Source organism: Chiroxiphia lanceolata, chromosome 27 (assembly GCF_009829145.1).
Source record: "Chiroxiphia lanceolata isolate bChiLan1 chromosome 27, bChiLan1.pri, whole genome shotgun sequence".
Lineage (NCBI taxonomy): Eukaryota > Metazoa > Chordata > Aves > Passeriformes > Pipridae > Chiroxiphia > Chiroxiphia lanceolata.
This window is the reverse complement of record NC_045663.1, coordinates 2,765,184-2,867,152: the sequence shown is the minus strand read 5'-3', so window position 1 is coordinate 2,867,152 and position 101,969 is coordinate 2,765,184. Positions and strand designations below refer to the sequence as shown.

Sequence of the window (101,969 nt, the reverse complement as noted above, 5' to 3'; positions counted from 1 at the left end):
TGAGAGAAGCAGGACCCAGCAGAGGACAAAGGAGTGGACACCTTGGGGCTTCAGGGAAGCTGGGGTTGTCCACTCAGCCCCACCACTGAACAGCCTCACCCAAACAACACTGCTGGGTTTAGTTTTCTGTATAATCCTGTCCTTCATAAATTAAAAAAAGGAATTGTCTCTTCTGGTTTTCCTTGCCAAGCTAAGGATCTTTAGTCAATGAACATCCATCCCCTGTCCCACTCTCCAGGCACACGGCGAAAAGTCTCCGCCACGCTCAGAGGAGGAACAAGCTGTTGATCCCCATCTTCCCACTGCTGCCAGCAATTAGCACTAATGACTTTATGGAGTGTGTGACAGTTGGTGACACCAACCCAGGGAGTTTCATCAGCTCTTATTCTACAGGTTTCAGAACATCTGCTCGTGTGCCAGGGCCCTGGTGCTCCCCAGGGAAAGCACAGCCCTTGGAGCTGGGGAAAGCACCACGGGCAGCTGCCTCCTCCCTACCTGGGCACCCAGGTTGGGCACTGGTGCTGAGCACAGCTCCCTGCAGGGCAGGGACAGAGGCACCAGGCAGTGGGACCAGTCATGGACACCTGTCCAGGGCTGCAGGATCTCCAGTGGATGGAGCTGGCACAGGGAGAACGGGAAAGCCAAAGGAAGAAACCAAAACATGCTTTAGTAGGAGAAGCAGCTCAGCTGTGCAGGTTAAGAGAGACCCACAAATAACCTTCTCCAGGGATAAGAGAGGTTGGAGGAGGAGGGGAATGAGTCATAGAATCATGGAATCAGCTGGGTTGGAAGGGACCTCCGAGATCATCAAGTCCAACCCTTGATCCAACCCCGCTGTGGTTCCCAGCCCATGGCACTGATGCCACATCCAGTCTCACCTTAAAAACCTCCAGGGATGGAGAATCCCCCCCCCTTCCCTGGGCAGCCCATTCCAATGGCTGAGCACCCTCTCTGCAAAGAAATTCTTCCCAATATCCAACCTAAACCTCCCCTGGCACAGCTTCAGACCGAGCCCTCTTGTCTTGCTGATGGTTGCCTGGGAAAAGAGACCAACCCCCCCCTGGCTCCCCCCTCCTGTCAGGGAGTTGCAGAGAGTGAGGAGGTCTCCCCTGAGCCTCCTCTTCTCCAGGCTGAACAGCCCCAGCTCCCTCAGCCTCTCCTCACAGCACTTGTGCTCCAGTCCCTTCCCCAGCCTCGTTGCTCTCCTCTGGACCTGCTCCAGCCCCTCAATGTCCTTCCTGAGCTGAGGGCCCAGAACTGGACACAGCACTCCAGGGGTGGCCTCACCAGCGCTGAGTCCAGGGCAAGAATCACTTCTTGGACCTGTTGGTCACACTGTTCCTGAGCCAGGCCAGGATCCATTGACCTTCTTGGCCACCTGGGCACACTGCTCAGCCACACTCCCCCATCCAGCCCCGACCAGCGCTCAGCCAGAGGGAAGCGCAGGAAGCCAAGCCAACATTCCAGCACTCACAGCATTCCCATCATCTCCCTGAGGACTCCCTGGGCCCAGCAGGATCTCCTCTAACCCCACCTCATCCAGATTTCAGCGCAGCAACCTCAGCTGGACACAAACCCACAGTGACTCCGGGGGTTGGGTGGAAACGCCTGTTCCACCCTGCCAGGTTGATCCTGCCTTTTGATCCCAGATCCAGGCAGTTCCTGGGAAGTTTGTGCTGCTTCTTAAGACATCTTTAAAATTATATCAGTTCATAGTACAGCAATAGAGCAGACCTTAAACCCCAAGGTAAGCTTTGTGTGGGTGCGAATTCCAACGGAGTTCCCATCAGCAGCTTCTTCCCACCAGGACCATTCCTCAGATCATTTCAGGGAAAACTACTAATCTGCAAAAGACTGGAAGCTGGAGATTTCTTTCCCATAACCTGCAACATCAGCCTCATCCTGCAATAGCTGGAGAGGAATTTGTCAAGAAGTATGAGGATGGGAAATCAAGGTGTTCAAATGAAGGTTGGGGCAGATGCTGTTCTAGGAGGTTTAACATCCTCTAAAGGCTTGGAAAGGGTAGGAAGCAGATCCCAAAAAGGGAAGTAGCAAACTGGTGATTTAAGGATGAAGGATTTTGGAACCACCTCTGGCTCTTTAGCAGGCACAGTTCTCCTCAAGGAGCCAGGTGGAGCAAATCCTGGAGCTTGGACAAAAGTGCATTGCAAGCTTGGTTCTTAATTTTGGGAAGGGGTGCAATGACAGACCTCTGCTCCTGCACAGACCCCAGAGAGGAAGGAAAAGACCTTCTTCTTCCTCAGGCTCAGCTTCTCTTGGCTCAGTTTTATCAGCCACCTCCTCCTGCTGTACAAGAGACTTTTTAAAGTTAGAAATGAAGAGACTTCAACCCCCCAAAAAGTGTTATTCTGAAATGCTCAACAGCCTTTAATTCATTTTGAACCTAGAGGCAAAGAAAAAAAAATAGGCAAAAAATACATCACAGCCTTAATCTAGGGGGAGAAAGAAAAAAAAATCATTATTTTTATAGCACATAATCAGACACTTACAAATATATTTCACTGGAGGAAGGGGTAGGAATGTGCATTTCCTGTTTCCTTTTCAAGAGTCTGATGCCCAAGGGGCACCAATGTGGTCATTACCCCAAATCTGCACAAGTCATTCCTAATCCAAAAAGAGGGATTTAAAAATCAACCAAAAAAAAAAAAGAAGAGGAAAAAGCCCCTGTACCCAGGAAGGGCATTTGACAGTTCCAGGTTCATGTTTCAACATAACTCAGCATCTGAATATGGGGGGGAGGAAACACATTTTTGTTTTTACAGTATAAATAGTATTTTAAAAAGGTAGTACTCATGGATACAGGAATGGTGCTATTGCAGTCAGGATTTCAACATGCAGAGGAAATTCCCCAACAACCACTCATCCCATCCCACCCTTCCCCTCCCACCTCCAAAAAAAAAAAAATCCTCTGCTGGTTAAATTTCTCTTTCAATTGTTTTAAATATTTCTCTCGTAGCCTGGCAACATTCTTAAGTCTTTTATACAAGCAAGTTTTCTATTAAATTATATTTTAACCGACAGGAGACGGCTCTGGAGGAGGAACAACTGAGGCTTGGAAGAACCTTGCCAATTTTTTGAAACTTTTATTAGTCTCAGTTTGGTTTTATTGGTGGAGACATCTACTGAAAACGTCAAAAACTGAGAAATTTAAAAAAAAAAAAAAAACAACCAAAAAAAGAAACCAAAAAACCAAAACACAACCCTGTTTTTCCAAGGTCTTACAAACACGCACGCGCGGCCACGCACACACAGAAAATAACCCGTAGCAGAGGCAGGAAGGGAGGGCTGGGGACTCCAATTCTCAAGGGAGAACAAAACCAAAGTTTAAAAAAAAAAAAAAAAAGAGAAAAAAAAATTAAATTGCTTTATTCTATCTCCACTCTTTCACTAGGACAGTTTAATACCCACGGAGTCTCTTAAGATGCTAATCTACCATCTGCCAGCCCACAAATCCTTCCCACTTATTCCCTTCAAGATCCAGCCAGAGCGTTGCTTAAAAAGCCTCTCTCCCCAGAACAACGGCCACCTTGCAAAGGGGCTTAAAAAAATAATAATGAAACCCCAAGAATATTGTCTCTCTCTCTCTCTCCATCCAGTAATTTCAGGGAATTAAGTGGAAAAGATTGCAGTGCAGCATTCCGGGCAGGGAGGGGAGGGTCCGACTGCCCTCGCCCACCTCCACCCCATCCCTCTCCAGCTCTGTCCTAGCACTGCCTTGTTCTCTCCCTCTGACTTGATTGAGGTCCTCCAAAGAACGTGGAAGACTTTCCAGTGACTTCAGTTTGGATGAGGCTCTTTCCCAAAACGCTGCTCCACGACAGCTCTTCGACCGGAGGCGATTCCCAAGCGTCCAAGTGGGAGCTGCCCACTCAATACTTTAGGGTTTGGTTTTGCCTTTAATGCTCCTTCAATCCTCAGGGAACTGAGTCCAGTCAAATGCAGGGCTCGCATTCCTCTTCCCCGGGAGTAACTCAAAAGGCTCAGTCTTTACTCAAGGAAAGGATGTCACGACAACCAAAGGCGGTTGGGGAATTTCTTCTTTAATAGGATCAAAGAAAAAACATACAAACGCCTCCCAGGCTTCTGTCATGGAATGATTCTCACACTGTAAAGGAGTACAACTCAAAAAAAAAAAAAAAACACAACAAAACCCAATAATAATAATAATAATTAAAAAATAAAAATAAGGAGACAAAGGAAAGGAGAAGGTTCCTAAGGGAGAAGTGCCTACCAGAGGGCCGGAGCAGCCCTCGGAGCTCTCGGCTGCAGCAGGAAGGGGATGGCTCGGAAGGAACTAACACAAGCAGCAACAGAACACTTGCCAAAAACAGAGTGGCATCTTGGAACTGAAAGCCATGCTGATCTCCATCTAGAAAGCAACTGTGATGGCAAAGATGGGGGAAGGAAGGTGACAAGAACGACCCAAACCCGGCCATTTCTGCCCTAAGTGCCCTCCTGGTGACGCGGCAGCGACGGCCCCGTCTGTGCCAGGGCTTTAAGAGTGCTCAAGGTAAGAAACATCCCAGCTGTGAAACATTTCTTTCCCCATCTTCCCCAGCTTACAAAGAAGATAGTGTTTCTTTACAAAAAAAACCCCAAAACAACAAAAAAAGAACCCAGAACGTTCCAGGACATCTGTTCTCGAGCTCCCTCTCCCCAGTGTAACATCAGTCACGATTCATTTGGAGGGGAGGAGGAGGAGGGGGGGGAGAGAAGAGGATTTCATTTCTTTTCTGTTTTTTTAAAGCCATCATCTAGAAAAATGCTTTGTGGAAACTTTTTTGTTTTCCTGTTTTTGCTCACGGTTTTTCTTTTTTTTTTTTTTTTTTTTTAATAATGCTCATTCATAGAAAACTTCACAAAGGTGACGTCTATGTACAGAAAACACGATTCCAAAGGCTGCTTCAGTAGTCAATGTAATAGCACCTTGAAAGACAAAAGTTTGACAGGTTTGAAAAAGTCTTTTTTTTGTGTGTGTGTGTGTGAAATTTTAACCCTTTCCAAGCCTCATTAAAAAAAAAAAAAAAAAAAAAGAAAAAAGAACCAGTCACAAAACTCCATCTGTAGAAACTCTTCCAAAGTCTCCGTGGGAAATGCTGTCTGAAGGTTTTTTTTTTTTTTTCCAAGCTCCCCACTCTCTTGGTCAGCAACACCTGGCAAGGTCGAGGTAGCGTGGAGCCAGACAGGGTTTTCCTGCAGTCCAAACCAAGAGGAGATGAAAGAAATTCACAGCAAACTATTGCACAGGGCTGGTCTTCCATTCCACAGTTTCCCATTTATTTTTTTTTTTTTTTCCACGAACTCAAAAAAGGGTTAATTTAAGATTTTTTTTTTTTTTTTTTTAATTAATCCTGGTTAAAACATGTTGCTCTGAGTCCCAGGCTGGTACTGTGTCTGCAACAGGCTCTCCATAAAGGCCAAGTAATCTGGGTTCTGTCCATATTCTTCAGGATTTCTGGAATTCCCCAGCCGGGGACGCTTGGCCGGTCTCACTTCGTCTCCCGAAAATACATCTTCCTGAGGGGCCCCAGTGCTGAGGGACTGCAGGGGACACGAAACACAACCATTAGAGGCACAGTAGGAAAACAGGGAGGGAATCATGGAGCACACCTGTGGAACAGGACAGCAGGGAACAACCTGGTTCAGGGCATTCCTGGAGAACATGAACTTCAAAGCATGCAAAGCACCCGGCTGGAATTCGAAATTCTCGGCTTCTGGAACCAAACTGGAAGGAGAAACCCTCAAGTTGCCTTTTTTTTTCTGCTTCAGAATATCTTTTCACTTCCTTGCCAATCCTCTCTTTATGCCTACTCCTCCTCTGCCTCTTCTCCCAGCAGCAGACACAAAAGAAATTGGGGCTTCCCTAATTGCCTTTAAAAAAAAGACCCTCAAGAAGCATTTGGGGATCACTGCACAAACAATTCCTTCTCCTCTTCCTGCTCTCACACTCCACTGAGGTGCTTTTCATTTGCTTCCACTCAAATGAGATCAGGTGGGACCAGGTGGCACCACTGTGGTCCCTTCCAACCTTTTCCTTTCTGGGATTCTGGGATTCCTTGGTAGAAATTCTCTCCCATGCCTTTGTCCCTTTGTCCTCCTGCTCTACAGCATTCCCTCCACAGAGAATAGGCTGAAGCTCTGGCAGCAGAAATACAGGAGAAAAGCTTTAGCTTTCAACCAGACTTGAAGCTTTCTATTCCCTTTATTCCCTTTCCAGCTTGCATTCCTTCCTCTGGAACTGTTATAAAGTCTCCACTGCACAGAACATGATTCTTTCCAAACTCCTGGATTTCAGGGCTCCAATATGTTGCCTTTATTATTAAACAAGCTTAAATAGACTGGAATATTGTGCATGTCTCAGAAATTACTGCTGTGGTGCTTCTTTGCCACCAGAAATCCTTCAAGGGTAACGAGGTAAATTATTATTAACCTCTAAAATTTAGGCCACGAGATCTCACAGAGATAAACACCCTCAAACGAGAGGGAGAAGCCATTGGGGCTGTATCACAGAAAGCATTTTACACATGGGATTTTTAGGCTAAAACCCCTGAAGATTTCATGGAAAAGGGAACAAAAATTTCCTCCAACTTGTGCTCGGTCCCTCCCCAGAACTGCCTGTCCCTGGGCTGTTTCTGACTGGTTTAACTGGGCAGGTTATTCTTAAGAGGAGGTTGAATCATCCTCCTTTTGTCTCTTAAAAGAGACAAAAAGGAGCCCAGCACCTTGTCACAGGTTGGCTCAGGACCTGTCCCTGTCCTGCAGTGCCTGCCAGGCAGACATTTAGAACGAAGGAGAAAACTGTATATTCTCCAGTCTCATCATTTGTTTAAATGAAAAGGCTTTAAAGGTTAAAGCACCAGGTTTGAAAACACCCAGCAAGTCTGGAACCAAAAAAAAGCTATGATATAAATCCCTCATCTCTTCTAGGCCCAATAATTCCACTGTATGCACTTAAAGACAGCCTGATCTTGTAGATTAAGAGATTTATAGGTAAGAGCTACGTTCTAAATCTCCCATTCGGTGAGAAAAGGGGGTTTGGTCCCAGGTTGATAATCAGTTCTCCAGAAAGCACTGAGCTGTAGCCAAATCCACCTCTCATTTGGACAAAATGACTCCAATATAACTAAACTCATCTGGTGTAAAATGATCTGAACATAATCTTTTAACCAGAGGAAATAAAAATCCGATCCCAACACGTGCAAGGGAAAATCGTTTCTGTGCTTCTCAAGCACTCCCAGCAAGGACTCCTTCTGCTTTATGCATTTGGGGGAATGATAAGTGGTTTTACAGCCACAGAAACTGGAGGCTGCATTCACTTAATGTCTAAAAAACACGAGAAGATGATGTGAAGGGGTTCTGCAAGTACAGCTGGTTTAGTGTTGCTATTTTGGTACCCACCAGGCGAGACTTCACTCTCTTGGGAAGCTCTTCCTCCAAGGTATAAATATCTCCACGCTTCACCATTAGCTGAGAACCATCTTCAAACTCGACCTGCAGAGAGGCAGAAGATGAAATCACAACTAGGCCTTGAATGGTCCATTCCCAGCCTGTCCCTCCAGGGAACACCAAGGAAGCATCAGGGGCCAGATCCCAGGGATGAACTGGTTTTTAGCACTGCAGGATTGCTCTGGAATGAGCAATGCTGAACCCAGAAAGTGCTGTTTTCAGTACTGTTCAGGCACCTCTGTCTTATCCAGCCCAAGGGCTCCCATGGATCCCAAAATATCTGCACCCCCAGCTGGCCCAGCACCTCTGTTCCCCCCTCCCACTACATATTCCTCCTGATTTTTGATTCAAATCCTGAAAAAAAAAACCCAGCAGCTTTTCACTCCTAATAAAAGCAGCCCTGTATTCAGGCCAATATGGTAATAAGAACTTCTTTCATCTTAAACAAAGCATTTTCACAGGTCACAAGGAAACAATTCCAGCTACTAAAGCACATTTGTATTTCAACCAGCAGAAACAGTCAGCCAGGTACAAAAAACTCCTCCCCATCAACCCTTTTTGCTAAGCACTGATTATATCATGAATTATGCATCAGATGTTCCAGGAACGTTTATTCATGGGAACGTGCACAGCAAAATGTTAAAACTATTAAAAGTTTTTAAAGAGATACTTATTTCCTTTGCTTCAGGCTTTAATACAGTTTTCTGGATAAAGCAGAAGGACACAGATCAGAGTTTAATAGGGGTGTCAGGTTCAGCCTGGACAAATTCAGAAGGAATAAAGCATCTCTGCTCCCAAATCCTCCTCCTGCTCTGTCCAGCTCCAGCAGCTCATTCCTTACCCAGGTCCAGCATTCCCATCATGGAGTAGCATCCAGGAGCTGGGATAATTGTGCAGGTGGGAGCTCAGGCCTTGGAGGGTGAGCCCTTCTGGGGAGGGTTTAAGATGCTACTTTATTTATTCCCATTTATTTCCACTTATTATTCCCTATATTATATCCCACTTAGCCCCTGGTTTTGCAGAGCCCCACTATGGAAGAGTCAGAAGGGAACAGGAATTACAAGGTGTAAGAGCCAAGGCACCAGCAGATCCCTGTCTGCCTCTTCCATGTCATGAGCTCAACTTGTAGGAGAAAGGCAGGATTTGGGACTGAGGGCAGGGTCATTTTACCTGTCAGAGTGGTTGGACCCTGATTATTTAAGTTCCAAATCACTGCTATGGGTTAGATCCTTGGTGGAGCAACCCATGGGTTGGACCCACAGGTTCCAAGTTCCAGGACAGTCATTTGGGCTCAATTTTTAAAAAAATATACACATCCAATCTTAGCAGGCTGGAGATGGGAACTGGGAAGCTACTGCAAAATAAGCCAAGTTTAAAATGCAAAGCTAATCCCTGCTGTCTTCCCAGGAACACACTTCTTTCATAGTAAAACTGGTTTTGTGGTTTTAAATGGAATCCTGCTGCACAGGGTGTGCAGAGGGAAGCAGTGTGGAAAACTATCCCAGCTGTTCTCCCCATGGAGAAGAGCTCTGCTCACAGGTAACTGCAGGACTGGAAAACCACAGGCTCCTCCTCGTGCATATTTTCCTGTCACCTGGCACTATCCATGGAACAGCCCATTCCAAAGGAGAAATCCAGGAGAATTTCCTTTGTTGTGATTCAGCTGGAAAGCATGGAAAACTATACAGCTTTATGGAGCTCTATGTTGTCCTTATTCATAACCAGGGGCACCTCAGATCACAGCTCTGAGGGAGTTACAGCCACTGAGAGCCCCCCAGGGGTCATTGGGCCCTTCCAGACACAAAACACTGTGTGCAAAGTCTTGCCCAGGGAATTTGTGGCTGTTCCTGGATCCCTGGAAGTGTCTAAGGCCAGGCTGGACAGTGCTTGGAGCAACCTGGGCTAGTGGAAGGTGTCCCTGCCCATGGGAAGGGGTGGAACTGGATGGGTTTTAAGGTCCCTTCCAACCCAAACCATTCTGGAATTCTGTGAAAGGACAGAAACCAGAATCCTGTTTCAAACAAATTCAAGCTACAGGACTTCCATTGTCTTTTGTCCAGAGGCATTAATCTCTTCAAAATCACAATTATTTGCTAATTCCAGCATGTGTTCTTCAAAGTATACTTTTCCAGCATGTATTTTGCAAAGTATACTTTTCAAAGTATAATTTTCAACTTTTGGTACCATTTAAGAATTATTTGATCAAATGAATGCCCTGCATTTTTTAAAGCCTTCTGTGCTGAAACACTGACCCAATGTACCAGGTTAAAGCTTCCTTTACTGACCATTACAACCTCCCCCAAACAAAATTCTGCATGTGGAACAAACTCAAAGACCAAAAAAACCCTCACTGCTGTTTTACTCACCTTAAAACCAGAGAAGGAGGAGTGAAGGTTTCCAATTCCTTACACAACAGCAGCAGGAATTTCCAACTGCTGCTGCTGCTGCTGCTCCACAAAGCACCTTCCCATAAGCAGAGGATTATTCCTCAATCTCCTGACCCTTTATATCCCTCCCTCTCCCCTCAAAGTGCTGGTACTGCTTTGATGGTTGGACTTGATGATCTTAAAAGTCTTTTTGAACATTAATGATCCTAAAGTGTTGAGGAAAGTTATTCTGATTATGTAGATACTGATTCATGTGAAACTACAGATGAGGAGCTCAGTTCCAGCCATCAGAGTACTTCAAGTAGGGCACTTTTAGCCTGATCTATAAGGAAGAAGGCAAATTTGGTTTACATTTTAAAAGCAAGTCCAGTCTAGACATGTGTCTATCCCTACATCCACATTCTGCCACAGAAAAACTTTACCCTGACCCTGTTCAACACCCTGTTTTTCTTTACCCTCTCAACAGGATTAATTTCAGGAGGCAAATTCTCCTTCCTGACCAAGTGTTCAACACCAGGGAGCTGCACAGTGCCAGGAACCATCAGACCCGTGGCCATGGGGGTCCTCTGCCACACTCACCTGGTAAATCTGACTGATCTGGGCTGCAATAAACTTGGCTTTATAGATGATCCCATCCGTCCACTGCAGCTGAACCAGCTCCCCCTCCAGAGGGGGTCCCATTTGGATGCAATCCCTGCTCTGAAGACAGAGGGAAACAGGTCAGACAGACACCACCAGCAAAGCTCAGGAACCAGAGAGGTGTTTAGATCACTGCTCGAGGAAGCTGCTACACAGCACTATAATTAGGTGGAAGATAAGTTTCTGCCCTTGGGATTAATTGTGGGCATCTCAAACAAAACCTGCGTGAGAGACCGGGAATGACAGCACCCAGTTCTGGGACATTTCTCATTACAAATCCCAAAACACCAGATCTGCTGTATCTCAAAAACAAGCAGGGTAGCTCAGTGAATCAGTGGCACAATCAGGAAGGGAATGCATGAGTTGACAAATAAGCCTCTTCTAGACATTCCCTCTATTAAGTGAACTCCCTATTCTGAAGCAGAAGCAGCTCACAGACAATCTGCTTCCCCCATGAATCACACTTGTCAGTTGAAAAATAAGATTATTCAACCACAAAATAAAGAGGACTAAACTTAAAACAAACACTACTTTCTGTGAAGTCATCTGCATTCAGTAAAATCACATCTTTGTCAAGGAACCAAAAAAAATAAATGAGATAATGTCAGAAACAAGAACTGCAGTGAAGAGTGGGATGAGATTTTCTGAGCGAGCAGCGACTTAACTTTTTAATTTTAATTATTTTTTTTTTTTTAAATTTGCTTTGCTGTTCCAGCCCAAAGCACAGGAGAGGAAGGCACAAATCACACTTGGCACTCATCTATAAAGTCCGAGCCTCCCCAGAGCTGCTTACAATGATGCTTTCGGGGTAAACGTTGTCGCTGTAGGAACCGTCGTCAAAGTTGACTTCGTAGAAGGTCTGCGTGGTTGTGCCGATCACTCTGCACCGGTAGTAGAGACCATTCCGGTTCTTTGTGATCACAGTCTGCCCCAGGGCCACCTCCCTTCGGAATGGGATCTGTGGGAGAGGGAAAAGGGAAACATCTGCAACCTGCAAACTGGAAAAGCTGCGTCAAAAATATCACAGAACCGTGGAACGGTTTGGGTCGGGAGGGAACTTAAAGCTCGTGGAGTTCCAACCCCCTGCCACGGGCAGGGACACCAATCTTCAGCAACATCAGAAGAGAAGATCTCAGGAAAGCTGGATCTGATGGGGGTTTGCTGTCTCTGGATAATTGTGTCCCTCTCCAGCAGAGCAGTTCCTCAGCAATAACAGAGCGAGAGGCAGTGGGTTCCTCCAGCCCCTCGGATCACACAATCACCATGGAAGGGTTTGGGTTGGAAGGGACCTTAAAGCCCATCCAGTCCCACCCCTTCCCATGGGCAGGGACACCTTCCACTAGCCCAGGTTGCTCCAAGCCCTGTCCAACCTGGCCTTGGACACTTCCAGGCATGGGGCAGCCACAGCTTCTCTGGGAAATCCATCTCAGCCCCTCCCCACCCTCACAGGGAAGAGGAATTCCTTCCCAATATCCCATCTAAACCTACTACCTTTGAGATTAAAGCCATTCCCAGTACTGCCTTTCTGGATAATCTTTCTGCATTAGCCAGAAAAGCGTAATAAGTCTTGAGCCAATACAGGTGCAGAGAAACAATTCTAAAAAAACCCCCAAAAAAAACTGACAACAAAGAAAATAACCCAAAAACCCACGAAAAAAACCCTGACAAAACAAAAAAACCCCACCATCCAAAAACAATCTTGGAGACCTCATTGCAGTTACAACTTCCTTGTGAGGGGCAGAGGAGGGGCAGGCCCTGAGGGGTCAGGGATAGAACCCAGGGAATGGCCTGGAGTTGAGTCAGGGTAGGGTTAAGTTGGATCTCAGGAAAAAATGCTTCCCCCAGAGGGTGGTTGGGCACTGCCCAGGCTCCCCAGGGCAGTGGGCACAGCCCCAAGGCTCCCAGAGCTCCAGGAGTGTTTGGATGACACTCTGGGGGCACAGGGTGTGACTCTTGGGGATGGTCCCGTGCAGAGCCAGGAGTTGGACTCGACGATCCTTGTGGGTTCCTTCCAGCTCAGCCCATTCTGTGATTCTGCAACCTAAACCCCCCAAAACAACCCAAAAACCCCAAAAGCCCAAGCCAGGTCCTTACATTCTGGTTTGCTGCTTTGTGTTTGAAGCAGGTGATGGACACCACGTAGGGCCAGTCGTCCGGCTCCATGGGCACTCCGGCCGCGTGCGCGCACGTGACGTGGAAGGAGGTGGAGCAGTGCTCGTAGGAGCACTGGATGCAGGCACCTGACACCTTCTTCATCCTCTTCCGACAGTAGACACATTTCTGGAACAAAAAAAGAGGTTGGGGTTACGCAGGCAGGCAACAGATCCACGGCACCGGTGTCTGGTGTTGCCCGCTGGAGCTGAAGAAAAAAAACTCCAAAGCAATTTAATTGGAGATAAGAAAAGGGTTTAATTTGTGCCCAGGCATAAAATTACAAGATGCTCACGCTGGCTGGGTTCAGGTGTTACAATTTATAATACAGAGCCATAGTGCTGTCTACTCTCCTATATGGATCTGAATCATGGGTCATCTACAGCCACCACCTGCGTCTCCTAGAACGCTCCATCAATGCTGCCTCCACACAATCCTAAACATCCACTGGTCAGATTATGTGACCAATACATCTGTTCTAGAACAAGCAGCAGTCACAAGCATTGAGGCCATGTTGCTGAGAACACAGCTGTGCTGGGCAGGGCATGTCTCAAGGATGAAGGACCAACCACTGCCTCCCTAAGATCCTGCTTTATGGTGAACTTGCCACCGGCTGCCGCAAGAGAGGAGCCCCAAAGAGAAGATACAAGGACTCCCTGAAACAACATCTCAGCCTTGGCCATACTGATCACCATAACTGGTCTACTCTGGCCTCCAACTGGGAGGTCTGGAGACACACCATCTATAATGCCGCTGATGCCTTTGAGAACGCAGCAGGATCACTCTCGAGGAGAAAAGACAACGCAGAAAGAATCGTGTCTGGCAGAATTTACCACCTCAGGAGTCTTTCTGCTGTGCCTTTTGCAGCCAGACGTGTCTATCTCATATTGGCCTCTTTAGCCACCAGCATGTTTGTGACAAATCTTCATTCACGAAGCCCAGCCATGATGAGGATGATTGCTTGTCCAATCCAAAGTTCTCCCACCCCGATCCACCCCCGTCCCACCCCCTCTGAGTTGGGGCTGGGGGCTTTTCTTCATCATCTTCATCTTCTTCAGAGCACAAAAGTTACACGGTCACCCGGTTTTTGACTGTACTTTTCTGGTTCAGGCCAAGGCACGAGTGTTCTTAAACAACAGGCCTACTCTTAAAAAGAGAGACTAAACATTTTCTACTGGAATTCAGGGAATATCGATATGGGAGCATGGAATGGGGTATGTAGGGGTTGAGGAATGTGTAAACTACTGTGCTAAAGGGTAAAGGAATAAGGGCTGCTGCTTCTAAAATCTACTTTTACTACTTAACTACTTAAAAAGCTTATAAAAATCAGAAAAAACCAAAAAACTAGAAGAATCTTAAAGCATCACTGGCACGGCAGGAAGTCTGCAGGATGTGTCCAGGGTATGGGAGCCACGGGCAAAAATGGTGTTTGGTGTCAAGAGGTTGTTTCCACACTGACAGAATTGTCTATAAACACCTCCCTAGAATCACTTGGAAACCAAAAACCTGGGAAAAAATTGGGGAGGGGAAGTTGTGGGAATAAGTCAGGGAGGAAAAATTCAGGGGAGAAAAAGTCATGGGGAAAACTCACAGTGGGGGGAACGAGGAGGACTCAGGGTGGGAGGAAAGTCAGAGGGAAACAACTTGAGGGGGAAAAACTTGGGGTGGAAAAACCTGGGGGGGAAACACAGGTAAAACTCAGGGGGGGGGAAACTCGTGGGGGAAAAAACTTGGAGAAATAAGTTGTGGGAGAAAAAGTCTGGGGGGAAAAAGTCTGAGATGAAAAATTCAGGGTGGAAAAATTCAGGGGGCAAAACTTAAGGGGGGAAAATTCAGAGAGGAAAACTCAGAGGAAAAACTTGTAGGGAAAACTCAGGGGGAAAAAACTTAGGGGAATAAGTCGGGGTGAAAAAGTCCGGGGGGGAAAAACTCATGAGGGAAAAACTCGGGAAGGGAAACTTGCAGGGGGGAAACTCAGGTGGGAGGGAAAAACTCAGGGGGGAAAACTTGGGGAAAACTCAGGGAGAAAAAACTTGGGGGAATAAGTCGGGGTGAAAAAGTCCAGGGAGAAAAACTTGGTGGTGGTGGGGAAACTCATGAGGGAAAAACTCGAGGGGAAAAAACTCAGGGAGAAAAACTTGATGGGGGAGAAAAATTCGGTGGGGGAGAAAAACTCATGAGGGAAAAACTCAGGGGGAAAAACTTGGGGGGAAAAACTCAGGGAGAAAAACCTGGTGGAGGGGAAAAACTCATGAGGGAAAAACTCAGGGGTAAAAACTCAAGGGGAAAAAACTCAGAGAGAAAAACTTGGTGGGGGGGAAAACTCAGGGGAGGGGGGAAATCAGGGAGAAAAACTTGGTGGAGGGGAAAAACTCATCAGGGGAAAACTCAGAGGGAAAAACTTGTGGGGAAAAATCTCAGGGAGAAAACCTCATCATTCCCTTGGCCATGACAGCACCTCCCAGTCCCTCAGCCCTCCAGAGCCACACTGGGCAGTGATTTAAGCCCAGTTTAAGACTCTGTTCACTGGAGGGTTCAGAGAACAGGAGGGCAAAGCAGACAAAGACCCCTCAGTGCCACCAGAGAACTGCTACAACTCCACCCTCCCCCTGCTCAGACACAGGAATGTACCCACATCAACTCCTGAATCAGCTGGATCGTCACAGATGTGCTGCTGGAAAATGATGTTTCCTTTTTTTTTTTTTTTGAAAGAACAGAACACAATAACTGGGGAGTAATTTGCCCTTATTATATTTAATGGAACATTCTATCGATTAGATCTAATAGGATATAATTTTATAGAATGGGAACAAAAATATTGTGTGTTTATTTTAGATGCAGAAGCCCATCAACCATAAATATTTTATTGGCATCCATGGCAGATGAGCCATTGGAGGTAATTCAGGCAGTTTTGCAAACAAAAGAAAATAAAAACATTGTACCAAACAGCAGAACTACGGGGGGGGGGGGAGGTCTGAAATCTTTCAGTCATTTTTACACTAATTTTCTGCAAAGCAGATCCAGTTATGAGGTAAATCAATGTAAGATGTGTGGCTATTTTAAAAAGAAATTACATTTTTTTCAAAGCTAAAAATCCTGAGCCTGATGGCACTGGGAGCTGGCAGCGAGCATGAGGTGTGGTAGGAACAAGATACACTTCCTCACTCCCTAAAACAGCATCAATTCTTGTTTCCAGCCCCTCAAAAATACAGAAAAGCAGATCTTGGGAATCCCAACTGAAAGAAGTTTAAGTTGGATGCCTGCATAACCTTTCCAGGGAACTACTGGGAACATCATTCTTAGTTTTTAGTATTTCTACTCTGGGGAATCTGTCACTGATCATCAATTCCAACTGGTTTGGGTTGGAAGGGATCTTAAGGATCATCTCATCCCACTCCCTGCCATGAGTAGGGACACTTTCCACTAGCCCAGGTTGCTCCAACCTGGCCTTGGACACTCCCAGGGATGGGGCAGCTTCTTTACCTTATCTGAGGCTGGGACAAGGCAAACCAGGGCAAAATTAATGTCACCCCTCAGACAAATGTGCACTTTACTTGTTAAGATGAACAGCCCATATAAATAAAATACTGAGGGATATTTGATGTCCAAGAATCTGAACATACAGCTCTGGAAGTTATTTATTACAAAACATGAATTCCACATACAAGGAGGAACAGAGGGAAGTAGGAATTTTTAGTGCCTGTTTCCAGCTGGCCATCCCCAAAACACACCACTGTCCTCTTCCCAATCCATCCACTCATCTGAACATCTAAACACATTAGGAATGATGGATTCATTTTGTCTCTGCAGCACCTGATACCCAACAGAGCACTCCTTCCCTTCTCACCCTCCCCAGCCTCTCCTTCCCCTCACTCCCATTAAGACAGTGCTCAAACTATGCACCAGTACAGAACACATGACCTAAATTTTAAGATCCATATGAATTACTACATCCCACAGGATTGGGAATGTAACATAAGCTGCCTGAGATCACACAATAAACCACTACAACCCCCAGAAGCACAAGTTCACTCTGTTTCTAGATCTGAGCCATCTTAAAAGTGCACCCTCAAAAAACTTGAAGGGTGGTTCCATACTATAAACTATTCATAGTTTAGAATGTAAAATATATATTGTCAGATATGAAATAGGAATTGCCAAATTTTAACGTTTGATTTGAGTTCTCACAGCTGAGAGCAGAGGTCCCACTGCACCCACTACAAACCACTGCCAAGACAAAAAACATTCCAATGCCTTTAAACTGACAGAGGGCAGGTTTAGATGAGATTCTGGGAAGAAATTCCTTCCCTGGGAGGGTGGGGAGGCCCTGCAACAGGTTGCCCAGAGAAGCTGTGGCTGCCCCATCCTTGGAATTGTCCAAGGCCAGGTTGGAGCAACCTGGGATAGTGGAAGGTGTCCCTGCCCATGGCAGGGGGTGGAACTGGATGGGCTTTAAGGTCCCTTCCAACCCAAACTGTTCCATGGTTCTGCCATTCCTTCTCCAACATTCTCTCTCTTCCTTGAAAGCCAAAGATGCCAAAGAAAAGGAGATGTGTTATTCCCTATTCCTGTGCAACATCCCCCCTCCCTGCCTGGGCTCTCTCTGAAATAAATAAGCCACATTCCTCCCTGTGAATCAACTGAAGTCAGTTTGTTTACACCGAAGATTAATTTGGCCTTTTTACACAAACGAACAAAAACCAGGAAATTCAAAGCCAGAGCCTCAGTGCTGCCAGAACGTGGGTTTAGCCTTTAATAAGCTGAGCCTTTATCACTCTGCAAACCATGTTCCAAAGGCAGATAAGCACCAGGAAAGTGCACAGCAGGACACGGCCTGAGAGCCACTCAATAGAGATCCCATTATTAACCTGTCAATACCCAACTGTCCCAGCAGCACAACAACTGCTGATACACGGGGGGCTCAGGGGAGAGTTAACCCTCCTGGGTCAGGAATCTGCCCTTGCTGATGCAAACAGGATTTTTCCAAGGGAAAGGATTAGCACACACCTAATGCCACCCTCGTGCCAACGCAAACTCCGTGTGACAGGGGGAAGAGCTGCCACAGTGAGGGGGATGTTCAGTGCAAATAGGATCAAAACCGAAGAAAAACGTGAGTTACAGTGAGCCTGAAGGGTAGAGAATAATGGAAAAAGTAAAAACTCTTCCCTGTGAGGGTGAGGTTGCCCAGAGAAGCTGTGGCTGCCCCAGCCCTGGAAGTGTCCAAGGCCAGGCTGGAGCAACCTGGGATAGTGGAAGGTGTCCCTGCCCATGGTATAGGGTGGAATAAGAGGAGCTTTAAGGTGCCTTCCAATCTAAAATGTTCTGTGATTCTGTGGAAATGCAGAAGAGTTGGATGTGTGGGAGATGGGATGGACAGAAACACCAGTGCCAAGAGCTGTGGCAAAGCAGCACATGGAGATTTAAAGCCGCTTTCTGTGGGAGGGAAAAGAGGTCTAAAAACACAGGAGAGAAATCTTTGGAATAAATGCACACCAGAGAGTCAGGTCACAGCTGAGAGTAAGAAATGGGCTGTCTCCTGCATGATGAACACTGCAATTCATTTACTCCACTGAGGAATGACAGCTAATTATTCCAAATTTCCACGTCATAAATAATTTACGTGCAAGAACCTGTAATATGCCATCAATCAGGGAGCATGGAAACCGCATTCCTGAAAGTGATGCCATACCCACAAATGGACTGAAAAGTCCCTGCTTCAACAGGGAGACCTGGTACAAGCTTAAAGAACAGGATGTACCCTTAACCACTGCAATGCTTTGGTACCTCAGCCCTCTCACAGTAACTTAAAACAGTACAAACATATTAAAAAAAATCAAACAATAATCAGGGATAAACCCTACCCCCCCTTTCCTCCATTACCTTCATCTATTTACTTCAACTGTCCTCAACCTTCACATCATTCCTTCTGTCCTTTTCCATCTTTTTCAGCCACAAAGGTCACCTCTCCAATTTTACCCAGGACTGCATCAACTCCATCATTCCGAAGTCATCAGATCCAACACCAGCACCTTTTGGTCACCCTCAGTTTATCTTCCTGAATGCAGCTGCTCACCTCCAAAGCACAGACACAGACACAGCTCCTCCACTGACTCCTCGTGCTCCAAATTCCTATAAAGAATTCTAGAATTCCCCATTGTGGTTCAGGAGTGTGTTTCTCCACAAAATCGTATCCAATTTAAATTTCCTTTGTACTTCACACCCCACCCCACTGCTGCTGCTGGAAGTACCTCTGCCCCTACATTCTGCCCTCCAAATTATTGTTTAATCTTCATAATCTAGTTTATAACCCTAAAACTTTCCAAGTGAAGGGCTTAAAGCCAGGCTTTGACATTTGAGCTACAAGCCAGGCTCTGGCTAACATCAACATAAGGAATATGTGCCTGTAAATCTCAACATTGGACTGTGTAAGTCAAGGTACTTCATACAAACATTCTCTACCTCCCCTGAGACAGAAAGAAAACAGGAGGTGCAAATGGAACACAACAGTGAACAAATCAAATTCCTTTCCAGAGCTCAAGGAGCATTTGGACAATGCTCTCAGGCACAGGGTGGGATTCTTGGGGTTATTCTTTGCAGAGCCAGGAGCTGGACTTTGATGATCCTTGTGAGTCCCTTCCAAGTCAGGATATTCTATGATTCCATGAAAATATGAAGTTTTAATTCAGGAATGAAAGAGAAAGGTGTGCAGCAGGTCCCTGCAGAGGCCCAGCCAACACTTTTGAGCAGAATGAAGCAACAGATTTCGACGTAGGGTGACGGTGCCCTGGCTCTGCAGGACTGCAAGGCAGCCAAAGAAGAGTTAAAGAATTAAGCCATGTTTCTTTGTGAGGCTCCATTAAGCAATACAAGTGAGTCTTGTGTAAAAGGATTTTAAGTTCAGCGTTACAAGTGCTGGTAATGAAGAGGATGCAGGCTGGAAATGTCAGCTGATCCATAAAGAAGCGCCGCGGCAAAGATTTATCGCCCTCGCATCGCTCTGCTCCAGCACTCCTCCTGAATAATGAATGCTTTTTACATTCACATTTGTGTACAAAACCCATTTGCACAACAGAGAAATAACTCTGGAGGTAGGGATGGATCCTTCCTAATCCCTCACCCGGGCTCCCTGCACTAAAGAGCAGCTCTGCTAAGGAATCCATCAGTGCTATCCCATGTATCACCGCTCCAGCACCTTCCCTGTCCCACACTGTGTCACCCAGCTGACTTCTGCACCAAAAAAAGCAGCAAAAGCACAATTTATTTTGCAATAACACAGCGTAGTGATGGAGCATTAACTAACATTAAGATTAATTGCTCTGAGCTAGTGAATCATCCATTACTAATCCCTGGGATGAGGCCACGCAGCTGAATAACAACTTGTAGCTGGACTGGTATTAAAATCTTCCCAGTCTTGCCTTGCAGTCAGGGTCACAAAATGTTTTTTCATTTCTACAGGAGATTTCTTGATAGAAAAAGAGAAATATTGTAAAGAAAGATGAATCAATTCAGAGATGAACAAGTCAGCTTCTCTCTAGTCACCACATCCCTTCACAGTCCTGCTGTGCAGTGCTTGGAGTAAATGAAGCTTTCAGGCAGTTTACACCTGATTGCAGGTGGGGAAGGGTCCTGGGCTCTGCCCAGGGTATGAGCACATTCCCAGAGAGTAAAGGCACATCTGGAACTCACAAGCTGTTTGTGTGGCAAAGCACTGAGTGCTCAGCACATATCAAATGCTGCAGCTTCCCACAGCTTTTGTTTGGAAATAAGAGCGAGATCACCTCCAACCTCAGCTACTTCATGAACCCACACAACATTTTTCTGTCTAGTTACAGCTTTTTCCTTTGGCTCTTGTTCCCAAACACTCTCCCCAGGTAAGAGACACCCACCAGTTTCCATCTCTGCTCTGGAATAGCGCTGATATCCACAGGATGACGTTCTATTACATTGAGGAAACGGGCCTCGGGGACAGCAATAGCACAGATTACATGGACCCACCTGGGGAACAAAGCAAAGAGACAAATCAGAGTCTGCCATTAGTTGAATTAAATGCTCAGGAGGGCAGTTAACATTTCCCTGCCTCCCTCAGCATCAAGGCATATTTATATGGGTTGGCAGCCTTGGCAACGTTACCGACTGTTAATTACGGTCACACGAGGTAAATGTCTCTGCAACAACAGGGATCAACCTGCTTGTGCATCTGATTTTGCATGATACTAAACATCCTCTGAGAAGACTTTTCTCTGAGAAACAACCATGATCAACAAGTGTTCAGAACTTCTGCTATGGAGCACCTGGTGTGGTGTAAGACAGCACAGTCACTCAGGTTCGTCCTGCCAAGTGCGGAGCTGTCACCTCCAGAACACCAAAACTCACTGGTACACTGAGGATTAAGACCCAATTCACAACAGCAGGAGATTGGATGGCATAAGGAAGGGAAATATCCCAAAATACAACACTCACCGCCCATCAGTGGTCATCTGAAGAGCTCCTCCCCTGAGATTGCACAGGCAACATTCCTGCAGGAACACAACTACTTCAGAACCGGAGTGGAAAGCTCGGCCCATCTCCCCCCAGAAGTGACTACACCCCATCTGGGATGTCCCAGACAGACTGAACCCTCCCACCACCCATCTCTGGAGAAGTATCTGGCTGAGCCCAGAGAGTGGTGGGGAACGGGACTGTATCCAGTTGGGATCTGGTCACTAGTGGTGTCCCCCAGGGATCAGTGATGGGCCCAGCTCTATTTAACATCTTTATTGATGATTTAGATGAGGGGATTGAGTCCATCATCAACAAATTTGCAGATGACACTAAGCTGGGGGGGAGTGTCCATCAGCTGGAAGGCAGGAGGGCTCTGCAGAGGGACCTGGACAAGCTGGATCCATGGGCTGATTCCAAGGGGATGAGGTTCAACCAGGCCAAGGGCCGGGTCCTGACCTTTGGCCACAACAACCCCCGGCAGCTCCAGGCTGGGACAGAGGGGCTGGAGAGCAGCCAGGCAGGAAGGGAGTTGGGAGTGGGGATGGACAGGGAGCTGAACAGGAGCCAGAGTGTGCCCAGGTGGCCAAGAAGGCCAATGGATCCTGGCCTGGCGCAGGAACAATGTGGCCAACAGGTCCAAGGAAGTGATTCTTGCCCTGGACTCAGCGCTGGTGAGGCCACCCCTGGAGTGCTGTGTCCAGCTCTGGGCCCTCAGCTCAGGAAGGACATTGAGGGGCTGGAGCAGGTCCAGAGGAGAGCAACGAGGCTGGGGAAGGGACCGGAGCACAAGTGCTGTGAGGAGAGGCTGAGGGAGCTGGGGCTGTTCAGCCTGGAGAAGAGGAGGCTCAGGGGAGACCTCCTCACTCTCTGCAACTCCCTGACAGGAGGGGGGAGCCAGGGGGGGCTTGGTCTCTTTTCCCAGGCAACCATCAGCAAGACAAGAGGGCTCAGTCTTCAGCTGTGCCAGGGGAGGTTTAGGTTGGATATTGGGAAGAATTTCTTTGCAGAGAGGGTGCTCAGCCATTGGAATGGGCTGCCCAGGGAAGTGGTGGCTTCTCCATCCCTGGAGGTTTTTAAGGTGAGACTGGATGTGGCATCAGTGTCATGGGCTGGGAACCACAGTGGGGTTGGATCAAGGGTTGGATTGATGATCTCAGAGGTCCCTTCCAACCCAGCTGATTCTCTGATTCCATGATTCTATGACTCCCAGAGTATCCCATGGGATTGTGTGGTCTCCAGAGGGGCAGGTCCTTACCGCTGCCCACGCGTTGGCTGAGCACCGCGAGCAAGACCAGCTCTCATTCACCAGGTCTGGACGAATTCCGTAACAGCCTGAAAGAAAACAGTTATATCCTCATTAGATCAGAGTTTTCCCACCATATCTGTGGTATTGACTTGTTGACTTTTCAGTTAGAAGCATCTCTGAGAGCAGGTGCAGCATTTGGATGATTATATTCAATAGGCTCAGAGTAAAGTCTGAAGGGGCAGAATTTGGGACCAGTGGGTCTAAAAATAAACAAAAAATCCACATATAGGAAACTCTCAACATGTTTTTCACTTTTCTAAGGATTACAATAACAGGACTTTGATCCTTCAGGCAGGAACTGGGCTCCAAAGTGATGGAGGAACTCACACTGCTGGAAGGCACTCACACATCAAAACAGGTAAGGCCACTGAATTTTGGCAAGGTTGAAGCAATTCTCTTTGCTACATGGTGTTAAGAGGAAGGACAAACCCAATAATACTGTAAGGAAATTAAATATCTGCACTTCACATACTTAACAGTATTTAATTTATGGTTATATAAAGTGTTAGAAACATCTGATTTTACAGAGCATCAACTACTGTAACATGCAAGCACCAAATCCTCCTACAGCAACACCAAAATAGTAAAGTGGCATTAAAGCCATAATAAAGACAGAGAAATAAGAACAAAAAAGACCCTAAAATTCTGTGAAAGGCACTGAGGTTTGTCACTGAAAACAATGGGGAAAAGACACAGAAATAGTTTTGAAAAAGTGGATCTATGTGGTTCCTGCAAGCTTGTAAAGCAAGTGGAAAATTAAATACAAGCATCCCAAAAAACACACAGCTTATCTCACCCAGCCTTTACCTATCCTAACAAAACCCCATCCAGCCTTCACCTATCCTAACAAAACCCCATCCAGCCTTCACCTATCCTAAAAAGCTGAACAGAAAGTTTCAGCTGGGAACAACAATCTCAAATTACTGAATTAAACTTAAACGAAGTCATTCAGAAAGCACTGGGATTGCCACCATAACCTGATTTATAAATATCATCCACTTAGCCAGATAAACAGCATGTCAAAAAAAGTCAATACTATGGATCTGCAGCTGTTCTCCACAGCTGAGATCTCTTTTCATCATATGGCAAATCAGGAAAGCAGATTCCACCCAGTCCTAGAACATGGGCAGGGTGTTCAGTCCAAAAACTGAGCTGAGACAGAAGCAGACACTGAGCTGGAATAGTGCTGGACCTCACAGAGGTGGGGAGCAGGCTGGGATTTCAGCATGGATTTCTTGCTCCAGGACTACAGGCAGCTGGAATATGGGATCTGGGAAAAGGACACTGAGGGGAGACCTTATTGCTCTCCACAACTCCCTGGCAGGAGGTTGGAACCAGGAGGGGGGTCGGGCTCTTCTTCCACATAAAAAGCAATGGGACGAGAGGAAACAACCTCAAGCTGTGCCAGGGGAGGTTTAGACTGAAAATTAGGAAAAATTTCTTCATGGAAAGGGTTGTGAAGCATTGGCACAGGCTGCCCAGGGCAGTGGTGGAGTCACCACCCCTGGAGGTGTTCAAACATCGTGTGGATGTGGCACTTGAGGACATGGTTTCGTGGTGAACCCGGTGGTGGTGATGGGGTGACTCTTGGACTTGATGATCTTAAAGGTCTTTTCCAATTTTAATGATTCTATGAATGGAGAACAATCATATTTATCGAGCCCTAGACTGTCCCATAAGGACAATCCTAGCAGACCAAGAAAAATATGCTCTTTTTATGGATTTTGTCAACGCCTCAAAAGCCCAGAAACCTTCACAAAACCTTCCCCCTCCGTCTGTTCCGGCTGCTGCCGTAACCCAGCACAGTTTGGGAGGACACTTCTCAAGAACACTCAGGCTGCCAACTGGTTTTACAGCACAGATTAGCCAAAATACACCCCTCAACACTGCAATCCTGCAATAAAAGCAAATGGATCCTCTGCAGCAAAGTCAAAGGCACGTCACAGACTCAGAGCACAAACAAGGAAACGAGAATTCACTGGAGACTCCAGCAGATTTAAGGTCTGTCCTGTCCTCAAGGGGAGAGCACAGCCACAACAAAAACCTGCATTTCTCTACACCTTGAGTGTGCAGATTAACATCATTTTGCCCACATCCCTCTGTCCCTAAATAGAATTTGGCCACTGAAACCATTTTGATAGGCTGGACTATTGCAGACATATGGATGGACAAGATGCAGCACCTCTGATTGCTACAGAGGCCACAATTTGGGAGGGAAGGAACATCCTCACTGTGCTTATTAGCCAGGAATGACCATAATCAGGGATTCAGCAGAGAAATAAAAGTTGCCTTCCAGTTCTCCACCAGAGCCAGCCCTGCTGAGCTGCGTGGGGACCTGCAGGCTCTAAAATTGGAACAACAAAAGTAATTCCAGCTGATGCAAGTCAAATAAGATTCCCCATCTGTCAAGATCAAACAGCTGAGCAGGAATTTGTCACATCTCCTACGAGCCCAAATGTTAACTGGATGTTGTACAATCCACACTGAAGGTACACACTCCACCAGGATTAATCAGATCTCCTTTTAGACAGAACTATCAGGGAAGCAAACAGACATATGTTCCCTCTTGTAATCAAGTGCCATTACTACAAACAGTATCACAGACACTAATAAAATGTATCTCCAGCTCCTCCATAATCTCTGCTGCACGCAGGAACAATACAGCCTCACCCAGCAGAGCAATTTTGGGAGGAAATATTTGAGAGGAAAGAGTGCAATAAGCCTTGGGAGCTGTGCTTTATTACAAAAAATGAAAGATATCGAAAGGAAGAATCTTTTCTGTGAGACAGGAAAAGGATCAGCCAAAAAACAACCCCTAAAAAGAATATTGGTGTGATTTTTTTAAGATCAGTGACTGCCAAGGTGGACTTGAATATACAGATATCCCTTCTAGTGGAAGGTGTTCCTGCCCATGGCAGGGGGCTGGAAGTGGATGATTTTTAAGGTTCTTTCCAACCCAAACCATTCTGTGATTCCAAGATACACTTGCACCAGAAAAGGAACAAAATAGGAGTGACAGGTGTAGCAACCCTGGAATTCAAACACAGGCAACACACAAATAGACTCAGGAGTTTCCAAAGGCTTTGGGAAGGAGGGAACACTCACTAGCATGGACCTGCAGGCAGCATTTGGCACAGGATATCAAGGGACTGGTTCCATCCTCTCCAATATAGGAATTTGAAGGAAGGGGCTCCGTGTTTTCCCCACTTGAGGTAAAGCACATCTCTGGGATCAGGGGCTTGGTCTTCTGTCCACACTTGGAAAGGTGGATGAAAGAGGACGGTTCCCCTCCGGAGACTGGGACAGCTTCCTTATCCACCTGTAAGGACTTGGAGAGGAAATGTCAGCACATGGAATTCCCTGGGAATCACCTCTTCCCTGGGCACAGTTTAAACTTTCAAGGCTGAGCGCTCCCCTTGCAAAAAAACCCACCAAACACCTGCCCCCAGACAGCCAAAAACTGAGCCTTAAAACCTGATTCCCAGGCACATCCCACCCCTGCCTTGCTCCTCTTCCTGAGGCCTCTTCTGGGACCTGGAATTTGTTTGGAAAAGCTCAAAGAAGCTTTAGAATAACGAGCAGCTTTTCCTGGTTTTCTTCTGCAAAAAATCTGAATTCCTAAATTGCGGCCGAAAACACCGAGGAAAAATAAAAAGGAAAATCTTATTTAAAGCAAGATCTTCCCTCCCCCTCTCCCACCCCTCTGGCATCCTTCCCTACTCCTCCTGCAAGAATTTCTCCTGAAGGACACTTCAAGGTTTCTGGTAGCAGGCAGAGTTAAAAGCAATGGATTAAACCAGCCCAGCTGCACCCAGTTTTCCTCAGAACCATCAAACAACATCCAGCAATCAGAACAGATATTTTATTTTCAGTCTCCATAATAAATCAAAGAGATTTTATTGAAGGGGGGGGGGGGAGGTGGGTCCTGCTTTTTCTCAGAAAAAGCTCCCAACACATACCCAAGGAATCTAAGGCACATATTCCTGGTGGACACACAAAGCCAAATCTGGCTTTCTGTGAGAACAAATCAATACACAACTGAGCAAATGACTAATTCATCTGATGAATTTTTGCCTTTCTGCTCATAACATCTCCCAGAGCATATTGGTAGTTTCCAAAAGAGATGATGGATGTGCTTACTCAGTAAATTTTGATTTTGTTGCTTGTTTGCATATATTCAGCAGTCTGGGCCTGTGCTGAAACACCAGCAATCACGTGCCTGATATGCAGAGTTTTCTGCACATGAAACAAGTGTTTGCAAAGCTCTTTAAATGTGTGATTTTAAAAAATGAACACTGAGAAAGCCAGAGAAGCCAGGAAAAAAAACCACCAAATACAAAAAAAAAAAAACCAAAAAAACAAAAAGGCTGTGCCAAATCCAAACACTTTTCTTTGGGGTGCAAATTTGTAGGGGTCTGTCTTTATTATAAATGTCTGCATCCTAATTCATCCATCTGAGCAGTATCAGAGGTTTAGATTAGATATTAGGAATAATTTCTTTGTGGGAAGCATGGTCAGGTACTGGAACAGGCTGGAGTCACCAGCCCTGGAAGCATTCCAAAAACATGGGAATATGGCACTGGATTTAGTGGTGAACATGGGGGTGGGTCTGGACTGACAGCTGGACTTAATCTTAGAGGTCTTCTCCAAATTTAATGATCCCATGTGAGGAATTACCTGGTTGTAGGGGTAGAAGAGGGTGCAGACAGCACAGTATGGCTCACTCAGGGCAGCAGCTGCATTGAATTTTCTTTCAGCTGGGAAATTAAGTGCTTTATTCTTCCACTGGAAGGAAAGTAAAGATTTCAAAGCCTCTGGATCGCTCATATCTTCCTCTCCAGAAAATGGAAACGTTTCTAGAATGAAAGAAAATAAAATCCCAAGACAATGGACAGTCAGGAGAGGTTTATAGATAGAAGAGGTGAAATGGCAGCAAGGCTGAGTTGAACAGCTCATTCTCAACAATACAAGTGCAATAAATAAAAACATTCAACTCATCCATGGTTCCTCATATGCCTTAAATACTTCCTAAATGGATATAATTCTTACTGTATGGGTAGGATGGACAAGAGAGAGACAGAGATGACTTAATGGAACTGGGCATGAGAAGGAGGAAGAAGAAAATCTGGATTTACTGCCCTACACAACTCCACTTTCTGGCTGTGGAAACCTACTGCATCCTAATGAAGCTTTAATTTAAACTTTAGTAAGTTCAAAACACATGATGTGTCCCTTTGCTCTCTCCAAGTGGGAGCTGCATTCTCTGGAAGATGTGGATGCTGCTGGTGCTGGTTTGGTCAGGACAGTTCCCAGTTCCCACCACCCAGTGTGTTCCAACCTTCCCAAGGTGCCTCCTGTGCCTGTTCCACCAACACAAACCTTGGCTCTGAGATATCCTGGGTTCAGGTGTTCCTTTCACAGCCATTCCATGGAGGACACACCACTAAACCCCCCCTTTGCTCTCCCCACCATCCCTCCCTCTGCCAGAGCTCTGCCAGGTCCTGCTCCTGCTAATTAGTTTGCTAATTCTTTCTTCTCATAAACCTTTAAAAGGCCCTTGGCCTTTCAGGATTAAACCACTGCAGGATCCATTTGGGGGGCCAAGTTTCTTACCCTTCCTTAAGGAAGGAAATTTGAGTCACTGTAAGTGTTAAAGAAATTTTCCACACAAGACTAAGTGTAAATCAGTCCCTGCATCACCAATCTGCAAAGTTTCCAAGAGAACAGGGAAGTCAAAAACATCTTGGTAGAACATTATCCCCAGAGCTCAGCACATTAAACCAAATTGTTCACTGCCTCACTGTTAATTACTAGAAATAAGCAGTTAATGTTCTGCTCTACAGGTCTTAAGTCTCCTCCCCAATTCTCCCTCCCTTTGAAGATTTTCTTACTCTCAGGTTACCTGAAAGGATAAAAGGAACTTGGAGTAAAACATTAACAGTTGAGTTCACATCTCAGATTTTAAATGTTCCCCTCGACTAATCTAATACAGAATTGCCAGACAATGTGGAAATTTGATTATGTTTAATTAATCACTCTTCTCTGTGAGGTGATGGATGCTGTCTGTGTGGCTCTGTCATACTTCAAACCAAGGTTACTTCCTAAAAAGTGCCTTTTCTTTTCAAGACATGAGCCAAAAACCTCATGTTTCTCCAAATTTTAGTTGAGGCACATCAGGTGACAGGCAGGGATTTATGATACCAGTGAAATCAATGCAAGCAGCATCCTAATCCAGAGTGACAGAGGGAGAGAAAAAGGGAATGACTGCTGTGTGTTATCACCTCCTCTCCTCCCAGGATGGACCCTGGGGGACACACAGCTCCCACACTGCAGGTAAGGAGGGACAAACAATTTGTCTGGACTGAATCTTAGTGTAGCATGTGCTTCATTTACATGCTCACTGTTCCTCTTGCAGCCTTCAGATCATCCTGGTACATCATTCCCTGAAAAAACAGGGAGTGCACAGAGCTGCTTCTATTCCCTGGTGGGGAGGGAAGGATCTGTTTGATCAGACTGTGCCCAGTAGGGCTGTAAATCAGCCCCCAGAAAACGCTCCTGCTCCAGCAGCCAAGTCCCCAAACACCATCCAACAAAAGTCAAGGCACTGGGAAGAATCTGCCTAATGAGGAGCCTCCAGCACAAAGTTGGCTGCAAGGTCTCACACCAAGAGAAGGTAACGAGTCTCTGCTGCCCCTCAGCTCTTCACTCCACCTCACACACCCCAAGACATCAAAGGCATCCTCCAGGGTGAGGAAAGGTGTGTTCAGGGTAACCCCTTCCTGCAGGAAGCTTCTCCAAAACCAAGGGATGTATTCTCTGAAGGGAAGTGAACAGGGAAGGTGGTGTCCTTTGGAATGAGGAGCTGTGAGTAAGGACTGGCAGCTACACCCACAGCCCTGCCCCAACACACAGAATTTACTGTGGCCTTGTCTAGATTCATGGGGAAAGACCCAAAAGTGGGAAATTACACCATAAAACAGAGTGAGAGGTAGGAGTCTTTTTTTTTTCCCCTTGGTCCAGACTGTTGGGGCATTCACAGGGACTGGAATGTGGGAAAAGAAGGATCAGTGACGTGCAGTTAAGCACTGACAGACTTTAATTCTCATTTCTGCATCTGCCAAGAAAAGCTGGGCCCCAACACTGACATGAATTAAAAGCCTTTAAAAGGTTAGAATTAACTCTCCCCACACACACAAGAGCAGACCTGACCTCCACTGCCTTCCAAGGGGAACAGATCTCATTCCACTCCAATATCCAACACGGAGCTTTTCCTTTAAGCTGCAATTTTCTGTGAACTCTCTTTTCCCTTTGCCCAAAATGCTGCCTCACTCTGCAGCCAGCAAAATATTTTTCTTGAGAGAAAAAAAAAAAAGGGTGGGAGGTGAGAAGGGAACACCTCCCACGGAGGAGTTTTGTTTCCAGCTGGGTTATCAAAACGGGAACACGCTGCATTTTCCACCAGTGAAGGGTAACACACAAAGTTCCAGGGCACCCAGTTATGGTAATGGCTTCAGGAATTTTGTGGATCAGGCAAGACAAACACTCCTGGTGGTGCTCACTCACCCTCATCACTTGAGGTCTCCTGTTTGACCACGGACAGCGGGGAGCGGGTCGGGGGTTTGCCCAGGGGGTGACGACGACTCTTTTTGATCTCCATCTTCATTTTGGAGAAAGCAGAAGCACTCTGAAAGGAAGCAGAACAAGCTGGATGGGCCTCCCAAAGGAGGGAACAGGACAAGAGAGGCAGAACTCTTGTCAAAAAGGGTTCTGAAATCCACACAGCAAACTTTTCACTGCCTTTTGGCTGAAATGCTTCAGTTTTCTGAGCCAATTCCTGAAGCTGATAAAAGCCAACAGTAACTCTCCAGAAGTTGGGTAAACTACACAGTTTTCTTTGAGTCAGAACAGGCTCAGAACATCTGCAAGCTGCCAATTCAATTTGCTTATGAAAAGTCTGGTCAATCACATACACAGCTGGGAACTCCATGAAAATTATGGATCATCAAATCCTGGAACGGTTGAGTTGGAAGGGACTTTAAAACACATCCAATCCCACCCCTGCCATGGGCAGGGACAGCTTGTGCTATCCCAGGTTGCTCCAAGCCCTGTCCAACCTGGCCTTGGACACTTCCAGGGATGGAGCAGCCACAGCTTCTCTGGGCAACCTATGCCAGGGCCTCTCCACCCTCACAGGGAAGAATTCCTTCCCAATATCCCATCTAGCCCTGCCCTCTGGCAGTGGGAAACCTTCACCCTTTGTTCTATCCCTACATACCCTTGTGGTGTGCATGTACAGGGCACACAGGACCAGAAACATTTTCCTGGAACATTCCAGCATATTTACATTGTACTGGACCCACTGCCCCATTTCCCAGCCAACACTAAGTACAACATTCACCCTCATCCCAGGAACTGAACCACAGACTGAGCTGTGAGAAAATATTCCCTCTCTCCCTGTAAAGCCCTCATCCCAGGAGCTCCCCATCCTGAACTGAACTGAGAACTGAACTGTGAGAAATTGTTCGCTCTCTCCCTATAAAAACCCTCATCCCAGGAGCTCCCCATCCTGAGCTGAACTGAGAACTGAACCGTGAGAAAATATTCCCTCTCTTCCTGTAAAAATATTCCCTGCTCTCCCCAGCATGGCACTATTCCACTGGAGGCTCAGAAACAATCATGGAATCAGAGAATGGCTTGGGTTGGGAAGGGCCTTGAAGGTCATGGAGATCCTTCAGGAAGAGCAGAGACACCTCTCACTAGACCGGGGTGCCCCACCCAACCTGGCCTTGGACACTTCCAGGGAGGGGACAACAACCGTGGACTCCTCTCATTACAAGTTCCTGCTTCAGACCAGCAGATCTTACAGTGCTTGCTCATGGAAAGCTGCCAATCACTGACCTCTGCAGTGACCTCTGGGGTTGCTGGCTCTGCATTCTCCTCCTCCTTCCCAGGGATCTCCAGGGGCACCGCCTGCTCCCTCCAGCCCAGGCTCTTCTGGGTGGCGAACTGCTCGAAGGCCTGCTGGCAGGACATGCGCTCCTTGTCGAACACCACCTTCTTGGTCCTGGGCACCACGTAGAGCATGGGGATGATGGGCCTGGGCTTGAAATCCTCCTCCTCCGCCGGCGCCTCCGAGGGCTGGATGATGTTCAGGGGACCCGGGGGCAGGTTCTTCTCCGCCGGGGCCGGCGCCGGGGGCACCGGTGGCACCGGTGGCCGCGCTGCCACCGCCTCGCCCTCTGCCAGCTGCTGCTGCTGCTGTGGGGCTGGGGGTGGCACTGGGGGCTGCACGGGGGGCTGAGGGGCTTGGAGGTGGTGCTGGTGTTGGTGGAAAAGGTGCTTCTTCTTCCTCTCGCCCTTCACTTTGGGAGGACGGGCCTTGACTTTGCACTCCCCTGTTTCAAGAGAACAAGGCAACAGTGAGCTCCTGGGCCAAGAGCCAATATTTACTATTTCCCTCCTTTCAACAAAGAGCTCCAGTGCTGGGCTAACCTGTCCCACCATGGCACTACTGCTCTAATGTCCCATCATTATTGTTCTAACGTGCTCCATCATGGCATTACTCCTCTAACATTTCCCATCATGGCATTATTCTTCTAATGTATCCATCATGGCATTATTGCTCTAACATATCCCATCATGGCATTACTCCTTTAACTATTCCATCATGGCTTTATTCCTCTAACATATCCCATCATGGCATTACTCCCTTAACATATTCCACCATGGCTTTATTCCTCTAACATATCCCATCCTGCAATTATTGCTCTAACATATCCCACCATGGCATTATTGCTCTAATATATCCCATCATGACATTAGTACTCTAACATGTCTCATCCTGGCATTATTCCTCTAACATGCTCCATCATGGATTATTCCTCTAACCTGTCCCATCATGGCTTTATTCCTCTAATATACCCCATCATGGCTTTATTCCTCTAACATATCCCATCCTGCAATTATTGCTCTAACATGTCCCACCCTGGCATTACTCCTCTAACATATCCCATCATGGCATTAGTACTCTAAAACATCCCATCATGGTATTACTGCTCTAACATATCCCATCATGGCTTTATACCTCTAACATATTTATTGCTCTAACTTGTCCTACCATGGCATTATTCCTCTAACATATCCCATCATGACATTATCCTCTAACATATCCCATCCTGCAATTATTGCTCTAACATGTCCCACCATGGCATTATTGTTTGAACATGTCCCACTATGGCATTATTGCTCTTATCTCATCATGGCATTATTCCTCTATCATGTCCCATCCTGGCATTATTCCTCTACCATGCCCCATCAGGGATTATTCCTCTCAAACAGGCCCCCTGAGAGCTGCAGACATCCAGCTGTGCCTCAGCACTGCCCTAGAGAAGCCCATGCTACAAAGAAAAGACTTGTGTCATTTCTATGGACTATTAAATTCTTGACTGGAGCAGAAAGGCTGCCAAAATGAATGTTTCCTGGAGGGAAAAATATCTAAATCCCTAAGAAACTGGACAGTGTGCCAAAACCCATGTCATTTATTACATTAGCCCTGACTCTGTATTTCAAGTTTTTTGTATCAGCAGCCTCCAAAGCTGGGGGCACAAAACCATCCACTGGGGTGCAGGAAGGAAATATTTCTGTACTGTTAACAAAATAAAATATATCTTTAGAGTAGTGTTTCTTTTATCTTTAGGTCTTCCTTTTTTAAATCTCTGTTTTTCTGTATGTCTATAACAGACATATCAGCACAGAAATACAAGTGTACCTGTGTATTTCTGTGCTACACATAAATAAGTAAGTATATAAATAAAGACATACATCAGGAAGTGTGCTCAAATTTTTTTTTGCTGATGAGGAGGTGCAATCCAAAAAATTTGGAGGCCTCCATTCTGTATCATATTGTCCTCCCTTTATTTGCAAGCCCAGCTCTTATGTGGGTATTACTGTGTGTCAACGTGCTCAACAGCCCCAGGAAATGAAGAATTGAACAAAGACACCTGAATCATTATTACCAGAAGATTTCTGCTGTAAAGTCTTTTTAAGAGATGCCTTTAAAGCATAAATCAGGCAGAGCACTGAGCTAAGCCTGTTACAGACACCACACCTGCACGGGATACTGAGATATCCTTTCCACTGTCCTTGTTTCTCCCAGCTCACTGTCACTCATTTGATCTGTACAGGTCTCTCACATGGCTCTGACAACACTTCTTGAACAGATAAACATCTCAGTATTATCATAAAAGGCCCATGGAAGACTTCCCCACCTCTCTTCCCAATGGAACTCTGTTATGGGAACCACACACTGATTTTCCAGCAGTGGTTAAAACTCCTGCTGGCCACTGAGGGAGTGTCTCAGGTTAGGACAGGAGCTGCCTTCACCTCTTCCCTCTGCCATGATGTGTGTTCCCACTGCCCAGCTCCTCCCTCACTCCAGGGATGGAGTCACCAGTTCCCCCAAAGACAGGTAAACCAGAGATGCTCACAGGCAGAGGCCAGGGCTCCACTGATTCCACAGGAGATTGGTTTTCACCTCCAGATGCTGTGACAAAAGGTCATTTCCCATAACAGGATGGGAGGAAGAGCTGATGACACCCCAAATAATGATGTTTCACCAACCCCAACCTGCCCAGACCCTTCCACTACTACCCCAAACCTGACCAGTCAAACCCAGTAAATGGAAAAGCAGATAAACCATCACACAAAAACGAGGTGTCTGCAGGAGGAAGGGTGAACAACCCCACAGTGAGATAAAGTGCCAATATCCCTGCTGAAATCTTCCAGGGAATACCTCAACCTCAGCATTTCCCAGAAGTCTGCTCTGGGATGACTTTATTTACACTAACTTATAAACATGGGAACAAGTCCAGCCCAAATAATTATAGCTGTGCTTGTGTAGGCAGTCCCTCAGATAAACTGGTTTGTTCTATCACAGAGAAAGGAATATTGAATTTCCTTAGAGAAACAAACACAGTGAATGAAAGGAAAATTGGATTTCTCCCCAGTTGCACAAAACCAGATCATATTTACTCTCCATACACTCTGAGAATTCTCTCCCCAACAACACCACAAATGCCATTCACCAGCTTTATTGACTTCTAAAGGGTAATTTGACAGCAGCTGGCACGTAGAACTGGGCTTAAAAGTCTTTGCATTAAGATGAACAAACGAGTTTGCAAGTGAATCTATAGAATCAGAAGCCAGGGAAAAGGGAGGTAAAATTCCAAGTGCCTGTCTTGGCTGTCCTGAACATTTCTAGGAAGGAAAGGGATCTGCAGGCACAAATCCATTGTAGGTTAACAGAGGAAGGTCTTTGCTGTCCTTCCTTGTGTAGCAGAGCTGGGACATGTGGAAAACACGTGTGACAATGTGGTGTCATGGAGAGAAGTGTCCAGGGATAATGGGAAATGCTGGACAGAGCTCAGGAAAGCTGAGGAGCAGCTGAGGGAGCTGGGGGGGCTCAGCCTGGAGAAAAGGGGGATCAGGAGGGACCTTCTGGCTCTGCAGCTCCCTGGAAAGAGGTTGGAGCCAGAGGGGTTGAGCTCTGCTCCCAGGGAACAAGGGACAGGACAAGAGGAAATGGCCTCAAGCTGTGCCAGGGGAGGGTCAGGATGGACATCAGGAGGAATTTCTCCATGGAAAAGGTGCTCAGGCATTGGAAGGGGCTGCCCAGGGAGGTTTGGAGTCCCCACCTCTGTCCAAGGAAGGACTGGATGTGACACTCAGTGCTCTGGGCTGGGGGACAAGGCGGGATCAAAGGTTGGACCCGATGACCTTGGAGGTCTTTTCCAACCTCAAAGATCCAGGGATTCTGTGATACCTGTGAGGGGAAGGGGTTTTGGTGAGGAAATCAAACCCCTTCCAGAGGACCCCACACCACAGCTTTGGGCAACGGGATTATAAAAAGATGCTACAGGAGCCTGGACTTCCTCCATTGCAGCAACATCTCCTGGGATGGGGCAGAGACAGTCAGAAATGGATTTCAGCACCAGAGGGAAGGTTTGTAGCCCAGTCTGCAGGACTCCTACCAGGCACAGCACCACAGGCAACACCTGCTGACTCACAGGAGAGATTTCTGCTGCTCAGCACCCCAGGAGAACAGCAAAGACTAAAGACTCTCCTTCCTCGTGTCCCAAGACAACCTGCTAAGAGTTCTGAATATATTAATAGCAACATAATAAATTATGAATGTAAAGCTGAGTCACAAAAACCAAAACAAAGCAACGTTAAGGGATCTGGGTCAGAAATCCTGAAAACCTCGAGTTATAAATACTCAGCTTGTCCAAATAACCAGCACGAAGCACAAGATGTACTTTGAATCCCTGATTACTCTGAAATCTCCTTCTTCCTCCTTTCTCAAGGTCATCTCTACTGGTGTAAACAGAAAATCAAGCCAAATTAAAACCAGAGGAATAAAGGAAGGAAGGGAAGGATGGGGGGAGCTGAATTGCCACGAGCAGGACCATCCAAGCAGATGCTCTTTTCTTTTTTCAAGATGAAACCCTAAGACACTTGTGAGAGGCAGCAGGATGTGGAAAGCTAGAGAAGCCATTGGGATTTAATTGCTATATTGCAGTGAGAAAGCTGTATATTTGCTAACAGCCACACCAAGCCTGTTCCAGTGGCACTTGCTGCAGTGGTGCTGAAAATCAGCTTTTCCCTCCTGAGCTAAGAGTTAAAGACCTCTTAAGATGTAGTGGAAGTGTATGATTTGGAACCTATTCAGCTAGAACAGAGTTTTTATTGTTCCTTGGCCATTCTAATGATCTCAGATCTGTCCCTGTCACTTATCTCTTGTCTCCGAAGAAAAATCAGCATTTTCGGGCCATTTATTCCAAGCATCAAGTGTTAAACTTGTACAAGAGCTCAGAGCAGACAATTTAACACACTGCTGCTGCTTCCAGGCTCAGGGCAATAGAAATTAAGTGTCTGCACTGTGCTGCTGCTCTGTGCAACAATGATTCTCCAACCCCTGATTTCCCCTGAAAAGAGAAAATACACTGTCTAGTTAAGAGGCTCTGGAACTGAACAAAGCCCTCGATTCTCTTCCCAGAGCTTCCATAGATTTCCTTTAAGATCATTATCAAGGTTCTCTAAACACTTTGCAGCATCAGTTTCTCCAAGTGTAAAACAAATAATGGAATGTACACAACAGATTAAAATTAATTCACTTCTCGGAGAAGCCTCAAAGAGGGAGTGGATCAGACACAGCAACCACTTAACCACACACATTAGGGGGGGAAAAAACAGCTTTTTCCCAGCAAAAATTGCAACTTTTGCTACACAGCCAAGAAAAAAGTGTCACAGAAAGAGCCTCCTGCTCCATGGGTGAGTTCAGGCCTTGGGAATAACCATGGGCAGGAGAAATCCCAAAGGATTGGGAGCTGTCATGGACTGGTTTTAATTTCAGCCATGCAAAGAAAGCTGAAAAGCTTCCCTGCTCCAGCTGGACTTGGAGAAACCCAAGTGGGACTCGTGTAGCAGCTGAGGATCCCTCCCAGCCTAAAGCTCCCTGGATTCAGCCTGTGAGAGATGGGAATAAAGGGAGGGAAAGAGGAAAGATGAATTGCACAAGGCAGGGCACAAATCAATCCTCTCCACGAGAAGGACGCAAAAATATATTTTATTTGTTTCCCTATGAAATATTTTTTTAAAAATATTCCTCCTGTAATATATATTTTTACAAACCTCTCATATTTTCAAACCTTACCAAGAAAGCTATTGGGACTGAATCCTTAAAGAGAGGGAAAAATCAGCTGCTGCTGTGAGTGATGGTGTATTGCAGGGAGCACGGATTTAATATCGGGAAAAGCTCTGCTGATATTTCAACAGAAATAAACAGCAGCACAAAAGTTATTTACAGAGGTGTTTTGAGAGAGATAACTTGCCCCAACTCTTCACTACCACCAGTGAGCAGGGCCCTCACCTTCTCCCTCAATCCCTTTGCTTCTCTCCTCTTCCTCCAGGTCTGTCCCTCTTTTCAGCTCCTCTTTTACTTTCACCTCTTCCAAGGCAGTTTCAATGGCCATGACATCCCCCAGAGACTTCTGATCCTCTGTTTTGTGTCTCCTGTGCTGACTCCTTTTTCTGTGAGACCTGGAAGTACAAAAGTGGGATTTGACATGAAAGCACAGCCTTCAATACAGAAAACCATCACTGACTTAAAGAAGCTGAACACAAAACAAAAGGATCTTCTTTGGAGTGAAAACACAAGGTAGTTAAAATAGCTACAGGGCAAAGGAGATATCTGAAAGGGAGCAGATGAACCTTGCATAACACAACATTTAAGATCCATTCTTGCAGCCATTAATTGTCTGGGTTTCCTGAAGAGCTTTTTCCCACCATTACTAATGTAAGCTCACAAGCTGCAGTCAAAGTGATTTTAATTGTGGGTTTAAATCTATTTTGCTTGTATTTCGAAATACAGATGAAAACTTGTTTAAATCTCTCTCTCATCCTCTGCCTCCATTCCATTATTTCGGTTCATTCTGGCCGTGCTTCCCTTTGGCAAACTGCTGGAAGTCTGCAAAGCATCATTTTCCAGCTCTGAGACACTACCCAGCACTGCCAGTTCCTAAAAAACACACTATAATGAATGTTCAGAGCAAAATCAATAGGCAGACTATGATTATTCAGTGGTATAATTCACAAGGTCCAAGGCCTTGAAGAAATCTAACTAAAAAATAGGTATATTAATATGATCAGACTAATACTAATGAGCCAATAGCAGTGCTGTTCATTCTTTTTAAAGTCAATGCCACTAAGAAAAAGAGATTACAGTGGCCACAATGGGAAATAAAATGCAAATTCAGAAGTCAGGATGATATTTTTTTTGGTTGGGAACAGAAGGAAGCCAAGCACCCACCCAGACACTCCCTCCCCACTGCTCAAGAGGGTCAGGGAGGGAAAACAGGAAGAAAAAGAGCCAGAAAACTTGTAAGTCAAGACAAATGCAGGTGAAGGAAAGAGGGAAGGATGAAAAGAGAAAGAAATAAGCCCAGGAAATGCACTCACCGTGTCCCCCAGGCAGAGCAGTGCCCAGCCAGGCTCCAAACAACCCCCACCTCAGAAGCCAAACCCCTCCTTCTTCCTCTCTCCCCCAGTTTTTATTGCTCACCATCACATTTTATGGCACAGAAGCTCCCTTTGGCCACTCTGGGCCAGCTGTCCCAGCTGGGTCCCCTCCCCATCTCTCACCCACCCCACAGAGGGGGGGAAAACAAAGCCTTGACACTGTGCCAGCAAAACCAAAACCATCAGAGCCTTCTGAGCAGTGGTGTAGCCACAAATCCCAGCAACTCCATCCCAGCCAGTCCCAGTCCAATGTTTTTACAGAACTCATCCAATAGCTCCTTGAATTTTGGGTTTAAGTCTAACATGCTCCCTTTTCAAAAGAGGTTGATTCAGAAATTTGTCATTTTTACCCCATTTTTAGCATGTAGACACTTCTTTTTGGGGGGGGTGTGACAAGCAGTCAAACACAACCACTGCCTAAAAATGCAGAAAAGCTGAAATTCAGCTTCCCATCCTCGGAGCCCAGAAATTCAGCTGCTAATTAGATTTGCAGCACAACAGAATTAAGGGCCCTTAATCAGGTAACTGCCAAAGGAGGGAGAAAAAAAAATTCCACCTGAGATGGAAGATGAATAGAAAAGCAGGTTGATCCATATGCACAGAGATTTCTAATTGCCAGACTCAGAGCATATGGTGGCTCTCCAAGTATAGATGTTGCCTTCACACCTGCAAGACAGTCATTAGCAGGAACACAGAGCTGAACCCAAAAGGATCAGCTTTGCTCTTCACCCATATTCCAAGTCCACATCACCTTCCCTGGAGGGGGAGGAAAGTCAGGTGGGAGGAGAAAATAAAGCTGTGAGACTCTGTCATTGCAGCTGGAACTTTTTTTGTAGCTGCAGAAAGCATCAGAGTGGTGTCAAAGGGTGGGTTTAGGAAAGGGTGTTTTACTCCTGTGGGGTGGAAATGCCAGGCAAAAATTACAGCACAAAGCTTTATACTCACAGGAGATGAAATACTCACAGGAGCTAAAAAAAAAAAAAAAAAGACCTTTTGGCAGTGCTCTTCTCACTCTGGAGTTGTGGGGAAGAGAGGAAGGAATCTCTACATTTAAAGAAAGTGCTTCCAGAACTGCAGGCTGAAGGCTGAGCAGCTTCCCAGGTGAAGCTGTTCTGGGTCTGCCAGAATTCACACACCAGAAATGGGCTGTTGGGGACTGGACTGGACTAAAATAGTCTCTTGCTGAAGCCACAAAGTAAACAAAGTTGAGTTTTTCAAGGTAACTAAGTCTGACTGACCTCAGAGAAGAAATAACACATCTCTACAGAGTTTAAAAGCTCCATTTTCCAGGAGAGCTGACAAAAAAGCAGTGTTTGTACTCTTTGAAGAACAGCCCACAAAGTGACTTAAATTAAGTAGCTACAACTGTGAAGAGGTTTGGGCAGAGGTGAATCCCTTCCCTCCATCCTGCTGAGAAAAATCAGGCTTCAAGTAAAATGATGTCTTGGAAAGACATAAGCACAGGAGAGAAAGTACTGCTAAGGAGTATTGAACAGCTTCAAAACTGCTTCAGGATAATACTGAAATAATCCAGGCAACACTGAAGAGATAAGGAAAAAATGTACCTGGATCTTTTGCAATAGGCTCAGGTTGAGAGAGAGGCTTCTCTGCTGAGGGAAAATAATCCTTGGTGTTCATACAGTACCTTATACTGTGCAAATATTTATATATATAAGTAACCCTTAACAGTGACAGGCAGCAAAGAGATTCCCAATTTCCAGATGAGGAAGGAAAAGCTCCAGGGATCCACTGGAGTTCAGTCATTGCCCAGAGAGCACAAATGGCAACTCTCTGACTCTGAGATTGCACTGCTTTTCCTGAAGCTCATTACAGAAGGAATAGCTGGAAACATCTCAGGAATATAACCTCTGGGGCAGAGCAGTATTGCAGAGGTCAGTTATCTACCAAATGCCATATTTACTGTGTCTTTGGGAGCGTGGATTTAGTGGGGAACACACCTTTCCAATTCAGCATTTGTAAAATAATACTGGACAAAATACTTCCTGTAGGGAACACAAGTCACAGGAGCCCCAGTCCAGGGCTCACTGGGTGACTGAAACTTCTGGAAGACAAACAGCAGTGATGGAGAAAGAAAGATAACACACTACTAAAAGTGTCTCTTCCTTTGATAAAACGCCTAAATACATCAGCTATCGTCCAGTTATTAGGTTTTTAAATTGTTACTCAGGGCCCACATCAAAGATGGCCCCAGGACCTTATTTAACACTTTTTTTCCCCCTGGATTTCCAAGCAGTGATACTGGAACTGAAATTACCAGCAGAATATTACAAGTGGATGAAGCAACACAATTTCCAGAGCCTGCCAATGCTCTCAACCAGGAATTCAACAAATGCTAGATGAGAGCAGAAAGGAACCATGTGCTGCACTGCAAGTGGAATGAGAAAGATGTAAAAAAGTAGGATATGGGAGCATATGGAAGGGCACACACCTCACCTCAATTCCTTAAAATACAGAATCTTACTCTTCAAGTAAGCTTGAGGAGGAAGGGAAGTTCTCCCACCACCAGCCAATGTTCAAACCCCTCCAGTTCAATTCTACTCTGAGTCAGCAGCAGCATTTTTATGCTTTTATGAGTTGCCCTCATCCACAACCAGTTCTCATCACACCCCCCTGCTAGTTCAGCAGATTAACTCCAGAATGAAAACCAGAGCAGGCATGAGACAGCTGAGGGTCTCCAATGGCACAAGAGGTCACAGAAAACTACACCAAACCAAGAGAAACCTCGATGCCCAGAGATTTCCTGTGGCCTTTCAAAGAAGGTGATGTGAAAAAACTCAGTGAAAAAAAGGCAAACACCTCCAAGAGTCACTATTTTAAGAAAAACTTGACAGGAGAAAGAATGAAGTGATTGAAGGTGATGAGGGGAGTCACCTACCGGTGTTTGTTGTCCTCTTCCTCATCTCCTATCCTATAAAAGCAAGATTCCAACAGGAAAAGGTTAGCATGCCAAATTTTCCACTCGAGCATGCTGTTAACACACAAAACCCACAGACTCGGAGAAAATTAAGACAGATCAAAGGAAGCACAGAAAGGCATGCATAAAATCCCTTTTGCAACTGATGGGGCTTTTTTTTTTTTTTTTTTCCCTTCCTGCCTTCTGATGAGTGAAGCTCTAAATGTTTACCATAGATTTTTTTGTCTTCCAGGAGAAGATGAGATGTGAGGGGGCACCCGGTGTCCTACTTTGGAGAATATGTGCTTTTATAACGTTTAAAGGGAAGAGAACAATGAGGGACACATTACCCAAGACAAATTACAAGAGGTATTGTATAAAGAGAACAAAGGGAGGAGGAAAAAAAAAGAGTTCGAACTATCTCAAACTAAGAATTATGGCATTTAAAATCTTAGCAATTAGAATCAAAGGGCTCAGACACGACGACTGTTTTCTCTTTACCTGCGGAGCAATTTTGCCTTCAGCTCTGCCTTTGTCTCATTCCAGGCATCCAGTTCTGGGCTGGTCAGAGCTGTGGGTTTCATGTGGTCCAGGACAGCAATGTCTTTGCCTTGTTTCCATAAATCATATCGTTCTGGCTGCAGGACCCTCACAAACACATCCATGGAGATCTTCACCATGTCCTTGCGGCACGTGCACTGCAAGAGACCCCCCCAGCACAGGACACGTCACTCTGAGGGACTTTTCTCACCTCATCAGCCAAGTTTTCCCTTTTCCAGAGGTAAATTAACCCTCCCCAGTGTTGGCTGTAAGGCCTGCAGGGTGTTATTGGGAAGGGTCAATGTTGGGAATCACTTTGATGGGGGTGTGGGTGTTCCAGCTCCATGGAAAGCATCGACTCCACCTGCTCTGGGCAAAGCAGAGGCAGCAAAGCTGCCACACTCTCTAGGGTTAGCTGAAGACTCTTTTTCAAGCATTTTGTTCTCCCTCTAAGCCCACCAACAGGCTTTCTGGTGGCTGACACTCTGCTCATCCACTGTCCTGCAGTCATTAGACAGCAATTACTTTGTCAGATCCAGACCAGGCCAGAGCCTGACCTGGCACCCACCTCCCCTCCATTAGCCTGTCTCTGGCTGAAAAGATATTATTGATATCACTTCATAACTGGGGAAAAAAAAAGCCTTAGAGGAACAAAAGACTAACCTGGAGAACAGGGCAGTTAAACTTCATAATGACACATCATGACATGGCACATCAATGCTGTGCAAGAGCTGAGAAATAAAGCTACAACAATAAGTCCAACCTGCACCTAAAGCGTGTGGGCAGTGGGAGAAAATGGGCATTATTCATCTCAGCTGGCCTATGCTCATTAAAACTAACCTGGAATTGCACCCTTGCCATTGCTCAAGTCAACATCAAGATACTCCCAAGTGGTTTTCCTTGGATATATCCATTTGCTGTGATGAAGCCCAGGGGATTCTCACCCTGGACACCAATCTCAGTGTGAATGGGCATTTAGCCTTTATAAACTTAATCAAAGGAAGGTAGAGGATGGGAAAGGACACAGGAAGCCCTCAATGCCCTCGTGGCTCTGGGGGCTGCAACCACAGTTCTGCTTTTGTGAGCAGCTGAGCCCCTTTTTAGTCCTGCTCTAAGGTGCAAAGTTTTGCAGGGTGTGAACTTGCACCAGATTGAGTTTCAGCTTTGAGGTTGAGGTAATTAGAGTCACTTTGCAGGACTGGTTTGGGGTTTTTTTTCACCCTTCCTTCACACTTTTTCAAAACAATTCTACCCATTCTCTTCACGGAAATGCCTGAAATTAAACCTGTTTCTCCCTTTCTTCCTTCACTTTTGACCACCTTTATTAAAAGATTTATGGCTGTACTTAAGAAGCCACTGAGAGAGAGAGAAAAGAGCCTTTCTGGACAGTTCTCCACTATTCCACTTCCTCCCAACTCCTGTTTTCCATTTGCAAGGACCTCTGGCTGCTTCTGCTGCTCCGGTAACCCGAGTGGGAAGGAGTATTTATGGACAGGAATTTTCAGGAAAATTCCATTCATTTAATGAAAAATAGTGCAGGACAGAAAGGCTGGAAATGCAATTTGGCCAAAGCATGGCAGGAAAACACAGATGGCACCTGTGCTTCAAATTCCAGCCCAGGCAGGAGCTTCCCAGTGGCACCTCCATCAATCCTGGCTTAAAGGATTTGGATTGAGAAGATTTTCAGTCATTTTTCCTTCAGAAATTTTAAAAGCACCTGTGCAGGGCTACAAAGAGGAACACAGAGGAGCAACCCCAGCACAGAGCAGCAATGAGCTCTGGGGATTGACCTCCTCAACCTCCAGAGAGGATGAAAAACGGCTTAAAAGGGGAACAGGTCCATTTTGTGACGCTGACCTGGAACCAACAGGTCCTCACACATGTCCTGCCTTCAAATCCAGCCCAGCAAATCCCAAGGTACAGGGGTCTAAAGGTCTCCAGAGCACCAGCAGCTTAAGAGTCTCCCAAGAAGTGTACACAAGGATTAGGGAGAGCCCACACGCCGAGCTCTCGGAGCGCTGACTCCGTGGGCTGCATCTGCCACGTCCCACCCCCCCAGCAGCCTCTGCAGTAGCTGAATTCCTTTCTTTACACAAATCTACCATGATGTATGTTTATACTTCAATTTTAATTTAATTCTATTGCTTTCACACCAGCAGGCATGAATTATTTACAAAGCCTCTTTCCTCTGGGGCTTCTTCCGGCCCGCACGGTTTTATTTCCTCAGCTGCTGCAGTTGTGTCATATCCATGTTCCCATCATGGGCAGATTTTTCCATCCCCTCCCTTCAGACAGCAGGGAAATGCTGCTGGAATACAGCAGGAAAAGGGAATGTGCATGTGGGTGTGAGGGGTGGCAGAGGGACAATGGGGGGATCAGGAGGAGACTGTGGGTAGAGAAGGGCAAGAAATTGCCTTTGCCATTAATTCCCTGCCCCAATCCATTAGAGCAGGATTAAAAAGGGCAAGGTTGTGTTTCCTGGCAATGACAGCCAATTCCACATATTGCCTTCCCCCTTCCATATACACAGAGTTATATTTCTTTCCAAGTATTTAACTGTGGTCATAAACACACGTATTTCCTAACAGATTTTATGTCTCCACCCCCCATCTCTGTCTATCCCTATCCTAATTTCTGCAGAACAAATCCCTCCATATTCCCTCAAACTCCAACACTTTTATATCCCACTATAATTAAACTTTATAGGAAAAAAAAAGAATAAAATTGAACATGTCTACACTTAAACACCATCGTTAGGGAGAGACACAAAACCTCGTTTTCTTTACGTGAGCCAAAAGCAAACCCCAAAGCCCCAGTTTGGGAATTCACAGAATTCCTATGGACCAGCAGCCCTGGGAAGGATTTCAGGGTGATTTGGATCACCCAAAGCACAGCCCTGCACTAAATGGGAACATGAAGGATCCACCTCCCATGTCCAAATGAGAAACTCAAGGAACTTTGGGATCTAATCAAGTCTCATCCCGTCTCTTCTCCGTCCTTCTCCAGTTGGCAGCCAGACCCCCACTCCAGGCTCCTTGGGAGCAGCAGGGCTGGCAGAGCCACAGCTCAAACAACCCAGTGAACAGCAGAATATTCATAACTGGCATCTCCAAGGAGCAGCTGCAAGTCCTGAAAATGGGAGTGGAAAAAAAAAAAAACCAAACCAAAAATCAACCCGGTTTTCGAGTTGGCTCTTTGCCTTTGGTCACAGGGGAACAAGAGCAACGAGACAAGGCTTTCCACAGTCACCAAAACTGCAGGAACTTGACTTGTTTCATCTTCTGAAGGCTTTTCCCAACCTCCCCTCTCCTTTTCCATGAGTTAATATCTTTGCTAACCATAAGCACATGCAAAGGCAACTTGCAATCCAAGCCCATGGAAAAATACTGTAAGGAAATGCACCATTAAGCCCCTTTTCCAACCCAGAAACCCAACATTCTTCTTCTCCTTGTTATTTTATTATCTGCTGCTCGAATTTGGAGCCTGTGGTAAAATGTGTGACCACACCAGGAGACCTGTCCCATCAATTCTAACTCCAAGACTGATAGTGGGAAATTTGTGGCTGTTGAATGCACAACCATTATCTTATTTGCAGTAGTCTCTAACATAAAAAAACACAAATCAAATATAAAAAACTATATAAAATAACAGTCACATAGAACTACCGTCTCCTTGAAGTAATAAAATTAAATGATATATGGAAAAATGCACTAATTCAACTTCAACCACCAGCATTATTTATTTAAGGATATTTCTCTCAATTCCCAGCTATTAACACTAAACTGAACCTCAGCACTTCCATCACATATAAAAAGTTAATGTAAAATAAGCCTTTTCCATAGTCCCCAAAATTATATATTTGAAGTGGCACCTCTGGCTCTGCTGGAAAAAAAACCTTCTTATTTAGATGAAATCAGTTGATAAGACACAACTGAGTCTTTTTTGCCTTAATGGAAATTTAAATAGAAAGAACCCCACCAGGCTCAGAGTTGAACTTCTTACAGCTATTAAATGCCAGAGAAAAAAAATCTTTGCTTAAAGCTTTTCTATCAGCTTTTCCCAACAATGAAGCCTAAAAGCAAGTTCCTGGGAAGGAGAGATGGTTCTGCTCAAAAGGCAGCTGAGAAACTCTCGCTGTGTGTTACAGGAACACACATCGCTAAGGCAGACAACACTCCTAAGCTTTTCTCCATGCATTTCCAGGAAAAAACAGAGAGTTTCAGCTTTTGGGAGAAACACAGAGTCCTCCCAGAATATATTCTTAAGCAGGAATCCAGTTTGTCACCATATTCCAGGTGTGTTGTTGAGATCTAGTTCAGGCTCATCCAATAGGACGGAACAAACCAGTTTGGGCTCTGCTTTCCTTTCCCTTCCACTCAGCCTGAGAGATGAATGGCAGGTATTCTGCAAGGAAATAAGGAGTTAAACTCCGAGGAGAAGAAGGAAAAACCTCAGCTGCAGAGTTGGTGTGTTTAATGGTTGGTAGTTGAAAGCTTGTGGGGAGGAAGATGAGTCTTGACCCCCCGTTTGCAGCGTAATTACCGGCATCGCCGTAAGTCTCAACAACAAACCAGTTCATTAGGAAACCCACTGGAAACCCTTCCCAGAGCTTCATAAACAAAACAATTAGGCAAAGATTTCCATGGACTCCCCCTGGTCCCTGGCTGCAGGGCACACTTTCTCCTTGCCTGCTTCCTTAACGTGCTTCCAGGCGGATTTCTGTGGGCAGAGGAGTCGGGGAAGTGGCAAGTGGGGAGTGAGACTCATCCCACTCCTAATAAGAGGATTCTGGTTTAAGACATGATATAAATGCTGTGTGACTTGTTTCATTGCAGGCAAATAAAATAACAACCCCTCCCAATGGGAATCAGGCTTCTGCTGAGAGAGGACGTGGAGATTTCTGCTTTTTCCTGTTTGCAACCTCTGCCGGAATTCTTTATGTTTTACCATTCCCTTACACCTCTAAGGATGCTCCTGAATCCATCTTCAGGACACACAAGACAAACAGGGGGGCAGGGGGGAGGATCACCTCCATGGGGACCTGAGTTCTGTGTCTCTGAAGAGGCTGGAAGAGCACAGGAGGAGGTTCAGAGCTCGCAGCAGCACTCCAAGAGGAGAACTCAGTGAAGCAGCAGCTCCTTCCTGCTTTGACAGACTCATCCCAGCACAAGGGATAAACAAATTAGGACTTTTATCCAGTGCTTTTGACACAGTCTATGGTTCATCTCCAAAGCCAGATGCCCCTTGGCATGGGAATGATTGGGGCTGGGACTCCTGTGAGGGAGAACTGGAGGGAATCAGCTGCAGGAGCACGTCCTTCCCATAGGGATTTGCTGCAGGCAAAGGACACACAACCCACACTGCCCAGAAATCCCAGGGAGGGACTGGGACACTGTGCCAGCCCTGAAACATCAGATTCCAGGGGTTCAGGGCAGTTTTCCATCCTGGGGAACAGCAGTTCCCATCCTGGAGAGCAGCAATTCCCATCCCAGAGATCAGCAGTTCCCATCCCAGAGATCAGCAATTCCCATCCTGGAGAACAGCAGTTCCCATCCCAGAGAACAGCAGTTCCCATCCCAGAGAACAGCAGTTCCCATCCCAGAGAACAGCAGTTCCCATCCCAGAGATCAGCAGTTCCCATCCCAGAGATCAGCAATTCCCATCCTGGACAACAGCAGTTCCCATCCTAGAAATCAGCAGTTCCCATCCTGGAGAACACCAGTTCCCATCCCAGAGAACAGCAGTTCCCATCCCAGAGAACAGCAGTTCCCATCCCAGAGATCAGCAGTTCCCATCCCAGAGAGCAGCAGTTCCCATTCTGGAGAACACCAGTTCCCATCCCAGAGAGCAGCAGTTCCCATCCTGGAGAACACCAGTTCCCATCCTGGAGAACACCAGTTCCCATCCCAGAGAACAGCAGTTCCCATCCCAGAGATCAGCAATTCCCATCCCAGAGATCAGCACTTCCCATCCTGGAGAACAACAGTTCCCATCCCAGAAATCAGCAGTTCCCATCCTGGAGAACAACAGTTCCCATCCCAGAAATCAGCAGTTCCCATCCCAGAGATCAGCAATTCCCATCCCAGAGATCAGCACTTCCCATCCTGGAGAACAACAGTTCCCATCCCAGAAATCAGCAGTTCCCATCCCAGAGATCAGCAATTCCCATCCCAGAAATCAGCAGTTCCCATCCCAGAGATCAGCAATTCCCATCCCAGAAATCAACAGTTCCCATCCCAGAGATCAGCAGTTCCCATCCCAGAGATCAGCAGCCACCCTGGGCTGGAAAAGCCATGACTAAGCAGCATTAAAAAAAGAGCATCCTTTACACCTTGCAGTAGTTAAGCTCAGGTAAATTAGGCTGAGGAGCATTTAAACCTGACCTAGTCTGGTTAAAATAATGTGTCTGAAACCCCCCAGTTCAGTGCTCAGGGTTAGGCCAAGCTCTGAGCAGGAGGGAGCTGAGGTGCCTGAAGCCACCACTGTCCCCATCCTTGTCCCATTCCCTGTGAACAACATCCTGAACAGTTTATAATATATAATATAAAATATATGACAACAGTATATAAGTCTGGATTTAAACCCAGCCTCTCAGATGCCCTTTCTCAAGGGCAGGACATCCAGAAGGGCCAGGTACCTGCTGACACCCATCCATCTGCTCCAGCAGCATCCCAAGGACTGGAATCCTGGAAACCTCCAGGTATTTATTCTGCTGACAGAACTCTCAGTGTTCTCCCCTCATTAACAAAAATCATGAGCAGAACGTCCCAGTCAGTCCTTCAGAACTCAGAAAACAACTCATAACACAAAGCTTCAAGACAGTTCCTTAAAAAAATAACCATCTCCTTTCCACCTCAGCAGGAAAAAGCCTGTAAAAATTCCCTTTTATTGCACAGAACCAGTGCTTTGCCCAGAGTGAGGTATTAGGGGTGTTTACAAATAACATAAGAAAATAAGTAGGGAAAAAAGGTGGAAGATTTTGTACAAGAGCAACTTTGTCTGATGAAAATAAACCATGGAAATGTTATTCCATAATAGATTTTTTTTTAATGTATTCTAAGCTTAAAAGGTCTAATTAGAGTAAAAGAGCAATTCTGAATGTCTGACAAAAATAAACTATGGAAATGCTATTTCATAATAGATTTTTTTTTATGTGTTCTAAGCTCAAAAAGGTCTAATTAGAGTCAGTTAAGGCACAGACACAAAGTGATGCAAAAATACAATTCTGATGTCTCTTATTTTGGGGAGCAATTTTACAGTATTACCAAACAGTTTCTGCAAAAAAAAACACCTCACAAATTTTATCTTCCTGGGAAATATTGATGTTTTACTGAGATCTGAATAGCAAGAAGAAAGCTTCAATTTTCCATGGGAAATTCTATGCCAGACAACTTCAAACCACAGATATTCCACATATAAATTTGAGATTATTTCAATAGTGTATATATATATATATACATAAAACAAGGGAGGAGAAGGTTTAGAAGCAATAAGCCATGTAAAAGCACAGGCTGAGATCCAAAAGGTCCCTGTTTTGAAGATGCCTTTGTAGATCAGGAAAATCCAAATGGAAAAGTCTTGTTTTCCCCTTCCCTAAATGACTGAGCAGCAGAGCAGGGAGGGTTTTATGGGAATACTGCCTGGGATGAGATAAAGGCTACTTATTTCAGAACCTAAAATGTAAGATTTGGGAAGGAAGGGCAACTTGACCCTATTTTATATCAAATAGATAATTCCAGCAGTATCCCTGGAGCAAACAGGAGGTAAATGAAGGTATGGAAGTGTTGACAGAAACCCAGAAATTATCCAGGAATGTCTGTGCAGGAATTGTTCCCCTCCCATCCACTTATTTCCAGTCCAGTTTCCAAAAGAAATTGAAAAGCTGACCTGGGAACTTGAATTTCTGCTCAAATTGTACCAAAATTGTATGAAAAGAAAGGAGCTTTTTGTACAGCAGGAGATTTAGAGGCCACCTCGACTTGGGGAAGGACACTTCACTGAACATCTTGGGTTTAAAAGGGTTGTAAGGTCAAAGACACAGCTTCCAAAATCCTCTGTGGTGGCATCCAAGAGTCTTCAGAAACAAAAAAGCAGGAATGCAGAAAGGAATGCAGGCTCAGGGTGCAAAAATAAAAAGAAATAATTAGTTCCCCACAAACTCTGCAGCCATTGCTATTTTTTAGCTAATACTGACAACTGGTTTACAACTGGAGCAGAACCAGTGCCTCAGAAGCTGATCTTTCCACTTCAGGCTGGTTATTCTGTATTTTTTACAGCCTGGGCAGGTTCTCTGTGGTCAGAACATTCCACCCATCTGGCAGGGAATTAGCACAGTTTCTCCAAGGTGAGCCATTCCCTTCCTCTCTCTCACCACACCGCTGACATGCATGGCTCTCAGTAGAGCAGAATCCAAATTTCCTCCCCAGGATAATGTCCAGGAGAACAGTACAAGTGGCTAATTACCAACCTTGCCTTGTCACCAATCTCAGAAGTGCTGGCAGGACAAGAGAGCTGAGCTGATCACCCAAGGAATGGAGGGAATCACCTCCAGCCAGCTGGTTTAGTGCAGGAACAGCAGGTTCCTGCAGAGCTTTGCCCAGCTGAGACTCCCCAAGAACCTGATCAAGGGGTGTATGATCAGGAAAAAAACCAAACCTGCTGGATGTGAGCAAGGATAATCCAATTGTGCCTGAGAGCACAGAAATCACACGCTGGAGGATCACAGAAATCACACACTGGAGGATCACAGAATCCCAGAATGCTTTGGCTTGGAAGGGACCTTAAAAAGGGACATTACACGTGTAATATCTCCTTCACTTCTTTTTCTTCTGTCAACTCAGCTTGAGTCTGTAACTTTTGTAATGCAGCCTAATGCTTTCTTGTTCTTCTAAAATAAGCAGATTTTATTGTTTTATTGAGTCCTTAAAGCCCATCCAGTCCCACCTCCTGCCATGGGCAGGGACACCTTCCACCAGCCCAGGTTGCTCCAAGCCCTGTCCAGTCTGGCCTTGGACACTTCCCAGGCATTGGGAGTCCACAACTCCTCTGGATAATCTGTCACAGGGCCTCACTACCCTCCCAGGGAAGAACTCTCCATGAATTCTCTCCCCAGAAACACCAGGCAGCTCCAGTTTCCACCCTCAGCTGGTATTTCCTGAAGCCCCTGTTTAACTCCAAATGAGATTTAAACAAACCTTTTGCCCTCAGAGTGTGACAACACTCACACCTCACCCGGAGCACAACACCCAGTTACCCAAGGGTTAATTAACATGTGATTTGAGCAATATTAACCAGAAAGCTCAGAACAGACAAGGGGCACTGAGTGCAGTGGGAATAAATTGGGCATCTCCTTCCACGCTTCCCCTTCCTCTGCCCAGCTTTGCTCAGAGCTCTCGCTGCTGCTTGTTCAGTAATTTCACGCCCCGCTGCTCGACAATGTGAGCACGGAGGCTCCATCTAAAACTGCACTTCCCAAATGTCACTTTGTTTGGGAACACATGGCTGAACCCAAAATTGCTTTTAATATTTGAGCTGGAGCTGCTGTAGTGAAGGGGCTGCCCGAATTTCCCTGATAAAACCCCATTTTCTGGGGTGTAATACCAGGACCGTTGGCTGCAGATAAACCTGCCAGACAAGGTCACAGCACACAAAAACCATTCTTTACATTTCTAAACCAAGTTTGCTTGGCTATTTTTTTTTGAGTTTAAGGTTTTTTCTTATGGTTTAAGGTTTTTCTTACCCTTCCTTTAACTCCAGAACAAATTCAAATGGAAGACTCATCCCTGGAAGTGTCCAAGGCCAGACTGGACAGGGCTTGGAACAACCTGGGCTGGTGGAAGGTGTCCCTGCCCATGGCAGGGGGTGGGACTGGATGGGTTTTAAGGACCCAATGAAATAATAAAATCTGCTTATTTTAGAAGAACAAGAAAGCATTAGGCTGCATTACAAAAGTTACAGACTCAAGCTGAGTTGATAGAAGAAAAAGAAGTGAAGGAGAGATATTACAAGTGCCATTCTAGGGGGAAAACTGAGTCTTTCTTTCTGCAAAGGAACATCTAAGGCAATTTTCAAGTGCCACCCCTTCTGCATTCATTTCTCTTTTGCCCAAAGACTGTGTGGAACTGATCCCAAATTTAAAAACTCACAGATTCATTGAATGAGCTTTGCTGATCAGTTATTCTCCAGACTCCAAAACGGGAGAATGCACGAGGTGTGTTGTTGCAAAACCAAAGTAACAAAACATAGCAGAAATTTGCCCTAATGAGAAATAATCACATATTTCAGCCTGACTCTCCTCTCCAAATGCAACTTGAGTGCACAGATTAGAGGAATTCAGGTATTTTCAGAATGTTATTACCATAGTCTTATTAAAGCTTAAAAGTATTTCCAGCTTATTCCTTCCCCTCCAGTGTGCACCTAATGAGTTGTACTCGGTTACATCAGTCACCTCACTCACTGTGAAATGCAGTTTGGCTGCATCAGAAAACTAATTCTGAATTACCAATCTCCAAAGCACCTGCTCACAAGGTGTTGGTAACACCCAGCACCTGAGAAAGTCCTCACTACACCCTCAGAATGACAGGAACCACCAACAGGAATAAAACAGCCACAGGGGACGGTGACAGAGCACATCACAGTGGCACTTCCCATTTTGTCCTGAAGCCTCCCTCTCTCACTCCTCTGTATTTCATGAGCTGGGGGTTTTAAATAACACTTCATCCCAACTGACACCTACTTGGGTTGCCATTTTTCCATAGTCAATCCATCTCAAAGTGGCAAAGTTGGTGGACTCAGCACAGTTGAAGCCGTGGTTGAAGCCAGCGTGGTATCCATAAGGGAATGTGATCATGAACTCTCCAGCTTCCTGGGTGATCTGGAAAACAAAGGCAAAAGGAGGAGACACCCCACAGGTCAGTTAATGTACAGAACAGAGACCTATTAAAAAATCCACCAGTTAAATCTCTTTCTTTCAATCCAGAGGTCAGCGGGACAGTCATTGCCAGCTCCCGGTTAAACCTGGAATAATTCCTGGACAACTGCAAAAATACTGAAGTATTTCTCCTAAGGAAAAAACCCAGAACAGTGGATGGAAAGGGCACAAGCTCTGAACTATTTACACCCACAGGTTCTAGTTAAAAGGCTCTCAGGCTGCAGCATTCCAAGAGATCAATAAATCCTCAGACTGTGACCACTTTGGCTCGTGGCAGGTCCAAACCCACACTCCCACCACCAGGCCAGAGGAGCCAAGAACTCTGGATTTCCCTCCTCTGAACAGCCAAGTCCTACTGAAGCACCTCTTGCCTTTCACTGGATTTATTCCCCCACTCACATTTATCAGCCTCACTCCCATTTGTTCACCCAGAAGTCAAGCACCTTAAAAATTACAGCCCATCATTTGTCTGCTTTGGAAGTTGTCCAGAGAAGCTGTGGCTGCTCCATCCCTGGAAGTCTCCAAGGTCAGGTTGGAGCAATCTGGGATGGTGGAAGGTGTCCCTGCCCATGGCAGGGGTGGAACTAAATGGTCTGTGAGGTCCCTTCCAACCCAAAGCATTCTGTGATTCCACTTTATTAAAATTAAACAACAATAAGCAGTATGGCCATCATTTAAAAGGGTTAAACTCTACAGCTGGAACCAGAGGCCAAATAAATTTGTGATGCTTCTAAAAAAAATCCTCTTTTTACATCTTATGCAGAGAAGCCATTGGGGAAACAAGGAATTTAATTGTAAAAGAGTTTGGAATGACTCCTGAGGGCAAACTGGATGTACCAGAGTGGGCTGGGAGCAGCTCCCCAGCTCAGCAGGTGTGTGACAGCACCTCCCTTCCATGGATTAGCAAAGAGGCAAAGCTTGACCTTCCCTGCCTTTCCCACCCAGAAGTGCTGACAGCCCTTTCACAGCAGTCACATGCCAGGTAATTCCATTTGGATCCCTTCCCACCAGCCAGAACTCACAGCCCAGGAGCTCAGAGATTCCAAAGGACTTGCACTTCCAAACACAAGGATGGGCCCAAATGGGAAATGGAAACAGAGGGAAGTTCAAACACTTCTCACTTGGCTGGGCCAACATCTAAACTTGCTGATGTCGTTAACATTCATAGAATAATTTAAAAATAGGTACTAAAATCTGCTGTGATAACACAGGAAGCTCCTGCAGGATTTCTGGATGAGTTGCTCGAGTCCAGCCTTCACCCAGAGCATCCCCCCATCCATCCCCTCCATAAATCCCAGCAGAGCTACAACTGTAACTCCAAAAGACACAAAGATTATGTTTCTGTCAGTAAATCTCCATCCTGGTGTCTTCATTTCGAGCCCACAGTGTGTGTCAGCCCTGGTACTGCTGTCAACATTAGCCCACAATAAATTAGAAAGCCCTCAAGATGATGGATAGGCCATGCAGAAAAGTAATAACTAGTGAAGGAGAGCCAGCACAAACTGCCACTCATGGAGAAAGCCCCAAATTTACTGACTCCTGCAAGCTCTTGAGGAATAAATGGAGAAATCAATAGGAGATTACAGAAATACACATTTTTAATTATTAAAAAGCCCTCGCATTGATCTGGTTCTTTTTTTTTTTCCAGAACACCATTATAGAGATTTATAAATGCTGCCTATTCACTTCATTGAAATCTGCCAAGAATTCAGATGGAGGGATCCTATCTCTATTCTCAGAGGAAAAAAAATGCCACTTGTTCCCTGTTTGTGAATAACAGGGATCCTCCTCCAAAAGCTCCTGATTCAGGACAGGAGGCTTCAGACACAGGTTGCTCAAACTGAAGAGATCTCCACCTTTTTACACCTAAAAACAGCTTTCCAGGGCAGTAATTATGATAAAAACACATTATAAATCAGGATTAGGAGTTATATTTAAGTAAGATGCTATAATAATTATATTTAATATATTTAAGTGACATGCTATAATAATTTTATGTAAGTATATGTAAGGAACATGGTATAATAATTAATATTTAAGTCATTTGCTTTAAAAAAGGAAGTTTGGTGTTGACATTAATATTGTCCTCTGTGTACACTGGTCTCTCCTTTATTTTGGTAAAAAATAGGAAGACAAAAAGCAGATTTTTAGCATTAAGACAACTACTTATACTCAGCATGAAGGAGACACCAGCCATCAATCTGCAAACATCCTTCATGTCACAAATCACAGGATTCATAGTGGGACACCTCACTCAGCAGGTGAAGACTTTCTACCAAGCAATAAATTGGCAACTCCCTTATTTAAACCACTTTGTAGCCCATCCCTATCAAATACAGCTCAGCAAAGATGACCTGGAATAAGTTTGGAAGGAAAGTTTTTCTTTCTATTGCCTTTTTTTACAAACTCCTTTGCTGCCCCTGCTTGGTTATTGATCAGAAATCACTTAGTGGTTATATTTATATATATAAATATAAAATTACTAGTCAATGCTACTTTCCTCAGACAGATGGAAAAACAAACATATAATAATGTTTATTCTGGAGAAAAATCTACCCACCTACAGCACACAAACATTTTAAGTCTTGGAAGAACTTCCTTTCCTTTCTGACCTCTGGTACAGCCAAAATCCTCAAATTAGATATTTTCATTATTATTTTCAACTCTGTGGAGCAGGTACCTGTATTTCCCCCCTTGGGAATCAGGTTCCACTGATGGAATTACAGGAAAAAATGGTCTGTTGTTCTCCATGAACAATTTAGTATCAACTAAGTAGGCCAAGTCCAGGCACTGATGTTGAACCAGAAGCACCACACTGGTCCATGGAAGCTCATCTGATGAGCCAGATGATCCCATTTCAAATTTAATTCATCATAACCCCCCACCAGGAAAAATCAAACAGTCCCTGGAGCAGTGAATTGAATGAATTCATAGTTTTTTATGCTATAGAAGAGCCAAGATCATTTGCTTCTATCTCAAAGAATCAGCAGGCTCAGTAAAGAGGTCTCAGGTGGATTAACTCTGACTAAACTATGCCTAAAAAACATAATTGACAGAATGTGAGAGTTCTTGGAAAAATCTGGCCATACAGAGGTGATGATGGAAAAGGGATGGGGAAGGGTAGAGAGGGACTTTGGACAAGGGATGGAGGGACAGGACACAGGGAATGGCTTCAAAGTGAAAGAGGGGAAATTTAGATGGGATATTGGGAAGGAATTCCTCCCTGGGAGGGTGGGGAGGGACTGGGATGGAATTCCCAGAGAAGCTGTGGCTGCCCCATCCCTGGAAGTGTCCAAGGCCAGGTTGGAGTAACCTGGGATAGTGGGAGGTGTCCCTGCCCATGGCAGGGGGTGGAACTGGATAGGTTTTAAGATCCTTCCAACCCAAACCACGCTGGGATTCTGTGAGATCAGTTTGGCCCAGGAATTCTTTGACACTTCCCACATCCCAAGGCAGGCCGGGCTCCCTGTGCCGGGAACACGCAGCACAGCAGAGGTTTGACTGATCCTGCCCAGATACAAATCCCTGTAAGCCTGGCTGAGGAGATTTACTTCAGAAGACTTTAAGAATAAGCACATTAAAACGATCATACCAAACAAACATGACCCCTCAGCTGAAAAAAGAGGGTTTAAGAGACTCAGGGATCCTTCCAGGCTTAGAGCACTTACACAACAGGGAACCAGCACGTCCAGTTTGGGCTCCTGCTGCATCCACAAGGAAAACAATAAGTGTTCCTGACTCACCAAAGAGCTTTGCTGCCTCGAGCACAAGTCCTATGAGGAGAGGCTGAGGGAGCTGGGGCTGTTCAGCCTGGAGAAGAGGAGGCTCAGGGGAGACCTCCTCACTCTCTGCAACTCCCTGACAGGAGGGGGGAGCCAGGGGGGGGTTGGTCTCTTTTCCCAGGCAACCATCAGCAAGACAAGAGGGCTCGGTCTTCAGCTGTGCCAGGGGAGGTTTAGGTTGGATATCAGGAAGAATTTCTTTGCAGAGAGGGTGCTCAGCCATTGGAATGGGCTGCCCAGGGAAGGGGGGGATTCTCCATCCCTGGAGGTTTTTAAGCTGAGACTGGATGTGGCATCAGTGCCATGGGCTGGGAACCACAGCGGGGTTGGATCAAGGGTTGGATTGATGATCTCAGAGGTCCCTTCCAACCCAGCTGATTCTATGATTCTATGATTGATAAGCCAGAACATCTGGATTAGCCTGTCCCTTCCTACCTGAGAAGCTCCTGAATTGCCAGAGTTTGTTCAGTGGAAGCTTTTTTTCACTTCACGGTGTCTCAGCCAAAAACCCAAATGCTCCTTTCCTGGTTTGAACCAATGGAATACATTCGGCATAACAATGCACTTAGAAATAAAACCAATTTCTCCCCAGGGAATTTTTCCCTCAAAAGAGAGGTGCTGTGCCCTGTGCACCCCAACAAGCTGCCAGTGTGTTCCCTGCATCCCTGGACGTACCCGGTCGAAGGGAATCCCGTATTTCTTCAGGATGGAGGGAGAAATGAGGGTCATCTTGTGACGGAGGAAAGCATCACATCCCTGAGAGCTTCCTGGGAAAAATCCTGTGGAGACATTCAAAGGAGGAGTATCACTACAGGGGTGTCATATCCGATGGATTTGTTAAGCAGAGATGAGCTGATAAATGAAAATCCGCCTTATTCATACAGATAAAACAAAAGCAAATGAGCAAGATGTCAGGAATTAGCACGTTTTTTAAAATATTGCATAAATTTTGTGACAAAAACCTCCACATGGAGACACCAAAATCACAGAAACATGGAATATCCTGAGTTGGAAGGGACCCATGAGGATTGAATCCAACTCTTGGCCCTGCACAGGACACTCCAACAATCCCCCCCTGTCCCTGAGAGCGTTGACCTAAGTCTGAATTCCCTTCAAAATGAGAGTTTGCATCTAAGTCTTCTCTGTCTGGGTATAAGTATCTCGGCCAAAATATCAGTAAAACCCTGAAAATTAAGAAACCTAACCTGTCTCTCTTAGATTTTGGCTGGTACCCCAAACCCTGACCCCTTTTTTTCTTAATACAGACCAGGAAAAAGTCCCAGCCTGCTCCAGCTACTCCAAGCACTCCCACAGCCTTTTTATACCTCCTCTGGTGGGCTGCTGGAATATTCTTGGGCAAGTAATACAATTTGTTAGATTCCAGAGCAATCTGCCCTACAGACCACTTCCCTGAAGGGAAAAATCAGCATGTAAATGTTAATATTCAGGGGAAAGAAAGGAAATAAAACATCTCCCTCCCAGGCAGTGGTGGGGACACGTTCAGTGGTCACTAAGAAGTGGCAGAGACAGCAGGATCTGACCCAACCAGAACCTCAGCACCATCAAAGCTCACCTCAGTTACAGGATCCACAACCCCAAATAATTAAGAACACTAAAAATGGTGGTAAAAACTGAATAAACTCCTCCATGCCAACAAATGAAACCCCATTTTCTTCAAGATCAGGTTCGTTCCCCTCCGAGTGGGTGACTCAGTGACAAGTTGGGTGTTTACAGGGATTCAAACCCATCACCATTTGGGAAAATAAATAAGCCAAGCTCTGGAAACAAAAGTAATTGATGAGACATAATGGGAAGGGTTTCAGAAAGAGAAAAGGATTACTGGATTCCAGGTTTTCTCAACATTTCTGTCCTAAAAGCATTTCAATTAAAATTATGACTGTCTGCTACCCAGTCTGTCCTTCCTCTCTGCAGTCCCTCTTTTTAATGCACAGTTTAAGTGGCTCTCATTAAAGCCACTAATAAAGAAGCCCATTTTAAGTGATTAGCACCAATAACATGGCAACACATTACCACGCTCTCCGTGGGCTCCCCAGCTCTCCCAGTGAGCCCATTTACAGCTCAGCTATTCATTTTCCATATTAATTGCACACTCATTTCTCCAGAGTAAACTTCTCCCTGGAACAGCCCATGGATGTGGAGGACAGAGGGAATGGCCAGGGAGCAAAAGTGCCTCCTTGGAGCTGTAAAACATCCCCCACCCCACCTTCCAAAGGGCCAGAAAGCTAAAATAAAGACCAGGTCACTGATAATTTCCCTCTGGTTTTACGGCACAAACCGTCCAAAAATCGATCATCCACAAAAATTAGTTACAAACAGCAAGAAACTCATTATTAATTCTGTCAGAGCTGGAGGGGGATTTCAGAGCCTGCAGAACACAAGTCCTCTGGATTGACTGACTTCTCAGAAAAATCACTTTTTTATCTATTAAAACTGGCAAAAAACTGAACTGTAGCTTTGAAATGCATCATTTCTCAGCAGACAGTTCTAATAATATTTGGTTTTAGGGATCAAAGAGCTCAGTGCACAGGAAAACAACACTGCCCTGCCCTAGGAAATTCATGCCCAGTTGTTCTACATTTATCCCACACAATCAGTTGAACCCCTTGGCACTCTATCCTTATAAAATTATTTTTAAAATTCTATTATTTTCTTCTATTATTTTATTCTTTTTATTTTATTATTATATTTATTACTTTTATTCTATTATTTTATTATTTTTATTCCATTTTTATATTTATTATTTATTCTTTTTATTTGATTATTTTTATTCTTTGTATTCTATTTTATTCTATTTATTCTCTTATTTTATTCTTTTTATTTTATTTTATTATTATATTTATTCTTTTGTTCTATTATTTTATTCTATTTATTCTATTTTATATTTATTCTTTTTATTCGATTATTTTTATTCTTTGTATTCCATTTTATTATATTTATAATTTTTATTCTATTTTCTATCCTATTATTTTATTCTTTTATGCTATTTTATTATTATTTATCATGTTTATTTTTTATGTTTATTTTTTAATTATTTATGTTTAATTTTTAATTTTTATTCTAATAGTTTTATTTTTATTATTATTAAAATTATTTTATTTATTATTTATTTATTATTTTATTAAATAAAATTATAACTTTTATTTAAATTTTATTTATTAATAATATTCTCATTTATTTAAATTACTTAATTTATTATTTATTTATTATTTTTACTTTTTATTTAATTCATTTATTAATAAATTCTATTTGATTCAATCAAATGTCAGACTCTCAGCAAGAAATAGCATCACACTGAATTTGCTTATTTGCTGGAAAATCAGTCTCAGAACTTCTTTTCTTTTGAATCCAAACAGAGTCCTCCAGATTTTCCTGCCCACTTTTCACTTCCCCACCGGATTCAAACCATCCCCCTTCACCTCACTGGAGATGAACCACGGAGGTTTGGAGTTAATTATTCTGGCTCAGGAGCTTTTTTTAGCTGGGCAGCTCCAGGAACGTTTGCAAGTGACCAAAAATAGCAAGAACATCAATTAAAAAATTAAAAAATATAGATTTCTGCAGCCAGACACCTTCCCTGAAGCTTGAGAGGTGGGAGTTCAGCACAGCCCAAACTAACTCTGACCTTCCCCCTCCCCTACGTTTCCCTTTCTTTTTTTTATCTTTCATTGTCTGTTTTTCTTTTTAATTTGGTCTTTACTGCACCAAAAATAAAGGAGGATGAGGCTAAAATAGAAGGAAAATGAGCAAATACACAATGTGTCATTAGAGGGTGAAGGAGTAACGGGTACAGACTGAAAGAGGGGAAATTTAGGTGGGATATTAGGAAAGTTTTTGTTGTGAGGGTGGTGGGGTCCTGGTACAGGTTGTCCAGGGAAACTGTGGCTGCCCCTGGATCCCTGGAATTGTCCAAGGCCTTGGAGAAACCTGGGATAGTGGGAGGTGTCCCTGCCCATGGCAGGGGGTGGAATGAGATGGGCTTTAGGGTCCCTTCCAACCCCTTATCACTCTATGGTGTGATGATAAAGGTGCTGCTGAATTTCTGAGCACTTCCCTAATTAAGGCTGAAAAGAATTAATAATAATAAAGTTGCTAAGACTGGAGAGGTAACATTTGGAGGTCAGAAAATACAGTTCCTGGTCCACTTTGTCCCTGCAGACCGTGTGTCTGAGGGAACCAGGAGAGTCTCAGGCTGCACTTCACACCTCTGGAACAACACAAATCTCCACTGCCCATGGAAGTGAAGGTTTAGGTGGGATATTGGGAAGGAGTTCCTGGCTGGGAGGGTGGTGGGGCCCTGGTACAGCTTTCCCAGAGCAGCTGTGGCTGCCCCTGGATCCCTGGAAGTGTCCAAGGCCTTGGAGAAACCTGGGATAGCGGGAGGTGTCCCTGCCCATGGCAGGGGGTGGAATGAGATGGGCTTTAGGGTCCCTTCCAACCCCTTAACACTCTATGGTGTGACGATAAAGGTGCTGCTGAATTTCTGAGCACTTCCCTAATTAAGGCTGAAAAGAATTCATAATAATAAAGTTGCTAAGACTGCAGATGTAACATCTGGAGTGTCAGAAGAAACAGCTCCGGGCCCCCTTTGTCCCTTCAGAACCAGGAGAGCCCTGGGCTGCACTTCACACCTCTGGAACAACACAAATCTCCACTGCCCATGGAGGTGAAGGTTTAGGTGGGATATTGGGAAGGAATTCCTGGCTGGGAGGGTGGTGGGGCCCTGGCACAGGTTGCCCAGAGCAGCTGTGGCTGCCCCATCCCTGGAAGTATCCAAGGGTTGGATGGGGCTTGGAGCAGCCTGGGATAGTTGAAGATGTTCCTGGGATGGAACTGGATGGGTTTTAAGGTTCCTCCCAACCCAAACCACTCTGGAATTCTGTGATTAAACCCACTGCCCAGCCATGGAAGGGTTTGGTCTCAATGCCTCAAAACTTAAGGCTTTTCCAAGCAATTTTAGTCGGGGTCATGGTGTGCCACAAACAGAGGCTTTGAGGAAAGGAAAAGCCCCTGCCAAGTTTTTTGGCTCCACCAAGGCAGCAGGTTCCTCAAGCAGCTCTTGGCAAGAGTAAATTCTAAGAGTCAGTCCAATGCCAGTCCTTTGTCAATCCCCTGAGAACTCCAAGCTCACCTTTTGCCAGGCGTTCCAGCCTCTTGCCGTGTTCCGGAGGGATGGCATACCTGGGAGAGATTAACAGCAATTAAACACCACAATCAGCAGTCTGCAATGTAAAAACCAGCTAAAGGAGAAGGCCAGGAAGGAGTGGGGGAATAACCATCAGCACAGCACAGATTGCCTGGAAATAAACCCAAATTTTATACCCCTGAAAGGCATCAGGAACACACAATGCATGAGAGAAACCCCGGATTTTAATAAAACTCCTTAGAGGTGTGTTATTTTCTAAAACAGCATCACAAGATTTCACAAGGTAGAAGGAAAATCGAGGAGACAAAGTGATGGTCCAACACTGGAAAACCAGAAATAAATCAGTGCAGGGAACAGCAGGTGTGTTTTCCATTGGAAACAGATCTGCAAAAATAAAATTGTGCTGAAGATTAACAAGCAAGAAATGTTGGATGGGCTGAAAAAGGTGTGAAGGAGAGTCTGTGTGCTTTGGAATACAACCATTTTCTGTGCAAATAGTTTTCATTTTGTTCCAAAAAGTAAATATTCTTCCCCATGGCTGAAGCAGTTATGGTTCAATCCTTATGTCTATGCTGCATTTTATTGGTTGATGTGAATAATGGAATTAAAACATTCAATAATTTCTCAATGAGGTGAATGAAAATGAAGGGCCTGCTGAGGAAAAACAACTTTAAAGGGTACAAAGAACAAACTTCCACACTTCTTAAAGCCAGTTTTATAAGATTAGGGGTAAAAAGAGTGCAAAAGGATTTGGCTGCAATTTTTTTTGGAGTGCAAATTATTGAACATAAAACTGGAAAAACAATTAAGTGCCTGAAGTCCCAGAGGTCACAGACAAAGAGCTGTGTGTGACCACCCTGTCCAAAAAGCACTTTCCTTTCTCTTCCAAAAGCTTTTAGTTCCCTCAGTGCTTTGAATATTCACAGGAGCAAAAAAAATCAGGTGACTGAGATTTATGTGTTCAGGTTATAAGGAGGGAAGGAAATACCCTGCCAAATGATAAATACTTGAGTGTGTTTAACATGATGCCACACATAATCTTGCCAATGGAAATTTGTAAATCATTGGTTACACCGTGTAGCAAGTGAAACGTGGCTCTCCCTGCTTTTAGTGATGGAGAATTCTGAGAATTTACATTTGGGAGAATGGCATTTACTGCCAGCAATAAGTTCTCTTCGAAGAGAACAATAAAAAAAGCATTATTTTTGCTATTTCCAATAAAGATGTCAAAGCCATCAGGCCTCATTACAACAAGCTGCAAACAGGATATTGCAGGGGGGAATTTGCACCATCTCAACAGCAGGTGCACACATTGCTCTGCTTAGGACAAGAGCTCAAAATACACCTGAGTTGAGAGGAATTTCAGCCAACTCCTCGATTTTCAAGTCTAAAACTCGAGTCTGCAACGTAAGGAGGAGCAGATAAAAGCCATCTCTAATGTATTACAAAATCAAAATGCACCTGCTGTGGCCTGGCAGGTTGGGAGGATAACACAGGACAGAAATCAAACACAGGGGGCCTCAAGATTTAGACATTAAGCTGATTTCAACTGATGGCTTAAAACAAAAAATTCAGGCAAAACACTGTGTAGCCCCTAATCTTGTAAAATAATAAATGCAGCAATGGACTCCCAACATCCCCTGACCAAAGTTTGACAGTGCCTTAAATTGCATAATTATCAAACAATTCAATTCCAGTTGTGTGGGACAAAGCTGGTGGCTTTTATTTTACAAAGACCATTCATCACTTACATAAATGTGATAAAACTAATCCCGATCCAAAGCTCCTTTGTGGGATTAATGTCCCTTAAAACAGGGAAATGAGACATTCCATTCCTTCTGGGAAAAATGCTGAAGGATTGGGAAAGAACTAATTTATGGCTACAAGGCTGCTGATGATTAATGTAATATCCCCAGTCTACAATGCAACCTTCACTTAATTAGTGCCTGTAATTGGGAGTTGTAAAGATAAGATTAATTGAATCTTGAGGATGTTAAAAGTTTAATACATTGGAACATGGTTATTGTGTTATCTGAAACTGCAGCCTGCAAAAAGCCAAGCCAGGCTTTAGAGAACAGCCCGTGGAGAGACAAAGAAAAAGGACTTGCCTGGATAGAAACCAGCCAGAGAGGAGGAATTTCCAGCTTATAAAAAAGAACTATATGTAATAATAGAGAAATGAAAATAGCCCAGTACAGAGTGGTAAGAGCTGACTCCCATTTTAGAAATCCACTTTTTTTTGTTTGGGCCAGGCTTTAGGAAGCTGAGCCTACCACACATCCCCCCCCCTCTGCACTTCTTTTAGAGGATTCACAAAATTAACAGCAGGAGAGGATTCAAAGTAGGTCAAATTGTGCTTTGAGTTCTGCTCACAGATCTGAGTGATTTACATAAAGACAGGCAATAAAGGCAGAATTTGGGCTGCTGTTTGGAGCCAGCAAGAGAAACAGAAGGCTGGGAACGTATGGCACAGATTGAGCTCAATCTACACATCAGCTGATTGATTGTGAGGCAGAACAACAATTCAAACACTCAGAATTGCTGCAGTCAAAGGAGTTGCTGCAGTTTTTGAGCAATAAATAAAATTTTTTGGGTGCCCTCCTGCTTCCAGTGGGAAAAACATCCAGCACGTGGCAGGGACAAAAGTCCTGGTGTGGCTCAGCCCCCACAACCGGGGCTCAGCTCAATGCAAAGCTTTAATTCCAGGGACAACCACCAGGCAAGAGCACATCCAAGAATTTCCTTTTCTAGATGCAGGGCTTAGAATGCTTTAACAGGGGTCTTTTTGTGGTTATTTTCCTTTAAATCTCATGGCTAAAATATTAAATGTATTTTCTCTAGAAAAATAAAAAAAACCCTCTTCTGCCCTATGAAAACCTTGAAAAAGAAAACTAAAAAATTAAGACATGTAAAACTCCTCCCCTCCTCTGTCCCATTCAGACCACAGACAAATGCTTTCCACAAAGACAAGGGCAGAGAAGGAAAAAAATAACTTCAAAACAAGCAAAATACCACTTTTATATCAATTGGCCAAACCAGACCCAGTCTCCATGGATTGGGATGTGTCAGGACTGTTGGACTGAGAAGTGCCTGAAGCTTCAACCCCTTGGCAGGGGCAGTTTTGGGTTAGGGCTGGAGCAGGTGTGGAGCAGGACTCACCTGGATGGAGAAAGGATTTTCCACTCCCCCAAACAACCTCAACTAAAAGGAAGTGATGGTGGCAGCATAAATATTTGAACAGCCTTTCTTAAGAACCATCTTTTTATAGACTATTTCTGCTGCAGAGAAAAGTTCTGCAAGAGTCACTAGAGAACCCAACAGTGCTGGAAACACTGACCTTGAGCCAGGGCAGAATTTGTCCCCTCCTGGTTCAACCTGGTCCCCCAGAAAAGCCAAGTTTATGGTGATAGTGCTAAAGCAGCAGCTGTTTGAGGGTAGATCAAAATTCCAAGGAACTGGGCTTGCAAACAAACCAAGGGACTAATTCCAAGGGTCAGCCTTGCAGTGGTTGACCAAGACAAAAGGCCAAGCTTCCCCCAAAAACCTGCCACTCAGCAATTTGTGGGATTGCAGCGTGAATGATGTGCTGCTGCTCTGCCAGGGAACAGGAGATTTACAGGGTGGGGAAAGAAAAAACCAGCTCAGGATAAAAAAAAAAAGTTATAGTTACACGACTCAAATGTCACCTCACCCCGAAGTCAACAATCTGAAGTGATATCCTGAGCCTTTCCAATTACCTTTTTCTACTTCCTACCAAAACAACACAAAGTCCCTGAAGGGGATCAAGTATCACTTGTACTCAGACAGAACTTACTGTTCTACACCAAACACTCTTCAGCTTCCAAACTCGTGTCCTGAAACCTTAATTCCAGCATTTCTGCTCTCTACCTCCACCTGATTCTCTGAGTTCCTGAGTTGGGGTCACAAGTTCAGAAGGTTTTGCCCCAAAGCTACAAATGTATGAGAAAATTATCTCCTTGTAATGACAGTTTGCTTTTGTTAATACGGAATTATGGAGTGGTTTGGGTTGAAGGGACCTTAAAGCCCATCCAGTCCCACCCCTGTCATGGGCAGGGACACCTTCCACTAGCCCAGGTTGCTCCAACCTGGCCTTGGACAATTCCAGGGATGGGGCAGCCACAGCTTCTCTGGGCAACCTGTGCCAGGGCCTCCCCACCCTCCCAGGGAGGACTTCCTTCCCAATATCCCATCTATCCCTGCCCTCTGGCAGTTTGAAACCATTCCCTGTGTCCTGTCCCTCCATCCCTTGTCCCAAATCCCTCTCCAGCTCTCCTGGAGCCCCTTTAGGCCCTGGAAGGGGTTCTAAGCTCTCCCTGGAGCCTTCCCTTCTCCAGTCTGGCCTTGGACATTTCCAGGGCTGGGGTAGCCACAGCTTCTCTGGGAATTCCATCCCAGCCCCTCCCCACCCTCCCAGGGAAGAATTTCTCCCAAACATAACTTTAACTGGACAGTCCCCCCTTTATCCTTAACACAAAAGAAAGATCCTTCCTCTTTGCCATCATAGGATGTCATTAATAGTGTAATTTTCTTGGTGTTTTGTTTATTCCCCTGGAATGGGGCTTGATGGATGTGGATAATTATCAGACTATAAAAGCCAGCAAATGTGCTATTTTCTATCGCTCTAAATCATCAAACAAATAAAGTGTGAAACAGCATTTCTGAATACAATTTTCCCCTCTAATGGCTTAGAATTATTATCAGGAACAATGAAAATAAATAAGCAAATGTCTTGTGAGTTAAGAATTAAACAAGTGTTTCAGTAAAAACCAGCTGACAGGCCATGCTGGGATCCAGGGATCAGTCTGGAGGCCTTTAAGGAATGATGATGTCACAGGGAATTCACTGTGGCAGGGACAGCTTCCAGCACCAGGTGCTCCTCAGGGACCTTCCAGCCTCAGATTCTCCTCAGTGCTGTTGCTTCAAAATGGAGGAAATTCAACTTTTAGCTTTCAGTGGCCAAGGAGACACGAAAAATCTGTTCCCTAACAAGCTCACACCTGTTTTCTCCCTGTTTAAGAGGAATCCTTCTCACCTGGAGCCACCCCTGCCTTTGGCAGAGGACCAAACCATCCTGTCCCTTCATCCAACCTCTCCCAAAGCTTCCAAGACCTTTCTTTGCCACAGCTGTCACTCAAAGGCTTTTTGATAGTTACACCTTGTCTCCCCACTTAATTACACATCAGCCCCATCACAGAGCAATTAAGCAGTGATTAATTTACTAAATCCAACAACCCACTCCCTGCTGGAGTTGGAGCTCCAAAGGCAGGAGGATCAACCCCAGGACTTTGGAAATGTCACTTCAATCCTGTCCATGTGAGACCTTCTAGTCTCAGATTCTCCTCAGTGCTGTTGCTTCAAAATGGAGGAAATTCAACTTTTAGCTTTCAGTGGCCAAGAAGACATTAAAAACCTGCTCCATAACAAGCTCACACCTGTTTTCTCCCTGTTTAAGAGGAATCCTTCTCACCTGGAGCCACCCCTGCCTTTGGCAGAGGACCAGACCATCCTGTCCCTTCATCCAACCTCCCCCAAAGCTTCCAAGAACTTTCCTTGCCACAGTTGTCACTCAAAGACTTTTTGATAGTTACACCTTGTCTCCCCACTTAATTACACATCAGCCTCAACACAGAGCAATTAAGCAGTGATTAATTTACTAAATCCAACTCTGCTGGAGTTGGGGCTCCAAGGGCAGGAGGATCAACCCCAGGACTCTGGAAATGTCACTTCAATCCTGTCCATGTGAGACTTTCCAGCCTCAGATTCTCGTCATTGCTGCTGCTTCAAAATGGAGGAAATTCAACTTTTAGCTTTCAGTGGCCAAGGAGACATTAAAAACCTGCTCCATAACAATGTCTAAATGTCACTTCAATCCTGTCCATGTGGGAAGGTAAGAAAGTTCATTCCACAGGGTGTGCACAAGGGTTGCCCAAACAGGCCCCACACAGTTTAACAAACCATAATTAATGAAATAAGGACCAGAAGCAGAACAGGAACAGCACATCAAAAATGCCCAAGCCCACATGTCGAGCTGGGTTTCTGTCCTCAAAGCAGATTTAATTGTGCCAAGAACACTGACCCTCTGAAGATTCAAATGCCAACCCACCCTCAGCCACGACAGGGATGTTGAAAAGCTGCTATTTCAATCTCTGCAAGGCCAAATGTGTCCAGAAATGCAGAATCTGAACCCTGACCTTCAACATCTGTAGCCCCTGTGACAGCAAAGACTCCAAAGAAAACTCCTTAGTCCATCAGGGATATTTATCAGCCAGTAAAAGCCATTAAGGGCCACCATTAATAGAGGGTTGGTCCCTCACTGCAAAGTTCAGATCCTGATTTTTTTAGAAGGTAAAATCTTTGCTATATTCCATCTCCTCACTGTGTCAAAGCAAAGCTCAGGGTAAAAAGGGGGTTTCCCCCATAGAATATCCTGAGTTGGAAGGGACACCCAAGGATCAGAGTCTAACTTTTGTCCAACACTATTTTTAAGCTGGTTTGCAGCCTGTATGAATAAAAACAAAATAATAATTCAAGAGGAAGAACAGATTGTTCCTTTGTTGATAGCACTGTCACCTGCCTTTCATGGTCACCTCTCTTTTCCTCACCTTTACATTCCTCCATATTTAACCTTCCTTCATCCCTCCCTCCCAACAATTTGCTCAAATACAGAAATCAACTCCCTCTCTCCTTCTCCTCCTCAAACCTGAGCTTGGACCACACTGAATTGGCTGGAAATATCCCATTTCCCTTCTCAAGGCCGTGGTTAGGGAAGGAAATTCTCTGGCTTCCCTCTCCTGTCCCCTTCTATTGTGGCTCCTTCCCATCAGGAATGCAAACACATGCTCTGGAGATAAGATCACACATGGATCAGAGAGCTCCTTGTTCCTAGGAAAGAACCTTTATCAAGTGCCTGCAGCTTTATCTTTAATGGATCATTTCACAGGACAACAGCCCGTGGAATTCAGGCTCTTTAACCACCGGTGTCAACGATTTCAAATAATGACATTTTTATTGAAATACACACAGGGAGAAAGATAAACACAGAGGTTGGGGAGTATCAGCTCCAAAAGCCATAATAAGGAGTTAATAGGTAATGACAGGACAAGATTACAGCCCCAGAAGACACCAGCTCAACCCGGGCCTTTGACAGCTCCCAGGAGCCCTGCACACAACAGGTCACATCCAACCCTCTGGGAACCAGCACAGAGAGAAAATCAGGGCAAACCCTGCCCAGCAAAGCCTGGGCAGCACCAAACACGCCCAGCACTCACCCCACAGGGCCCACCTCACTCCAGACAATCCCTTTTCCATGCACAGAACTTCCTAATTCTCCCCAGTCTGAAGAAATGGCAGCGATTTGGCTGCTGCCAGAACAGGAAGGTGAGAAACTTTTCTCCTTCCCTGAAGAAACTCAAGCTGCAATTGCAAACTCTCCCTTTGTTTTCCAGTTACAATATCTGGAGCAAAACTCTGGAGTTGGGATCAAATCCTGAGGGATTGACTGTTGCAAGATTAAGTCAAGCCCAACTTGTGCCAATCATCTACTTCTAAAAGACTCTTCAAACCCTCAAAGTTGCCATGAGCTAGAAATAGGATTAAAGAGCCATTAGTTTCAAGGAGTGACATTAGACAGGAGCTTCTTAAAATTCTGATTTTAAAGCAATATTAATTTCTAAGAGGCACAACTGAATTCCAAGATTTGCACAAAATTGAGCAATTTTCACAGCAAAATTCACCAACCCCAAACTCAGTGAATACAAAAGAGATTTTTTTTTTTCCAGAACTCCAAATGCAATTTTTAAATACTATTTTAAAAGCAGAGCATTTCAGATGAACAACCATCTGCTCTTGGAAAGGCTCTCACTGTCCCTGTCCAGTCAGCTCCAAATGCCAGGCACAAAGCACAAAATTACAGCTCACATTGGAGTGACTCTCCTTCCACATGCAAAAATAAACCCACAGTCAGCCCCTGCCTGCAGTGAATGAGCAGCATGAAGGAGGCATTTTACTAAGAAAAGGTGTTTGGGGAAAAACATTATGAAGTCATTTATTCATTCAGTTTAGCCAAGAAGATAATTAGTATACAATTCAACAGAGATGAATGACTACAATATTCATCCCCTTGCCATTCCCTGTTATTTGTTTTGAAGAACCTGTTCACATCAGATTTATTTCCCTCAACTGGCAATCAGGTTATTAATTACTGGTTGCTTTTTGTAGTGGATAGTGTAGAAAGGGGAAAGAAAAGCAAAGATTAGACTTCAAAGACCTTGTATTCTAAAATAATAGCTCGTTTCAACTGTAGAAACAAGGAGAAAAAAAGGGAACCAAGGGAGATCACAGATATTTGTGTCTTGTACCAAGTGACCTGTGTGAGCTGCCTCCTTCACCAGGCACAGCAACACGTGTTCCTGAAAAAAAAAATATGGATAATTGCCTACAGCAGAACAAAAGAAATCTGCTCACCTGTAATGAAAGATATTTTTAGATGAGGAAACCCCGGGTGCTAGAGGTGCAATGCCTCCACACACACTCTTTTGGGTTTTTTTAAGGAGAAAAAAACCCCAGCATTCCAAAGGTTTAATTCTCCTCATCCATCAACTGCACCGTTTCAAACTCCAACTGCTTTGAAGTGAGGGCCTGTGTTCTTGTCGACATCAAAGCCAGGGGTGTTGCAGCTGAGATTTGATAAAGATCACTGAGAAAGTTTGCAAAGTTCCCTTTATTTCTTCTGTTTGATCCCTTTGGGCTGGTTGATTGGGCAGTTAGAAACAAAGTGGGTGCAAACCCAGCCTATTTATCACTGAGAACATTAAAGAGTTAACAGCTGCATGTCTCTCAGACAACACCGAGTGCTATTTAAGTGCTGTCATTACCACAGGCTTCTCTTATTTTAAACCACACTTGTGCTGCACTTGGCATCACCCGACGACAATTTTCTCTGAGCAGAGGGAGAAAAAAAAAAAAATCCCCGCTGATTTTTGCCAGTTTAACAAAATGTGAATAAAGACAAAGCTCTGCAGCACCACTCCTGGTGCCTCCTGGCCTTCCCAAACCGGAATGTGCAAGCTCATTCTCCCCCAGGGCCCAAGTCAGATCAGGCTCAAAGAGTGGGATAGAGCAGGGAAGAATGATAGAATGATAGAATCATAGAATCAGCTGGGTTGGAAGGGACTTCTGAGATCATCCAGTCCAACCCTTGATCCAACCCCGCTGTGGTTCCCAGCCCATGGCACTGATGCCACATCCAGTCTCAGCTTAAAAACCTCCAGGGATGGAGAATCCACCCCTTCCCTGGGCAGCCCATTCCAATGGCTGAGCACCCTCTCTGCAAAGAAATTCTTCCTGATATCCAACCTAAACCTCCCCTGGCACAGCTGAAGACTGAGCCCTCTTGTCTTGCTGATGGTTGCCTGGGAAAAGAGACCAACCCCCCCCTGGCTCCCCCCTCCTGTCAGGGAGTTGCAGAGAGTGAGGAGGTCTCCCCTGAGCCTCCTCTTCTCCAGGCTGAACAGCCCCAGCTCCCTCAGCCTCTCCTCATGGGAATTGTGCTCCAGTCCCTTCCCCAGCCTCGTTGCTCTCCTCTGCACCTGCTCCAGCCCCTCAATGTCCTTCCTGAGCTGAGGGCCCAGAGCTGGACACAGCACTCCAGGGGTGGCCTCACCAGCGCTGAGTCCAGGGCAAGAATCACTTCCCTGGACCTGTTGGCCACACTGTTCCTGAGCCAGGCCAGGATCCATTGGCCTTCTTGGTCACCTGGGCACACTCTGGCTCCTGTTCAGCTCCCTGTCCATCCCCACTCCCAGCTCCCTTCCTGCCTGGCTGCTCTCCAGCCCCTCTGTCCCAGCCTGTAGCCCTGCAGGGGGTTGTTGTGGCCAAAGTGCAGAACCTCTCCCTCCCCTCCTGTCTCGGTGGCAGAGTGAGCTCCTCAAAAGCCTCAGTTATTTAAAGCAATCTGGGATCCTGTCAGGCTTCCACGGATCTTCATTTCAAACCAGGCCCCAGCTCTGAGCAGACACTGCAAAATGCAAGGATGAGATGCAGCAAGAGTGGCACTGGATCAAAGACCTCAGTCCAAACTGGGAGGACTGAGCTGAGGTGAATTATTAGAGCTCCACACACAGCAGCACAGGCACAGCCCACCAGGGCAGGGGGGCAGGAGCCCACCCAAAAACACTGCTGTAAAAACAAGGATGTGATCCCAGGGCACCATCTCCACCTTCCAACAAGGATGTGATCCCAAACCACCATCTCCACCTCCAAAAACAAGGATGTGATCCCAGGGCATCATCTCCACCTTCCAAAACAAGTATGTGATCCCAAATCACCATCTCCACCTTCCAACAAGGGAATGTGATCCCAAATCACCATCTCCACCTTCCAACAATGGAATGTGAGCCCAGGGCACCACCTCCACCTTCCAAAACAAGGATGTGATCCCAGATCACCATCTCCACCTCCAAAAAAAAGGATGTGATCCCACATCACCATTTCCACCTTCAAAAATGAGGATGTGATCCCAGATCACCATTTCCACCTTCAAAAATGAGGATGTGATCCCAGATCACCATCTCCACCTCCAAAAAGGGAATGTGATCCCAGGTCACCATCTCCACCTTCCAAAACAAGGATGTGATCCCAGGGCACCACCTCCACCTTCCAACAAGGGAATGTGATCCCAGGGCACCATCTTCACCTTCAAAAACAAGGATGTGATCCCAGGGCACCATCTCATCTTCCCAGATCATTCTGGAAGGTACAAAGAGGAACCACAGATGGGAAGGGGCTCCACTTTGCTGAACTCCAATCTCAAAAATTTATAATTTCAACAAACTAAAGAGGCTCAGTAAAGATGGACAGAAAATGCACAGACTGAACACTAAAATGGCAGAGAAGCACACACTGATTCCATGCCTTTTGCAGTGGATTTAGATGGGAATAAAAACCCAGGAGGACTCTGGAGGTGAAGCACAAACAGCACAGAGCTGAGTGGAAGGGGGTCTGAGCAGCTGAGATCATTTCATTTGTGCTCTTCCAGAGTTGATTCCATCAATCCCAGAGCCTGGCTTGCTCTTCCTGGCATTTTCTCTCACAGGCAACACAAGTCCTGCCTCCCCAAAAATGCTGTGCCTCCTCTGCAGCAGAGAAATGGCCTTTTAATAATCTACAAGAGCCTAATAAAAAATCCTAAGTCTATTAAAAAGAAAAATCTCCATTTATTCCAGTTGCAGCACCTGACTGGGAAGACAATCCACGACCACAAGTTCATTCAGGTTGTGGACAACAAGCTGATCCCAGGATTTTTAAAGCAAACCACCAGTAGCACTGTGCCCTTCCTGGTGGGATTTCCCTCTTCCTTCCCCCACATTCCCACCCCCAGGCTGAAGGGGCTGGGCTGGATCTCAGCAGCAGAGTGTGGTTTGTATTGATTAACTAATGACTGCAGTGCACGAAGCTTGCAAGGCTTTATTAATAACTCCCTGCTCTCAGTTATCAGGGAATTACAGGGGGATGCAATTCTGCATCTCAATATATCCCTCCTTCCATGGATCTCCCAGCAAATCAACATGCACACGGATTCTCAGGGCAGAAAGCCCCTTCCAAAGCAGCTTTCACCTCTGTTTTGGAAGAGATGGGAGAGTGAAAAGCTCTTCTGCCTGGCCATCCTTTATCTCACTTTCCTTTTATTCCTTTTAATGAATATCACCATTCCTTCTTCTCTCCCTTTTATCAACAGAAAAGGGTCTGGCTTTGCCAAATCTGCCTGAGAGCAAATGGTGTTGCAGTTAATCCATAAATCAACCACCACCATAAATTCTGCTCTTTCTCCATCCAAAACTGCAGAGCTGTAAAACAGATTACATGGGATAGCAGAGGCAGGAAGGGAATTTGTGAGCTGTGAGGAGCCCACCACAGCCAAATGGCCTTCCCTGCCCCTCCTTTCCTCCCCACTCCACCCAAAAAGCCCATAAATCTCTGCTGGCAGGACCAGAACACACAAAGAGCCAGTGTGGACAGTCTGAGAGCAAGGCAACCCCACACACCCCACGTGGAAGGCTGTGCTGACCTTGGGGATTGAGGGGGGAAAGGCTGCAGAACCTTCTCCTGAATTCCACAACCCCAAGACATGGGAAAAGTGAAACTCTGAAAAATAAAAGTTCTCAGTATGGAGCATCAGCTCCCTCAGGGCAAAACTCAGCTGGGATTCCAGCTAATCCAGCCTGAAGCAATTCGGGATCTCCAGGGTGCCAGGGTTAGTGGGATCCCAATAACCAGCACTTACAGTCCCATTGGATCCATTCAGTGATTCCACCCCCCTGGGCAATGCCCTCCCAAGGAGCTGGGATAGTTAGGAGGCAATAAATGATGCAAGGGACAAGTGCCCTTCCCCCTTGCTGCCACACAATTGGGTATCAAACATTAAACCAGCTGCTTTAAATGAGATTACACCGAGCTGACGAGGAGCTGCAACACATGGGAGGGTGTGTTACAGCTCAGAACATCACCCAGAGGAAATGGGGATGAGGGCCCAGCATCCTGCCTGGAAAATGGAGAGGGAGAAGCTGGAAGAGTTAAGCTCCATGACTGTATTAGGTCATTTTCTTTCTCCAAGAGAGTTTTCCAGGGATTAACGTGTTCTGTCCTGGGGGGAAGGGGAGGACAAGAGTTCTGCTCAGGGAAAACTGCAGCTGTTTAAAACAACAGTGAGAAATAAAATCAGAGTGAGATCCTCAGCACCTCAGAGCTGCAGCTGCTTCCCAAGATGCTTTTAGCCAAGGACAGAGAGGGCTCCTTGGACAATCCCCTCCCAAGGGAACAACCACATCCTGGTTTAAATCTCCTCATCACATCTCTGTCAGAAGAAGGGAGGATTCCCTGGTGCTGGTGGCACCAGTAACAGACACAACAAATGGATTAAACTGTAGATGTGACAAGGAAGTCATGGAATCCCAGAATGGTTTGGGTTGGAAGGGACATTAAAGCCCACCCAGTGCCACCCCCTGCCACAGGCAGGGACACCTTCCTCTATCCCAGGTTGCTCCAACCTGGCCTTGGACACTTCCAGGGATGGAGAAGCCATAATGTCTTTGGACAAGTCTTCCCATGGCCTTGTCCTCCTTCACTGCTAAAGACAGACTTACCCTACACTGCTCACCTGGAGGGAAGAAAGGAGAAACTCTAAAATACTTTAACCAACAAAGTTCTGGGGTAACTCTCTGCACCTTCAGGTTTGCAGGCTTTTACAAGCCAGAATTCCACCGTAATTGTATCTGTGACCAGTGCTTCCAACTAATCATATTATTTTAAAGTTCCTTTGGTAATTTGTCCTTAATTCCACATAAACTGCTGCTCTGGCATAAAGTGTACTTTGTGATATCAAAGTCAAACAGATTAGGCATGATCCACTTCCAGAGAGGGAGTGTTTTGGAGAGGAGACGATCTAACTTAAGAGCTAAAGCTGGCTCCCTGTTTTAATTAAAGGGGATTAAACATCCATCATGATAAGGAAAAAGGGACATTTTATAAAAATCAATTACCTTCCTCAGCGTCAGCCTGGTTTAACACCTGCAGTTTCTGAGAGAAAGAACAGTGTAACAACCCACCAGTAGTTGGAGATAAATTAAATACTGTTGCTGTACAGCAAGATCAGTCACAAAATAGCCAAGAAAAACAACTTTATTACCCAGTCAGGTGTTACACTGTTGACAAAACAAGACCTTGCACTTCTAAAGTGTAACATCAAATTCACAATATTGAGATTTAAAGTTTCCTCCAGCTCTTCCCCACCCCGGGAAGCCTCCAGGTGGGGACTGTACATCTTTATCAAGAGGAAACGAAGCGATGTGGAGCATCTCAGTGTTTAAAAATATGCTTTTGGAATTGCAAGGGCTGAGCCACACAAGTTTCTCAAATAAAATGCCATAATAACCATGAAGAATGAGGCCTGGCATTCAGTTTTGTTGCTTCTGTCATTATAAAAATGAGTTTCCACTTGACAATATGCTCAATTTTAGCTCTCAGCATAGGAACGCACGAGGTGATTACACATAATATGTATAATTGATACAGCAAAAATTCCCACCACCAGAGGTTTAATACAGGGCTGCAAAATGAAACATATTTCAGGGTTTTTTTCAGAAGTTGAAGACCATGAAAGGGTCGTAATTAAGTTCCTAATGGGAGAGGGACATTTTATTGTAATTTGAGGGAGAAAAAGCAAGTCAAAGGCTCGCTCTGGCAGCTGCCTGAGGGGCTTCACATGAGGTTACACAACAGCTCCCAGTTCCTGGGGTGTCTGATGGGAAGTGCCCACACCTTCCACAATATCTTTTCAGCCTGTCAGAGCGATTTTCCAGTTCAAAACAACAGCAGTGTGAGCACAATGTGGAGCAGAGCATGTGCCTGGGAACAGCACATCAGGAGGGATCATCGTCTCTGGGAGGAGGTGAGTCCAACCCGAGGAGCAGGGCAGGTCCCTGCAGCACAACCAGGGCTGGAGACACACCAGTGCTCCCCCTTCTTGCTCCAGCACAACAGAATTTAAGAACTAAAGGCATTGCAATCTAAATTATTTAGTGAGAAGCAAGGAAAGAGCTTGTTTTCCATCACCCCTTTCCTCTCCCTCCTCGCTGGGTGACCCTTTGCTGCTCGACTGCTTCACTTTTGCTGAATAATTTTTGAAGCTACATCCCAGGGACACAACCCTGTGCAGACACCTCTGACTGCTGCAGCCTGTCCTGGCTCTGCTGATGGAAAGGAACAGCACCAGGAGTGTTGGCAGCAGCACTTCTCTGCAGTGACAGGGACACACATTAATCAAGGAGCTGCACGACCCAGCAGATGCTCATTAGGTCGTAGAAAGAAGCCACTTTGAGTTGTTGAGCCACAGACATTTATTTTACCTGCAATCCCAACAGGCCCCAAAGCACCTGTTTTGTAAGAGGGAACATTGCAAAGACAGGAATGAAAGGCACAAAACACTCAGTAACAATCCTCCCTGACCCAGGAGACAGATCCTTTGTCACTAAGGTGTCAAAGTTGTCCCAAATACCACGCAGAGCTCCATGAGAAGGTCCTTCAGCTCCTGCACAGCACCTCTCCTGTCAGGGGGGACTGAGGGAGCTGGGCCTTGTTAGTCTGGAGAAGACTGAGAGGGGATCTTATCAATCTGTATAAATATCTCCAAGGGGTGTCCATAGGATTGTGCCAAACTCTTTCCAGTGGTGCCCACTGACAGGACAAGGAGCAATGAATGGCCAGAAATTAAAGCACAAGAAGTTCCACCTCAACATGAGGAAGAACCTCTTTCCATGGAGGTGGCAGAGCCCTGGAACAGCTGCCAAGGGAGGGTGTGGAGTCTCCCTCTCTGGTGACATCCCAAACCCACCTGGACACATTCCTGTGCCACCTGCTCTGGGTAGGTGGGATTGGACTGAATCATCTCCAGAGGTCCCTTCTAACCCTAAAAATTCTTGGATTCTGTGAAATAATAGAGATTTTTTTGTAGAACCCACTTGAATGAGGTCTGGGAGGGAACCTCAAGGAGCCCAACTCCTTTCTCCCCTTCCCCTTGGATGGAGACAGGGCTGGTGGCTCCTCAGCCTTCCCACAGAGCTTCCCCTGCAGAGCTGGGCTGTGAGAGACAGCCTGGATTAGAGATAAAGATAATTTATGGGAGACACCAAGGGAGAGTTATGGCTTTTAACGGGCAATTTTGAAGCAGAATACTACCAATATACAGAGTCCTTGGTTTCACTATATAAATATCTCTGACAGCCAAACAATAACTCTGCCTCTTATTTTAGAGCTCAGAACCCAAACTGGTAGACTTCCTAACTCTCCACACTCCTGCTGTTCCCTGAGGTGCTTCCAAGATGATCACTGTCAGAGTCACAGAGTCTATAAAAAGGATGAAGGAAGCTGGGAAATTTCCACAGAGGTGGTGCCAGCAAAACAGAGAGAACGTTTCAGCCACCCTCGAGTAAAGCCAGGCTGCACCACTGGAATTCCAGCAGTGCAGTCCAAGAGCTCCCCCAGCTGAGCTCTGGGATGGCTGCAACCACTTCCAGAACACGGTGAGCTGCTCAGGTACCTGGAAAGTTCCAGATCTGCTCCAAGGGATATTCAGATTTACTTTTAAAAGCTTGCTCAGGGAAGAGCTTGAGAACTCATTAACAGGAGCTGTCACAGTGAAGAACAAGGAAGGAATGACTTGGGCAAGTGGCAAACTCTTGCCTTATGCTTAAGGGAACAGCAGGGAGGCCCTGCCAAACCAGCAGTGGCATCTTGTCACAGCCCATCTAGTTCTGTGTCACACACTGGCATTTATATAAGAAAAACTCCATTGAACAGGAAAACACTTTGCTCAGAACATGGTCTGTCCTCAAAATCCTCCTTTTCTCCTTTCTTTTCAGAGAACCAGTCACTGCCAGAGAACTGCACAAACACAGAATCACTGCATAAAAATCCTCCTCTCCTTTTTAAATAGGGGGGGGAAGTGCGTTTAAAAACCACCAAACAAAGCAGGTGCAGAGCAAGTTCCTGCTTGGGTTTTTAAGCAGCGACACCTGAGCTCCTTGGTAAAAATTTTGAGCAGATTTTATGATTTCTCTTCTCCACTCCCACTATAAGCAGCAGTGACTGAACTCCTCAACTCCTCTCAGGGGGATTTTAGCTGTTCCCCAGCTTCTCCCCAAAATTCTCAGTAGATCAGATAAAAATAAGAGCCCCCAAGAACTTCTGAAATCTGGTATTTCCCAGATGCAATTTTGCATCTATAACTTCCAATTCTTTCTGATTTTTAACCTCTTCACCCAAACGTGCCACACAAAGGTGCTTTGAGTTTTACTCTTGGGAGGTTTGTTTTGTTTCTCTGTACAATCCCTATTTCCCACAGAAATATATAGACATGGCAGGAGGTTGGAACCTGATGATCCTTAAGGGCCTTTCCAACCCAAACCATTCTGAGATTCTATGAAAAAACACTGTTTAGTAAAGATGAGGCAACAGCTTCATGCAAAGGGTTTCTCATCCTTATGGTATGATATCATATCCTTATGATATTCACATATCAGAGCTACAATACTGAAAAAAACCACAAAAAAACCACTAAACACCAAAAAAACTGCCATCAAACCCAAGAGAAAAAAAAAGGAAAACAACAAAAACCACCAAAAAAAATCAAACAGCATGAAGTGCAAGAAGAAAAGCAGTTTAAATGAGGCTACAAATACTTCGTGTATACTCCATTTAGCAGCTGTTCTTGTAAGTTTTACTCACACTGTGGGTTTGTGGAACAGCCAGTGATTTCCTGCTGCTTTTCCAGCTTCTCTTTTAAGGGTGAATTTGCTCTTATTTCTACTTTTGGAAAGTGTTAACCCTCCATTCCAGGCAGCACATTCCAAGGGTGAGTCAGAGCCCGTTAACACCCAGGGATGGAAGGAGCAGAGAGAGGGAACAGGAGGGAACAACCCAACCCAGAGCTCGGCTCAGCTGCTCCCACAGCTCCTGGAACACGCAGGGTTGGGTGGGGACACCAGAGGAGGGAGCACCGGGCTGGAGGTGACACCGGGGGCTGTGGTGGGAGGGGATGAGGAGCTTCCCGTGTGCTGCGGCACCACCTGGTGGAGATGGGAACCGGGAAAAGGGGCTGGAACGGGATGATTCCGGAGGAAAAACTGACAGGATCTAAACCCAGAGAATCCTGGAATATGCTGAGCTGGGAGAGTCCTCCAAGGATCAACAGCCCAACTCCTGGCCTTGCACAGACACCCAACAATTCCCCCCGTCCCTGAAAGAGTTGACCGAATGCTCCTGGAGCTCGGGTAGGTTTGGTGCTGAAACTCTGGTGTCCCCTCTGGGGGAAGAACCTTTTCCTGAGAGCATTTCACACCCCATTTACAATCCAGAAATCCTTTTCTTCAACTCAGGCTTGTTTAACAGAGGCACCACAAGAGACCCTGCAAAAATCCACCTGAAGGATCGGGAATGTCGGGAAAGAGTTTTAAAATTCACATTAATGCTACAACAGATTCAGCCCCTCCTTCCACCCCTTTTCCAGGGCTGGAAAAGAGCATTAGAGCCATTCATTAAAGCCTCCTGGTTCTCGAGGGCTTTTATGAGCCCACAGGCACCAACATTCCCGGAGATACTCGGTGTCACCAGGGACTCATCGGGCTGAGGGATGGGATCTCACCTGCCACTGCCAGGGCACAATGACAGCAGCTCCACTGTGACATTTAAGCTCTAATTTGCAGGCAAATGTCAATATTTATTAGTCACACCAAGATCTTCAGCAAAGTCTCTGTGGTTATACTTTTAAACTGCTCGAAAAAGAAGGATATTGGCTCCTGGGAACTTATTCCAGACTCCTCTACGTTCTTAATTTCACCCTTAACTATTGATTACATTTGTGGAAAGTTATTTTCAAGCAGCCTGTGCACCAACAGTGTTAAAAGATGCTTGCAATCATGCCAAAGATTGACTATGGAAAAATAACCCTTCACCCTAGTTTGTCCCTGGAGCTGTAAACATATTTATGGATTTAAATAATGGAAATTTTAAAGCAACAGATGTTTCCTGCCTACAGCACAGTGCAAGAACAACAGACTTTCACTATGACAGTGCATCTGAAGCATCCACACACTCCCATCACCACTTGCTCTGCTGTGCATTAGTTTGCAAAAATCCCCTGAGTGTTGAAATCTGGTTTTAATCATGATGTCAACAAGTCTCCCTAAAAGTCAGGAAGGCAGCACGAAAGAAAGAAAGTCAAACTGCTTTTAAATGCAGAGGAGGAGAGGAGAGAAAAAAAAAAAGGGAATGGAGAGATTATTAAGTCTGATGGAATTTGGGAGACCTGGAGAAAAGGGGTTTTTCAGGGATCTCCAAGCAGAGGGCAACAGCCCTCACTTACCAGGACTTTGGCTCCCCAAAATGCAAGTAGTTGATGCTGTAGAGATCCATGTCCTCTGTGTGCCAAGCAAAAGTTGTCTTCCACATCCCAAAGTAGAGGTAGGGAGTGTTCACACCCTCTATGATAATGCCACACTCGTGTTCCACCATGTCCAGGAGGGTGTTCAGGTTGCCAATGTTCCATTCATCCACGTCCTGGAATTCAGAGGAAATGTTTGGGACTTCTCAGGAAGAATCACAGCCCACAGCCTCCTTTCAGTGCCTTCAAATGCTGGATATAAGGGTGTTATCACCTGCATTCACTGAATTCCACCTGCTTCCAGAAAGCTTTATTTCATGTTCAGCACTGACCACAGGAAGGAAGGATCACCAGCCCCTCATTAAAGTGTTCTCTGAAGAGGCATTTGCACTATAAAATACCCCACTAATTAATTAACTATTCTGTGAATAAACACAAGATAAACTCGTGGTAAAACACATTTCTCCCAAAGACACTCCAGGCAGTTTTTCTCCACCTGGTGAACATCATGATGTGACCTTAATGTGGCCAAAGAGGCAAAATCTTCCCCCTCAGCTCAGTGTTTCAGGGAAAGAACAGGGATGACAGCCCTGGTTTTATCAATAACACAAAAAAAGCAGCAGGTAGTTCTAAATCTGACACTTGCTTTTCTCTGCTTCAACATGAATTTGAGAATTTGAATTTGTACCATTAACTGGAGCAAATCTCAAACCTGAAGACTGATACAATCTCCAAAAGGAAACTCAGAGCCTCCTTCACATCCTTTTTCCCAAGTGCACTGGATTTGTGAGGAAGAAACTGAGGGGGATGGGAGCATTCCCTGCTCCAGGATGCTGCTTCTGGAGCAGCAGGACAGTGAAACTCAGGCTGCTCAGTCTTGAAACTTTCCAAACCAGCCAGAAAAAAACCCAAACCAGGGGCAGGGAGGAAAGGGCTGAAGGAGGGAAGTGGCTGAAAAGTGAGATGATGCAGAGGGAGAACGACTTTCAGGGACTCCCCCACCTCAATTCTTACAGCAATGGCAGCAGTTTGAGAACAGGAAATGATCTTTAGGTGTGATTGGTAACTCAGTTTAATTTCTGCTCACAGGAACTTGAAGGAAACCCAGTGTATATGGAGTTCACTGCAGGAGCTACTTCTCCTAAAGAAGGAGTGTCTCATTATGTCACCTGCCCTGATCACACGAGGGAAAGAACGTGGATATTAAAAAAAAATATCATTTTATATTGTAATTTATATAATTTACATTCTTTATATTATATAGTCTACCTACTTTATAGTGTAATTCTAATCCTATATTATAACTGAAGGAGATACTCTCATCCAAGCACCAAATCCTAGGGATACCTGTGATGCCCATGGCTCTGAAGGCCTCAGATACCTCTGCTTATTCCAATTAATTCCATATTAAACCCCACTGATAATAAAAAGACACTTTTACATTAACACTTCCACACTCAGACAATCAGAAAACACTCCAAAAAAGAGCCACTTTCCACTCCAAAGAGAACTACAGAGGAGAGATTTAAATTATCTGCCCAAACAGAGAAAGAAGAGAAGAACCTTTATCATCTCCAGCAGAAGAGACCACGGCAGAATTACTTTAAGCAGAGGATGAAATTTCACCAAGGAAAAGCTTAAACCATTTGAATTGTGAAATAATTCAGTGTGCAGGTGCATTGTGTCCTAATGGAGCTGCTCACGAAGAAAAAATCCAAATGCAAATAATTTCAAATCCAAACACAAATAATTTGTGTTAAGAATCAAAAAAAACCTATTTTTGATGAAGCACCAATTCCTTGAAATGCTGCTTTTTTTTTTTCTGGCTCTCTAAGGAGCTTCAGCAGAAATCTCTGGTTTATTTATTCCCTTAAAAAAAGAAACAAAACCCAAGCTATACATAATTTTTGGCCATCCACTTCATAAGAACTTGTTCAAATCATATTTTTCTACTAAAACTAAGCTTTTCACAGCTTCCTTTATGCCGCCATCATCCTGAACCTCTGAAGAAGGTGGAAAGTTTAGTCTCAGTTTTGTAAGGAGGGAAAACTAATAACAAAGGTATTATTTTTTTAAGGGCGGCTCAATCAAAGAAATTATTAACTAATGAGAAAAGAGCAATCAAGAAGTTCTAGAAGGAAGAAGGAATAAAAGAGGAGCATTTCACTTACTGCATCATACAGGGAGCCACTGATGTCAGCCCCATAAATTGGAGAGACAAAGGTGAGATTCTTCCAGTACTTGCGCTCCAAGTCCTCGAAGTCCTGATGCCGAGGAGTGCAGTACCTGAGAGGGACACAGAGGAGAGAAATCCTAAGGAATATTCCCACAGATAAACCCCTGGGAAGCAGCAGGGGTGTCAGAGGAGGAGCTACTCAAGGTGCATTTCAGTTTTGGTTCGTATCATTTACTGCCTTTCCAACCTTCCCACCAAACCCCTCGGGGATGGGAAGCACCAGATCCCCATCCCAAGGAAATGTGGGATGAAGTTGTTTCATGGGGAGCTGAAGGCAGGGGAAGCCCTCAGGGATCAGAAAAACTTCAAAGCTGATTATCATGGAATGGATTAGGTTGGAAGGACCTTAAAGCTCATCTGGTTCCACCCCCTGCCATGGGCAGGGACATCTCCCACTAGCCCAGGGTGCTCCAACCTGGCCTTGGACACTTCCAGGGATGGGGCAGCCACAGCTTCTCTGGGCAACCTGTGCCAGGGCCTCCCCACCCTCCCAGGGAGGAATTCCTTCCTGATCTCTAATCTAAATCTCCCCTCCTTCATCTTAAAGCCACAACTGCCCAATGTCAGTATTGATTAAAACCCAGGGTACTCCAGACCTCTGGAAAAGTGACTCTGGAAACAGGATGCAACTGCAGTTTGCATCAGCTGGCTCATCCCAGCTCACTGAGGTGCTCTGCAGGGTCCCCAGGCTCTCAGGAGAGACTCATGTCACCAATGTGTGCCCAGGTGACACTCATGTCACCAACATCAGCTCAGGAGACACTCGTGTCACCAGTGTGTGCTCAGGAGACACTCATGTCACCAATGTGAGCTCAGGAGACACTCATGTCACCAATATCAGCTCAGGAGACACTCGTGTCACCAACATCAGCTCAGGAGACACTCGTGTCACCAACATCAGCTCAGGAGACACTCGTGTCACCAACATCAGCTCAGGAGACACTCGTGTCACCAATGTGTGCTCAGGAGACACTCATGTCACCAATATCAGCTCAGGAGACACTCGTGTCATCACTATCAGCTCAGACACTCCAAGATATTTGTATTTCTACCTCAGCAATGGAACACATTTTCCAGAACAACCATTAATACACCAAGAGCTCCCTTTTCAGTCCCAAGCCACTATTTTCAGGGAGATTCTCAGGCAAATCCTTGAAGAATTCTTCTACACCAACTCCCAAAAAAAGCTCTGAGACGCACCAAAACCCGCCAACGCACAAACTTCTTTGAGCCTCTGGGTGTAAGCTTTGAAGAAAAAGCATTTTCCTCCAAAGCACCTCAAATTTCACAAGGCTGCATTTCCCTTTGCAGAAGAAAAGCTTTCCCTAAAACTCCCCCACGCCCAGTTTTGAGCACATCCCTGGACAGCACCGTACTTCTCGCTGTTGGCCAGGCGCCGATATTCCCCCACGGTCATGGGCTTCTTCTGGATGTTGTACTGGGTGAACAACCCTGACTGCCCAGTGACCACCTGCTGGATGGGAGCTGGGATCACCATGTCATCGATGTCGTCGTAGGTTCTCCGGGGCTTCCATTCCTTGGGAGGAATCACCTGGAATCGGGGGGGAGAAAAGGGAAGGGTGACAGCTGATGTTCACGACGGGCAAAAGGCAACTGCTGAGGGAAGGACTGGTGAAGGGAAGGGATCTCATCCCAGTGCTGCAGGTCTTGGATAACAGGACACCTGCTGGGCTGAGAGAGCTGCAGGGGGGCTCACAGCCCACCCAGAGCAGTCACAAAATCATGGAATCAGCTGGGTTGGAAGGGACTTCTGAGATCATCCAGTCCAACCCTTGATCCAACCCTGCTGTGGTTCCCAGCCCATGGCACTGAGGCCACATCCAGTCTCAGCTTAAAAACCTCCAGGGATGGAGAATCCACCCCTTCCCTGGGCAGCCCATTCCAAGGGCTGAGCACCCTCTCTGCAAAGAAATTCTTCCTGATATCCAACCTAAACCTCCCCTGGCACAGCTTCAGACCGAGCCCTCTTGTCTTGCTGATGGTTGCCTGGGAAAAGAGACCAACCCCCCCTGGCTCCCCCCTCCTGTCAGGGAGTTGCAGAGAGTGAGGAGGTCTCCCCTGAGCCTCCTCTTCTCCAGGCTGAACAGCCCCAGCTCCCTCAGCCTCTCCTCACAGCACTTGTGCTCCAGTCCCTTCCCCAGCCTCGTTGCTCTTCTCTGGACCTGCTCCAGCCCCTCAATGTCCTTCCTGAGCTGAGGGCCCAGAGCTGGACACAGCACTCCAGGGGTGGCCTCACCAGCGCTGAGTCCAGGCCCACACAGGATGGCCAGTGCTGATGGAAGACACAGAGTCATTCCAAGGAAATGTGCTGCGTGCCAGAGGGACTGCACACACCTTCCCTCTCTCCCCTGCCATCCCACAAAGCTGCACAGACTCCTGAGCAGCAGCTTTATCACCATGTGGCATCTCTGCAAGTCCATAACCTTTTATAGTGGCCTGAACAACCATTCCAGCAGAAGATCACTGACATTCGGGGTTTCTTGAGGCTGTGAGGAGGTTTTTTGTTTCATTTCTTTGGGTTTTTTAACTAGAAAGGCTCAAAGGACCTGAGGGAATGGCTGGAGCTGTGTCAGGGGGGTGGGATGGATCTCAGGGAAAGGTTCTTCCCCCACAGGGTGGTTGGGCACTGCCCAGGTTCCCCAGGGCAGTGGGCACAGCCCCAAGGCTGCCAGAGCTCCAGGAGGGTTTGGACAACACTCTGAGGGACAGGGTGGGATTGTTGGGGTGTCCTGATGATCCTTGTGGGTCCTTTCCCACTCAGGATATTCCAGGATTCTACAAAAATCCCGTTGCATTGTTGCTGTGGACATTTCTGTATTTGTATGTGACAAATCAAGCCCCAACTCCTTAATTTAAGAGGGGTAAGAGGTGGAGAAGAACAAAAGAAAACCAGGGGGAACATGCCCAGAACTGTTCCCTCAGTTCTTGGAGGCTGCACAAAAAAAACTGCTGCAAAGTAGGGCTGAATGTGGAAGAAAAAGCTGTAATTTTAAACCAAAGAGCTGCCACCAATCCCAGGCTCAAAAGCAGAGAACCATCAGCAGGATGAAAAAACACAATATTTGCAATCTAATTTGGATTAAGGAGTGACCAAAAAAAAAAGTTGCAAAAACTGGAGGCCAAGTTGCAGGCAATGGTTCCTCCAGGGTGGGATGAGCTCAGCTTCCCTTAGAAGGCTCTGAGCTGCAGTTACAAGAGAGACACGAAGGAAAAGCTCAGGTTAATCCTAAAAGCCAAGTGATTCCTTTACAACATCTGGAATTCACCAACAACCCTTATTACAATAATCTCCCTCGTAGACTCCTGGCAGGTAATTGCTTGTACACTTGAGTGGACAAGGAAACATTTCCTGGGAGCTCTTCATCAACAGCCAGCTCTCTTTAGAACCATAATAAACCCGGTAAGTGACCTATGTTTTAGAAGAAATAAGAATTATTTCATGCCTAACAGCTTTATTTCTCCTCTGTGCTTTATTAAGCCCTGCTAAATACCACACCTAACAGCTCCTTGTCAGGACAAATGATCCCAACAGCCCTGTGGTGACAGGGCCACAGAAATACTCCCTCTAATCACTTAGTCCTGGGGTTTTCCAAGCAGTTGTACTGGAATTTAGAAGCTTCACGTGAAAAGTTCTCACAGTGTTTCTTGACTTTAAATGTAAAGATAAGGGTGGGAAGGAACTTATTCCAGGGCCTCAGCACCCTCATATACAAGAATTGCTCCCCAGTATCCCAGCTAACCCTGCCCTCTGGCAGTGGGAAGCCACTCCCCTTGTCCTGACACTACAGAGATACCCAAACCTGAGATCCTTCTTTATCCCACACTCAGGGGGAGCTGAAAACCTCACACCTCCAGCCCTTGAGGACCATGGCCACCACAATGTGTGTCCTCAGCCAAAGAATCAGGCCACAGAAACACCCTCAGCCCATGTCTGAAAGGGACAGGAATATCCTTGCTTTCCATTTAGGGATCAGGGAAGGACATCCTGCAAGTTGACTCATCTTTATAGGACTGAAGGGAATGGCTGGAGCTGTGCCAGGGGGGTTGGGATGGATCTCAGGGAAAGGTTCTTCCCCCACAGGGTGGTTGGGCACTGCCCAGGCTCCCCAGGGCAGTGGGTACGGCCCCAAGGCTGCCAGAGCTCCAGGAGGGTTTGGATGATCCTCTGAGGGATTGTTGGGGTGTCCTGATGATCCCTGTGAGTCCCTTCCCACTCAGGATATTCCAGGATTCTACAGAAATCCTGCTGCATTGTTGCTGTGGATGTTTCTGTCTTTGTAGGTGACAAATGAAGCCCCAACTCCTTCAATAAAGAGGGGCAGGGGGTGGAGAAGAACAAAAGCAAACCCTGGGGAACATGTCCAGAACTCTTGGACAACGCTCTGAGGGACAGGGGGGGAATGTTGGGGTGTCTGGGCAGGGCCAAGAGTTGGGCTGATGATCCTTGGGGGTCTCAGAGTGTTCCATGACTCTGCTGTAACTCCTCTGCCTCTCCTCTCTCCGTAACTGAAGCAGAGATTCCACGAACAAATTCCCAAATTCCCAAAACACGACAAGAAATCAAACTGCTGAGCAAGAGAACTTCCCACCCCCCCCTCCATCAACCAAGAGCTTCGGGAAGGCACCTTCAGGCAGCTCCCAAATCCCTGAGCTGGGACAACTCACCTTGGCCAGCCCTGCCCGGTGAGCTCCTTGGGATTCCATGTAGGCGATGTACTTCCCAAAATCCCGGAATTCCTCCAGGCTGGGCCGGAAGGTCATGATCTTACAGCCAGGGTTCTGCGGACTCGGGTTTTCCGACCCCATATTTCCAGTGTGGCAGCTGAGGAGGGGAAAACACAAAGGGAGAGGGAAAGAAGAGGGGCAGGAAGCAAAATATTGGTTAAAAAATGTTGGGTTTAACGAATTTCACAGAAAAGATGGGGAGATTTTATGTTTTTTCCCCCAAGAGGATATTTGTAAGTGCTACCCTTAAACGTGGGGATATGAGGAGGTTCTGACCAAAAAATCCACTTAGTCAGGAACTCCTGATACCAGGATCATCCCAGAGATTGGATATGGGCTAAATATAGACCATGGGCTTAACATCTGCCCCCATTCATGGCACAAAGTTGTGTCTCATCAGGATGCTGGTCACAGACCTTCTCAGTACCTTCAGCATCTATTCAATGTGTAGAAGTTTTCCATCAAAATGTTCCATCCTGTTCAAGTTTAGGTTCAAACCCAACAGCTTTCCCCCATGTTTGGGTTTTTTTTCATGTGCTAGACAACATCAAAAATTCAAAAATTAGGGGGTTTTTTTAAAGGTAGCTTCAACATCCTTTGTATTTGCAATGTATATAGGTAAAACAAAGCATCAGATAATTCTTTAAAGAAATACTGATGCACAATTTCAAAACATCTTGCAATGTGAAAAGCCAAATTGCTCAATTTACTTCACAATTTCAAGGGTGAAAAAAAAAAATCTCAAATGATTCAGGATGAAATCACAATTTTTAAAATGGGAATTTTTTTTTTAAGATTATGCTGGAAGTTTGTTAGAGAAGAAAAAAAATGTTTTTGTGGCATTTCAGTTGCAAACATAACTCTGAAAATATTCTCCATGTCAGAGAAGCAGCACAGCCAATATCCCAAACCCTCAGGAGGTGGCAGTGCTGGGCTGTGAAGGAATAAAAAGTGCAGCAACACTGTCAAAAGCAGCTTTTAAATCCAAGGAAAAGATGTGTTTGGATTTAAATTGATTTCAAACTAGCCAAGCAACATTCCAGATGCTACCAGAAATACTCACTGTGTCAGGGAAAACAAAATAAAACAGGGAGAATAAAATAAAAATTAAAATTATCAGTCAAAAAACGCTGCTAAATCTGTGTTTTAATGGCTGAGTGTGGCAATGAACTCACTTCAGAGACAGCAAGTGCTCTCACCTCCTGGAATTAAAATCACTAATTTGGCCAAATTCCATACCCAGGGCACCAAGGTTGCCTTCACCATTTTTAACTGGGTAAACCATTTTTCATTTCAGAGGTAAAGGAAGAGTTTTGCCTTGAAATTTTAGAAACTCCAAACTTTCAGGATTCTTCAGAGGAACTTCTATGGAAATTTGCTTCAAAACAATGAGCTGCAAGTCTTCAGCTCTTCCCCAGGGAGCCTTCAAAGGAATTTTATGCGTAAAAATCGCAGCCTCCCAAGGCCCCACTCCAGGATAAAATCCAACTGTAAATCCCAGTATTGCACAATATCCCAGAGCAAAACAAATGGAGGGAGAAGAGGTACCACTTTTACCACAAGAGCTGCGTTTCCAAAGGAAATTGTTGCAGTTTTTAAACAAAAAGGCCCTTTAAGCAACCCCTCCACCCTGCCCGAGGAGATCCCCGGCCTTGTCACCCAGAACAAAAACTGCTCCTTCAGGGTCAGGATTTGAAGGGAAGCAGCACATTGATCCAAAGCCACGAGAATGGTTTGCTCCACAAATGTTTTGCAGGAATACAAAAAGGAAAAGAGCATCTCCCAGCCCTGAGATGAAGCACAGGAGCTGGGCAGCCACGTGTGCCAGAGGTTTCCTCTGGATCACCCCGGAAAAACATCGTTCACCAGGAAAATCAGGTGGAGAAGTGTGAAACCATCCCCAAACTTCTATCCCAACACAATCTCCCTGGGAATAGTTCTGCTATTTTTAAGCTGGGCCTAGAAATGCCCCCAAAGTTCAGGCAGGCTCGGCGGCAGCAGGACACGCCGGGAGGAGCTGCCTCAGGAAAGGAACTTGAATTCCGTCCTGAGGGGGATCTGTGCCAGCACCATCTGCTCCAGAGAGGCCTTCCCAGTATTTGCAGCTTTGCTCACACCCAGGGAGGGGGAAAAAAAATAACCAAAGCCAGGTTTTATCCTGTCTTTTCCTCAAGATTGTCTCCAGGTTTTATCCCACCTTTTTCTTCAAGGTTGTCTCCGGCAATTCCGATTTTTAGTCAATAAACTGGGAGCAAAGAGTCAAAATGCACATTGCATCAAAAACTACTTCATGCAAAGCTTATTCAATTAATTAAAAGGTAAAACTACTTCAGGCAAAACTTAATCAATTAATTAAAGGGTCTTTTGCCTCCATACAAGTGACATCACCCAGAACTCTGGAATTCTGCAGCGCAGAGGCAGCAAAACACGAGATTTTTCCATGTTTAATCCCACCTAAAGGACATTTTAACACCTACCCTAGATAATGTACGTTCATCTAATTAAACTAATTAAGGTATTAATACAAAATGGCCAAGGAGCTCATGGGAAGGGAGAATCAGTTCAAGTATTTCAGGGAGACATATCCAAACCCGCTGCCTTTGTCCGACTGCCCCCCTCCAGCTCCAAGGAGCTGGGAACACCCAGGGAAAGCTTTGGGAGAAGGGAATTTCTTTCCCAGCTACTTCACACTGATGGATTTTGGATGAACAGTGGCAATATTTCCTGTCACCTCCTTCCCAGCTCCTGGTGTCCCCCAGGCCTTGAGGCAGCAGGACAGGCCCAGGGGTTGTCATAGCCCAGCCAAGCTGCTGCTTCCTTACGGAATTCTGAGGAGAAGACCTCAATTAAGCAGTGCCCTAACGAGCTTCCCTCCCTCAGCATCACTGAGGGATGTTTCACAGCAGAATCTGCCTGTTCTGAGCACACTGAAAGCGTCTTTCAGTGCCAGCTCTGCTGTGCTGAGGGTGAGGATGGGAACCAGCTCTTCTCTCGGCACTGTCAATGCTGAAAAGGAGGATTCAGCAGAGTCTGAGCCCCCATTAGTTCTTGAAAAGAAGGGTGAAAGTATTTGTCTCAGCTGGGCTCAATCTGGGTCTTTGTGAGAGAGTAACAACCTGAAATATTATGAAAACCTTCTAATTTCCAACCATTGTGAGGAAACACTAAACTCGTCTCCAGAGGGACGATCTCGGTGCACACAAAGAGCTGAGATTTTAATTGCAATGACTTTTACAGGAGACTCTTCCCTCCAAAACTGAACTGAGACACTACTGTGACTGAAATCCTGTACCTGTTGCCTGAAACCTTTGTATGGCAGAGAAAAAACCCAAGACACCCAGCCAAGATCAATGACCTGTGCTTGCTAAAGGACTTCCAGGACCGGGAATCCTTCCTCCACGAAAAGGTTTGGGACTTTCAAGTAGTTCCCCACTGCTCCCCCACTATTGATCTGGGAGGAGCAGATAATGCCAACCCTTTTGAGTCAGGGGTGACTTTGATTGAAGTTGTGACTATTGGTGGGAACAAACCTGCCTTCAGGCACCAGCACTGGAGCCAAATCCTGTGCCCACCCCCAGGGCAACGCTCAGCCATCGATCCCGACTGGAACAGTGAAACACAGCAGGATTGATCACTCTGGAGTCACTTTGTTTACTCAGGAACACCAGAAAACCATTTTTAATCTTGCTAAACACAGTCAATACAGTTTCATGATAGACCAGAACACAGGTACCTGCAGAGCCCTTTGAGGAAGGCAGCAGGTCTAAAGGTAAAGTCCTGCCCAGGTGATGAACACCCACCACTGAACCACCTCCAGCCTCTCCAAAGCTGCACTTTGCCATCACCAGCCCCAGAAAAACTCCTCTCAGCTTTTTCCTAAAGGCCTTGAAGCCAAAACATAAAATGATGAAGGAAAATACCCTCTGGAATGTACACCCCTAGGAAAAAAGGAGAAAGCAGGGGCTCAAAATCTGGTAACCAAAACCCTGGCGTGGAAGCTGCAGGTGGCAAAAATAACTTGGTGAGAAGAGGATGGACAGAGATTGTCAGAGAATCCCAGATTTGGGTTGGAACAGACCTCAGATCATCCAGTGCCACCCCCTGCCATGGGCAGGGACACCTCCCACTAGCCCAGGGTGCTCCAACCTGCCCTTGGACACTTCCAGGGATCCAGGGGCAGCCACAGCTTCTCTGGGCAACCTGTGCCAGGGCCTCCCCACCCTCCCAGGGAAGAAGTTCTTCCACACACCAAACCTCAGTTTCCCCACTGGATGCAGTGATCCAGGTGGGGTCTCATGAGAGCAGAGGAGAGGGGGAGAATCCCCTCCTTTGATCTGCTGGCCACTCTCCTCGGGATGCAGCCCAGGATTCCATTGGCTTTCCGGGCTGGGAGCGCACGCTGACGGCTCACGGGGAGTTTCTGTCAACATTCCAAGAAGATTCCACGAGATTTCCCTCGGGTTGCGTTGGAAAAGGCTAAAAAGACACATGGAAATATCCTCCCAAGTGCCCCCTGCAGCTGCTGCCAGCTCAGAGCAGGACACACAGACGTGAGCCTGCAAAGGGGGCGGGCACAGAGGGTGGCACTGGAGGTGGGCACAGAGGGTGGCACTGGAGGTGGCCACAGGGGCTGGCACGGGTCTCCCACCCTGCTGAAGGAAACAGAACCCCGGCCACCAAGATTTCACAGAATAAACAAAGCTCTGGCCAGGGTTTGAAGCAGGAGGAAATCTCCCAGCAGGACCCAGCTGGGCAGTGCCCGAGCTCCTGCCCGTGGCCATTTGTTCCTCTCCTGTGCCAAAGGGGATGATCTGTGGGCTCACAAAATGATCCAGGAGTGACTCTGGTTCCAGGGCTGGGCTTTGGAACAAGGCTGGGCTTCCAGGGGGGTAGGACTTTTGGGACAATGGGGCAAAGCCACCGGCTCAAACCACAGCCTCCAGATGTCAAACATCTGCCACAGCTGGAGGAAAAGTCTGGGAGGGTTAAAGTTTATTAGGAGGCACTTCCAACAGATTCTCCTGCTGCATCTCTCGTCCCCAAATAGGAGAGTTTGTCACTCCCTGAGTTAATTGGAGTTTGCCAAACTGGACTGAGGGTTCCTGGTGCTCTCAGTGGAATTGCCCTTTCCTCACAGAACACTGAACCCACAAACTCTTAATCTAATCAATGCAGACAACAAACAGCCCTGGGTGGGTAACACCACTGAAACTGCTCCTAAATGTAAGAAAATTGAGTTCCACAGCTCATTATGCTACAAGAGGACAGTGAATTATCCAGGAAACCACTGAAGGACAGCACCAAACCAAGGCAGAAAGTGTAATAAGGCCCAGATATTGAAGAGGGAAAAAAAAAAGAGGAGGAGAGATAATGAGAAGATCTAAATGAGGCACATCTAAACAGCTTTGATAATTGAAGATATAAAGAAGATGTCGTTTTCAGCAAGAAGCACAAAAATCATTAATATACAGCAAATTATTCATTTCAGTGCTGAAAGCAGAGCAGTTCATTCTTTGGGGAAGAAATTCTGAGGGCATTCCACTCCTCAGTGCAGAAAGCCACTGGTAGGAAAAGAATTTATAGTTTTAACAGTGTAGAAAGACTGAGAAATGTCATATCTCAAACAAGGTTTTGAAATCATAAAAGCAGGAATCTTAAAACCTCCCTTGCCCTCCCTAGAAATTTCCTAATAGAAAATACTGTAAAGGTACAAAATTAAACCACCAAAGCACAGATTTTAAGTGTGGCTGAATTGGCTTCTGACTCACTCAGTGCTTGAGGCATTTCCCCTGCAGCAAAAACTCTTGTTCATTAAAAAAAAAAATTCTTTAACTTTACAAATATTAATGGAAACCTCGTGTGTTTATTTGAAGTGGCATTTTTTGCTGAATTAGGCTGGAACACAGAGGGCAGATTCCTCTGTTTCCATCAACCTCCTTTCTCACTAAGCCAAGGAATCACACCCCAACTCCCATCGACTCCCATGGATCAGAAGCTGCTCAGCAGAACCAAAGAAAAACTCCTGCAAGACCTCAAGTCCATAAATAAAATAGGTCATTCTATATTATCACAGTTTCAGAGAAGGGTTATGTGGTGTAAGGATAGCTGAGACAACTTTCCTTTCTTCCCCCTTTATTCCCAAGAATCAGATTCCAGCATTTAGACCCCAAAAAAAGTGTTTTAAGCAACTGTACAGCCACAGTAAGATTTTAAAGTAACACCTTTTCCCCCCCTCCCCAAAAAAAATATATTTCTGTCCAATTTATTATTTTTAACCTCCAAATTGCTTCCAGCTTTGTATATCCTTCATAAAGGCCAAGTAAACATCACAGAGGAAATATTTGGGAAAGAGGAACAGACACAACATTCCCCATCCAGGCACCCAGATAAACATCTACAGTGCTTGGGGTTTGACAAATTGGAGTTATTTTCCAATAAATTTTACACTCCACGAGGCTCCTCCAGAATTCCAGATCCTCCTGTGCTTGAAACCAAGCAGCACATGCAGCTCATTAAAGGAAAATAAACTTTTCCCTCACAACCCCCTCTTTGCTGTACAAGTGCACAGTCCCCCCCCCACACGTTTCTTTTAACTGCAGCAAAATTATTTAGCCACAAACAGTATTTAAAAGCAAAAAAAAAAAATAAAAAAAAGTGTTAGATTTGAGTGCAATAAATCTGTGAGGCATTAAACCAGTTTATTATTGCCTGAGGGGAGGCAGTTAACATGGAATGGTTATTTCTGACTAAATCCACAGCAGAACCTCAAAAAACTCACGTTTTACTGAGCAGGGGAGATAAACTCAGACTAAAACCACAGAAATCAGTTCACAAACCACCACTGAGGCCCAACCCATAACCAGGGATCTGCAAACTCCAGTTTGCTGCACGACACAGGTTCTGTATTTTATTGTCTTTGCTGGATTTACTGCAAGGTTTTAAGAGTATTTCAAAAATAAATTAAAAACTTAGTTTAAAGAAAAAGGCATTTAATGTGGACTGAGCCTTCCCAGCAGCTCTGCTGTGCCCTGGTACATGAAATTCTTTTGAGTTCACTTGGAATATCAGGAATATGAGCTCAGCATTCCCAAATGTGAGACCACAGCGAAAGGAGAAACCCAGAGCTGGAGCAAATGAGGTTAAAAAATTACCTCTTTTTTACATATTCCTGTTGAATGTGAACAAGACTCCCAAGTTTTAACCCCAGACACCTCGATCCAAAGCAGCAGCACTGCAAACCTTCACACAGAAACCTTAAAATAAAGTAACCAGAGTCCATTATTCTTATGAGAAAGAAGATCAGAAACCTTGCAAAGCAATCAGAAACCTCAATTACTGCCCTGCTTTGTCCAGAAAGTTAATTCCTGTAGCAGATTAATGCCTTAATAAGGACCAATTCCCAGTTTTCCTTCAACAAACCTCCCAGAACTACAAGCCTGAAGGGCTGTTCTCAGCAACTTGCTCGACCTCTTTAGGTCCCTTCAGGTTTTTGTAACACAGAATTCCAAGAAATTGGATTGTTCTCTGGGTTTTTTTTGGAGCATTTTGCCAACACCAAATCAACAGCTCGGGTGTATTTTTGCACCAGGGGCTTTGGGTGCTGTGACACACTGACCCACATTCCAGGCTCAGGAGCTGGAAAATCATCTCCTGAGCAAGAGGAAGAGCCAGGAGGGGGGAAGAAAAGCACCAAGGAACGGGATAAGGAGCCCCAGAATTCCCTCCAGCTGGAATAGCTGTCCTCAGGTGAACCTGGAATAACTTCAGCTCCTCCTCTGCACTGAGAGATGAGGGGGAACCCCCCCAGCTCACACCCATTTCACACCTTTTAACCCAAAACTGCAGCTGGAAGGAGGGACCATTTCAAATCTAAATTAAAGCAAAGCCTTCAAGGTCAAATGAGACCATTTAATCCCCCCCCACTTCCAGCTCAGTTTTATCCAGGTCCCTCTGGAAGCTGCAGCTCCCAAACCTTGAGAGGGCCTAGTGCTGCCTGTTCTGCCAACACAGAGCTGAGAATAAATATGGGAAAATTCACAGAAACTTCTTATTTACAACCAAAAAACCCCCCACTCCCCTGGATGGGCATCAAAACCTGTAAAGGAGGATGAGAAAACCTCAGGAATCATCTTAACCTGCCACCAACTTCCACCATTCCCTTCTTAGGCCACAGGTTTTCTGTGAATTACAGGGTTGTTTCTATGAAATCCAGGATTTCTAACAAGTTTAGGGAACAAAAGGACCATCCTGTGTTTTCTAAGAATCTGGGAATTGTGGCTTGTTCCCAAACCTATTGATATGGCAAAGAAATATAAAAATAATTAAGTTTGGGGTCACTTCTGCCATGACTGAGGCACACACAGACTGGGGAAGGATTTTATATCACACAGCAAAAAACAAATGTGTTCTCCCATTAAATCCAGCAGAAATATTATTGAGGAACTGCCCAGTTTATAAAAGAGAACCATTTACTCCATGAAAATACAAATGAAAGTGAGCACCTTAATTAAGCCATGGGAGCAAATGACTCCATGCCCCCAAACTGTGACGAGCCAGAACATATTTGGTCCAAACCAGGGGTTAAAAAGAGAAAATCTTATTAAGTTTAGCGGAAAACACCAAAAATGGACAAACACCTTTCTCATCCCACAGTGGGAGGACATTAATACCACCAAACCCACATGGAAAAAAAAAAAAAAAAACCAAAAAACAAGATTTCTGCCAACATTTTGCAGGACCTGAGGATTTCAAACCCTCTTTTAATCCCTCCCCAGATGCCAAACCCTGATTTCATCCAGAGCCTCGAGCAGCCCCAGAGGATCCCAGGGCCTTCCAGAGACATTAAGCAAATCCCTCACTTGTGGGGACAGATTTAGCTGCCATCCACCTTTGCTGCTAACAGCTGGGGGACACCAGGCACACACTGCAAATCCTTCTCCACCCAGGAACAGAAAGAGTGGGAAAACCCCCAGCCCAAAATCCTTCCATGTTCCCCTGAATTAATTAAGAAAAATCAAGTTTCTTCTCGCTGCAAAGAGCTTTTTCCTTTCTTTTATTTTTTTTTTTCCCCCCTTGCCTCAGCCTGCAGGACACAGATTATTTCTGGTCACAGATTTCAACTTTGAAATTACAGATATGAAATATATAAATATAATGAAATATATAAATATAATTCCAGCCACTTGATGCCAACACACAGTTTATTGTATTGCAGCTGGACAGCCCAGGAGAAAATAAGGACACATAAAGCTGGATAAATGAATGTAAAATAACCCCACACAGCCAACATGCCCATCCAGCCAAACTGGTTTGCCCAACTCACATCAAATTTCTCGTGGCCTTTTATATGGAAATAATTCCAAGTTCTTCAGGAGCTGTCTGGGTTTTAGGGGATTTAAAACACCTGGGAAACACTCCCTCTGTTAGACCTTTAGCTGGTAAATGACAGCAGGTGAAGTGAAAACTACTTCCAGCACTTTGCTCCCCAGCTCAGGTTAAGAGGGAAGTAATTCCCAGACCTGGATTTTCCACGTTCAAATAAGCAGAATTACCCAGAGGAAACGGGTGGGATTGTCCCTGAAAGGGTATTTTGCTGTCAACTTCTCATCAAAAAGCTGGTGAAAACTCCCATGTGGGGAAGGCCTCACTCATAAAAACCCAAAAAGCCAAAGTTGGAATGTCAGCCCCGTGCACTTCAGTCTTTCACCCACTGAGAAAACTAATTTATTCTCTCTCTATATATATTTATTTATTTATTTATATTAAAGAAGTTACGGTCTGGTGAGCCCAAAATATATAAATATATAGAACCATTTATGTTCTGGTCTCACTGGACCAATTAAGGGAATCATTTCTTTTCCAAGAGAGAAGAATAAAAAGGAGAATCCTTTGACTGAGCTTGGACAGAATTTTCCTGTCAGAAGATGTTCCAGTGAGTGTCTCATCCACCAACATCAGCTCTGGAACGAGGAATCACGTACATCCACCCACACCTCCTTTGCAGGGGAGGAACTCCTACCACTAATGGCAAAGGAAGAGCCTTGGATTCCTCTTGGATTCCTTCTGGCACCGGAGGAGGAGTCGCTCGACCTGCCCCAACTTCCTTTTCTCATTACAGGGAGCCCCAAGAATTAGGAACTTGCTGTCAAAAAGCAATTACCCCCCCCCCCCGAGTCCTCCAACAGTTATTCCATGTAATTGCTGAAATGTAACTGTGAGGTTTAAATTTTAGGCTTAAGGGTCCTCTGCTTGTGGGAATTTTTATTAAAAAAAGGAAACAGAAGAGAAAAAAGCAAAAGCTCCCCAGAAAGAAGTGATGTTGTGGGTGAAAAGGAGGGGAAATGGTATTAGGTTTTGGATGAACAGAGCTCCTTAAAATTAACTCTTTTTGGTTATAGGAAACTTAATTTTGGAAGGGTCAGGCTTGATCTAACACAGATTTACACTGGCCCAGCAGAAAGATGACCAAGAGACAGAGCAAAACTCCCCCATCCCAGGCCAGAGGAGCAGCACAGCCCCTGTGTGTGCCCCCAGCAGCTTTATTGAAATACAGAACTTAAGGAACACACACAAAACTAAATCTTATTGGTGACTTTAATTCTTTAATGCAAAGAGATCCAAACCACTCCTTCTGCAACACACCTGGATCCTAAGCAGCTCCAAGACCAAGAACCCAGGGAAAGACAATCGGGATACATCCAAAGTATCACCTTTGGATGAATCATAGAATCCTGGAATATCCTGAGTGGGAAGGGACCCACAAGGATCATCAACCCAACTCCTGGCCCTGCACAGACACCTCAACAATCCCCCCCTGTCCCTCAGAGCGTTGTCCAAACGCTCCTGGAGCTCTGGCAGCCTTGGGAAATAACCATTCCATGGGGAGCCTGGGCAGTGCCCCTGCACCCTCTGGGAGGAGAACCTTTCCCTGAGATCCATCCCAAACCCCCTGACACAGCTCCAGCCCTTCCCTGGGTCCTGTGCCTGTCCACAGAGAGCAGAGCTCGGAGCTGCAGCCCCCGAGGAGTCTCCCCTCAGTCCCTTCTCCAGCTGAACAACCCAAGTGCCCTCAGCCGCCCCTCCTTCGGCTTCCCTTAGGAAGGGCTTCCTGAAGAGCTTCCCCTTCCACCACATCCCACCACAGCCTAATCCAGCCTCTATTTGTTCCTGAAAACAAGGGCAAACCCTGGGACCCGGGGCAAGTCACCACAGGGTGACCCGAGAAACGAGCCCTGCGGGTCACAGGGGCTGGGACCCCCCGCTCCACCCGCCCCGGGGCCCTCAGAGGGGTCGGGGGGCCCCGCTCACGCCGATGGTACAAAATACACCGACCAGCAATACAAAAAAATTTAAAGGGAGGAAAAACGGAAGGAGGAAAAAAAAAAAAAAAAAAAAAGCCTCGGTTCGCCCCCAGGACTTTTGACAGTCCCCGGAGGAGGAGAACAGAAATTAAAGAGCCGCTGTCACGTTCCTGCCCCCGGTTTTCCCACCGCGGAACCAACCCCCGGCAGCTTTCGGCCGTCACCAAGCCCCGGGCCCGGCCGAACCCCGCCGGGATCACCCGTTTGGTTCGCATTTACCGCACAGATCCCCGCGATCGCGGTGGGTCACCGCCCGACAGCCCCTGTCCGGGGGGAGCGGGGGCACCCGGGGCCGAGCGCCCTGAGGGAAGGGGGGGGGTTCCCGGGGGTCTCCCGGGGGTTCCCACACAAAGCGGCGGCGGGGCCCGTCCCGTGCCGGGCCTGCGGGGAGGCGGCCGCCGGAGGGGTGCGGGGATGCGGGAGGGAACCGGGAGGGGTCCGCGATGTGGGGGAGACAGCGCCTGAGGGGCGCTGAGGGGGCGGCAGCGAGCGGGGCGGTTCGGGGGGGCTCACCCCCGGCGAAGGGCGGCGGGAGCGGGCCCGGCGCGCTGCCCGCGGCGGGGGCGGCCCCGCGGGGGGCCGTGGAGGGGGATGGCGGCGGTGCGAGGGCGGAGGGCGCGGTCCGGCCGTACCTGCCCGGGGGGTCCGTGCGCGGCGCGGGGGGCGCAGCCGAAGGGGGGTCGCCCGGGCGAGCGCAGCGCCCGCGGCCGCCACCTGCGGCCCGCCCCCCCTGCGCGCCCATTGGCCGCGCGCGGCACCGCCCGCGCCGCCATTGGTCGCGCGGCAGCCGACGGGCAGCGCTGTCAGCCAATAGTAACGCCGCTCGCCGCACAACAAGGCGAAGGAGGGCGGCGATTGGTGGCTCGCGCAGTGTGACGGCCCCGCCCACACCCGCGGGCGGGGCGGAGGGGCGGCCTCGCGTCGCTCAAGGGGCGCTTCAGCCAATAGCGTGCGGCGGTTGGCACGGGGCGGCCCGCCCCCCTGCGGCCATTGGCTGTGGCGGGGGACGGGCGGGCGTGGATTGGCCGCGCGGGCTGCCCGTCGGGCGGGGCGCGCGGCGCTGGGTACGTGAGGAGCCGCACAGCGCGGGGCGGGGGCGCTGCGGCCGCGCTGCGCCAATGGCGGGGGGGGGAACCGCCAGCGCCCCCCGCGGCCGGGCGGGGAACGGCGGGGACGGGGGGCATCGATAACCGGGGGGGTCATCGATAACCGAGGGGTCATTGATAACGAGGGGGGTCATGGATAACGGGGAGGGGTCATCGATAACAGGGGGGACCGGGGGAACATCCATGAGCAGGGAGATCATCAGTAACAGGAGGGCATCGAGGGGATCACCAGTGGTCTGGAGGATCATCAATGACTGGGGGGAATCACTGATAATTAGGGTGGGGGAGCTGAGGGGGATCACCAATGACCGGGGCGATCATCAATGACTGGGGGGATCATCGATGACCAGGGGAGCCAGGGGGACTTCGAGGGGATCATCAATGGCCTCTGGGGTATCATCAATGATCAGGGGAATCATCGATGACATGGGGACATTGGGAGTCCTGGGGGGAAATGGGGGACTGGGGGGACATCAATAAGTGGGCAGGACCAAGCAGTCCTGGGGATCATCAATCCCATCCAGGATGGACCCCAGTGTTCAGGGGGGATCAATAATGACCAGGAGGATCATCAATCCCCATCCCCAAGGCCTCCAGCACAGCCTCACCCCCCTGGGCTGGACCCTCACCCCTGGGGAGCCCCGCAGGGCACGGCAGGGAAAGGGTGCTCAGGCACTGGAAGGGGCTGCCCAGGGAGGTTTGGAGTCCCCATCCTGGAGTGTCCAAGGAAGGACTGGAGGTGGCACTCAGTGGGGATCAATCACAGCTTGAACTCGATGATCTGGGAAGGCTTTTCCAACCTCAGCGATTCCGGGGTTCTGTGAAGGTGTTACAGACAGCACAGACAAGGAATAGGGTTGGAAAAGACCCCCAGGATCAAGCCCAACCTTTGCCCCAACACCACCACGGTCACTAAATGGGGGCATGTCCCCAAGTGCCACATCCACACCCTTCTGGACACCTCCAGGGACTGGCACTCCACCACGGCCTGGGCAGCCCCTCCCAGTGCCTGACCACCCTTCCCAGGAAGAAATGTTCCCAATATCCAATTAAACCTCCCCTGGCACAGCTTGAGGCCATTTCCCCTTGTCCTGTCCCTCATTCCCTAGGAGCAGAGCCCGACCCCCACCTGGCTCCCCCCTCCTGTCAGGGGGTTGTGGAGGTGCCACAGGAGCATCCCAAGCATCCCCCCCTCCAGCAGGACCATCCCCACATCCCAGACTCTCTTCCCAAGCTGTCTGCAATTCCAGGACCATGGAAGGCTGCCAGGACGAAGAACTATCAGGGGCACTTTTTTAATTTGAGCTCATTAAGGCCTGCAGAGCATCAGCTCTGTGCATTCCCTGGGAATTCCCAAAATAGCTGCAAGACCCTTGGTTAGTTTTTTGCAACATTGTCACTCTTCCTTCCTAATTCCTGATCCAAAAAATACTTTGTTACCAACTCACCTGTTGGATTTTTACTCCAGAATTTCACAACAGAGATGGACACCAGAGCGAATGGAAGTGAAACATCATCCTATTAATCATCTCCAGCATTAAAACACAATTCCTTCATATCCACAACCCCCTCTGTAGCACAGGAATTTTCCCAGTAGGGCTTCATAATTTGGGATTTGCAGATCCCACCACAAAGTGTCTGATTTGCAGAGAAATTCTAATTCAAGCCAAAAAAAAAAAAAAAAAAAACCCTGACACTTCTGTAGGAAAACAAAGTTTGTTTCCCAAATTCCAA

At 46.0% G+C, this 101,969-nt stretch overlaps 1 protein-coding gene across 2 annotated transcripts; it reads right to left on the bottom strand.

Moving 5' to 3' along the window:
- Positions 1–3,087: 3,087 nt before the first annotated feature.
- On the bottom strand, positions 3,088–99,802 carry KDM4B (lysine demethylase 4B). Of its 2 annotated transcripts, XM_032712008.1 has the most exons (23): positions 99,762–99,802; positions 87,710–87,866; positions 84,400–84,575; positions 82,959–83,073; positions 80,770–80,963; positions 61,821–61,870; positions 57,347–57,450; positions 52,695–52,832; positions 41,921–42,117; positions 41,402–41,434; positions 37,358–37,527; positions 31,330–31,826; positions 29,995–30,115; positions 27,109–27,287; positions 25,537–25,759; positions 22,381–22,457; positions 21,105–21,160; positions 20,531–20,639; positions 12,588–12,773; positions 11,287–11,451; positions 10,434–10,553; positions 7,420–7,512; positions 3,088–5,562 (listed from the first exon to the last, which is right to left on the bottom strand). In XM_032712008.1, the coding sequence occupies exons 2-23, from the start codon at positions 87,848–87,850 to the stop codon at positions 5,377–5,379; spliced, it is 3,330 nt and encodes a 1,109-aa protein (XP_032567899.1). In that variant the 5' UTR covers positions 87,851–87,866; positions 99,762–99,802; the 3' UTR covers positions 3,088–5,376. The 2 variants fall into 2 exon arrangements, with proteins under 2 accessions (XP_032567899.1, XP_032567900.1); XM_032712009.1 differs by lacking the exon at positions 41,402–41,434.
- Positions 99,803–101,969: the final 2,167 nt, after the last annotated feature.

Bases quoted from the DNA above. Each gene is read 5' to 3' on its own strand.
- KDM4B (XM_032712008.1), bottom strand. From the start codon at position 87,850: ATGGGGTCGGAAAACCCGAGTCCGCAGAACCCTGGCTGTAAGATCATG. The intron at 61,871-80,769 runs GTAAGTGAGGGC...AATCTCTCCCAG, and splicing joins TTTGGGGAGCCAAAGTCCTG to GTATGCCATCCCTCCGGAAC. The intron at 52,833-57,346 runs GTACGTCCAGGG...TTTGTTTTCCAG, and splicing joins ACGGGATTCCCTTCGACCGG to ATCACCCAGGAAGCTGGAGA.